We start from the raw sequence: 144,179 nt of genomic DNA, 5'->3' as shown, positions 1-144,179 counted from the left end.
TCTATTTCTTGACCTTCTTAGATATTACAAATGTTTCACTTCTTAACCTGATGGTGGGTATATGAATGCTCATTTTATTATTACTCTTTAAATCATATGCTTTTTGAATTTATAATTTACTTCACAAATTTAAAAAATCATCCTATCCACTTCCTTGCTCAGATTCCAAGCTCAATGAAGACCATTCTGGTAACAGTTTGACTCTATTGTAGCTTTGACTCCATTAAGAGAATGGACATCAGACCACCTGGCATGTACATTTTTCTTTTTAAAGTAATAAACTGGTGTGCTAATTTTTAAAATAATATTCATAAAATAATGAATGTTTGGTTGATTTAATGACTATGTCCTTATATATGAGATTAAATTCGTTTCTAAATAAATCCTCTGAGAGTCAGTATATCCTCTGCAAGTAACCAAACTCATTCTCAGATCAGAAATTTTTCGATGCTTCAATTTCATCCCATATTGCAGCTTCAATTTTTGAAGTGTCATATTCCCTCATCATATCAAACTCAAGCCATGGCTGACTCCACTTCTGGGCTTCCTTCATTTGCTCTTCAGTTAAACAAAGGTCAAATCTGATCCCCTTAATATTAAATTTTGGACGTTCCCAGCGTTTGGACCACGGCTTGGGCTTCATTTTTACTTTCAGCTAAGGAAGATATAAGGAAAGGAACAAATTAGGCTGACAGTTGCAAGCAAAAATTCTTCTAAAAGTTTTCTTTAAGATGATTCTTAGTTTATACTTGAACTTCCAGTTCCAAATGTACAACTTATACCTGATTAACAGGAACTTCTTGGCTAGGTTCTTGTGCTACTGGCTGCATATTCATATCAAAAGTGCTGTATTCAGGAAGGGCGTCTCGCAAGTATAGCAAGCTATCATCCAGCCGTTTCTGTAATTTGACTACTTGGATCTCCTGGATTCGAGGATTATAAAGTTCAAAGCAAATCTCAACACCTAAAAGAGAAGAAAACATATTCTTATAATCTAAATTCAGATTCCTGCATACACCTCATACTATAAAAAAGCTATTTCATGAAGGAATTAGCTCAGGGTTTTGCATGTAGGAAATGTGATATAAATTTGTAATCTTTAAAATGAAGATTATTGAAAGAAATAGAAATGAACAAATCCATGTAGATTAAAAAATGAGAAAACCTGAATTAGAATGATAAAGTCTAAAGAAAACTGTCTTCTATAAATATATTGAGCCATTTATCTCCTCGATTTTGATAGTATTAAATTAGTTGGAAGTTTGAACAATTCTTCACTTTGCTATGTTCTTGTTTATTTCCCAATTACTTAAATAAAACTCTATCTTCGACATTTTGACTCTTATCTTCTACATTTTGAGCAACAGAATTAATGATGCAAAAAGACTAAGTACATTTTTAAATTCTAACTTTGATTTAGAAGTCCTCTTAAGATGGCCTAGGTTTGTTAACACTCTGGAGCCCTCCACAGGAGAAACAGCTTTGAGTGTTTCCAAGATGTTGACATAAAAGGTTAATATATATCATCTGTATCATCAAACATTTAAAAGGAAGAGTGTATTCTGAGGTTTCCTGGAATAATCCCAAGAGAAATAGAAATAGTAAAACATATGATCAACGTTAACATCAAGTGTTTAATATCAGGATTTAATCCAGTATCCACTGTACATCTATTCTGTTATAGGCACTGATTTAGGAGCTGTGCCTATAGCAAAATCAAAATAGGTAAAATCCTTCTCTTCTCATAAAGCCTACATTCTAGTGGATGACAAATGATAAATAAACCAACAAGGTACTTTCATATAGTGAAGACAATACAGGGTGATGACACTGTGACTGGGGAGGGGGCAAATTTATGTATGTATGTACGTATGCATGCATGCCACACCGCATGGCTTGAGGGATCTTAGTTCCTTGACTAGGAATCGAACTTGGGCCCCTGGCAGTGAGAGCACTGGGTCCTAACCAGTGGACCACCAGGGAATTCCCAGGGGCAACTTTAAATAGTATAGTCAGGGAAAGCCTCTCAGAAAAGATAACATTTAAGTTGATACTATAAAGAGCCAAGAATGCTCCAGTCAGAAAGAACAGCAAATGCAGAGGCTCTGGGGTCTTAACAAACCTGCCATGTTGGAAAAACTAGAAAAAGGTCCTTTTGGCTGGAGCAAAGTAACTTGGTGGGCCAGGAAAGTAAGCCAGAGATACTGCACAGCTGCAGGCAGGAGATGATGGTGGCATGGACAAGAGTGGTAGCAATGGAGATGGAGAAACGGGCAAAATTGGGATAAAAGTTTTGGAAATTAAGCCATGAAAACTTGCTGATTGACTGGATGTGTGAAAGAGAATAACTAAAAATAGCTCCTAAGTTTTGGGTTTAAATAAATGGGTGTGGAGTGGTACAACTTATGGAAATAGAAAAAACTGTTAAAAGAACACATTGTGAAGGAAACAAAGAGTTCTGTTTTGAACTTGTTTTATTCTTATAAGGTGCCCAAATGCAGATGTCAAATAGGTAGTTGTATGTGCAAATTTGGAACAAGGAAAGGGTCAGTCCCTGACACATAAATCTGGGAAGTTAATACCACATGGATGGTATTTAAAGCCAATGGACTAGAAAGAATCATCAAAGTAGGAAGTATCAATGGGGAAGGTACAGGCAGGCCACAAACAGTCAAAATGTTAATGGTAGAAAATAGCAAGAGAGAACTAATACTTTTGAGTATTCTGTGTCCAGTACTTCATATAGAACATCACAATAAACTGACCACAACCCTGGGAGGTAGAAACTATTATCTCAATTTTAAAGAAAAAAAATCATCTCAGGTCTACCACACCTTTGCTCCTGCCTTTCTATTACAAGATTTCTCCAAGTACACAACCTGATTGTTGGCCCAAGTTTCTGTAATCAAGTTCTGCTGAGTTCCTACATGCACAGCACCACAGGTCATTATAGGATAAGGAAGACAGCAACGATTCTCACATGTTCAATTTCTTTCAATATACTACTTCACTGTTGGGGACCATGAAGCACACAACTTTAAGTATGAAAAATGTACTGTTCCTGCCAATTTTTTTTGTCTTTATTTCTTAAAAAAAGTTTTTTTTAGTTTTATTCATGTTTATTTTATTGAAGTATAGTTGCTATACAATATTATATGTTACAAGTATATAATATAGTGATTCACAATTTTTAAAAGTTATACTCCATTTATAGTTACTATAAAATATTGGCTATATTCCCCATGCTGTACAATATATCCTTGTAGCTTATTTTATACATAACAGTTTGTACCTCTTAATCCCCTATCCCTATATCATCACTCTCCTCTTCCCACTCCCCACTGGCAACCACTGGTTTGTTCTCTATACCTGTGAGTCTGCTTCTTTTTTGTTATATTCACTAGTTTGTTGTATTCTTAGGTTCCACATAGAAGTGATAACATACAGTACTGGTCTTTCTCCATCTGACTTATTTCACTTAGCATAATACCCTCCAAGTCCATCCATGTTCCTGCCATTTTGATTCATAATTTTTCTAGAATTTTACCACCCCTATCTTATTGATATAGCAAATGTAATTTTGCGTTTTAAAAAATTCCTCCAATTCTTATAAAACTAACAATTGTGGTGACTGTTGTAATATAAAGCAAAATGGGGGCCATTCATTTTAGGAGAAAGTTAACTTGCAAGGACATCATTATGCTTATCTTAATGTTTTCAAGGGTTATTTGCTCCTAAAATGAATGCCCCCATACTGCTTTATAGTCACTTGTCTCCTCCTTTGATGTTGCCATGATTTGGAAAGTCTACTTCTAATGGTTGTTGTCCCTGTAACAAAAGAAGCCTTCAGGAGAAAGCAAAGCACCAACTGTATGTACTCAGCAACCTCAATTCTCATACCATTCTTAGGCCACAGGCTCCCTGTCATCCCTCCAAGCTCCCTTTCACTTTCAAGTTCCAGATGTCTTCACCCAGGATGCAGAAAATAAAAAAGACTCCTGAGATAACATTTTCCAGAAAATCAAAATAATGAAATGAAGCCTACCTTGTCCTTCAATAGTATTCCTAAGGATAAAAGTAGCTCCAAGTCCTGTTCCTGATCTCTGGATGCAAATTCCCAGAAACTGGCTCGTTTTTCCATTGGCATATGGGTCAGCAGTAGTAACACGAAGAATGCTTCCTCCAAATTCAAAAGAAAAGTGAACTTTTACATGAGACGCAGAATCAAACAACAGCATTTCCAGGTAACTTCAAAGTTCCTAAATATTTTAATATAATATTAGGAATAAGTACCTCATATGGGCAAAACACAGATAGGTGAAAAACAATTTTCTCTTTGTCGAGAAAACTAACCCTCCAACCACTAATAATAAAAGCATCCAGCTCTTACTGACCAACATAGAACTCTGGAATGTGGAGTATTTTTCTCCTTTCTAACATATCTTTTCTTTCTATTTGAAATTTCAGAGGATTTGTTCTTCCCCTTGGAGGAATGAATTCAGGACTCAAGAACCTGTGAAAAATATAGAGTAAAATAAATTAAAAGCAAACTTAAAAGACCACTAAAAAAGAAACCATTGCTTTACCAAAAAAAGTGAAAGATTAGGATGCTGACATGTTTTATTCTTCCTTCTCTAAATAAGAAAAGTCCATCTTATTTCTAAAACTGTTGTCAATTCTCATGAAAATAGCTAACAATTTCTGAGTACTCACCCGGCATTGTGTTAAAAGCTTTATTAAACATCTATAGCATAACTTAATCCCTACAACAACAAGGTGAGTTTGGTGTCATCATCTCCTTATTACAGATGAAGAAAATGAAGCTTGGAGACAGTAAACAACGGACCTACTACTACATTAGCTATAAACTTATCAAGCCAAGATTAACAGACTTATTACTACATTAGCTATAAACTTATCATGTCTGTCAGATTCCAAAGCCTGTGACCCACAGGCCTCACGCTGAGTTGTACATGTTATAGTAAATTATGTTGGAAAAGATATAAACATATAAATCATCAATTGTAAACTAGCTTTAAAAATAATCTCCCTATTAGCCAACTGATTTTAAAGTCATTATGAAATATCTAATCTGTAGAAAAGTATAAATGATATTACAATGAAAATATATGTCCCTGTCACCCACCTCAAGGAATAAATTAACAATGTAGTTGAAGCCCCTGTGCACCCCTCCCTACCCCCATAGTTAATTACTGTGGGGTAATTAACTAAATTTTGTGTGATGATTATTCCTATGAATTTCTTCCTTTTCCTCAATTTCCTACTTTAAAATGTTTCAAACCTACCAAAAAGATGAAATAGTACTACAATGAACACCCATATATACTTCACCTAATTTCACCTACTGCCAACATTTTGCCGTATTTGCTTTACATGTACATATAATTTTTTTCCAGAACCATTTGAAAATGTCAAACAGCAAGCCATTTCATCCCTCAAACTTTAGAAGGCTTCTGCTAAGAATAAGGACTTTCTCTTACATTTATCACAATACTTTTATGACACCTAAGAACTTCAGCATTAATTCAGTAGTATAATCTAATACAGTTCATATTTAAATGTACCTAATTCGTCCTGGAAAAGGTCTTTTATAGCTGTTTGTTGCTCAATCCAAGCTACAATCAAGCTTCACATATTATGTCTGGTTGTTAGTCTCTTAAACTAGTACTCTTCCCCATATTTGCATTTTTGTAACATTGACTTTTTTGAAGAGTCAAAGCTGATCATCTTATAAACCATCCCTGGATCTGAATTTGTTTACTGTTTCCACATACCTAGACCAAGGATATACATTTTTGGTAAAAATATTACAGAGGTGATGATGTGATCTTCTTATTCCAACACATCAGGAGACACATAATGTCAGCTTGAATGGCTACTGGGAAAACTAGGTTTGACTGCTCGTGAAAGTAGAGAATTTCCCCTGTATATTTTTTTATACTTTACATATGTATGTATGTCTGGGCAATACAAAAATGCTACCATACTTGTCAATTCTTCTGCAGGTTGCTTTTTTCACACATCATAGTTGAAGTTCATCCATGTTAACTCTAGTTCATTCATGTTTCACTGCTGTATAATAGTCCATTATGAGAATGTATTTGCTCATTCACCTACTGAAGGATATCTAGGCTGCTTCTAAACTTTTATTACAAACATTACTTTTGTGTTCATTTTTGTACATCTCTCCTTGTACATATTACTTTCCTTAAGTTGTATACTGTCTGGGTGGGAAGGTACAGACAACCTCAAACTTACAAAATTTTGTCAAATTGTTTCCCAAAGTAGTTACTCCCATTTAACTGAATTATATTGTGTTGCCATTTAAGAGAAATATTCCTTTTCCACCTTAAAAAAAAAAGTTGTACTGAGAAATCTTTTCTGAATCTCTAGGTTCCATAAATTCAAGTTTATTTCAACTTAGAACCACAGGATATTTTAAACATTAAACACAAATACATATGCAGAGAAAATCGAATCGACAATATAGAGCCCTTTCATAAAGCCTAAGTCACACCAATTTTCCCCCCTAAAATTCGCTTTTTAATAAGGTTATACAATTCTACAGAAACAGTTTCTGCAAATTCTAGATCATCTAAATTTACACGTACCTACAAAGTTACCACTGCCTGCTTAAGTGAACCAGGCTTTTAAGCACACTGTTTTGAAGAGCAAATTTCAGAAACAAATTGGTAGAAATTTTTACCACCGTATCGCTTTTACAGGGACACTAAAACACAGTTAGTTAGGAAACTAAAACAGGGTGAGTTCTGGCCAATCCATTTCACCTAGGGAGAAAAGATCCGTTCCTTAACGTCAACAGGTAAAATACAATGTATTTCACAGAAAAATTCTCGATACGGGCCAAAGAGCCTCAAATCTGGGGAATCCCTACTTGAAATTCTAATATGACTGCAGAGAAAGTTCAATGCCGGCTTGGGAGAAGCGAGGAAGTCAAACCTGAGTTGGGTGCGCTTCACGCATACATGAATCCTGCACACAAGTTCTTATCTGGGAGACCCCAGGATAAGACCCGTTTCAGACCTCGGAAGCAACTACAGGTTCTAGAGCGCACAGACCCAAAAGGCAGGAATCGCGTCCAGGTCGGGGCTCTCACCTGCTTTCCCGGCGCTGGGGACGGCGCTTGTCCACGATAATCGGTTTCGGCGGTGGCTGGAACGCGCCGGGCTCAGAAGGTCCAGTGATCTGCCGCCGGCTCGGCCCCACGAGGGCCTCTGCGGAAGCGCACCACAGAGGTCAAGACTGCTCGCGCCAGCCCAGAGCTCCCGCGAAACCTTTAAATCGCCCCCAATGCGCGGTCCCACGAAAGGCCTCCTCCCATGTCGCCCCTGACTTCCAGAATCGCCTCCCCCTAGCCTGACCCTAAGCTCCTTCTGTCGCCGGCTAGCAAGCCCCGCTGCACTTACGGCAGGCGACAGAGACTGGCGCAGGGCGCAGAGCCCAGGCGCATCGAAAGGTCCAGCCCAGGGCCATTGCAGCCCGGCAGCCCCTGGCAATGGAGGCCGCCATGCTTGCTCCCTCAGTCGAGACTACAACTCCCAGTAATCAGTGCGACAAGGTCGCGGTCACCTGAGCCAGATGGCGCCTGCTAAGGGACAAAATAGCCAAGTCTTTCTCCACCCACCCCACCCCCACTCCCCACAAGGGCCCGGGAAAGTGCACTGTATTTCTCTAGTTCTCTTCATGTGCCAAGTTATATCACTCTACGGGAGTGTTCTCTCAGCCTAGAAAGATTTCCTCCCTCTTTGAATCAACTCTACCTTCAATTTCTCAGGCAAGACTTCAGTATGTCAAAATTCTCATTATAGGCTCTCATTCTGCCATTAGCAGCTCTGATGTCATTTGCAATTTTAATTTTTAGTTTAACTTAATTTTTAATTACTTGTGTAATTATTGGATTAGCGTCTAACTCCACCATTATACTGTAAGCTCCTGAGGGCATGGAGTTTGTCTTTTGCTCACCATTTTCTCTCAGCATCTAGCTGGTCCTCACTCTTTGTTGAATGCAAAAAAAGGAAAAGAAAATGGTTCCTGACAGAAGGGGTGGCAAAGTCCCTGAGACTACAGAGAGCATTACTCCCTTGAGGAGCTAAACTTGAGTTTGGGCTGAGCAACTGTAGGTAGGGATTATATTACCCTGAAAATTGGGTTCACCTTTTGTTCGGTGTTGAGACGAGACACAACCAAGCCAATATCAGAAGGAAGGATGTATTACTTACAGCAAGTAAGGGGAACACCTGGGATCTTTCCCAAAGCAGTGTCTCCCTGCACAGCAAATTTGAAGAAATCTTAAGCTAAGGGAACATGCATATTCATGAAGGGGTTGGGCCATATATGCATATTCATGAAGGGGCTTGAAAAGGAGAATCCATCATAGAATGTTGCAGCTGAAAGCTAGCTAAAGCAGTTTTAGTCTCCATTATTTTATGCTCTACTCACTTTCTTTCACTTGCCTCCCACAAGTGATTTCTTTTCCTAGTTAATTGCTTTTACAAATGATTACTTATTAGTTAGTGTTATATTGTGCACCTGGTATTGTTCCTCCTTTGAAACACTCCCGAACACTCCCTTCCATTGTGAGCATTCTTCTGTTGTGGAAGGGGGACCCCTTCCAGGGCTCTTGTCTAACACTCAGAAATGAATTGTGGAGGAGACAGGTGCTGACAAAGCAAGAAACTTTATTGAGAAGGGGCACCTGGGCAGAGAGCAGCAGAGTAAGGGAACCCAGGAGAGTGCTTTGCCACGTCTTGCAGTCTCAGGTTTTGTGGTAATGGGGTTAATTTCTGGGTTGTCTCTGGCCAATCAGTGTAACTCAGGGTCCTTCTTGGTGGCACATGCATCATTCAGCCAAGATGGATTCAGTGAGGATTCTGGGAGGTTGGCAGGACATATGGACTGGAGTCTCCTCTCTCCTTTTGACCTTTCCCAAATCCTTTCAGTTGGTGGTAGCTTGTTAGTTCCGCATTCCTTACCAGGACCTCCTGTTGTAAGATAACGTATGCAAGTGGTTACTATTGTGCCTGGCCAGGGTGGGTAGTTTTGGTCAGTGGTTCCCCTAACAACTCCCCACTGAGAGACTTCATACTCAAGATACTTCTTGGGAATTGGGGCAGTGGTTTCTTTCTTCTGTAACTACTTCCTGCTGAGAGTGGGCGTAGTCCTGCCTAGTAGAGTAGAAGTCTCTCTCTACCTGATCTAAATCAAGTTATCCCATGTCTGAAACCAGCTTCCACCCTTGTAGTAACAACAATTTATCCTGAAACTGTTGGACCCTGTAGGAGATAAACCTTGTAAGCAGTTGAAACACACAGGGGCCAAACAGGATTGTCATCACTGGGCCCAGAAAAGGAAGGCAAAATTTGGGGTGAGGGCTGCAGGGTGTGTGACTTTCTTCTGATTGGTTGGTGGTGAGGTAACAGGGTGATGCTCCAGGAATCTTGCACTCAGCCTGAAGTTACCATCCTCCACTTGGTTGGGGGCCCCAGTTCTGCAGAAGAACTCAAAGATATTGTTATGTATACTACTTGAGGAGGAACCAGGACCCTGCCCCAAGGCTGCATTTTTGTTTCTTGACTGCTCCTCCTTTCTGCATTCCCTCCCTTCCCTGTAGTAATGGTTTGAATCTGCCCTTTGGAACGCACGGAAGGTCAAGGAAGCTGAATGAAGCCTATTTCCTAAAAACAAGAAACAAGGGACACAGAAAGGTTTTTGTATCCAAGGGGGACCCACAGGGTCCTGCTCAGTTTCAAGATCACAAAATGGCTTAAGCCCAAAATGTCTTCTCTTATGTCAAAAAGCTGTAACTGGTTCTTTTTCTCTGGGGACCCCCTACCCTATCTGCTTCCAATAGGTGGCAAAACTAAAAAGGTAAATTGTAAGTCTTGTTAAGAAATTTGAAATTTGTACTCTCAGCAATGGTGTGCCACTGGAAGGATTTCACACTCAGAGTTGTCATGGTCCGAATGCAGGTTGGAAAAGAATTTCTAGACACAAGGAAGAATGAAAAGAAGATAGAATTTATTAGAGGGAAGGGTCACTGCCAGAACAGCAGGCCAACTTCCTGATAGCCAGGGGGAGTTGACCCTGAGCAAGGGTTTCTGGTCTGTTTTTATAGCCAGGGAAAAAGAGAACCTGGGAATCATCTGCTGATTGGGCAGGTATGTATACTTACAATGTGCAGAGCGTGAGAAGAATGGGACAAATACCTTTCCTTATTTGGGATGGGAAAGGGACAGGGCATGCTGCTTGGGAGGGCTTTGGGACATTGTAATGGTCACAATGTGACATAGTGATAAGAGTCCTGTAACTCTTTGTTCCAGCAATATTGGCCCTTTGACTTTATCTTGTTCTTTGTCCTTGGAGCATCACAAGAGTGAGATGATTACTTAGTTACTTATTGGTCATTCCAGTTGAATTAATGTCCCAAAGTACCTCAAACTCAATGTGTCCATATTGAATACACTATGTTCACCTCCAAACTTCCTCCCCAGTGTTAGCTATCTCAAGGAATGGCTTCAAAATCCAATCTGTTGCTTAAAGCCAAAAATCTCATTGTCATTTCTGATTCCTTTATGTCTCTCCCTAGGAAAAGTTCCTAAAACTACACCTGGCACCATCAACTATCTCAAATATCTTAAACTTTCTCATCCTCCCATCCATATTGCTAATCCAGGTTACCATCCTTTCTCCTCAGGATCACTGCAAACCACTGCAACTGTCTTCTCATTGGTCTTCCTGCCTCCAGTTCCCTTCAGTCGTTCTCCACATAAAAACCAAAAAGATGTCTCAGAAATGCATACCTAGTCCTTGTTTTTTCCCAGTTTAAAGCCATCCACAGTTTTCAGTTGACAGATAAAAAGTCAAATTCTCAAAGAAAGTGAGCCATGTTCTGAGGACAGAATTCAAAGTACTGCGAGGAGGGACAAAGTCTTCTTTTAACTCCAGCTTCCTTGATTAGAACAGAATTTAACTTATAATAGCAAGGAATTACACAATCAAAGTTTCAGATTAGCTAATTTTAGTCTCTCTCTGCCCACCCAAAAAGGATACTTCAAACTTTTAAGAGAAGTAAAAAGGGAGGAGAGACAAAGATAATTGTGACTGGTAGCCATGTTCAGAGATCAGGCTTGTCTTATTCACTTGCATTTTACCTCAGAAGATAAAGATGGAGAGATGGGCTAGGGCCACTGGTCCTAGAGAGATTAGCAGATTGAGCTGCTACAGAAGAACGGGAGGGTGGGAGTTGGAGGAATACATGATGTGTGAGCAGAATCCCATGCCTACTGTTAGGTATATGAGAAGATAAATAGGGAAATCACTGTAGCATACCAACTATGGAAAGAGATGGCTGCAGGGATCAGTCCTAGACTACCCAGTATTATTTTTTACTAGAAAACTGAATTTCACTAAGATTTGAGGAATACTAGCTTGAGAAGTATGTTTTATCTGAAAGAAAATATTCATAAAATGTAATGACTTAGACTTCTACTTTCTTTTTAGGTATTTGTTTATAGACACATATCAATGCATTTTAATCAACGTTACCTAGAGAATCATGGAAGGAAAATAACAATTTGCTAGAGACGAATTATTTCTAACTGTATAATAATGTTGATTGGTTTGTTATCACAGAAGTAACACATACTTGAAGGAACTGGGATTTGATTTCCCCCTGCCTACAAGTGAATAAGTTGTTTTTGTCTCATAAACATTGGTAGAAGACATGAGACTCCTGAGACAAAGGACTTTATTACTGATGGCACAAAAAGTAAGCAGCATGAGCATCAGCATGTTTGCAAACATCTCCTTTGCCCTCAAACCCCACATGTTGACACCATGGGCACAGATGCAGTGGGTTTCCTTCACAGCTGAGGAACACTGAACTTAGTAAATCCTTTGCTTTTATAGCAAGCAGTAAACAAGCCTGTGCTTTGTCCTGGTGAGACATGGACATTAACCCCTCAAGGCTGCTCATTGTAAACTCAATCTTGAGAAATGGTCGGATAGCATACCCACTAAGACACGTAGGAGCTCAAGAGACCCATGGAAAACTCTCTCCCAATAATACTTCATCTAGGAAATGTGAAAAAAAAATAACAAGGAAAATCTACCTCCTAAACTTTGAGAAGGGTTTATGGACGGCCACGGGAATCACACTTAAAGTTCAGGTGATAAAAGTTTTGAAACTGGGACACAAATACTCCTGTTAGGTACACCTAAAACCTCTCACACATTCTCGACCTCACGGTTTGGGATTGGGATTACTCTCTCAGGGGGGTCACTGAGGGGCCCCCATTTCCCAAATTCTCAAAGACAATCCTTCAGGTGTCCCAGAGATGGTGTTAATGTCCTCCATCTTTGAACATGGTGAGAGTTTCCTCACAGAGCCTGTCCACTTCTAAGCCCTAGCCTCTTCCCCGGTATGCTGTAAAACCTGAGCAAGTCACAGAAGAGGCTTGGAATGCAGAGCATGTAGACTATCAGTGTGCTGGATCCTCAAGGCCACAGGCAGCCTTGGCTGGAGAAGCATGTAACACAGCGGTCTGTATGGATTAGTGGGATGTTTCCCACAGAGGCTACTAATCCATATGGATATACGCCAGGAGTGGTTTCCAAACCTGGCTGTTCCCTCCCAGTCTCTTGTATTGGATTTTTATCTGTACCTGTTTCCTGGCTTGCTGGGTATTCCCATACAATCTCCCACAGGGATCTCAAATTCAATGTGTTCCTAATTGACTTAATCATTTCCTACCTATCCAGATCTGCTCCTGCTCCTGCATTTCTATCTTGATGGATGAAATACTAAGCCACCCCACTGCCCAAGGTACAACCTTGGGAATCTTGATTGACTCCTCCATCTTGCTTATCCTGGATCATCCATCTAAGACCAACTCTTGTTGATTTTACTACATAAATATTCCTTATACCTATTCTTTCCCCTGAATTATTTGCCACTTCTCTGGCTCAGCTCTCCATCATTTCTCCAGTAGATTTGCAATATCTTCCTTACTAATCTCTCTTCCAGGGATTCTCAAAGGAGATGCTATTGGCATTTTGAGAAAGACAGTTGTGCATTTGTGCAAGATGTTTCCAGCATCCAATGATTGCATGCATGAAATGTCAGTAGTGCCCCCTAGTTGTAAGAACCAACCTCTCCTCCCACAAGTGGTGCTAGAAAGGAGTTAATGCTGATCAGAGACCCAGGGATATCAAGGGGCAAAGTAGAGTCACAGGAACCATCAGGGCTGACCTGAGCCTAATCTGAAGGCAGGAACCTGTGTCCCTGATGGGGCTCCTAGGGTAGAAATGTGGTTCCCCGTGGGGTGTAGATCCAGCAGGCACTGAATCTCTACTCCATACCTCGTCCTTCTTTAATTGTCTTCTCTTTCAAATTTTCCTCTTCTTACTCTACACATTAACCTCAGGATTGTTTTCACTTGCAAGATCCAAATGTCATGTAAATGCCAATTTCTACCAAACTTGAATCTCTAGCCAAGGTATCTCTTTTGACCTTGAAATTTTGTATATATTGAAATTTAGTATATAAAAAGGGTGGCTATTCAAATCAGTTCAGAAAAGTAAATTATTCAAAAAGTTGTCTCCATACATACAGAGAAAAGTTTAGATCCTTAACCAATTATAGAAGTATGTTCCTGATGGTTAAAGAAATTGATAGAAAAATTATAAAGTCATAGAAGAAATATTAAAGGAATGTATGTTTGAAGATTCCAGTTTGATGGTGACATAGGAAGATCCTGAATTCACCTCTTCCCACATACGCACTGAGGCTATAGCTACATATGGAACAATTTCCTCTGGAAAAAACATAAAGGCTGGTTAAGCAACAACTACACACTGGTAAATCAGAAGAAAACCACATTGAAGTGGGTAGGAGAGGCTGGGATACAATCTCATTATAAACTTCATCCCCAGTTTATAACTCACAATCAAGAGGGAATTCAAAACCTGGAGCTTCTCTCTGAAGAGGGAAGGATTTGAACCCTATATTGGGCGCCCCAAATTTTAAGACCTGCACCAGAGAGATGAGCCCCCAAAACATCTAGCTTTGAAAAACAGTAGGACTCGCTTCCACAAGACTGTAGTGATCTGAGAAACGGGTCTTCAAGAACTCACCTGCTCCAAGGGCCCAGGGCAGAAGCAGCCTATCCCACCCAAACTAAGAGTCTACTAGAACATTCTACCAGGATGCTGGGTTGGAGACTGGTGGGCACTATCTTCGCTGTCTCCCTCTATCTTGCTATAGCTGGGTGGGTGGTTGGGAGAAAGGGGTGACGTTGGTCAAAGATCACAAACTTTCAGTCACAAAATTAAAAGAAAAATAAAACAGGCATGTAAAATTCACATAAAAGAAAAATGAAAAACTATGAGAGAGATCGATAAACCCAATCACAGGTGTACCTCATTTTACTGTGCTTTGCTTCACTGTGCTTCACAGATACTGCAGTTTTTACAGATTGAAGGGTTGTAGCAACCCTGCACTGAGCAAGTCTATCAATGCCATTTTTCTAACATCATTTGCGCACTTTGTGTCTCCGTGTCACATTTTGGTAATTCTCGCAATATTTCAAACCTTCCACCAGCAAAAGAATTATGACTTGCTGAAGGATCAGATGATGGTTAGCATTTTTTGTCTACAAAGTATTTCTTAATTAAGGCATGTACATTGTTTTCTTAGACATAATGCTATTGCACACTTAATAGACTACAGTATACTGTAAACATAACTTTTATATGTACTGGGAAACCAAAATATTCGTGTGACTCACTTTATTGCAATATTCACTATTCTGTGATGGTCTGGAGCCAAATTTGTAGTATCTATGAGGTACGCCTTTATATCAATACTGATACGAATAACAGAAGTAATCATAAACAAAAGTAAAGAATTAGTAGTTATAACCAAGGACTAATATCCAGAATATACAAAGAAATCATACATATAAAATAACACACATACTTCATTATTGAACTGTAGAGAATATATTAATAAGCATTCACAGAAGAAAATAATATAAATGACCATGAAATATGAAAACAATTTCCATCTAGTTTGTAATCAGGGGAATTAAAATTAGAGCAACAGTTAAGATTATTTCTTCAGAGAGAGAATATAAATGGAGACAGGTATTACTCCACACATTGTTTTTGTTTTTGTTTTGCGGTACGCGGGCCTCTCACTGCTGTGGCCTCTCCCTTTGCGGAGCACAGGCTCCGGATGCGCACGCTCAGCGGCCATGGCTCACGGGCCCAGCCGCTCCGCGGCATGTGGGATTCTCCCGGACGGGGGCACGAACCCCCATCCCCTGCATCGGCAGGCGGACTCTCAACCACTGCGCCACCAGGGAAGCCCTACACACATTGTTAACAGGGTTTAAGATTTCAGTACTGAGGTAACAGGAAATTTGGCAGTATCTTGGAACTTAAAGTATACATACTCTTTGACTCAATAATTCCACATCTTATCTACTCCTAAGGAAAACTCACACATATGCACAACACACACAAGAATGTTCATTGCAGAAATGCTTGTTATAACAAAGAATGGAAAGAAACTTGATGGTTAAGTATAGTGTGACAAATCAACAGCTAAATATACTGTGGTTTGTTCTATCCTAAGACATTACACAACAGATTTAAAAATCACTTACACTACTGGGCATATATCCTGAGAAAACCATAATTCAAAAAGAGTCATGTACCAAAATGTTCATTGCAGCTCAATTTACAATAGCCCGGAGATGGAAACAACCTAAGTGTCCATCATCAGATGAATGGATAAAGAAGATGTGGCACATATATACAATGGAATATTACTCAGCCATAAAAAGAAACGAAATTGAGCTATTTGTAATGAGGTGGATAGACCTAGAGTCTGTCATACAGAGTGAAGTAAGTTAGAAAGAGAAAGACAAATACTGTATGTTAACACATATATATGGAATTTAAAAAAAAATAGTCATGAAGAACCTAGGGGTAAGACAGGAGTAAAGACACAGACCTACTAGAGAATGGACTTGAGGATATGGGGAGGGGGAAGGGTAAGCTGTGACAAAGCGAGAGAGATGCATGGACATATATACACTACCAAACATAAGGTAGATAGCTAGTAGGAAGCAGCCGCATAGCACAGGGAGATCAGCTCGGTGCTTTGCGACCACCTGGAAGGGTGGGAGGGAGGGAGATGCAAGAGGGAAGAGATATGGGAACATATGTATATATATAACTGATTCCCTTTGTTATAAAGCAGAAACTAACACACCATTGTAAAGCAATTATACTCCAATAAAGATGTAAAAAAAAAAAAAAAGTAAAGCAATATTGAGAACTCCCTGGTGGTCCAGTGGTTAGGACTCTGCCCTTTCACTGCTGAGCGCTGGGGTTCAATCCCTGGTCAGGGAACTAAGATCTCCCCCAAAAAAGAAAAAAAAGCAAAGCAGTGTCATGCAGTTATATAAAAAATAAGCAGAGTGAAAAGAACTGCTTGCCTTATAACGGAAAGGAAATATTTGGTAACATTTAGTAAAGGGTGAGTAGCCATGAAGGAGTTAAACTGTTAACCTTTTTTTTTTTTGAAAGCAAGGAGTCCTAACCACTGAACTGCCAGGGAATTCCCACCTTTAACGTTCTGAGAGTTTTCTTACAATACACACCCGTAATATTACCATAAGAAAATTAAAAGAATATACCCGATGTCACCCCTCCCCTTTCCTCTTCAGTAAAGGAAACAAACCGTGAGGATGAAGAACAAAACATAAGCAATTACATCAGAAATGAATCCTTCAGCTTGAGTTTTCTCCCTTTTATCCTTCCCAAAGGAAAAAAAGAACAATCAAGAGCAAGCAGTAGGCCCACCAGGTGGCACTACTGGCCAGCTTCACACTCAGAAAAAAGCACTACAGCTCATTAGGATTTTTGAAGCCTGACGCTATTTAGAAACACTTCTCTGGTAACATACAATAGAAATGGTCCCTGAAAGTGTAGTCTTAAGATTCTGCCATTTGCCTTTGTTGAGATTAGGAAGTTTATTCCTATTTTGTTGATGGACAGATTTCTCCCACTCCCCACCCAACAGTCGTTCAGAAGAATATATTTCTTATAATAATTACATTCCGCAAATTTAACAAAGCACTTTGAAATCCATTAAGTAATATTTCTCAAAGAAAGCATAATTCACAAAGTTCTTAATTAGCTAGTACCATACAACTACCCAATAAGAAGTGATTATCATCCAACGGATAATGGCCTCTAACCCTGTAGCTATTCAACACACAAGAACCAGCTTCCCAGTTGGTGCGGGGCTCCTCTCTGTGATGAGGATACTAGAAAGTTGATGCTACCTATACTGGAATAAACCAGATATGGCTTAAGTGTAGATTTGAGGTTATTTTTAATCCTGCTTTGTGTCAGGGGTTCAGTGTCAATGGAGATTTTTAATGCTCAAAACAGCAATAATTATGTTGTATCATTGTGCTTCTTAGATATCTAAGTGGAAGTGGTGAGTTGGCAGTTTATATAAGTCCCAGGTACAATAAAATCATCTGAGCTAGAGGTAGGGTCCTTGTATGGCTATTAGCATAAATGATGCCATCTTGGGCCATAGAGTTCCTCCTGTCCTTCCACTGACCCTACCCAGGACTGTACTATGTGGCAAATCACTTCTCTGTTATTAAGGGCTTTGTAGTTAATACATATTATTTAATAATCATTAGGACTAGGTTGCCTCTATGCTCTGTTAGTCCCCAAACAATGATGAAGACCTTTGCTGATGTAATCCTGGCACCCATGAGACTAGTTACCCATTCATAAATGTTGACTTAGGAATTCATATCCTGTTTCCAAGCATGTACCCCCATACACTAGGTTAACTATAAAATTGTCCCAATGGCCCTTTGGTGGTGCAGAGTGCATTTTTTAAGGCTTTCAGATCGTCATCTGCCTGATCCCACCCGGTGAGTACGTTACCCTATAGTAAACTGATCCATTGATTATATGGAGCTGCCTGCCTCGTTTTTCAATCTCGAGATGCCTTCTCAGTTTTGTGGGCACTTTTTGTTCCCTCCCTCCACCAGCCCTCTTCTGAGGAAGTACAAATAAATACAAGCATTAGAGTAATATTAATTGAGATATTAATTGATGTTTTTCTCCTCTGTGTATTGTCCTTTATTTATTTTTTTTTCTGAACTTTCCCTCAACCATCTCCATCCCAGAAGTTGGTCCAGTTTAATTGTCTCAGGGAAGAAGAGCAATAGCAGAAAACACCCTGCTAGTCTCTGGCTAAAGCTCATATTCACTAAGGAGATTAAGTGAGATGTAAACACCACAATAGAGGGAGTGCCTTTAAACCTAAAACCATAATTAAGACTTCCTTTGGGTGGGGTGGGGCTGGGAGGAAGTTGGGAGTAGGAAGATTCCAGAAAGGAATGGTTATAGCCTCCCAGTGGTGGTTCCCAATTCTGAAGCCCAGAGCATTGGATGGGTCCTGAAGAGAGGGTCTATGCATGATGCTAACTGGGCAGAGTTCTTGGGTAAGTGGGGAGAGCAAAGGGCATTCAGACTCCAGAGAGATCTTAGAGGACCCAAGGCCAGTGAACAAGCAGTGATATCAGAGAGATGGAACAGAGCTGTGGGGTGTGGAGGGATGAACCAAAATATATTGGAATTAAATTTCTACTCTTCCTATGGAAAGTGGCATTCCTGGTGGTCGTGAGGCTCCAAATAGAAACTGAAGTAAATCTAGATGAAGTTATATTTCATTTATATGAGTCTGAGGACAGAGATTCCTCCCTGAAACACAGATTCATCTTGTTTTCTTATCAATACTACGCAGTAATGCAGAAATTAATACTAGACAGTAATACAGCAGAAATGAAGAGTAGGAGAAAGAATCTTGAGACAGTGATGAGAGAGAACAGATAGCCGTAATGACCAGTTTGATGTGGGGGCTAAAGGAGAAGGAGGCAGCATCTGCAATGAGCCCCAGGTTTCTTGCTTGAGGCGTTGGGGGTAGAAGTTGAGGCCATTTACTAGGACATGGAAGACATGAGCAAGGGAGTCGTTGTGAGCCTGGGAGACTTGGGGAAGTCACGTAATTCTCTCTCCTACTCTGTGGCCTCATCTCTAAAATGGGGGCAGTGCTGCATACCATAGGGCCCCACTCATTTCACAAAGACCTGTTAGAGTGCTGTGGGCTAGAGTTGATAACTGAGATGCTAACAGTTGAAAAATACAACAGTTGATGGGGAACATTTCGTTCTTTAAGTTTCCTTCCAGTCTAATGTTCCCCATCTCTCTAAGTGAATAGATCAGAGCCAGAGACACCCCTTCTAGTTTGACACTGCTACTTAGTATCCACATCATGGCCCACCTTTACTGGGCCTCTGTCCCCTGTAAAATGAGGACCACATGTGGTCCCACCTCTAACTTAAGCAGGGGCAGGACGTGAGGAGGAAAGGAAGAGGGACTTCAGATGATGGTTACTACTGATTGATCTGTCTTCAGAAGCATCGCAGCAGCATGCAGGATGAGTATGGAGCTAGGTCAGTGCCCAGAGAAGACTGGATGCTGAAGAAGGACAGAAGCAGGAGGGACATGAGATGTGGGGGAGGAGTTGGTGCCTTGTAGATGGCTGGGGAATTGTTGTGGGGGAAGGAGAGCAGAGAACATCTGTGACCTAGGAGAATCAGGGTGGTTCAGGCCTGGGACTGCCACATCAGCCCCCTACCTGGGCCCTGGAGAGCATTACCAGGCTTAAGGTAGCCCCAGGATGGCAGTATCCTTTGAGAGCTGGGCAGAGGACTCATAAGGCAGGTCCTCACCACAGGGTCCTCAGTGTAGAGAGGAAAAGAGAAAGAGAGAAGATCATTGGCTTCAACGATCTCTGAACTCAACAACACCCATTCTCGTCCTGAACTACTTCCTCTTCTGGCTAAATGTCACAGTGGAGGCACTAGACTTTTCTCCCAAACAACTGGCAGGCCCTTGAGGGTAGGGACTCTAGTTTCTCCTCCTCCTCTGGCTTCCAAAGCCCCAGCAAAGCATGGCAAAGAGAGAGTACCATGTAAAGATTCAAGTCTCACTCAAATAGTTAGAAAGGCTAGTTTGTGTAATAATAAAAATTCAGGAGGGAGGGGCAGTCACAGAAAGTGGAAAAAAAAGTAGTGGTTTTCTCATATAATGCGCGTCCTTGAGGAAAAGGGCTGACCTCAATCCTGAGACACTGCTGCACCTTCGTAATGATTCATGGAAGGAAAACAGCTATCAAAAATGCTGTACAGAAGGAGGTCAAGATTGCGGAGGAGTAGGAAGAGGTGGAGTTTATCTCTCCCCACAAATGCATCAAGAATACATCTACGAAGTGAATGATTCTCACAGAGCACCAGCTGAACACTAGCAGGGGACCTCGAACACCTAAAATGACATGAAAGATCCCTGTATAACTGGGTGGGATGAAAGAAAGAAGAAGGGAAAAAGAAGAGAAGAGGAAGCAGGACAGGACCTTTTCCCAGGGGTGGGGGTAGCTGAAGGAGAGGAGAGGTCCCTCCAACCGTGGAAGTCCCCTCACTGGTGGCGAAATCAATTGGGACAGAAGGGGAGGTTTGGGGGCTATCAGAGGAGAGTGAAGCAACTGGGCTGTGGGTGCAGGCAGGACAGACTGAGACTTACACAGACAGTCCGTGCCACAGCCCTGCACCTCCCAGCCTGAAACGTATGTCTGTCAGTGAAGATGGGGGCTGGGTGCTGGAACCTGGGGTTTGGAGAGCAAACCCGGGAAGAGGGCTGTTATTGGATGCAAGGAAAAGGCCTGAGGGGATGGGAGTGAGGAAGTCTGCAACCGGGAATGCTTGTGGAGGAAACCTGGACTGCCATAGAAACAAAGCACCATTGTTAAGTGACACACAAGGGGAGAGGCTGCCATTGCAGCCTCTCTCCCTATACTGGCCCTGTCTCCCTGGGCACTGGGAGGGACCCCCACTGGGGCTGGCTCTCATGCGCCTGCAACCTCTGGCTCCCTTACACAACTTGTTGCCACCAGGGCGACATGCCTCTCTCATGCCTGTGGCCAGGAACAAGGAAGGGCCGCTGCTGGGGCCGACTCTCTTTTACCTGGGGCTCCCAGCTCTCATGTGCACCCATTGCTGCCTGGGATCCCATGACCCTGTCCACTATGCCACCTCCACACACCCTCTTCACCAGGGCACTCTGTGTGTTCCAGAGCAGCTTGGGAGCAGACTCTGTCGGTGGCCCACATGTAAAGATGGAGCTGAAACAACAGCTGAGCCACAGGGGGCCATACAACTAAGGAAAAAAAGCTCAAATATCTCCTTGCAGCTGTGCAAACCATGAATTGACACCCCTGCAACTGGCTTTGTAAACTCAGTGCCTACAGACATCTGAATGAACAAAAAGTGCTCCTGAAGCCAAGACGGTTCTGGCTTTAGCAGCTGTAGACTTTGTGGGCATATACACATGGGGGTTGGGCCAGGCTAGAGTCTGAGCTGCCCCAATAGCACCCACAGTGGGTCCAGATCCATGATTACTGCAATCCTGGGATGAACTTCAGTGAATCTGTGCTGGTGGACTGGTGAAAACACCTGAGAGACACCAGGGCCAACTGCTAACATACTCAGAGTTAAGGTATAGCCGAGATCAGTGTCAACAACAGTGTAATCTGAGAGCTCACACAAAGGGTGAAAGGTGACAAAACAGAGAATACCTACAGATGAACAGCTCCAGAAGAGGAATACTCAGTCACTTCCCTCCTAGTGTGAGTGATTAATCCTGCCTAGCTTGCATCACAGATCAGAAACACAGTGAAGAAACAGATTGGGGGGCCTCTACTCCAACAACTAGGGGGCAGAACATACCCCTGAAGGGCAATGAGAACCATACAACAAAAGGGAGGCCCTTCTCAATATCCAGGGCAGGCTCTGGTCACCACACAAGTCAAACCCCCTACCAAGGGGATAATGGCACAAGCCTCTGAACTAACCTCACCCACCAAGGGGAAGACACCAGAAGCAAGAGTAACTATGATCCTGCCACCTGTGCAAAGGAGACCACAAACACCATAAGTTAGACAAAATGAGATGACAGAGAAGTATGTTGCAGATGAAGGAACAAGATAAAAACCTACAAGAGCAACTAAATGAAGAGAAGATAGGCAATCTACCTGAAAAAGAATTCAGAGTAATGAGAGTAAAGGTGATCCAAGATCTCAGAAAAATAATGAAGGTATGGATCAAGAAGATACAAGCAATGTTTAACAAAGACCTAGAAGAACTGAGGAACAAAGAGAGAGGAACAATACAATAACTAAAATGAAAAATATACTGGAAGAAATCAATAGCAGAATGACTGAGGCAGAAGAAAGGATAAGTGAGCTGGAAGATAGAATGGTGGAAATCACTGCCATGGAACAGAATAAAGAAAAAAGAATGAAAAGAAATGAGGACTGTCTCAGAGACCTCGGGGGGCAACACTAAACACACCAACATTCCAATTATAGGGGTCCCAGAAGAAGAAGAGAAAAAGAAAGGCCTGAGAAAATGTTTGAAGAGATTATAGTTGAAAACTTCCCTAACATGGGAAAGGAGATATCCACCCAAGTCCAGGAAGCACAGAGAGTCCCATACAGGATAAACCGAAGGATAAACATGCTGAGACACATAGTAATCAAACTAACAAAAATTAAGTACAAAGACAAAACAGTAAAAGCAACAAGGCAAAAGCAACAAATAACATATAAGAGAATCCCCATAAGGTTATCAGCTGATTTTTCAGCAGAAACTCTACAGACCAGAAGGGAGTGGCATGGTATATTTAAAGTGATGAAAGGGAAAAAAATACAACCAAGAATAGTCTACCCAGAAAGCCTCTCATTCAGATTCAACAGAGAAATCAAAAGTTTTACAGACAAGTAAAAGCTAAGAGACTTCAGGACCACCAAACCAGCTTTACTACGAATGAAACAGTAACTTCTCTAGGCAGAGAAACAAAAAGAGGCCACAACTAGAAACAATAAAATCACAAATGGGAAAGCTCACTGGTAAAAGCAAACACACAGTAACAGCAGGAAATCATCCATACACAAATATGATATGAAAACCAGCAAAAGTAAGAAGACAAGAGTACAAATGCAGGAAATGGGAACTGCATTTGAAATTAAGAGGCCAGCAACTTAAAACAACCTTGTATACATATAGACTGCTATATCAAAACCTCATGGGAAATGCAAACCAAAAAACTACAATAGATACACACAAGAAAAAGCAACCCAAACACAACACTAAAGATGGTCATCAAACCAAAAGAGAAGAGAACAAAGAACAAAAGAAGGGAAGAAAAAAGACCTACAAAAACAAACCCCAAACAACTAAGAATATGGCAATAGGAACATACATATTGATAATTACCTTAAATGTAAATTGATTAAATGCTCCAACCAAAAGACATAGACTGGCTGAATGGATACAAAAACAAGACCCATATACATGCTGTCTACAAGAGACCCACTTCAGACCTAGGGACACATACAGACTGAAAGTGAGGGTATGGAAAAATATATTCCACACAAATGGAAATCAAAAGAAAGCTGGAGTAGCAATACTCATATCAGATAAAATAGACTTTAAAATAAAGACTATTACAAGAGACAAAGCAGGACACTACATAATGATCAAGTAATCAATCCAAGAAGAAGATATAACAATTGTAAATATTTATGCACCCAATATAGGAGCACCTCAATACATAAGGCAAATGCTAACAGCCATAAAAGGGGAAATTGAGAGTAACACAATAATAATAAGAGACTTTAACACCCCACTTTCACCAATGGACAGATCATCCAAAATGAGAATAAATAAGGAAACATAATTTCTAAATGACACATTAGACCAGATGGACCTAACTGATATTTATAGGATGTTCCATCCAAAAACAACAGAATACACTTTCTTCTCAAGTGCACATGAAATATTCTCCAGGATAGATCACATCTTGGGTCAAAAATCAAGCCTTGGTAAATTTAAGAAAATTGAAATCATATCAAGCATCTTTTCTGACCACAATGCTATGAGATTAGAAATCAATTACAGGCAAAAAAAAAAAAAAACCCTGTAAAAAACAGAAACACACAGAAGCTAAACAATATGTTACTAAATAACCACTGGATCACTGAAGAAATCAAAGAGGAAATCAAAAAATACCTAGAGACGGGCTTCCCTGGTGGCGCAGTGGTTGAGAGTCTGCCTGCTGATGCAGGGGACATGCGTTTGTGCCCCGGTCCGGGAGGATCCCACATGCCACGGAGCAGCTTGGCCCGTGAGCCACGGCCACTGAGCCTGCGCATCTGGAGCCTGTGCTCCACAACGGGAGCAGCCACAACAGTGAGAGGCCCGCGTACTGCAAAAAACAAACAAACAAACAAAAAACCTAGAGACAAGTGACAATGAAAACACGACCATCCAAAACCTATGGGATGCAGCAAAAGCAGTTCTAGGAGGGACGTTTATAGCAATACAAGCCTACCTCAGGAAACAAGAAAAGTCTCAAATAAACAATCTAACCTTACACCTAAAGGAACTAGAGAAAGAAGAACAAACAAAACCCAAAGTTGGTAGAAGGAAAGAAATCATAAATATCAGAGCAGAAATAAATGAAACAGAAACGAAAAAAAAAAAAAGCAAAGATCAATAAAACTAAAAGCTGGTTCTTTGAGAAGATAAACAAAATTGATAAACCTTTATCCAGATTCAACATGAAAAGAAGGGGGGACTCAAATCAATAAAATTCGAAATGAAAAAGGAGAAGTTTCGACTGACACCACAAAAATATGAAGGATCATAAGAGACTACTACAAGCAACTATATGCCAATAAAATGAGCAACCTAGAAGAAATGGACAAATTCTTAGAAAAGTACAACCTTCCAAGACTGAACCAGTAGAAAATAGAAAACAAGAACAGACTAATCACAAGTATTGAAATTGAAGCTGTTATCAAAAAACTTCCAACAAACAAAAGTCCAGGACTGGATGGCTTCACATGCAAATTCTATCAAACATTTAGAGAAGAGGTAACAACTATCCTTCTGAAACTATTCCAAAAAATTGCAGACGAAGGAACACACCCAAGCTCATTCGATGAGGTCACCATCGCCCTGATACCAAAACCAGACAAAGATATCACACAAAAAAGAAAATTACATGCCAACATCACTGATGAATATAGATGCAAAAATCCTCAACAAAACATTAGCAAACTGAATCCAACAACACATTAAAAGGATCATACACCATGATCAAGTGGGATTTATCCCAGGGATGCAAGGATTCTTCAACATTTGTAAATCAATGTGATACACCACATTAACAAACTGAAGAATAAATACCATACGATCATTTCAACAGGTACAAAAAAGCTTTTGACAAATTTCCACACCCATTTATGATAAAAACTATCCAGGAAGTGGGCATAGAGGAAACCTACCTCACCATAATAAAGGCCATATATGACAAACCCACAGCAAACATCATTCTTAACAGTGAAGAACAACGGGGATCTTAGTCCTCTAAGATCAGGAACAAAACAAGGATGTCCACACTTGACACTTTTATTCAACATCATTTTCGAAGTCCTATCCAGAGCAATCAGAAAATAAATAAAATGAACCCATATTGGAAAAGAAGAAATAAAACTGTCACTGTTTGCAGATGATATGATATTGGGTTGACCAAAAAGTTCGTCCATAAGATGTTATGGAGAAACCCAAATGAACTTTTTGGCTAACCCAATGCTATACATAGAAAATCCTAATAATGCTACCAGAAAACTACTAGAGCTCATCAGTAAATTCAGTAAAGTCACAGGATACAAAATTAATACACAGAAATCTCTTGCATTCCTATACACTAACAACAAAAGATCAAAAAGAGAAATTAAGGAAATAATCCCATTTATCATTGCATCAAAATAATAAAATACCTAGGAGTAAACCTACCTAAGGAGGCAAAAGACCGGTACTCAGAAAACTATAAGATACTGATGAAAGAAATCAAAGATGATGCAAACAGATGGAGAGATATGCCATGTTCTTGGACTGGAAGAATCAATATTGCAAAAATGACTATACTACCCAAAGCAATCTACAGATTCAATGCAATCCCTATCAAACTACCAATAGCATTTTTCACAGAACTAGAACAAAAAATTTCACAATTTGTATGGAAACACAAAAGACCCCAAAGAACCAAAGTAATCTTGAGAAAGAAAAACAGAGCTGGAGGAATCAGGCTCTGTGACTTCAGACTATACTACAAAGCTACAGTCATCAAAACAGTATGGTATTGGCACAAAAACAGAAATATAGATCAATGGAACAGGTTAGAAAGTCCAGAGAGAGACCCACGCATCTATGGTCACCTGAGCTATGACAAAAGAGGCAAGCGTACATAATGGAGAAAAGACAGTCTCTTCAATAAGTGATGCTGGGAAAACTGGGCAGCTACATGGAAAAGAATGAAATTAAAACATTCTCTAACCCCATACACAAAAATCAACTCAAAATGGATTAAAGACCTAAATGTAAGATCAGATACTATAAAACTCTTAGAGGAAAACATAGGCAGAACACTCTCTGACATAAATTGCAGAAAGATCTTTTTTGATTCACCTCCTAGGTAATGAAAATAAAAACAAAAATAAACAAATGGAACCTAATTAAACTTAAAAGCTTTTGCACAGCAAAGGAAAGAATAAACTTAACGAAAATAAAACCCACAGAATGGGAGAAAATATTTGCAAATGAATCAACTGATAAGGAATTAATCTCCAAAATATACAAACAGCTCATGCAGCTCAATATCAAAAAACAAACAACTCAATTAAAAAATGGGTGGAAGATCTAAATAGACATTTCTCCAAAAAAGACATACAGCTGGCCAAGAGGCACATGAAAAGATGTTCAACATCACTCATTATTCTAGAAATGCAAATCAAGACTACAGTAATGTATCACCTCACACCAGTTAGAATGGCCATCATCAAAATCTACAAACAATAAACGCTGGAGAGGGTGTGGAGAAAAGGGAACCTTCCTACACTGTTGGTGAGAATGTAAACTGGTACAGCCACTATGGAGAACAGTATGGAGATTCCTTATAAAACTAAAAATAGAGCTACTATATGATCCAGCAATCCCCCTCCTGGGCATATATCTGAAGGAAACCATAATTCTAAAGGATACTTGCCTCCCAATGTTCATTGCAGCACTCGTTACAATAGCCAGGACATGGAAGCAACTTAAATGTTCATCAACAGAGGAATGGATGAAGAAGATGTGGTACATATATACCATGGAATATTACTTAGCAATAAAAAAACAACAAAATAATGTCATTTGCAGCAACATGGATTGACATAGAGAATGTCATACTGGGTGAAGTAAGTCAGACAGAGAAAGACAAATATCTTATGATATCGCTTATATGTGAAATCTAAAAAAATCATACAAGTGAGCTTATTTACAAAACAGAAATTTGAGTCACAGATGTAGAAAACAAACTTATGCTTACCAAGGAGGCAAGGAGGTGGAGGGATAAATTGGGAGATTGGGATTGACATATACACACTACTATATATAAAAGATATTATAAGAACCTACTGTATAGCACAGAGAATTCTATTTGGTGTTCTGTAATGACCTATATGGAAATGGAGATGGAGTCTAGAAGAGAGTGGAGATATATATATATATATATATATAAAACTAATTCACTTTGCTGTACAGCAGAAACCAACATAACATTGTAAATCAACTATACTCCAATAAAAAAATTAATTAAAAAATTCAGAAATGAAATTAGCATTCAATCTTGTCCCATCTTCCTACCTGCAGCAGAAGGTAGGTGAAAAAAACCTGCTGTCTTATAGCCCCAGGTTGTCAGCTTCTTGTGCTCTCAGCTCATGTTCCCCCAACCCCCTATAGAAGGTTGGCAAGTGGACTGGACACCAGTAATAAGGAGACAAGGACAGGGTCTTCTGCCATGGGACCTGTGCCTAACATAGCATCCGCGAGAAGCAGATATCTGAAGCTGAGTCTTTCCCTTGTGGTACATTTATGGTCTCTTCAGACACCCCCTGCCAGTCCCTCTGACCATAGGCCTTGTGACGTGGGCAGTGCCTTCTGTCCCTTTGGATATCATTCCCCCGAGTCCCTGGTTTGCTCATGGCCCATTCTTCATTGAATCTCACTGTTGGGGTCCCCTCAACCTCCAAGACTCTGCTCTCAGGCAGGGCTTAAAACATCTTCAGTCAGGTTCTTCTGCCTTTTCACAGTCTGTGAAACACTCACACATCCTTACTCTGACAAATTCTGGGAGAACATTCCAGTTCTGAGGCAGCATCTTTTATCCTGCTGCCCAGGCTGCCTTAGCTATATCAACATTTCCTGTACCCTCCCCTCCCTGCCTTTGGGAACACAGTGCAAGATCTTCTATTGCAACCACAGAAGCCCCCTTCAATAAGTTTGAGGGGAAAAGGCTGCCTCTGGACACTCCTCAAAAGGGAGTAGGGACTTGGCAACAGCACCCTACAAATAAATTTTTGTGAAACTCCCCGCTCCCCTCCTCTCTAGATACAGACTCTTCTATATTCTCAAGTAGGGGACAGTGCTGGAGGATCATAGAATCAGATCTTGGAAATTTCCTTTGTGAATTCTGCACATTGTGAGCTGGCCCACCCTCAACCTTGCTCAGGCTTCAGTTGAGACTGAGGCAGGAAAAGTCCCATCTAACAAGTCTGTGACATAAAGCTCTAGTAGGATGAGGTGTCAATTCAGAGATTCTCAATTCACTCACTCATTCACTCACTCCCTCATCACTCACACAGCACCTGTTCTTTGAGTCAGGAAGCTGGAAACAGTCCAGGGACTGTCAACCTTAACTGGACAGTCAAGCAGCCCTTATTGCATTCAATTTGGATTGTCTCTAAGTCAACAGTTTTTAGTGAGGCTAGTGACTGGGACTAAATTCAGCAGCATATGGAAGTGGTCAAAACTGATCCACAAACTTGGGGTGAAAATGTGGGCATATCTCTCTCATTTTTCCAGTTGCATAGCAAGTAAGCTCCATCTACACAGCCGAAAATCCGCCTTTCCTTGAGGTCGCCCCTCTCACCTGTCCGAGATGATCTGAGAAGGTCCAGGATGTATGATGGAGAGAGCACTGGGATCTGCTGTGTCCGCTGCTGCCGCTGCTCAATGCTGCCACACGGTGGCGCCATTGAAAGTCCTTCAGCCTTCCACAAAGGGGCTTTTGTCCTTGTCCCCGCACAGCGGCTCAGGTTCTCTGAAGGAGAATGACCCCATTCCCTCAAGCGGTAACTTCAGCCAGGGGTGGCCCCCACACACCAACTAGAGCTCACGAGGTTGCAGCTTAGCTGAGATCTACTGCCAGTTTTTTTTCATAGCCCCCCTCAAGGTGCCAACTGGTTCATGGATCCCCAGGGCAGCACAGGCTCCCAGGAATCTCTGTGAGCCTTTGTTTTCAACTCAAAACACAAAGTGTCCTGTTATCACCTCCTCTTCCTGAACAACTGGGCTAATTGCCAGTCATCTAGAGTTCTGAAAAAAAGTACTCTCAATAAATTGCTAGGGAATTCTAGGATGCCCTTGTAACAGGGAAGAGGCAAATCTGACTTCATGTTGGATCTGTTTCTTTTATTTTAACCTTTGCTTCCTGTTGCTTTTGTTCACTAAAAGGATATTGTCTATACAAAATGGCCTGCCTCAGGGAACACTGCCCCTCTGCCTGAATGTTAAACCAAAGTGCCTTTGTTCAGGGAAACATCCTGACCCTGTCCACCTGTGGATGGATGCAAGGAAGAAGAAATTAACACATCCCCTCCCCAAGGCTGGCCATTCCAGGGGACATTTGCAAATCTTATGGCCTTTTTACTTTACTTCCTCATCTCCTCCCCGTCTCTGTTCTATAAAAGAAACTGGCATCCGAACCCAATAAATGGTTTTTTGCAGACATTAGTCTGCCATCTTTTGGGTCTGCCAACTTTCCAAATAAAGTCATATTCCTTGCCTCAACACCTCGTCTCCTGATTTATTGGCTTGTTGTGCAGAAAGCAGAGCGAACTTGGACTTGGTAACACCCTATGTCTTCCCTTCCCCTTCCCTCCACCTCATGTTAGCAGCCCATGGAGGCCAAATTGGTTTTCTGTCAGAATCTACAGGCCAAGAAGAAGTTGGCACTATTCTCACTTAATAAAGGGGCTACAAATGTAATCTTTTAATCTTCCTTAGGCATCCCTCAAACTAAGGGGTGCCTCAAAGTCACTCTGCCTCAAAGTAAAAGCATGTCTCACATGTTTTAAGATCTGGAACTGTCCATGGCCCTCACCTTCAGAGCAGACCTCTGGGAGTGCATTTGAAAATAGTGCCACAGTCTGACCCCTCTGACTTAAGGAAGTGATTTTAGATTCCAAGGGCTTGTTCATGCAAGTTTAGAAACTTTTAAAGTTTCTAAGAACAAAGGTTAGTCTCCATGGAGATGCAGAGTGGGGAACCCAGTGTTTCTGTTGCAGGGATGGAGGTCATGGAGTGCTGGATGTCACACTAGTGACTAAGCCACATCTCACCTTTAGTGAGTAGGAGTCAGGCACTGAAGGGAGCAGATGTGAGAGGGTGAGGCAGTACATCCCACAATCTGGGATAACAACAGTTAACATCTTTGAACATGGGCTATATGCAAAGCATTTTGGGGGTTACTTTGCATATATTAATTATAATCTTCATGATCACTCTATTTGGTAGATATTTATTACCCCCATTTTACAGATGAGGAAAGTGTGACTCAGAGAAATAACCAGTCCAGTGTCACACAGCTAGTTGTGGAGTTGGGATTCAAACCCAATTCTTAGGACTCTACAACTCATTCTCTTCCCACTATCCTATGTTGGCTCTCAAGAATAGTGTCCAACTTGGAAGATGGATGGCAAGGAGAAGGTGGCTGGGAATGGATCTTGCCATATTGAAGGGTTCCTTGTGAGATTTAAAGTTTAGAAAAATGATAGTTTTGCCTGTGAGTCAACGATGAAAATTATTCTGACCCACAGTCCCTGGCAGAAAGAGTGGTGGAAGCCAAGGGCACAGAACAAATGTGACCACTTCTTTTCCTTGGTAGTGGGTGGGCTTCTTGTTAATCTGGCATCCTCTTTAATGTCTCTGTGCCTTTGCCCTCACTGCTCCTCTGCCTGGAGTCACCTTCAACCCCTGCCTTGCTCAGCTTGGGGAAAGTCTGACAATCTCCTCTGCAGAAGAAGGTTTTCTTTTCCTGATGCATCCCCCAATACACAGGTAGAATTAGGCACTCTCTCATCTGTGTCCCCATTGTTCTTGTGCAGGCACTAGTACAGCATGCATTATTCAAAGCACAGTCATTGTTTAAGCCTAGGGCTAAACATGATGGCAGGGGAGTTATTTTTTACACAAGACAAAAACAGATGCCAGGAATGCTCAGAGCCCCAACCATTCAAGAACAGGGAGATATGAAGGGAGGCTGCATAGCCCAAAGGCAGACATGGTTAGGGGCTGAAGCTGGAACCAGGAACCAGGAACCTGGAGAGGGTGACAGATACAAGTGCTAGCAAGTCAAGCCGGAAGGTGCAGTATCTAGTGACGGGCCTGCATGTAGATGGTTTGTCCTCAGTGAGCAGGTGATGAATCAGAGGAACCAGTAACGATGAACAGCCTTTCTTAAGCCAAATCTGAGGCTGTATTTGTCACAGGCAGTTGCTGCAATCAGGAATGAAATCATAATTCTCCCAAGAACTCATCATGCTCCTGGAACTTCCCTCTGTGTTTCCCGGCTGACTTCCCCACAGGTTTGACCAAAGACCTGGACCACTTGAATTGGTAAACCACACCACCCATCCTGGCCAGCCACACTCTGAGCAGCACTTCCCTCTCTAGGTGTCTGTTTGCAGAACTGTAAATACCTGAGCCCCACATGACAGTTCAGGATAACTCAACCCCTTCATTTGGGAGCCAGCCCTTACTCCTGGCCATGAATCTACTTGTGCCCAACACCTCTTTGTTTTCCTGGGAGTTGGGACTATCCTTGATTAAACCTCCAGGTCTTCCCTATTTCTGCATTTAATGAGCTCATTTCTTTTTCACTTAGCAGGTTTTAGGGCTGGTTAATGAGTGGTGGAGTTCTCTTTAACAGCCAAGTTGGGCCAAGCTCAGGGCACTTTTCTTGCTATTTCCAGCTCTTAAGTCCCCAGCGTCTCTTGCAGTCTCTCCCCACCTCGGGCAATCACCCTCCTCAGTACAGATCCAATCTGTGGAAGTTTCTGGAGTACAATGACTTATAGGCCTTGGGGTTTTGTTTTGTTTTGTTTTCTTTATTCACATATCTTCCCTGGGACAGTTGTTTCAAGATGAGCTTTTACTTTTTTTTTTTTTTTTTTACATCTTTATTGGAGTATAATTGCTTTACAATGGTGTGTTAGTTTCTGCTTTATAACAAAGTGAATCAGTTATACATATACATATGTTCCCATATCTCTTCCCTCTTGCATCTCCCTCCCTCCCAAAGAAGAAGCTGTTGAAGCATCAGGGAAAGAGATTTTTTAAAAAAGTAATTAATTAATTTTTTGAGAGTTATGTTTTATTCGGTGGGAATTTTTAGGACTTCAAGCCCAGGAGGCGGCATCTCAAGTAACCCAGAGAGAATTTCTCTGAGGAGGGGAGGTGGGGAGCCAGGTTATATAGAAGTTTTGCACCAAAGGCAGATATTCAGAACATCAAAAGATTACTGTTAATTAAAGAAAACCAGATATCCCAAGTTAAGGAAAGAATGTGTGTTTTTAGTAAAGAAGGTATACGGAATGTAATTACGTTTTATTGAGGAAAAACAAATTTATGCATTTTCAGGATTAACTAATTTTAGACTGAAGTTAATTAAGTAAATGGATTTTGTCATTTAGTAAGCTAATACAGGACTGGAATTTGACTTCTCTCTGTTAGTGTGCTCCTTTTTGATAATCGATTATGTGAGTTTCTGTGCCTTAAGCAATCTGTATTTAATTTTTAAAATATTTTTGTGACTTTGGTTAAATGAATAAGTATTGTTTCATAGAGACATATGATCCTGTTGTGTTTTAAAACCTTTTTGATATTTTTAACAAACTTCCCAAATATCAAAAATTAACTAAACTTCTTTGAGATTTGTTTTTAAATACAGAGTTTCTTCTCTGGGTTTTGTCTGAAGCTTTTGGTAGATTTTGGGGTGGGGGCTGCTTGTGAATTCCAGTGAGACTTGCCAGAGGCTGTTTCCACTTCCTTTGTGTGAAGCTATTGTAAAGAGCTGCCAGAAAAGAGCACTAATGAAAGGGAACTTGGAAGCCTTACTGTGGTGATTGGCACCTGGGAAATTTTCAGCCCAGAGACAATGAGTGTAGGATCTGTGTGGCAAGAACAGGAATCTACAGTGACTCAACAGCTGACTCAGTTCCTAGTAGCTCCTCATGGTAATGACATCGCAGCTGCTTTGTTGAATCATGTACCACAGGAAGTTTAGCCCAAAGAATCTCCTTATACCTTTGCCCCTCCATCCATCAATCTTCCATCCATCGATCTTCGACCTGTCTATCCATTTATCCATGCAATAATTGAAGATTGAGCACTTACTGTGAGGTAGGCACTGGGCTAGGTACTGGGACAGCAGGAGGAATGATTGCACACAACCATAATGAATAACCACAGGTCATCTCCACACATTTCAGAGTGAGGACTCTTGTGTGGTGGAGGCCAAAATACAGTGGGGAGGGACTAGAGAATAATTCACAGAAACCTCAGCATGCCATGCTTGGGTAGTTCACAGAATGATTTTTAACTACCTGTCTCCTTCTAAACCTCTGAAGTTGGGGCACAACACTCCTCCCCCTGAGCTCTGCTTGCTCTCCCTGTGAAGTCTTGGTTTTCAGCCTGCTTCTGCATGGGGTCTAGGCTGTGGGTGGCGGGCATTAGGGAGTTTGAGGTGTTTCCATCCCAGGTGAGAGCAGAGAGAGGAGCTCAGGTGGAAGGCAGTCTGCCTTCATCTCTGTTGGGCTGCATATGTATTTTTGTTCGCTAAGGCTGCTGTAACAAAACACTACAATCTGAGTGTATTAAACAACAGAAATTTATTCTCTCACAGTTCTGGAGGCTAGAAGTCCAAGATCAAAGTGACAGGGAACTTGGAAGCCACACTACTTCCTTCTGAGAGCTGTGTTGGTTCCTTCTGAGAGCTGTGAGGGAGAATCTGTTTCAGGCTTTTCATCAGGCTTCTTGTGGTTTGCTAACAATCTTTGGCTGTCCTTGGCTTTTAGAGTCACCGCCCCAATCTCTGCCTTCATTTTCACATGGCATTCTTATGTGTGTGTCTCTGGGTCTAAATTTTTCTTTTTAATAAGGATATCAGTCATATGGGATAAAGGCCCACTCTAATGACTTAACTAATTATATCTACAATGACCCTATTTCCAAATAAGGTCACATTCTAAGGTACTGGGAGTTAGAATTTAGTGTATGAATATTAGAGGGACAAAGTTCTACCCATAACATCATGTTTCTGACTTTATCCTCTTCTTCCTGCCATCAGCAGTGTCTAAGAAAAAGAGGTCAGAGTGATTTGTGCTGGAGAGCAGCATGGCCCGTGGAAGTCTCAGGGACAGCTGCAGAAATGAGGAGCAGCAGGTAGCGGGTGCCAGGGATTTTTGTCTTCTATGCTTTTGTGCTCAGAGATAGCAGGAACCTGAAGGGGAAGAAAACCCCAAGCATGCAGCCCTTTAGCCTGGGATACAGTTACCAGAGGAGAGCCGGGGGCAGATTGCCCCTAGGATATGGGTGAGGCAATCCCTTGGGTATGAGGGAAAGGCGAGAATAGGGATCAGAGCCCAGAGTTCTGAGACTTTTGGGTAGTATTATGGGCAGGAATTGGAGTATGAAAGTGCTCACGAGGGCACCTGGGGTGACTGAGGCTGTGTGAATGACCTGGTGTTCATGTGTGCAGCCATCCGAGATTCGCTGAGATTCTCTTAATCACATCCTCTTTGAAACATAGATGCATTTAATTAAAAAGCATAATTAAAGTGGGACATTGTAATAGAGTACTTGTAGAGTCTGACAGATAATTTTAAAAAAGAAAATAAGGGATATTTACCTTACCAAATATTAAAATTTAAGATAAATTATTGTCATCAAAAAATATGTTTTGGTACATGATTGAATTTCTCAAAGGAATAGGCTAGATGTCAGGAATGGACACAGTATGTTTACATACTTAAAAAAAATTTTTTTAATTTTATTTTTGTAAGCACTATCTTTTTTTTTGAATTTTATATTTTTTATACAATAGGTTTTCATTAGTCATCAATTTTATACACATCAGTGTATACATGTCAATCCCAATCACCCAATTCATCACACCACCCGCCCCACCCCCACACCACTTTCCCCCCTTGGTGTCCATACGTTTGTTCTCTACATCTGTGTCTCAATTTCTGCCCTGCAAACCAGTTCATCTGTACCATTTTTCTAGGTTCCACATATATGCATTAATATACGATATTTGTTTCCTCTTTCTGACTTACTTCACTCTGCATGACAGTCTCTAGATCCATCCAGATCTCAACAAATGAACAATTTCTTTCCTTTTTATGGCTGAGTAATATTTCATTGTATATACGTAACACATCTTTTTTTTAAACATCTTTATTGGAGTATAATTGCTTTACAATGGTGTGTTAGTTTCTGCTTTACAACAAAATGAATCAGTTATATGTATATACATATGTTCCCATATCTCTTCTCTCTTGCGTCTCCCTCCCTCCCACCCTCCCTATCCCACCCCTCCAGGCGGTCACAAAGCACAGAGCTGATCTCCCTGTGCTATGCGGCTGCTTCCCACTAGCTATCTACCTTACGTTTAGTAGTGTATATATGTCCATGCCTCTCTCTCACTTTGTCACAGCTTACCCTTCCCCCTCTCCATATCCTCAAGTCCATTCTCTAGTAGGTCTGTGTCTTTATTCCCGTCTTACCCCTAGGTTCTTCATGATGTTTTTTTTTCTTAAATTCCATATATATGTGTTAGCATACGGTATTTGTCTCTCTCTTTCTGACTTACTTCACTCTGTATGACAGACTCTAGGTCTATCCACCTCATTACAAATAGCTCAATTTCGTTTCTTTTTATGGCTGAGTAATATTCCATTGTATATATGTGCCACATCTTCTTTATCCATTCATCCGATGATGGACACTTAGGTTGTTTCCATCTCCGGGCTATTGTAAATAGAGCTGCAATGAGCATTTTGGTACATGACTCTTTTTGAATTATGGTTTTCTCAGGGTATATGCCCAGTAGTGGGATTGCTGGGTCATATGGTAGTTCTATTTGTAGTTTTTTAAGGAAACTCCATACTGTTCTCCCCAGTGGCTGTATCAGTTTACATTCCCACCAACAGTGCAAGAGGGTTCCCTTTTCTCCACACCCTCTCCAGCATTTATTGTTTCTAGATTTTTTGATGATGGCCATTCTGACTGGTGTGAGATGATATCTCACTGTAGTTTTGATTTGCATTTCTCTAATGATTAGTGATGTTGAGCATTCTTTCATGTGTTTGTTGGCAGTCTGTATATCTTCTTTGGAGAAATGTCTATTTAGGTCTTCTGCCCATTTTTGGATTGGGTTGTTTGTTTTTTTGTTATTAAGCTGCATGAGCTGCTTATAACTTTTGGAGATTAATCCTTTCTCAGTTGCTTCATTTGCAAATATTTTCTCCCATTCTGAGGGTTGTCTTTTGGTCTTGTTTATGGTTTCCTTTGCTGTTCAAAAGCTTTGAAGTTTCATTAGGTCCCGTTTGTTTATTTTTGTTTTTATTTCCATTTCTCTAGGAGGTGGGTCAAAAAGGATCTTGCTGTGATTTATGTCATAGAGTGTCCTGCCTGTGTTTTCCTCTAAGAGTTTGATAGTGTCTGGCCTTACATTTAGGTCTTTAATCCATTTTGAGCTTATTTTTGTGTTCGGTGTTAGGGAATGATCTAATCTCATACTTTTACATGTACCTATCCAGTTTTCCCAGCACCACTTATTGAAGAGGCTGTCCTTTCTCCACTGTACATTCCTGCCTCCTTTATCAAAGATAAGGTGACCATATGTGCATGGGTTTATCTCTGGGCTTTCTATCCTGTTCTATTGATCCATCTTTCTGTTTTTGTGCCAGTACCATACTGTCTTGATTACTGTAGCTTTGACGTACCACATCTTCTTTATCTATACATCTGTCGATGGGTATTTAGGTTGCTTCCATAACCTGGCTATTGTAAATAGTGCGGCAATGAACATTGGGGTGCATGTGTCTTTTTGAATTATGGTTTTCTCTGGGTATATGCCCGGTATTGGGATTGCTGGATCATAAGGTAATTCTACTTTTAATTTTTTAAGGAACCTCCACACTGTTTTCCATATGACTGTATCAATTTACATTCCCACCAACAGTGCAAGAGGGTTCCCTTTTCACCAGACCCTCTCAACAACAGCATTTGCTGTCTGTAGACTTTCCGATGATGCCCATTCTAACTGGTTTGAGGTGATACCTCATTGTATTTGCATTTCTCTAATAATTAGTGATGTTGAGCAGCTTTTCATGTGCTTCTTGGCCATCTGTATGTCTTCTTTGGAGAAATGTCTATTTAGGTCTTTTGCCCATTTTTGAATTGGGTTGTTTTTATTTTAGTATTGATCTGCATGAGCTGTTTATATATTTTGGAGATTAATCCTTTGTCCGTTGATTTGTTTGCAAATATTTTCTCCCATTCTGAGTGTTGTCTTTTTGTCTTGTTTATGGTTTCCATTGCTGTGCAAAAGCTTTGAAGTTTCATTAAGTACCAGTTGTTTATTTTTGTTTTTATTTCCAGTACTCTAGGGGTGGATCAAAAAAGATCTTGCTGTGATTTGTGTCAAAGAGTGTTCTTCCTATGTTTTCCTCTTAGAGTTTTACTGTGTTTGGTCTTACATTTAGGTCTCTAATCCATTTTGAATTTAGTTTTGTGTATGCTGTCAGGGAGTGTTCTAATTTTATTCTTTTACATGTAGCTGTCCAGTTTTCGTAGCTTATTTTGTAGCTTATTGAAGAGACTGTCGTTTCTCCATTGTATATCCTTGCCTTCTTTGTCATAGATTAGTTGACCATAGGTGCGTGGGTTTATCTGTGGGCTTTCTATCTTGTTCCATTTATCTATGTTTCTGTTTTTGTGCCAGTACCGTATTGTCTTGATTACTGTAGCTTTATGGTATAGTCTGACGTCAGGGAGTCTGATGCCTCCAGCTCCGTTTGTTCCCCTCAGGACTGCTTTGGCTATTTGGCGTCTTTTTTGCCTCCATACAAATTTTGATTTTTTTGTCCCAGTTCTGTAAAAAATGCCATTGGTAATTTGATAGGGATTGCACTGAATCTGTAGATTGCTTTGGATAGTATAGTCATATTCACAGTAGTGATTCTTCCAATCCAAGAACATGGTATATCTCTCCATCTGTTGGTATCATCTTTAATTTCTTTCATCAGTGTCTTATACTTTTCTGCATACAGGTCTTTTGTCTCCCTAGGTAGGTTCATTCCTAGGTATTTTATTATTTTTGTTGCAGTGGTAAATGGGAGTGTTTCCTTAATTTCTCTTTCAGATTTTTCATCATTAGTGTATAGGAATGCAAGAGATTTCTGTGCATTAATTTTGTATCCTGCAACTTTACCAAATTGATTGATTAGCTCTAGTAATTTTCTGATGGCATCTTTAGGATTCTCTATGTATAGTATCATGTCATCTGCAAACAGTGACAGTTTTACTTCTTTTCCAGTTTGGATTCCTTTTATTTCTTTTTCTTCTCTGATTGCCATGGCTAGGACTTCCAAAAGTATGTTGAATAACAGTGGTGAGAGTGCACATCCTTGTCTTGTTCCTGATCTTAAAGGAAATGCTTTCAGGTTTTCACCATTGAGAATGATGTTTGCTGTAGGCTTGTCATATATGGCCTTTATTTTGTTGAGGTAGATTCCCTTTACGCCCACTTTCTGGAGAGTTTTTATCATAAATGGGTGTTGAATTTTGTCAAAAGCTTTTTCTGCATCTATTGAAAGGATCATATGGTTTTATTCTTCAATTTGTTAATATGGTGTATCACATTGATTGATTTGCTTATATTGAAGAATGCTTGCATCCCTGAGATAAATCCCACTTGGTCATGGTGTATGATCCTTTTAATCTGTTGTTGGATTCTGTTTGCTAGTATTTTGTTGAGGACTTTTGCATCCATATTCATCAGTGATGTTGGTCTGTAATTTTCTTTTTTTGTAGTATCATTGTCTGGTTTTGGTATCAGGTGATGGTGGCCTCATAGAATGAGTTTGGGAGTATTCCTTCCCCTGCAATTTTTTTGGAAGAGTTTGAGCAGGATGGGTGTTAGCTCTTCTCTAAATGTTTGATAGAATTCACCTGTGAAGCCATCTGGTCCTGGACTTTTGTTTGTTGGAAGATTTTAAATCACAGTTTCAATTTCATTACTTGTGATTGGTCTGTTGATATTTTCTGTTTCTTCCTGGTTCAGTCTTGGAAGGTTATACCTTTCTAAGAATTTGTCCATTTCTTCTAGGTTGTCCAGTTCATTGGCATAGAGTTGCTTGTAGTAGTCTCTTAAGATGCTTTGTATTCCGGCAGTGTCTGTTGTAACTTCTCCTTTTTCATTTCTCATTTTATTGATTTGAGTCCTCTCCCTCTTTTTCTTGATGAGTCTGGCTAATGGTTTATCAATTTTGTCTATCTTCTCAAAGAAGCAGCTTTTAGTTTTATTGATCTTTGCTATTGTTTTCTTTGTTTCTATTTCATTTATTTCTGCTCTGATCTTAATGGTTTCTTTCCTTCCACTAACTTTGGGTTTTGTTTGTTCTTCTTTCTCTAGTTCCTTTAGGTGTAAGGTTAGATTGTTTATTTGAGATTTTTCTTGTTTCTTAAGGTAGGCTTGTATAGCTATAAACTTCCCTCTTAGAACTGCTTTTGCTGCATCCCATAGGTTTTGGATGGTCGTGTTTTCATTGTCATTTGTCTCTAGGTATTTTTTTATTTCCTCTTTGATTCCTTCAGTGATCTCTTGGTTATTTAGTACCATATTGTTTAGCCTACATGTGTTTGTGTTTTTTACGGTTTTTTCCCTGTAATTCATTTCTAATCTCCTAGTGTAGTGGTCAGAAAAGATGCTTGATATGATTTCAGTTTTGCTAAATTTACTGAGGCTTGATTTGTGACCCAAGACGTGATCTATCCTGGAGAATGTTCCATGCACACTTGAGAAGAAAGTGTAATCTGCTGTTTTTGGATGGAATGTCCTATAAATATCATTTAATTCTATCTGGTCTATTGTGTCATTTAAAGCTTCTGTTTCCTTATTTATTTTCATTTTGGATGATCTGTCCATTGGTGTAAGTGAGGTGTTAAAGTTCCCCACTATTATTGTGTTACTGTCAATTTCCTCTTTTATGGCTCTTAGCAGTTGCCTTATGTATTGAAGTGCTCCTATGTTGGGTGCATTTATATTTATAATTGTTATATCTTCTTCTTGGATTGATCCCCTGTTCATTATGTAGTGTCCTTCCTTGTCTCTTGTAACATTCTTTATTTGAAAGTCTATTTTATCTGATATGAGTATTGCTACTCCAGCTTTCTTTTGATTTCCATTTGCATGGAATATCTTTTTCCATCCCCTCACTTTCAGTATGAATGTGTCCCTAGGTCTGAAGTGGGTCTCTTGTAGCCAACATATATGTGGGCCTTGCTTTTGTATCCATTCAGCAAGCCTGTGTCTTTTGGTTGGAGCATTTAATCCATTCACATTTAGGGTAAATATCTACATGTATGTTCCTATGACCATTTTCTTAATTGTTTTGGGTTTGTTTTTGTAGGTCCTTTTCTTCTCTTATATTTCTCAGTTAGAGAAGTTCCTTTAGCATTTGTTGTAGAGCTGGTTTGGTGGTGCTGAATTCTCTCAGCTTTTGCTTGTCTGTAAAGCTTTTGATTTCTGCATTGAATCTGAGTGAGATCCTTGCCGGGTAGAGTAATCTTGGTTGTACGTTTTTCCCTTTCATCACTTTAAGTATATCATGCTACTCCCTTCTGTCTTGTAGAGTTTCTGCTGAGAAATCAGCTGTTAACCTTATGGGAGTTCCCTTGTATGTTATTTGTCATTTTTCCCTTGCTGCTTTTAATAATTTTTCTTTGTCTTATTTTTTGCCAATTTGATTAGTATGTGTCTCAGCGTGTTTCTCCTTGGGTTTATCCTGTATTGGACTCTCTGCACTTCCTGGACTTGGGTGGCTATTTCCTTTCCCATGTTAGGGAAGTTTTTGACTATAATCTCTTCAAATATTTTCTCGGGTCCTTTCTCTCTCTCTTCTCCTACTGGGACCCGTATAATGCAAATGTCGTTGCGTTTAATGGTGTCCCAGAGGTCTCTTAGGCTGCCTTCATTTCTTTTCATTCTTTTTTCTTTATTCTGTTCTGCAGCAGTGAATTCTACCATTCTGTCTTCCAGGTCACTTATCCATTCTTCTGCCTCAGTTATTCTGCTATTGATTCCTTCTAGTGTAGTTTTCATTTCAGTTATTGTATTGTTCATCTCTTTTTGTTTGTTCTTTAATTCTTCTAGGTCTTTGTTAAACATTTCTTGCATCTTTTGGATCTTTGCCTCCATTCTTTTTCTGAGGACATGGATCATCTTCACGATCATTATTTTGAATTCTTTTTCTGGAAGTTTGCCTATCTCCAATTCTTTTAGTTGTTTTTCTGGGGTTTCATCTTGTTCCTTCATCTGGTACATAGCCCTCTGCCTTTTCATCTTGTCTATCTTTCTGTGAATGTGTTTTTTGTTCCCCAGGCTGCAAGATTGTAATGTTTCTTGCTTCTGCTCTCTTTTTCAGATTCTTTTCCCTTATAGTTTATTACAAAATATTGAGCATAGTTCTCTGTGCTATACAGTAGGTCTTTGTTGGTTATTTATTTTATGTATAGTAGTGTGTATATGTTAATCCCAAACTCCTAATTTATCCCTCCCTCCCTTCCCCTTTGATAACTATAAGTTTGTTTTCTAAGTCTGTGGGTCTATTTATGTTTTGTATATAAGTTAATTTGTATCATTTTTCTTTTAGATTGCTCATACAAGCAACATCATATGATATTTGTCTTTCTCTGTCTGGCTTACTTCACTTAGTATGATAATCTCTAGGTCCATCCATGTTGCTGCAAATGGCATTATTTTGTGCTTTTTTATGGCTGAGTAATATTTCGTTGTACATATATATACCACATCTTCTTTACCCTTTCATCTGTTGATGGACATTTAGATTGCTTCCATATCTTGACTATTATAAATGAACATTGGTGTGCAAGTATCTTTTCAAATTATGGTTTTCTGTGGTTATATGCCCAGGGGTGGGTTTGCAGGATCATATAGTAGTTTATTTTTAGTTTTTTAAGGAACCTCTATAGTGACTGAACCAACTTACATTCCCATCAACAGTGTAGGAGGGTTCCTTTTTCTCCACACCCTCTCCAGTATTTATTATTTGTAGACTTTTTGATGATAGCCATTCTGACCTATGTGTGGTGATACCTTATTGTAGTTTGATTTGCATTTCTCTAATAATTAGTGATATTGAGCATCTTTTCATGTGTGTGTTGGCCACCTGTATGTCTTGTTTGAAGAAAGTCTATTTAGATATGAGCATTTTTTGATTAGGTTGTTTGTTTGTTTTTTATATTGAGCTGTATGAGCTATTTCCATATTTTGGAGATTAATCTCTTGTTGGTTGCATTGTTTCAGCAGCCCCATTTTAAGCTGTCATTTCAGTAGATATAAAAGTACCAGTACCTAAGAATATATGACAGGGGTGTTTATGGAAGTACTGTTTGCTGTGGCAAAATATCCGTTAATGATAAAATGGCCAAATAAACTTGGTGCCTCCACGCTGTGGGATACTATGTAACTATCACAAAGAATAAATAAGTTAGATCTATCAACATATTCACATGGCGAAATGTTAATATATTAAGTGCAAAATCAAGTTTTTTCCAAATGTGTATACCATAATTGCATTTTTGTAAAAAAGTTGAATAAGCAAATAAAGTTCAAGACTCATGCCTGTTCTGGGTTTGCATGTATTTATAACAGCTTGGACAAGTATGGCTTAACAGCATAAATTCCCTCAGGTAATATGAATGAGAGGGAGTGATTTTTATCTTATTGTTTCTATACTTTTGGTTGGTCTGCTTTTTACAAGAATCATGTTTTTGCTTTTTTAATTAAAAGGAATTGGTTAAAGGCAATTTTTTTATTTATTTATTTTTTGCGGTATGTGGGCCTCTCACTGTTGTGGCCTCTCCCGTTGTGGAGCACAGGCTCCAGATGCGCAGGCTCAGAGGCCATGGCTCACAGGCCCAGATGCTCCACAGCATGTGGGATCTTCCCAGACCGGGGCACGAACCCGTGTCCCCTGCATCGGCAGGCGGACTCTCAACCACTGTGCCACCAGGAAAGCCCTAAAGGCACTTTTAAAGTGAAAAAAAGGACAAAGTGCTTAAAATATTTCTATGACTCACTGGGCCCTCAGGTTAAAGTCCACTCTCTTTAATGGACTCACAAGGACCCTGGAATCTGATGTCTGCCTACAGCACCAGCCTTTTTCCCCTTTATTCTGCTCTTTCTCCTCTGTTCTCCAGCTGTGCAGGACCAGGAGCATTCTTGGCAGCATTATTCCCTCCTACATACCTGGATCTCACTTCCCATGGGAATCCCTGAGACTGGGCAAAGTACCCACCTTACAGGTCCTATAGCTCCTTGCACCTATGTCCCTGATGGTATTGCTGTATTGCTTGTTTACTTAGTTTTATCCCCACTAGATGGTAAGTACCAAGAATGGAGGAATAGCTTTTGTCATGGTGTCCCCAGTGCCTTGTCTAGCTCATTGTAGGTACTAAACACAATAAATATTTGTTGAATAAATAAAGGAAAGAAGAACAAAATGAATGAATGTCAGGCACTAGAGATACAAAGGAGAAAACATAGTCTGTGCTCTCAAAATTGCATGATGGAGAGACAGGCATGTAAACAGCCCATTTATAAAAGAAAGAGATGATTATTGTTATAGGACAGAGGGAACATAAGCTACCTAAAGTTACCTGGAGAAAGTCTGGAAGATTTCATAAGTGAGGAAACATTTAACCAGAGATTTGAAGGATAAATAGACATTTACCAGGAAAATAAGAGGATGGAGTGATGTTTCTGGCCCAAGAACCAGCCCCTTCAAGAGCACAGAGGCATGAAAGAGCAAAACATATTCTGAAATACTTCAGTAGATTTGGTGCTGCTTGAGTTTAAAGTTCAGGTTGGGAAAAGGAGTATCAGAAATATCATAAATGGAAGCAGCTATATTGATGAAGGTCTCTGCTTGGCCATGCACATGAGTTTAAAGTTTACATGGGAAACTACTGAGGAAGATTTTAAGCAGGAGTGTGATATGAGAGGTTTTAGATCATACTGACAGATACGAAGTTTGGGGCAGGAGATAATCATCAGATAAGGGGAGATTGGCCAGGAGTGCAACAGAAAGGAGGTTACTACAACCTTCTATTGGAGAAGTAATCTGGGCTGAACCACAACAGAGACTAGCCTTCAAAGGGGACGGATTGGTGAAGTACTAAGGAGGTCAAGTTGACATGACTCAGTGTTTGATGGGCTGGAGTGGTCAAAAGTCAAAGTGACCCCTCAAATTTCTGATTTGGCAACTTCAGAAATATCACAAGAAATATCAGAGGAGAAGCAAGTCTGAGAAAGGTAGAAAACAAGCTCAGTTTGGATCATGCTGAGAGTATTCATCTCCTAGGGCTTAAGTTCAAAAACTGCATGGCTCAAATCAACAGAAATTTACTCTCTCACAGTTCTGGAGGCTGGAAGACCAAAATCAAGATGGTCAGCAGGGCCATGCTCCCTCCAAAGGCTGTAGAGGAGGATCCTTCTTTTCTTGCCTCTTCTTAGTTTCCGGGTGGTTGCTCTCAATCTTCAGTGTTCCTGGGCTTGCAGCTCTAATCTCTGCCTCTGCCATCAAATGAACTTCTCCCTGTGTGTCTCTATCTTCATATGGAATTTTCCTCTTCTTATAAGGACTAGTCATATTTGATTAGGACCCCCCCTACCAACCTCATCTTAACCTGATTATATGTGCAAAGACCCTATTTCCAAATAAGGTCACATACACAGGTACTGGGCATTAGGACTGCAAAACATATTTTTGGGAGACTCAATTCAACCCATTACACTGAATTTAAAGGGTGGTGGGACCTTTGGTGGAGGTGTCCAGGAGGCGCCTCAATAGAGGGTTCAGGGGAGAGTCTTGGTCTACATATCTTTAATTAGAATATACCAGCAAAGAGACAGCATGAAGTAATCACAGCAAATACGTAAGTGGCCTGAGAAGAGAAACCTTGGGAAAGTCAAGGTTGTGGAGCTGCAAGGGCCAGAGGATCCCATGCAAGAGATGACTGAGAAGGAAGGGTCAGAGTGTAAGTGTCTGCAAGGGACTCTTGTGCTGACCATCTTGACTCATGTTAGGGGTGTTTGAACCCAGGCTGTCTGGAACTAGAGTCTACTCATTGAAGCCCTTCATCGTACTCGTGAGCTTTGCCAATTTCTTGTTGAAATTTCTTGTCTACTCAGCAAGTTTAGACCAAGAGAGGGGACAAGAATGATGTGGACAGTTAGAAAGCCCTCAGGGGGCCTGCTGTCATGTTCCAGGAATTAGGATACAACTTTGGCTTTGGGGAGAAAAATAACTGAATTTAACAAGAAATGCAGCAGAGCCTGCGTACCTAGTGTCATCACTACCCTGTGAGCTCTACATGTCTTCTGGGCTGAGTTCAGCTGTCACCACGTGCAGGCCTACAAAGGACATGGCCTCACAGACTGAGCCCCTTTTTTCAATTAGTGAATTATGCATCAGAACATAACTCATAACCTATGGGGATTGACAGGGCCCCCAAAGATAATCCAGTTTGACTCTGATTTCACAGGTGAGAAGCCAGAGGCCGAAAAGGCAGAGCAAGGACTATGGCAGATTAAAGATAACTACAAATTCTTTGACACTTCTCCCATTGTGAGTGAGAACTATATCCCTCCCCATGAATCTGGACAGGCTCTGTGACTGCTTAGCTAATAGAAAGCTGCCTAAGTGACACTGTGCCAGTTTCTGGACTCAGGTCTTAAGAGGCTAGCAGCTTCCACTTCCTGCTCTGTGAACATGGACACTTTGAACACAGATGTCATGCTTTGAGGAAGCCCAAATAACCCCATAGAGACACATAGGAGAGGAATCGAGGCCCCTGGTCAACAGTGCCTGGTGACAGTCAGCATTTTGTGCCAACTTGGAAGTGGATCCTCTAGCTCCAGTCAAGTGTCTTCTGCTGAAAACTCATGGAACAAGAACAGCCATCTCTGCATAGCCTTGCCCCAAATGCAGATTTATGAGAAAATTAAATGCTTGTTGCTATTTTAAGGCACTAAGTTTGGGATGGTTTGTTATGTAGCAATAGATAATCAGAAGAAGGTGCTCTGACCCTCAGCCAATGTTTCTTTCACACTAGTGCTCACTGTCTCCCTTTGGGTCATGCAGACCACTCACCAGTCGCAGTGGTCTGTGAATCTGGAAAAACTGGTGCATTACCCTGCATGAGGAATGCTCGATGATTGCAGGTCTTCAGCAAAAGTCACCAAACCTAATGATCATGAGAATCCCTGGGATCTGGGGCTTAAGTATATAGATTCTTGAGGCCCATCCCAGTTGTATATTGAATTAGAATCCTTAAGTGTGTGACATTTCTATTTTTTAAAGCTTCCCAGGTGATTCTGATGATCAGCCAGCTTTGGAAACCATCAATCATGATTTATGCATGAGCAATTTGGAGAAATGTCCCAGCATCACTGACATGCACAGATTATCCTAAACTAGGCATTTCTGGAATTTTTCTATTTGTATTAAGATTCCTGGGCAGAATGAGTTATTCCTACTTCCTGGTTAAGCCAATCTGAGGCCAAGTTCTTAGCATAGTTACCCTTCATTTAACTTGGTGTTGGCCTAGGATCCTCAGTGTAGATGTTTCTGATGACCCTGGACCAGGCTAATGTGTGTAAATAAAAGGAAGGGACTAATTAGTCATTAGTGTTGTTTGCCAAATATTTATTTGAAGAGGCTCTCTCCTTTTCTTGGCATATAATAGGATTGCATTTCCTGGCCCCTGCAATTGAATAGAACCAAATAAATACCTCTGGCAAATGAACAGAAGATGTGTGTCACTCTTGGGCCAGCACATTTTATTACAAGTCCAAGACCCTCCAGAATTCTCTTTTCATCTGCATTATGAGTTGCAATGTTCCGGATGGTGGTTGTTCTATCAACACGGGCTCCTGAGTGACAATGATGTACAGAACCTCCTTGTTTACCCTACAAGGTTTGTTGATGTTTGTTATTGTAGCATAACCCAGACTAGTCTGATTGGTATAGCCAGAAATGGTAGGCTTATCACTCTGAAGCCTCCTCTCTCTTATGTTTACTGGTTAGAAGCATACTCTATAACCAATTTGAATTTTTATGTTTTTCCACTTTAAAGACATTAATTACAAAGTTCTATTCCCGTTCTTGCATGAACGAACACTTTTCCTCCCAGAAAACTTGTCAGGGACCTGTCTATTCTCAGAACAGACAGTAGGTACTGAGAACATGATGTTACCTGTTGAAAGGTTATGGCTTTTGTTTGCCTATTCCATGGGACTCTGATAATTATGAATGCTGGGGCATAAACTAAATCATAGAAGATTCTACTTAAATGTTTCAAATACTATGTGAAATATTGTCTTTTTAAAAGGCTGTCGTACAAGGCATGTTTCCTGATTTTTCTGAAAAGCTGCTGGTGTGAGATAATGTCTCTGTCAGTGAATGAGTGTAGGTTTTCTAAACCCAGCAATAGTGTGCTCTATATTAAGACTATTTTCAGACATCATTTTTCTCTCACATTGTGGTAGAGAAGTTGAGAGCCCTGATATTCAAAGGGAGGAAGTGTTACTTTGTCTCCTGAGCCAGCATGTGGGGCTGCATCTATGCAGCTGTGACTTGTTATTGATTATTATTCTTTTCCTTAGAAAAAGAACATAAAATGAGGGGATGCTTTCTTTCATCTTGTTTGCAAAAATAGTCACTAATTCTTTCTGGTATCCTGGGTAGTAGGTTTTCTTTATTATTTAACAAGTAATTAAGTCTCTCCCTACTTGATCTATACTTGAATTTAGCTTCTGAATTTAGAAGTTCTAACAATTTATTCAAGTAATGTGTATATATTCTGTTAATAATTCAAATATTGCAAATAATGTTGAAATCCCTCTTTGCCACATCCCATTTCCCATTCTCCTTCCCAGGGTGGATTGCTGTTACTAATTTTATGTGCATGTCTTTAAATTTTTATACACATATTTATACATAATAAATGTACCTTCAAAATTATATAGCATTTTTGTGTGTTTTAATTTACTTTACATACATGGAATTTGTTGTACATACTGTCTGCAAATTGCTTTCTTCACTTAACATATCTTAGAGAGTTATTCAAGTCAGTATAAATAGAGAAATCTCATTATTTTCTATAATGTGGATTTGACATAGTACATTTAATAATTTCCCTATTTAAAACACTAAGGTTATTTCTCAGATTTTGTATTATATATAGTGTGGCCACAAACATCTTCATATATGTGACTTTGTGCACATATGTGAATGTTGACTTAGAGTCGACACAGGAAAATGTAATAGTTTTGTCAAAGCTTTCATTTTATTTTATTAAAAAATATTATTTTAAAAATGTGGTAAAATATACACAACATTACAATTTTAACCATTTTCAGTAGCATTAAGTTCATTCACATACTGTGTAACCATCACCACAATCTATCCACGGAAATTTTTTCATCTTGGAAAATTGAAATTCTGTATCTATTACACATTAAACCCATTTCCCCCTACCCTAATTCCCAGACCATGACCATTCTACTTTCTGATTCTGAATTTGACTACTCTAAGTACCTCGTTTGGGTGGAATCATACATTATTTGTCCTTTTGTTATTGGCTTATCTCACTTGTCATATGTCTTCAGTGTTCATCTATGTTGAAGTGTTTGTCAGAATTTCCTTCCTTTTTAAGGCTGAATAATATTTTATTGTATGTATGTACCTCATTTTGTTTTGGAACTTTCATTTTAATGGATTCTCCTCAATCTCCCTTCAAGTGGCTGCATCATTACATAAGAAAAGCCATTTCCCCCTATTTTTGCCAAAATTCTACATTAAGAAACTTCTTGAAGACAAAAGTGATCTTTCATTTTAATTTCCATTTCTCCAATTAATAGTGAGATTAAACTGTTTTTATATTTTTATTTCTGTAAATTACTTCTTTACAATCTTTTCTCACTTTCCTATTGGATTATCTTTTTCTCATTGATTTATTGCAGTTCTTTATATATTCTGCATACTCTCCTTTGTCGGTCATATTCATTGCAATTATTTTCTCTGAGTATGTCTCTTTTAACTTTGTGGCTGTTTTCCTGCTTGCCCCATTACCTCTGTTTTCCATTAGTCAAGTTCTTCTATTCCTTGAGTTTGGCAGCTCTTTTTAATGGTGTTAGCTTTCCTCAAATGTTTAATGATTTGTGATTGTGAACGATTCTTTGTATTTTTTTTCCCTTTTAACGGCTATGCATGCATTCTTGTTTGCAAGCCTGCATAGGATAGGTGAGAGGAAGGAGAGAGGGGCATTGCATGCTGCTGTGCTTGTAGCCTAGTGTGCATAAAGTGAGCCTAGGCAGAAGCAAATTGCTGCCAGGTATGTTACTCTGATAGACTCTTAGGCAGGAGAGCTCCTCATACTTGCAAGGGGCTGTGAGTTGCCCAAGGCAAGTCTGTTTTTCTGTCCAAGCACACATGCTCATTGCTCATCTCTGAGTGCAGACAGCTCTGTCATCTGCTGCCTGATCCAAGTAGATCAGTCCAAGTAAGACGAATGGGTGGGAAGATGGGAAGGTGGAAGGAGAGGAAGGATTCCACAAACCTGATGGCTCTTAGTGTGGAACCTTAGATACTAACCCAGTTAGTGATTCCTGGATCGCTCCTTCTCTACCTACTCCTCCTGGTAGGCTGTGCCTTGTCTTTGCTTCACCTTTCGTAGCTGCCTGTATGCATTTTGGTTGTGGTTTTCTTCTTCAATCCAATCCTATCTGTATCCCAGGTTTTAGTAATTTTTTTCCTGATTTCTGGTCCGCTGAGCAGGATTGTGGGCCTTGGCAAACAGCTCTTAATTTTTCCTTTCTGTCTCCCTCACTTTCAGGAACCCAGGCTCTCTATGAGAGCCAAGGGACCTATAAGAATGGGAAAGGATCAGAAAGATTAATCATCTCAGTGAGTTTCAGTCAGTGTGTTATTTGATCCTGGTGTGACACCTACTGCATTTTGCTCTTTACCAATATACACAATACCCTGGAAAAATTTAGTTCTCATGGGCCATTACAATGAAAAGTAGAACTGGCATCTACATTTATGTTAACAGAGAATGTGGTTGTCCCCAGCTTTCATTAATCTTCTATCAGGAAATTTTCTCCTATGAGTGTTTGTATCAGTTTTCTTACATGATAAGAAAAAGTGAGCAAGGCTGAATTTTCTTTAAGACTAAACATTGAGAGATACTTAAATAAGTTGAAACAGAGAATAGAAGTTTATGTTATTAAATATAGTCAGAGGAGTTTTACTGGACTTTGTTCTTGGATCCAGAATTTTGAAAAAAGAATATTACCCCTAAGAGACCCTATTTATTCATCTTTCAATGGCTGGGAGAATTTTTCATCCTTGGTGAAATGACATGACATTCAAACACATTAACCTTTAAACTGCAAGGGGAAAAAGTCAAGAGTACCTCTCATTTGTTGAAGGAAGTGAAGGTATTTAGATTCAAACTAGACATATTTTCTTTTATCAAACTGCCCTGAGTTCAGTAAGAATACAGATGCATGGAAATTAAAAATATTTGATGGAAATGAATTCACTGTATTAGTCCCAGATTTTTTTTATGGATTCTCTCATTTCATCCTCACAGGAGTTTATTTATTTATTTTAAAATATTCTGTATTCTTTTTTAAAAAATTCTTTCTTTTCTTTCTTTCTTTCTTCTTTCTTTCTTTCTTTTGGCTGCATCTGGTCTTAGTTGGCATCTTTGTTGAGGCATGCAGGATCTTTGTTGAGGCATGCAGGATCTTTCATTGTGGACGTGGGCTTCTCTCTAGTTGTGGTGTGTGGGTTTTCTCTCTCTAGCTGTGGTGTGCAGGCTCCAGGGCACGTGGGCTCTGTAGTTTGTGGCACGCGGGCTCTCTCATTGAGGTGAGCAAGCTCAGAATTTGTGGCACATGGGCTTGGTTGCCCTGTGGCATGTGGGATCTTAGTTCCCCAACCAGGGATCGAACCTGCATACCCTGCATTGGAAGGCGGATTCTTTACCACTGGACGACCAGGGAAGTCCCAGTCCCAGACTTTTTTAGTGCATACAAGTCATTCTTTAAGTTTCTGTAGCAGTTCTTAGAATGGAAGTATCAGGGATCTTCAGAAATGATGAAGATTAGCTCTAACAGTTTGACTGTTAAAAGTACGTTGTATCCACTGGGAAGAAGTCATACTCCTGGAGTTTTGGAGAAAAGGATATGCATACTAGACTAAACTATGAATATATTCCAAAGGCTTGATAACAACTTAGGCTCTTGGTACCAGTTCTATAATTAACAGGGACAAAATTGAAATGAGACCAGTAACAGGCCTATAAATGTTTTATAGAAACAACATTTATCAAAATGTGTTTTGATTTGCTTTGGTATTAAAGCTAAAAAGCCCAAATTTGGGGCTAGCAACAGACAGCAAACAGACTATGAAATTTATAAACAGTTCACACATATAAGTGGCCCATCATTGGAAAAATGAAATGCCCAGCTGGACGGGGTGCCTTTGGAGGGTTACTGACTTATGGCTAGTGTCTGCAACAGTTTCTGGATTCCTAAATACCCAAGGATAGTTGTCCTAGATGGGCACAGGCACTGGTATCATCTGGCCAGACTACTTTTTTCCCATGTAAAAGGGATGATACTCTCTTTCATCTTTCTGCATGAGATTGTTTTCATCAGCATTCTGTGAGGGACCCTCATAGAGAGTGGTTGACTGGCTCGTCCAAGCAAAAGCTCTCCACAACACAATCCCTGTATACTTTGTGTTCAGAGTTTTGTCTGTGGCATTTCAGCTCCCTAACTTGGATTTTCCGTGCTCTGTATTTGACGGTTGCATGAAGCATTTTTGATAATGAAACCTAAATCTTTGTTCCGGATAAATGTCATCTGTAAGTATATGCTTTTTAGCTTGGATTATTGCCTTATTTATTTTACGAAAATTGTGTACACTAAGATATAATTTTTGGGGTTTTTTTTGTCCAGGGTCTGTGACAGATTCTAACTCCTCTGTCTCTAGCTTTGCTTTCTTACTTTATATGTGGAACACTCATCTCCAGTTGAGATATCTTTGGCACACATTTCTATCTTGCTGGCCCTCCTGCCTCTAAGCCATTTGTGACTGCTTAGAAGCATGTAGACAATTTTTTTCCAGCTCTAATGGATTAAGCCATCGTTCATGTTCTTAAAAAAATCCTTATAACTTATTTTATGCTGGGCAATTTTAAGACTTTCATTCTCAGTCCTTTAACATTCTATAGTCAGGCAAAGCCTGGAGGAGTGAGAAGAGAAGTTGACTTCTAAACTGTTATATATAATGGAACTAGTTCAAATCTTTTTATGAATTTTTTATCACAAAAGTATTATACATCTATTAGACAAAGCTAGAAAATAGAGAAAAAACCACAATATCCAGAGAAAATGTGCATTAGTTTTGAGAGGTTTTTTTTTCCTAATTTTTTCTATACACTTAAATTGTGTAGTAGTTAGGGCTACAACTCAGATTTGTATCCACATTGCAAATTTCATATTACAATATAAACATTTCCTCATGTTAATACAAACTTCATAAACATTTGTAATGGCTTTAAGACATTTAATAATAGAGATGTACCATAATTTAACAACTCCTATATTGTTGAACATTTTGTTTCCAAATGCTCATGAGTGCACATAATGATGTAATGAACATCTTTGTGCTTATGGATTTTTAAAATTATTTTCTTAGGTTGGTAGTTTGCTGCCTAGAACTAGACTCAAAATTCCGGAAGTCTCTCCAACATAAATTTCAAATGTTTAAAGGAGAAAAACGGAAATCTGAACAAACCTCTTACATAACCATGGTACATTTAACAAAACTAAGAAATTGACATAGGTGCCATACATTAACTAAAATATAGACTTTTTCAGTATTTTATTTCCCCATTTTTCACTCATGTCTTTTTTCTGTTCTAGGACACAATCCAGGATACCATATTGTTTTTAGGGTTCAGATTTTAGAAAATGGTGACAGTAGCTTATTCAGAAAGGGAGCTGAGTTATGTGTTTTCTGGATCCTTGCTTAGCTCACAATGTCTTCCTCTTACTGAGTCATAAATGACAACCTTGTTGTGGGTGGGATTCTTGAGTCTTAGTTTTCCTCCTTTAAATATCTGAATATATTATCATGTTCCTTACACATTTTTTTTCTTCAGTCTAGTCATTAAGAGCCCCTTGACTTTTCCTTCTATGATCTGGTTCCTCATATGATCTGGTTCCTTATATGATATTTGGCAAGGTTTCATAGCTCTGACTGCTTGTAGCTTGTCAGAACTTCACTGGTCATTTGCTGTCTAGAACTGGATCAACACTCAAGAAGTCTCACCAAGGGCTTCCCTGGTGGCACATTGGTTAAGAATCCACCTGCCAGTGCAGGGGACATGGGTTCAAGCCCTGGTCTGAGAAGATCCCAAATGCGGCGGAGCAACTAAGCCTGTGCGCCACAACTACTGAGCCTGAGCTCTAGACCACAGGAGCCACAACTACTGAAGCTCGCGTGCCTAAAGCCCATGCTCCGCAACAAGAGAAGCCACCGCAATGAGAAGCCCGCGCAACCGCAATGTAAAAGTAGCCTCCCAGCACCCCCCTCCCTCCAAGGGGCAAAGAAACAAAGACCCAATGCAGCCAAAAATAAATAATAAATTAATAACTTTTTAAAAATGTCTCACCAACACAAAGTACATTCCATCTTCAACACTTGGCTTTTGACACAGCCCATGATTCTCATACATCCTTAGGCAGCTGTATCTTTCTTGACTGAATGTCTATTCAAATAAATTGTTAACACCAAATAAAAATTTGGTTTTAATATGAGGAAATGTTTATGACATAAATAATAGAATTTGAATATTCCCTATTCAAATGAAATAAAATGCATGGATTATTTACCCCAGTCTTAACCCATGCATTCTCAATGGGAGTAAACAGTGAAAAAAAAATCTCTATGTTACAATGGCTGTGGTTCTCCAAAGCTCAGCCTTACCTAATAAAATCTTATTCTTTGGTATTTAATTTCTCTCAGGGAGAGATTAAGTCAAAGTAAAATGTTCTCCTAAGGGGGGGGGGGGGTGATAATGAAAGTCATACAGTTATTATCTTCAACAAAATACGGATTTCCCAATCTGTCAAGATGATCTCAATTCTTTGGAGGGTTAAACGTATAAAGGTCTTTATTATGAATTGATACAAACCATCAATAAACAAAGCAGCACTTTGATCATAAACACTCTGGCTACCCTCAAGACTGACCCAAATTTAGGGGCTTGGTATGATTGCTCACAGACAAAAGATTCCTCCTCATAGATAACATGATATTATTTTGAATACAAACATTATGATACAGTGAAAGACTCTGCCAAACATTATGATATAATCAAAGACTCTGCTTAAGAAACTGAAGACAGATTAGGGTTAATGGTATTTCCTTGGTTTATCAGCTTAATAACCCAAATTAAGTAGTACATGAAATTAGTCTGGAACAACTATTAATAAATATTTCACAGTCCCTAATGATCATTGCATTCTCCCTCAATGCTTAAAAATCACCACCATCACCATCATCATCATAATCATTATCATTATCATCATCACTACTTTTCACTGAGCGAGTGGTATGTGCAGGTTTGATGCTAAATGCCCTACTTTCATTACCACTTTAGATACTGTTAGTTTTTCAATCAATCTGGAATTTATTTTTTTAATGGTGTTAGGTGGATATTCAATGGCATTTTCCAGATTTGGAAATTTCCATATGGAAATCAAGTTGTCTCAGTTCCACTTATTAAATAGCCCATCTTTCCCCCAATGATTTATAATGCCCCCTCTACTTTATACCAAGGACTCATTTATACTTGGGTCTATTTCTGGGCTCTTTATTCTATCCCATTGGTCTATTTGTCCATTTATAGGCTGTTATTGTCTTAGTAATTTGTTTTTGCTGTCTTACTTTTCAGTAAACCTATATAGCTTGTGGAGTAGGTTCTTCATTTCAGAATTATCTTGGCTACATCTTGACCTCTTTGTGTGCTCTTGGTGAGTGAATTCTGTTCTTTCTTTCTCTTCTTGTAAGGACACTAGTCTCATTATGAGGACTCCACCCTCATGGTCTTATCTAAACCTAATTACCTCCCAAAGGTTCTACCTCCTAATGCCATCACATTGGTGATTAGGGCTTCAACATATGAGTTTTGGGGGACATAAACATGCAGTCCATAACATGTCTAAAGGAGTAGAATTCTAACCCTCTTTGCCAATTTTTGGATCCATAGATTCATGGCTTCTGCTCCTGTTCATCACTATCTTGTTCACAGAAATGTTTATCTTGTTTGTGAGCATACTTTATGTTACTTAAAAAATTTTTTTAACTGTTTTTTACTATCTTTGGGAAAGATGGGAGAATTTCAAGCCAAAATGCTTGAAACAGAACTATCCGTGTTTCGTTGACTGAAAACTTCCCAAAGTCTCAGCTGGATTATCTGTGGTCAGCTCAGCAATACTACCACCTGCTTCCCTGCATTAAGAAGGAGAAGCTAGAAATGACATTCCCCAGAATTCCCTTTTCTCTATGATTCCAGGGTAGCATCAGTCAATGCGAGGCATTTGCATAAGATTGGAAGGCAGAGGAGTAGGAAGGGCCACACTCTCTGGAAGCAGATGTGAGGCTCTCAGCAACTTCAGGGTATTCTTCTGAATGAACTTCTTGGGTACTATACTGTAGGTAGTTGAGCCAGCCAGCAGTAGCCTCTAGAGAATCTCTCACTGCATAGTTTCTGGCTAAGATGCATGGTAGGAATTTCTCAAAGTTTTCTGATATTTGAAGCAGTGTCCAAGTAAGCTCTTTAGAACCTCTTATGATGGTGACGCAGGCTGAGGTTGTCACAAATAGCCTGCTTGACCTTTGCTCCCTAGTCCTGCAAACAGATACGAAACCCTCAAATATCCCATTTTAAAACTTTAGTACTTGGAGTAGATCAAGGAGTGTGGTAGTCAGCCTCCAAGATGGCCCCCAAAGATTGCTTGTGAACCTCCCTTCCAGACTGAATCAGGGATGGCTCTGTGTAACCCATAGAATCAGGTGGAAGGGCTGGTGTGTGAATTCTGAAGCTAGGTCAGAAAAGGTGTTGTGGCTTGCATCTTGACCTTTGGAAAGTTTGCTCTAGGAGAAGCCAGTTTTCAATTCATAAGGAGACTCAAACAGCCCTGTGGAGAGGCCCACTTGATGAGGAACTGAGGTCTTCTACTAAAAACCAGCACAAACCTGTCAGCCATGCGAGTGAGTTGCTTTGAATGGACCCTCTAGTTCCAAGCAAGTCTTCAGATGACTTAAACCCCAGTCAACCTCATGAGAGACAGCAAGCTAGTATTTCCCAGTTGAGCCATGTGTGAATTCCTGGCCCATGGATACAGATAATAATTGATTATTGTTATTATAAGCAACTAAGTTTTTGGGGGAAAGGTGATTATGCAGAAATAGATAACTAATACAAGTGGCTTCCATTTTCCTGAACAAAAGCTTATGAAAAAAACTTTTCATTTTAATTCTTCTCAATATGTCTTATGTACCTATACAGTCCCTGTGCAGTGTGAGTCAGGTCCATTGTCATTTTCTTGCCTGGAATTATTTAAGTCAAGCCATCTTGTGTTTTTCAAACTGGTTGCCAATTCCCAGCTGGAAGAGTTGTTTGCATCTCCCAAGATTATCAGCATGTCCACTGCTTATTCTTCCTGCAGAAAGAAGATGGCAGGTTCGAGAGCTGTCAGAATGTAACTGGTTGAATCCCACCTCTACTATTTTCTGGCTGTATAATCTTGAGCAAATTTCTAAAGATTTCTAAATTTTAGTTTTCTGACTATTAAGTAAGAATAATAGTACCTACCACACAAGTTTATAAACAGGTTAAATTTTAAAAGTATATTAAAAATTTGCAATGTAGTGTCTGGCACATAGTGATCATTTACTAATGGTTTCTATGATGATGATGGTGATAATCATGAGGATAATGATAAAGTGTGAGCTTTGGTGTTTGTCATTCAATGCCTCCCTCAAGTCCCTTCCTGTTTTGAATATCTATTATTGTATAACATACCACTTCTAAAATGTGTATCTAACAACAAGACCATTTTATTATCTCTTGCAATTCTGTGAGTTGACTGGGATCAATTGAGTAGACCTGTTCCATGTGGTATTGACTGCAGTCATCTGGGGGCTTTTTTGGGTTGGAATATGCAAGATGGCTCATTCACTTGGTTGTTCTTAATATTGTCTGTTGGCTGGGAGCTCAGTTGGGGCTTTGATCAAAAAGCCTACAAATGGCTTTTCCATATGACTTGAACTTCTCACAGCATGGTGGCTGGATTCAAAGAGTCAGCGTCTCAAAAGCAAAAGTTCCAAGAAGCAGGAAGTGAAAACTACTTATTCTCTTAAAGGCTAGGCCCAGAACTGGCATGGTATTATTTCTGCTACATTCTGTTTGTTAATCAGTCACAGAACCGGCCCAGACTCAAAATTAGGAGCAGCAAAGTCTCCCTTAGATAGGGATAGGGACAAAGAATTTGCCCTCATATTTAAGCTACCACATTTCCCAATTTCCATTCCAAATACCTCCCAAAATCACTCAAGAAGATCCTATGAGGCAAGGTAAGTCTATGAGCTTTCCAAAATATGTCTGATTCTTTCTTACCTCTCTGTCTAGAGCAAGCCTATCCCTCTTCATAAAGTTTTCCCTCAGATATCTCTACCCTCTGGGGGATCCTAGGACTGACTGTCAGGATTGGCCATTGATCAGTGTCTGCTGTGAAGTTTTATGACCACACAACCATCCATTGGTGTCCGCAGGGGACTGGTTCCCCTCACAGATACCAAAATCTTTGGAGGCTCAAGTCCCTTATATAAAATGGCATAGTATTTGCATATGACCATTACATAGTCTTCTGTGTAATCTCTAGATTACTTATAATACCTAATACAATGTAAATGCTATGTAAATAGTTGCTGGAGTGTGCAGCAAATTCAGGTTTTGCTTTTTGGAACATTGTGGAATTTTTTTTTTTTTTTTAGTATTTTCAATCTGCAGTTGGTTGAATCCACAGATATGGAACTTGTGGATGGATGTGGAAGGCTGAGTGTACCTGTTACTTGACACTTTCCAGATCTGAATACTCATTTTGTATGTAGTTTCCCACTGAGTGGGATTTATATGTCTTGGCTTTGAGCGTTGATCAGTGCTTAGTAAGTATTTTCTGATTTGAATGTTATATTGTGGGGAGGAGTGATGGAAGGGAATTGGTATTTATTGAACACTTAGAGCCAACCACAATGCTAAGTTTACATATATCATTTCATATATTTTTGATGACCATTCTATAAGTATTATTATTCCCATCTGACAAGGAAATCGAGTACTTAATTTGCTTTATTTTACAACCAGTAAGTAGAAAAACCAGAACTGAATGCAGATCTATTTGAGGCCAAGGCCCTTATCTTTCACTGGTAACATCCTGCCTACAACCCCCTTGAAATGAAGCTGTCTGGGAAAAAAGGGGAAAACTATGTAACTAGGGTCTGTGGTTTCTAGAGTATTTGAATCATAAACTCCCACGGTGAGGGTATGCTCTAGTCAGCTTATCTGCGTGCAGACATTTACTACTGCCTAGGACTAAAGCTAAACATTAACCCACTTGAGATCTGCTTTTTCTTTTTGTTTTTCAAACTCCCATGACTCTCAGTGGCCTTGGTCATAGACCCTTTCCATTATTATTCCCTTTTAAACAGCTTCTCGGTATCATGACAGCATGTTTGGAAACACAGTGGCATATTTGTGGTGATTAAACTTCACTAAAATGTCTGGATCCTAGGCTTCCATAGGCCTCTTGGCTCCAGCATTGCCTGGGAGCCCCTATTTATGTCTCCATTTGAGGAATCTCAAGAGAGGGTTTGTGGTTCCTTCTCTCCAGCCTCAGAGGGGAGAAAAATTTCTGGGTCAGCAGTTCCAGAGGGCTTCAAGGGGATCAAAGAGAGAAAAGCAAACACTGAGGAAAAAATGTGCTATTTATTCTTAGAACAAAGTTACATTGGCAGCTTTCTCCTCTCCAGTAATACTTGTTTTCCTGAAAGGATTATACACGTGTTTGCTTCCTTCCATAGGATTTAACCACCACTCAGCTTATGACCTGCAACTTCTATCTCCCATCCCCTCTCAACTATGCTTTCAGTTTTCTCACTGGCTGGGCAAAATTTAAAAAGATTAAAATCAACCATGAGAGAAAGTAGGTTAATACAGCTGTTACAAATGCCCATGTCAGCAATCCAAGTCAGCAGCTTAAATTAACTCAGCCATGTGAGTGGTGTCCCTGTGCCATAGATGCGGGGATCCAGAGATTTTAGGCCTCCATCCCCAGGGAAGCAATGAAGAGGCTTAGGCTAAGTGAGGAGGCCTGCTAAGTGGAGGTGTCTTTCTTTGGGAGAGCAATTTCATTCATGTTTTCTTCATGGACATTTCTGCTTTTAATTAATTGAACAAATTCATTGAGTGTTATGTGGCATGATAATTTATTGAGAAATTTTTTCGTGTCTTCTTCTCTTTGTTGTCAGTGCTCTTCTCTCCTCTGCCTCAAGAAGGTAGGAAGATCCTTGTCTTTGGGGGCTTTTTTGTTGCTGGTTGCAAACAGACTTTCTAGTAGAAGAAGAAGCCCATGTTTTTTGGTTTTGCTTTGGTCACCTATGCTGATTGAGGGGAATTGCGCTGGGGCTGGAGTGGGAGCTTTGGGTTTCTGAGGGTACACATTCTGACTGGAGGCTAAGGAAGTCCCTGTAAAGGAAAGAAAGAACAAGATTACAGAGGGTGTTCATCAAGTATGAATGCCTGGACCCTGCTTTCCTACAGCACTCACAACAAGGGCTGCTGAAGGGCAGGAGGGGAGAGGGGTAGAGTAGGAGTAACCAAACATTAGAGGCTGTGGCCTTGAGAACCCCTGTGAAAATAATCTTAAGTCCCAGGCCTCAGAAGTACCTGTCTCCTAGTTCCATGCAGGCTTGGAAAATAAGCCTGGATGTGGTAATCAGTATAGACAGAAGAGGCCCCTCTTTGCATGTTCTGTATGGTACAAGTCACCAGGGACCTACCCCTGACCCTGGGAAGTACCTAATAATGACTGAGATTAAATTTCCCTATGGAGGGAGTAAAGCGCTCAGGGAAAATTAAATTCAATTTAGAGAAATAAGAGAAGTGTGATAGTTCTTGCATCCTAATCATGTAGTAGCACCTACTAGGTGCTAGGCACTGTGAAAACTCTGGAGACAAAGAGATGAACAAGCACCTGTTGCCCTCACGGGTGAGGAAACACATTGCAGAGTTCACAATGAAGACATGTCACAGATGCCAGGGAATCAGGAGGAAGCACTGCCTCTATTTGGAGGCAAGGAAGTGTTTCCAGAATTGCTCATCTTTATTCTGAGTCTTAAAAGATGAGCTGGAATTCCTCGGTGGAGGATGGGGGTGGAGTTGAGAACATTCTGTACAAAGGTACAGAAGTGTGAAATAGCATGACATGTTTGGGAGACGGTAAAGAGGTTGATACAGCTGAAGCATGATAGACTGTTATAGAATGGGTGGAGGCTGACCCTGAAGGGCTTTGAATCCCATGCTAAGAAGTCTAGACTCTATCCTGTAAGAGGTGGGCAACCCCCAAACGATGATAGTAATGTGAATATGTGCATTTATTATGAATCAAAGCCAGTTAAGGAAGGTCACAAAGGAGGAATGACCATAAAGGTAGGAAGGACTCTAGGAGATGGGAACGTGCAGAAGTGAAGGGAGAAGAGTTTGTGAAGAAGAAAGTAGCCAACGGTGGACAATACTGCAGAGAGGTACCAACACAAGCTCAGGGACAGCCACTGGATTTTGAAATTTGGAGGCTATTTTTGTCTCGAATGAGGGCAATTTCAGTGGTGTGTTGGGGGTCAGAAACCAGACTACAGTGAGTTGACAATTGAATGGAGGTTGAGAAAGTGATAATAAATACACCCATGTGTTTGAGAAATTTGGAAAAGAAATAAAGATATGGAAAAATACCTATAAATGGGTGATTTATTTATGTATTTCAAATGATGAGGAGGGCTTAAGCATCTTCAAGATTTAAGGGAAGGAGGGAATGGGAAGATCAGAGATGAGGGAAGAGAAATGAGAGCAAGGGAAGAAGTCTGGCAAGCAGAGGCTTGAAGCACAGAGAAGAACCCCCTGACTGATCAAACCTCCCAAGTGCCCAAGGGGTTGAGGTCATACATCTGTGTGGAAGCTGTTACTCTGCACATCTCAGTACAACTAAACTCTATGCTTCTGAGAAGTATAGTAAACCATTTAAACATAAATCAAATGGGTCATATTTTAAATGCATTAATCAAACTTGCTAATTTAAAGGATTCCTAGTATGGACCTTCTGTTGAAACAAATGAATCAGCTTTTCATTTATTATCTCTTCTTCTGTTAGGGACCATAATCTTAGACTCTTTGTTCACATCCAAAGTAGTTGTTCACATCAACTCCATTAGCTGTGTCCAGACACAGGAGGCTGACTGGTTGCTGGATACTGGCATCAGTTTAAGAATGGAAATCACTCCAATTTGGGCACTGGGGTAATGAACAGAGTGTCATCCATTTGGTTTGATTAGATCTAGCACACCCGTGCATAAGGACACCATGTTCCAGAACTTGCTACTATGAAATTTATGAATCAGAGAGCTGATTAAATGAATGTACTGTAGGGTTTTAAGAAGTTCAGGGTTACCTCAACCATCTGCTCTGGTTAGTGCACAGTCTTCAAAGAAATGTATAGTTTGGTATGTTTTGTCATCTGTCCTGTGTTTGCCTATTTATCTTTCAGACCAAATCACTCTACTAATTTCTCAAGCTCACACCTTTCACAGAGTTACAGGAGACAAGTCTTTGAGGAATTTGGAAGAGTTGTAGGCAGTCTCGTAAAGGAGGTACTGAACAAGGCTCAGAGTTCAGTTCAGTTATGCTGTTAGACTGAGCTACTGTAACACAAACTTTATACTTTATTTTGAGCTCTACTGTTTTTTATTCCTCTAAAAATGACTTTTAGTAGTTTGCTACATATGAAGTGTACTTTTTAATAGGTTGTGGGACTAAAATTACTTATAGCAGAATGTCTTAATTTTATAATGAGTCAATGGTATTTTCAATATAAAAAAGACATTTATATTATAGACAATTGTTTAGGGTCATATAAGTTGTGGATAGAGACATAACTTGCTTTTTCTTAAAGCACAACTATTAGCAACTTTCCTAGCCATGTTTCATGATTCCATCGTCTCATTTCTTATAATTAAAACCTCTCAGTTTTACAGCGACTTCCTGTAGGTTAGAAAGAGAGTGTTTTGTATGAATGATTTAGTAAAGTTATACTCAGACTTATTTAACCTTGTTAACCAAGATGAAAAAAGTAAAGGAGGTTTCAGCAAAAGGATGAGAATCTCCCTATGGAAAACAGAGGGAATAAAAGAAGCAAAATTTGCACTCAGCTATGTTTATGGTTTAACTGGTGAATATGTTTTGATTCAAAACCTATCATTATTTCTGCCTGGCAAACTGGTTCATCTGTACCATTTTTCTAGATTCCACATATATGTATTAATATATGATATTTGTTTTTCTCTGTCTGACTTACTTCACTCTAGGATTGACATATATACACTAATATATATAAAATAGATAACTAATGAGAACCTGCTGGATAGCACAGGGGACTCTACTTCACTTTGCTGTACAGTAGAAACCAACACAACATCACAAAACAACTTTACCTCAATTAAAAAAAAAAACCTATCACTAATCACACGTAATGTTGTATTGGGCAGGAAACTGGCGAGAGAAATATTTTGATTTCTACTCTGTTGCCTCAAGCAAGGTAAAGTGGTTGAGCCAAAAGGATTTAGATTTCTACTCTTCTGACTGGGCCCATGAGGAATTAATTCAATGAGAGATAAGCTTCCACTTCGCAATAGAATAAAGACATGCTTAGTTGATGCTTTTTCCTCATTATTTCATCCCTTTTGGACACATAACATTTTAAGAAAGGTGGGGGAGGTGATTAGAACACTGGGGGGCCAGTTGGGGGGGTGCTCAGCTGTGTGGCTCAAGTTCCCTGTGCTTTCTGGTTTTATTAAAAATTTTTTTGACTAGTGTGTCCAGCACCCCCTTATATTCCTCTGTACAGGAAAAACTTCGCTTTTTGAAAAGGAAGAGAAGGCCTGGGAACGTTAATTTTATTATCTACCTCTGGAAACTAAGGAGAGCATAACCGTCAATCCTGATTTATTTGGTGATTAAAGGCATCCATTAGACCTTGTAAAAAGTTGGTGAAAGGTCTGGCTGTAAATGTATGGTGCTGCATTCTTCAACCTTTGGTGTCTAGGAGGTGTTAGTAGCTAATACTATCTTACGACTAGTGTCATTTCAGCAGGTAGTTGTGAAGTGAATGAATTTATGCCACGTGGTTAATGAAAGGAAGGAAGAAACAAAGAAGCAAAGAGAGAGAGAAATTGTCCTGCTTCCCCTAATATTTTAAACAATATTTTCAGGCTCACTTTTGTTAAGATGAATAAATATGAAATGACTGTAAGATAGAACATTTTAAAAAAAACTCAGCCTCCTGATTTTCCTAAAGTGACATCATTAATGGTGACACGTTGATGTCTCTGTCTGCGCATCCATTAGCCTCTCATCAGGCCACGAGGCAATTTCCTTTGTCTTTCATTATTTGGTTTACATGAGTGCCTTGCTCTGAGCTCCTAGAGATCATTTACTACTTCTGGAATCCATAAGTGCTTGATGTTTGAATTGCTTCTTGTAAATAGCAGTGCTATAAGAGAAGGGACAAGAATTCTGGTTTCAATCATTTGTACTTTCTTGGGACAGAACCAGATTTCCTACTCTTGACCATGTGATGATGACATTATCTGCTCAAGGCTGAGATAAATCCAGGGATTTTTGTTAGTTTGGTATTATCTTAACATGCTTTGGTCAAGAGAGAGATTTTGATATTTTCCTTTTCCTGATGACTTTTGGCGATCATCCATTACTAAACTGAGCGCCTTACTTACTTTGCAAACTCCTCATCTGTTAGGACCTAGGCTTTGTCTCTGCATTTCCTACGGAAGTGGTTCTTAATCCTGACTGTACATTTTAATTATCTGCAGAGGTTAAAAAAAATGGGCTCCACACCTAGAGATTATGATTCAATTGATCTGGTCTAGAGCCCAGCTTGTAATTTCAAAATATTCCCCAGGTTAGGATTGAGTGTAACATGCAGCAAGGTCACCTACAACGTCTAGGACAATTCCTTGTGAAGGGCAGGTGGTCTCCAGGAAATGGCAGTTAAACTGAACTGCATTGATAAACAGGCTACACAGGGCCATAAGATTTTGGGTGAGGACATATCTGGACATATTCCGCTGCAGGAATTGTGTAGTACCTTAAGTGGCTCATAATTTTGGGGTAAAACCACAGGGGCCTGAAGGTCTTACCTTGGTTGAGTTGGTAGATCAGTTTTGTTTTGTTGTCCCCCTTTTGGGTGCTGTGCCTTAGTTTCGTCATCTGTAAAATGGAAATAACCAAAGTTTGGGGTCACATTTTTGTTTGAGGCAAAAACCAGTACCAGTAAAAATTCGCCGCAATGAGCTTTGTGTAAAATCATCAAATTGCTGTCATGCAAACACAAATGGGAGTTTAGGAAGTGGAAGCAGCAGAAATGTGTCTGGGGTACTTGTCAAAGTTGATCGATAGGGTTCAGCAATGATGTGGACTTAGGGATTCTCCTACCAAATCCCAGCATCATGACATTAGTGCTGCTGAAGAAATGCCACTGAGGGTTAAAACTACCACTTCTCTTTTGTGTTAAATGAAGGGGCTCTGGGGACTAGACCTCTTCCATTAGTCAGAGGTCCTGCTGCTGGCCAGGACACCAGTGTGCAGGACGGTGGAGCTCTGCTCTTACCACCAGCGCCGTGGGAGCCCTGCACACTCTGCAGGGAGGCCCAAGCCTGCTGACACATCAGCAGGAATGCTTACACTGAGAGCTTAGTTCACAGCCCTGGGCCTGGACCCAGGCATGAAGTAGTTACTTCAGATCCTGGTTTCCTGGGATGAACACTCTTCCACTTCTAATTCCCCACCCCTGCCTATAACTGGAGCTGAGGCTGTTCCTGTGCACACAGACTCCCTCCTGCCTCTGTTCCTGCCTGGCTTATCCTGTGGATCTCAATCCCAGATTGTGTTCCTATCCACTTCAGCCGTAAGGCCAGCCAGCTCTCCCATAGCCAGGGGAAACTTCACAAGATAGCCCCTGAGCATCTGCCACGGTCTAGCAGAGGGACTTAATGCTCCTCCTTACATCTGATCTAAAGTCTGAAATGCTATGTAATGCTATGCTTTAGTTATATCCCCCTAGAGATGGAAAATAGAGGATTCCCTCTTTTATGATAGTTGTGCTATTAGTGAAGTACTGGCCCCTCTCATTTTGGGATAAATCTCCCCCCTACATTTGGTTTCTCGTAATAGTCTATGGTTTACCTCTTGTCATCTCATCTCAGGCTATGGAGGATCAAAGCACACATAGTGTCTTATTAAAAGGGCAATCAAGGACAACTTATTTTACAGGTGGGAAAATGGGTCACAGAGAGTTTTGATGATGTGTAACTGAAATAAGTGAATGGGACCTGAAATGAGGACTCTCCTTTCTATCAAAGTGGCAGGGTGGCGGCAAAACGGTGGTGGTAAATGCAGACAGTGGTGGTAGCAAAGTGTACCACTTGAGAAACTTGGATTGCAGGGACAAACAGATTTTCACTTCATGACATCTCAGTTTTCTCATTTATAAAAAATGAAAACAAGAGTACTTAACATGTCAGGATGCTGTGAGGGTTAAGAGAAATATACATGAAAAGGACTGGTGCTGGGTTTGGCTCTTATAAGTAAGTAAGGCAGTAAATGCACACACATGCAACCATGAAGTGGGTAGCTTTGAAGAGTTCCTGTCCAAGGCTTAAATAGTCCACAGGTCCCCTTAGATAGCTTCTGGGAGCACTGGTTTCTATAGGACCCTGGAGCAGTCACTCCAAAGCCCTTCCCTCAGGTTGATGTCTCTGGAGAATGACCCCAAAGACCCCCAAGAGGGCTCTCTGGCCACTTATGCCCAGTTGCAGAACCAGAGGCAGAGGCTGTCCTAGATGGCAGCTCTCATCCTGTTATATCTGTGATTCCTGAAACCAGTTGGACAGCAGAGGTTCAACAGTATCTTCTTCATTATAATGAAATGAGGCTATCCTAAGCAGAGCATTTAGCCCAATGCCTGGTGTGTACTAGGCATTCAACAAATGTTAGTAGTTATTAATAGTAGTAGTTTTAAACCCAAAGCTAGGTTCATGGGTCAGAGTGCTTCCAAATTTCAGACTCCTTCCTCTAGATTAGGAAACAAGTGAATATGTTCTGGCTTAGGGCCAATCCATGGAAAGTCTATGCCACCGACTGTTATTTATTCATTCATGTATTTATTTATATACTTAGTACACATTTACCGAGCATCACTTATGTGTGTTGCCCTTGCTCAGCACACAATTCTCTGATCTCTGGTGTTTATGCATGACAGTTGCACCAGGCTGGTACGAATAGTGTTACACCAGGAAAACCCACTTCTCAATATCACTTTTCCATCTGCCTTCTGATAAAGCTAGAGAGTTAGGAGGAGCTCTGATCATGGCACCTTGTGGGTGAAATCTGGAGTTGGTCATGAGTGCATTTTACATATAAGAAAACTGAGGCCTGAGAGGGGAGTACTTGCCCCAAGTTCAGACAGTACTTTAGTGGGCATCTGAGGCTAGAATCTGGTTCTAATTAGTTTAGGAAAAAAGGGCCCTTTCCAGCAGACCACTTGCCTCTGTATGAGAGGGAGATAACTAGTCTTTACATTTTCACTTACACATAGGTGTTCTTTTTCTTTCTGAAGAGGTGCATTTTAAGGTTAAATGAAATAGCATTTGAATAAGCCTAGAACAGTGGTTCTTAACTGTAATTGCATTAGATCATCTGAACATCATTTTGAGAATACTGATTTTGGAGCCCTACCCCAGACCAATTAAATATGCATTTGTGGGACCAGGGGGCTCATATTGGTTTTTTTTTTTTTCTTTCCTTTTTTGCGGTACGCGGGCCTCTCACTGTTGTGGCCTCTCCCATTGCGGAGCACAGGCTCCGGACGCGCAGGCTCAGCGGCCATGGTTCACGGGCCCAGCTGCTCCGCAGCACGTGGGATCTTCCCAGACCAAGGCACGAACCCGTGTCCGCTGCATCAGCAGGCGGACTCTCAACCACTGTGCCACCAGGGAAGCCCACTCATATTGGTTTTTAAAGCTCTCCACGTGTTTCTAAAGTATGGTCAGGGCTCCACAGTCTAATATCCAGTCATTCTAATACACAGTCAGTGGTCCAGAGATCAGTGCTTCCAAAACTCTAATGCACATTTGAATTATCTGGGGATCTTGTTAAAATTCAGATTCTGATTCAGTAGGTTAAGTGGGGCTGGAAAGTTCCCACTTCTATCAAGCTCCAAGTTCATGTTAATACTGCCAGTCCTGGGCTTCCCTGGTGGCACAGTGGTTGGGAGTCTGCCTGCTGATGCAGGGGACACGGGTCCAGGAACATCCCACATGCCGCGGAGCGGCTGGGCCTGTGAGCCATGGCCGCTGAGCCTGCGCGTCCGGAGCCTGTGCTCCGCAACGGGAGAGGCCACAACAGTGAGAGGCCCGCATACTGCAAAAAAAAAAAAAAAATACTGCCAGTCCCCAGACCACACTTGGAATAGTATCTCCAGAAGATGCTCTGGATTCTGGTTATCCACTGGTCACTCACTAGGTACTCCAGCCAGAGGCCTGGAAATTACCTCTTTCCTTCATCCACTCATCTGCACCCTACCAGCTCTTGGTCACTATTTCTTGTCAACTCCACCCCACTGTTCTCTGCAGCTCCTATCCTTTCTTGGTAGACTGGTCAACATTCTCTTCCATGTTCACCCACCATCACTCCCCATCCTGGCTGTGTTCCCTGCTAGACCACCTCCTGATGGGGCTTTCCCATTCCTCCTTGGCTCTGTGCATGCCGTTTTTACTCTGTGGAAACCTCTTCCAGTCCTTGACCTATCCCTTAAGAGACCACAGAATCCCTGGACCTCTTCTCTGCCTGCACTAGTTACATATGACGATTGTCTAGGAGCAACATGCCCTATTGGTTCTTTTCTAAGTTCCCAGAGCCCAGCTCAGCACCTATCAGGCTCTTAAATAAAGTAGGTGTTCAATTTAAGAAAGAAAACCCCAACTCTGAATGAGTAAGGCCAAAGACCTCAGCTGCTCTCCTTCGGATCAAAATGAACATTCCTTCGAAATTATGTTTTAGGTTTTAAATTCTCCAGTTGGAGAAAAAAAAAGTCGATCAAATTCAACAAAGTAAGTAGTATTTCCTGTAGCTTAATAAAGGCAGGCTCAGGGACTTCCCGGCGGTCCAGTGGTTAAGACTCCAAGCTTCCACTGCAGGGGGCACTGGCTTCCATCCCTCCTGGGAGGAACTAAGATACCGCATGCTCTGCAGCACGGCCAAAACAAAACAAAAACCAAAAAAACAAACAACAAAAAAAGGGCTCGGAGCAGGTGATGGGACAGGAAGGAGAGGATGGATGCTGGAAGCAGCTTGGAGGTCTGCTTTCAAATGTGGGCTCGTCCCCGCAGCGGAAAAGGCAAGAGCCCGCGGACAGCCGATGGAGAAACTTCCATAGAAGTGCGCGGGTCAGGCTGGAGTTCCGGAGCTAGAACTAACTTGACGCGGAGGGAGACGCCGCTTGCGGCAGCCATTGAAGTTTCGTGTCTTTCCAGAGCCCACATGGGCCACTGGCTTGGGGAGGGGGGAGGGGGGAGGGAGGGCAGGTCCGGAGCGGAGTGGGTGGAGTGGAGGGGGAAGACCGAAGGAAATGAGACAAGCTTTTCCTCCCACTGACTCGTGCTTCTCCAGCGTCTGCGGGGCTCACTACCGCTGCCCGTGAGCGCCCAGGCCGAGACCCAGCGCCCCGCGCCCGCCTCAGCGTGTCTCCCGTGGGATTTCTTTCCGAGGCGCCAGTGCCGGTCCAAAGCCTGGCCACAGCTTTGTTGCGTGCTCGCCTTAGTGATCGGCTCCTGGTCCCAGAGCAAGGACCCCGGAAGTGCGCGTCGGTGGCTCTGGCGAAGGTAAGCGGCGCCGGTGAGAGCGCTAAGGGCGTAGGCGCTCCTGGCATCCCCAGCGGGCCCTGGTCTGCCCGGAACACCCCTTCTTCGGAAACACCCAGAGCACTTCTGACCTGAAGCCTGTGCTTTGTTCCTGACCCCCTGCCAGGTGTTGTAGCCTGGGTCCCCCAGGGAACTTTGCTTCCCAGCGCTTGTTTTTACTCTCTCTCTTCCTCTTACTTTCCTGTTGCTTCCCCCGCCCCCTCGCCCCCCCACCCCGGCTCCTTTTTCTGGACCCAACAACTCTGCTCCTTGCTAATGCAGCCTGGCTTCCGAGAGCGAGTTCTTCCCTAATCTCAGCGCCTCTCTCCTCCTCCGCCCCTGGGACCAGGGGCTGAGCGTGCGGGCCCGCGACAGTGACTGGCTTTGACCCCGGGCCTGCCGGAGGCGGATCTGTCCGAAATTACCATGGCTCTCTTCAATCTCATTCACCTTTCGAGGCACTCAGCTGGCCGCGTGCTTTTGGCGACCCCCGGGACCCCGAAATCAAAGCGGATTGGGGAGTGACAAAGTCGTTGGCGCCCCTTAAATCCTCAGGGGGACGCTCTGCTCGTGGAGAGGGACGCGGTCAGCTTCTTGCAGCTCTGACTGGGCTTCCCAAGGATTGGGGTGTGGGGGTGGGTAGGAGCGCTGGATAGGGGACTCGCGTGACGGTAATGAGGCTGGCTTGGAAGGATAGGCGAGGAAACTTCGTGCTAGCTTGCCATTTTGCTCTTATTAACTGCCTGAGTGCTCACATTAAGGCTCTGAGTAGGGACTCCTATCCCTACTTTCCTCTGTGCCCCTCTGAGTAGGGGCAAAATGAGGCGCACAGAGGTTAAATAACGCTACCAGGGTCACATACCTGGGAAGGGGCCCAGCCAGGATTTGTGAATCAGCTGGTTTGTACCGTACAACCCACACCCAGCCCTACAGAGAGTTCCTCTATGCAGTCTGAGCAGAATCCCAACACCTACCGCTGGGTCATACCATGAGGAGCCAGGCTTTTTCCATTTTGAGCAAATACGTCTTGGTTCTATTCAAATCCAAATGATTTATTTAGTACCTACTATCCTCACAATTCAGTGACAAGCTCTGAAGTTTCACCTTGGAGCCTTACTCTTTCATCCTCTACCCATCATCCAGTCTGTCAGCAAATATGTAATTCTTCCCCAGAAGCCTGGCTTGAGTCTTTCTCCCCAAAAGGCTATTAGGCTTGTTGGCTAACCCAGACCCTGGAGTGGGACCTCCAGCATTTGAATCCTGGATGAGGACTTTCTGTAGTTTTCTGTGGCTGGATTTCCTCATCTGTAAAGTAGGGATGGGAGAAGTGGCTCTTAACTGGGGTTTTGATTTTGCCTCCCAAATGACATCTGGCAATGTCTGGAAACATTTTTGACTGTTAACATGTCAACATGTTAAGTGTTGCCCCTACCCCCCAACAGAAGGGATGGGAATCTGCACATGTGAACATGTTTTACAAGCACCAGAGGTAGATCCTGTGCATATTAATGTTTGAGAATCACTGTCTTACAGAATAAAATCTAACCACAGACATTGGCCTACATGCCTGTTCACACTGGCCTCAACTTACCTTCCCAGCCTCACCTTATGACACTTCCTGTATGCGCTTTCCATTCCACCCAACTCACTATTCTTCTGGTATTCTAGGTGTTGACTTTTTGAAATGCCCTTCTTCCTCCATGGCTGACAAATTGCTTATTATTCTTTGAGACTAGAGCTCAAGTCCCCTGCTGGATGAAGCATTATTCAGTTCCTGCAGATGGTTCGGTTCTGTCCCTCCCTGCTACCCTAGCACCAGCCATCCTCCCCCATTTTTTCTTTCAGTGTATCTTTCTTACAGTGTTTACTGTTCTGTATAGGGATCTCTTGTTCATCCCCTGACTTGTTTCTTTGTACCTGGACCTAGCACAGTGCTGTCCTCATGCTGGTGGTTAAGCTTGCTGACTTTGGAGTCAGTCTGCCTGCATTCAAATCCTAGTTCTGCCACTTAACTCTGTGACCTTGAGCACATTGACTCAGTCTCTCAAAGCCTTATTAACAAAATAGGAAGAAATAGTCTGCCTTCTCTGCAGAGAAGTGTGATTAACTAATAGGATAATGATTGTTCATCTTAGTACTGAGTGGCTACTCTGTGCCAAGACATGGCTCAATTTTAGCATTTTATATTTTTAGTCATTTAACTTTTATGAGGACCTTATTAAGTTAGTACTGGTATTACCCTATTTTCCAGGCAAAGAAATGGAGGCACAGAGAGACTAAGCAGTTTGCCCAAAGTCACACAGCTAATGAGTGGTAAGCCAGTATTCACACAGACATCTGAACTGCAAAACACACACTCTTCACACTATGCAGGTAAAGGGCTTAAACCAGTGCCCCACATAAAGTAAGTGCTCCATAAATATGAGCTGGAGTTTGTTGTGTACATTGATAAAAGCCAAAGTCCCTTGGGTTTTTCAACTGCATCACACTTGTGATCTAAGACTGTGCCATTATTTTTACAATCCTGTTCCTTCCCTCTCCTTCTTGCCCCTAACCCAGTCTCAGAGGGACAGGACATTGGGGTCAGTCTCCTGTCACAGTTCTAGGTCAGCACCAATGAACTTGATGCTAAATGGAGCTTTATGTGTGCCAGGTCAGTCAGAATGGCATTAACTCTTTGGGGGTGGGCCTATGGAATCAACACACCTGCTTGAGGTTAGAGGTGCAGACGAGGGGTCAGGAGCTACCTGACTCCAGCTTTGTCCTTTCTAAGCATGTGCCCTTTGCAATGTGCACCTAGCACAGAAATACTGAGTTAAATCAATCAACGAATGTGGGATGGATGGATGAATGGCACCAGGTGGGTCTCTTGCCTTATACTTGATGATGCAGAGTATGTTTTCTCTCCAAGTGTTATATGGCAGGGGTCCCCAACCCCTGGGCCACAGAATGGTACTGGTCCATGGCCTGTTAGGAACAGGGCCACATAGCAAGAGGTGAACAGCAGGCGAGCGAGCTAAGCTTCATCTGTATTTACAGCCTCTCCCCATCACTTGCATTACCGCCTGAGCTCCACCTCATGTCAGATCAACAGTGGCATTAGATTCTCATATGAGTGCAAACCCTACCGTGAACTGCACACGTGAGGGATCTAGGTTGTGCACTTCTTATGAGAATCTAATGCCTGATGATCTGAGATGGAGCTGAGGTGGTGATGCTAGCACTGGGGAGTGGCTGCAAATACAGATTATCATTAGCAGAGAGGTTTGACTGCACAGAGACCATAATAAATCAGTTGCTTGCAGACTCATATCAAAGCCCTATCACTGAGTGGCAAGTGACAATTAAGCTGCATCTGGTGGCAGGCTTTATAGGGGCAAGTGAGTTGATGTACTTCAATAGTACAACTGCATCTGGTGGCAGGCTTTAAGTCAGAATCCGACACTTATTTTAGTCTGCGTGTGGCTTGCCCATTATTTTATTTACCACTAACATCCACACCTCTTTCCCACACTGCACACTTGTCTCAGTCACAGTTTTGGTAAGTCCACAAGCTAACCCTAGCCAAACGTGGAGACCAAGCACCATGCATTAAAAGACAAGCCTTTGGAGTTTTTCAAAAGAAACAAACGTGAACACAAAGAACAGAAGCGATTATTGAAAGCCACCACTTCATCAAATGTGTCGGCACTGAGAGCATCATTCTTAGTGACTAACTGCATTGCTAAAGCTAAGAAGCCCTTTACTATTGGTGAAAAGTTGATCCTGCCTGCTGCTAAGGACATTTGTTGTGAACTTTTAGGAGAGGCTGCAGTTCAAAAGGTGGCATGTGTTCCTCTTTCGGCCAACACCATAAGTAGACAAATTGATGAAATAGCAGAGGATATTGAGGCACAACTGTTGGAGAGAATTAATGAGTCACCATGGTATGCAATCCAGGTTGACGAGTCTACCGACGTTGACAACAAGGCAACAATTGCTTGGTTTTGTGCGATATATTTTCCAGGAGGATGTGCATGAGAATATGTTATGTGCACTTTTGTTGCCAACCAATACCACAGCTGCAGAACTATTCAAGTCTTTGAATTATTACATATAAGGAAAACTGAATTGGTCCTTTTGTGTTGGTATATGCACAGACAGAGTGGCTGCCACGACTGGAGATCTTTCTTGTTTCACTACTCAGGTCAAAGAAGTTGCCTCTGAATGTGAATCTATGCACTGTGTCATCCATAGAGAAATGCTGGCTAGCCAAAAAATGTCACCTGAACTTAACAACGTTTTGCAGGATGTGATTAAAATTATCAACCACATTAAAGTACATGTCCCTTATGGTCATCTCAATAGATGCAGAAAAAGCTTTTGACAAAATTCAACACCACTTATGATAAAAGCTCTCCAGAAAGTTGGCATAGAGGGAACATACCTCAACATAATAAAGGCCATATATGACAAACCCACAGCAAACATCATTCTCAGTGGTGAAAAACTGAAAGCATTTCCTCTAAGATCAGGAAGAAGACAAGGATGTCCACTCTCGCCACTGTTATTCAACATAGTTTTGGAAGTCCTAGCCACGGCAATCAGAGAAGAAAAAGAAATAAAAGGAATATAAATTGGAAAAGAAGAAGTTAAACTGTCACTGTTTGCAGATGACATGATACTATACATAGAGAATCCTAAAGTTGTCATCAGAAAACTACTAGAGCTTATCAATGAATTTGGTAAAGTTGCAGGATACAAGATTAATGCACAGAATTCTCTTGCATTCCTATACAATAACTACAAAAGATCAGAAAGAGAAATTAAGGAAACAATCCCATTTACCATTGCAACAAAAAGAATAAAATACCTAGGAATAAACCCAGCTAAGGAGGTAAAAGACCAGTACTCAAAAAACTATAAGACACTGATGAAAGAAATCAAAGATGTCACAAACAGATGGAGAGATGTACCATGTTCTTGGATTGGAAGAATCAATATTGTGAAAATGACTATACTACCCAAAGCAATCTACAGATTCAATGCAATCCCTATCAAACTACCACTGACATTTTTAACAGAACTAGAACCAAAAATCTTAAAATTTGTATGGAGACACAAAAGACCCCGAATAGCCAAAGCAATCTTGAGGGAAAAAAACGGAGCTGGAGGAATCAGACTCCCTGACTTCGGATTATACTACAAAGCTACAGTAATCAAGACAATATGGTACTGGCACAAAAACAGAAATATAGATCAATGGAACAGGATAGAAAGCCCAGAGATAAACCCACGCACCTATGGCCAACTAATCTATGGCAAAGGAGGCAAGGGTATACAATGGAGAAAAGACATTCTCTCCAATAAGTGGTGCTGGGAAAACTGGACAGCTACATGTAAAAGAATGAAATTAGAACACTCCTTAACACCATACACAAAAATAAACTCAAAATGGATTAAAGACCTAAATGTAAGACCAGACACTATAAAGCTCTTAAGAGGAAAACATAGGAAGAACACTCTTTGACATAAATCACAGCAAGATCTTATTTTACCCACCTCCCAGAGTAATGGAAATAAAAACAAAAATAAACAAATGGCACCTAATGAAACTTAAAATCTTTTGCACAGCAAAGGAAACTATATGCAAGATGAAAAGATAACCCTCAGAAAATATTTGCAGATGAATCAACGGACAAAGGATTAATCTCCAGAATATATAAACAGATCATGCAGCTCAATATTAAAAAAACAAGCAACCCAATCCAAAAATGTGCAGAAGACCTGAATAGACATTTCTCCAAAGAAGATATACAGATTGCCAACAAACACATGAAAGGATGCTCAACATCACTAATTATTAGAGAAATGCAAATCAAAACTACAATGAGGTATCACCTCATGCCAGTTAGAATAGGCATCATCAGAAAATCTACAACCAACAAATGCTGGAGAGGGTATGATGAAAAGGGAACCCTCTTGCACTGTTGGTGGGAATGTAAATTGATCCAGCCACTATGGAGAACAGTATGGAGGTTCCTTAAAAAACTACAAATAGAACTACCATATGACCCAGCAATCCCACTACTGGGCATATACCCAGAGAAAACCATAATTCAAAAAGACACATGCACCCCAATGTTCATTGCAGCACTGTTTACAATAGCCAGGTCATGGAAGCAACCTAAATGCCCATTGAGAGATGAATGGATAAGAAAATGTGGTATATACATATGATGGAATATCACTCAGCCGTAAAAAGGAACAAAACTGGGTCATTTGTAGAGATGTGGATGGACCTAGAGACTGTCCTACAGAGCGAGGTAAGTCAGAAAGAGAAAAACAAATGTCGTGTATTAATGCATATATGTGGAATCCAGAAAAATGGTACAGATGAATCGGTTTGCAAGGCAGAAACAGTGACACAGATATAGAGAACAAACGCATGGACATAAAGGGGGGAAGTGGGTTGGTGGGGGGTGGGATGAATTGGGATACTGGGATTGACATATATACACTAATATGTATAAAATATATAACTAATAAGAACCTGCTGTATAAAAAAATAAAATAAAAATTAAAAAAAAATTAGACCTCATTCTCAAAATAAATAAATAAGTAAAGTACATGCTCTTAACTCATGTCTGTTCATGCAGCTTTGTGAGGAGATGGACGCAGAGCGCACACGTCTTCTCTTATACACAGAAGTCAGATGGCTTTCTAAAGGTAGATCACTGGCCAGAGTTTTTGAGTTATAAGAGCTGCTCCAGAGATTTCTTTTAGAAAAAGAGTCACCACTGACAGCACATTTCAGTGACACAGAATGGGTTGCAAAACTTGCTTACCTGTGTGACATATTCAACCTCCTCAATGAACTCAATCTGTCACTTCAAGGGAGGACGACAGCTGTGTTCAAGTCGGCAGATAAAGTGGCTGCATTCAAAGCCAAACTGGAATTATGGGGGCGATGAGTGAACACTGGGATGTTTAACATGTTTCAAACATTAGCAGAGATTTTGAAAGAGGCTGAGCCAGGGCCTTCTTTCTCCCAGCTGGTGCATGATCACCTATCTCATCTTTCAAAAGAGTTTGAGCATTACTTCCCAATCACAAAAGACCCCTGACCTAGGAAGGAATGGATCCGTGACCCATTTGTGAATAAACCAGGTGAATCAGCTTTGTCCGTGCTAGAAGAGGAGCAACTTCTTGAGATCGCAAATGACGGTGACCTTAAAAGTATGTTTGAGGCAACTTCAAATCTCCATACGTTCTGGGTTAAAGTCAAGGCAGAATATCCTGAGTTTGCCACAAAAGCACTGAAAAACCTGCTTTCATTTCCAACATCCTATCCTTGTGAAGCAGGCTTTTATGTAGTGATAGAAACCAAGACAAGATTACGGAGTAGACTGGACATAAGCAACACACTTTGGGTGTCACTGTCTCCCATCACCCCCAGATGGAACCATCTAGTTGCAGGAAAACAACTTCAGGGCTCCACTGATTCTGCATTATGGTGAGTTGTATAATTATTTCATTATATATTAAAATGTAATAATAATAGAAAAAAAGTGCACAATAAATGTAATGCACTTGAATCATCCAGAAACTGGTCATCCCCCTTCCCCAGTCTGTGGAAGAATTGTCTTCCACGAAACCAGTCCCTGGTGCCAAAAATTTGGGGACTGCTGTTATATATTAAAGGTAAAACTTGTTAAGAGAATTTAATGACTCATATGGAGTTTTCGAGAACCAGGTTTGGAACCTGTCACTGACCCCCTATCTGAGTTATGCATGACACTGGATACTAGGTTACAGGTGATCACTTCACTAACTTGAAATCTTTTTCCCTGAATGCAGCCCTGCCTTTGAAAGCCGAACCCCTTCCTTGCTGGTCCATTGGCCACTTGCTGTATAGGCCAGACTACCTTGCACAAACACCTGCACATTTGTGTACTCTGGCTTCTTCCACAGCTGACTCACACAGTTGTAATCCCCCTGAGTTTGCTTGTTTTGGCAAGTTGTCTCCCAAATTTTAGTGGAATGAGGTTAGCTGGGTGTGCAAGACCTTGAGGTTTTGTTGGGGGGGGGGTCACAGAAATACTCTAGTAAGTCTGCTTTTGAGGATGGAGCAGAGTGAGAACTTCCCTGTCCATCAACACATCAGAGACCACTCAGATCCCCTGTCGCACTGCCTTCCCCCTTCAGATACCAGACTCTTACTGCCTCTGGCATTATCCTCTCTCCTGGGTCACCAGATGGCTGATCTGAGAAACAGATTCTCCTAGGGTATTAATGACTGGAGTAAAAGTCTGACTCAAGATTTTGGGGGCATCACTTGCATTTTCACTGAGGTATTTAAAGCCTGATCCAGAAGATAAACTAGCCCAGGAGAGGAATGTCAGACCCGGCACTAGCTTTTTAGGCCTCTGATGTCATGGTTTGGCTGCCTCTTAACTGACCAGCAGGCAGATTCCTAATGAAGCTGGTTCTGCTTGTGTGTCTGGTTCTAAGGAGAGACATCTCACCCTATTCAGGTCTTGAGCTGTGTTCTGTGAAATGTACCTCGATTATTTGACTCTATGTGAAATCCTGTTTGGTTCTGAAAGGGTCATTTAATCTAGATTAGACTAGACTAGACTGGTGATGGTATCTTGAGGAATCAGGGTGAGTTTGGAATACACGTGGTGTAAGTAGCTCTGTGCTGGGCGCCAGAGAGACAAACACGAGGAAGATAATACCCTGGCTGATGAACTGTACGGATGGCTCCTCCCGATTCTGGGCTTTTGAACATTATCTTTAGAGCAGCCAAAAGTCTGTATGAATTGGTAAGTAATTGCTAAGTTTCTCTGGACTTAGAGAGGGAGGAAGAAAGCAGGGGCAGAGAGACAGAGACAGAGACAGAGACAGACAGTGAGAGTGTACTTGATCATTTGGGTCTGTTTTACATAAAATCCAGCATGTGACGTAGCAGATCAACTGTCATGACTGATACATTTCCTGGGAATCACGTTCACAGTTGCAGTCCTTTTCTTTGATCCCAAAGTCTTTTGCCAAAGCTCACCACAGGTGATAGGTACATATGCTTGTTGACTGGACAATTTATATAGGTGATTCTATAGGTCATTCCCAGACTTCAGTAATTTATTTACCACTTAGTGACCCCCATGTCATGTAGGAAACACTTAGTAAGTGATAAACAAGTGAATGAATGCCCTAGCATGAAAGTCACATCTTGACCCTCAAGATGCTCATGGCCTGAATGGGGAGATAGACAAGAAAACCAGCACAAAACAGAGGAGTAGTTCTGTGACAGAGAAGATACAGATGCAGAGGAAGACTCAATCCAGTCAGGGGTCAGGGAATAGAGGCAGTGAGAAGGGAGGTCTCTTTTGAGGAACATCCTTCCTCCACAGAAAGTGGTCCCATAGGTGGTTTCCAGTGGCCAGTTACAATAGGAGCACCTGGGGTGGGTGCCAGAACCCATGTTAAGGGTTTTGTATGCCTTTATTGCATTGATCCTCACAACCATCCTCTGAGGTCAGTATCAGAGGAGGAATCAGGATCCCACCCTCAGCTAAAAGACAGACCTGGGATCAGATCCAGGCCACCAGACTCTAAGCCCTTCACCATTGCTTCAGACAGTGTCGGGATGGTCATATTATCATCAGAGACACTTTTAGAAAATCTAGCTTTCACAAAGGAAAGTACAGGTGTGTGGGTTGCTGTGGTCCAGGTGGGGGTGGCCTTTTCCTCCATGTTTTTCCTCTTTCCCTCTCCTCTGCCTGATGTCTGAGGTCTTGCCTTGTCAGAACTTAGAAGCAGTTAGAAGCTGTCTGCTCTGGGGGTCAGCAACTCTCTCTTCCTCCTCTTGCTCCCTCTTTGATCTCCGAGACAGCTTGTACCTTGTCCTCCAAGGTGAGAAGAGGCAGAAATGCTGCTCAGCAGAGAAGTAACCATAAGCTTTTGAAGGAAAGAAGTCTTTTTTACAAAAAAACGTGCCGTAATCTAAGCCTTTTCCCTTTGCCCTGTGCCCTCCTGCCTGTGTCACTCAGATGGTCAGTAGCCGGAGGGAACTGTCTTCAGGGGGTCTTGTTTCTACACAGGGACCCCCCCCTTCAGAAGAGCTGCCCAAACCTGTCTTACCCTAAGGACCTACACAAATATGGCTGACTTGTCCTTTTACTCACTTATCTTGGCAAGATAGGCCACAGCAGCCCACGAGAAGGGGCTGGAAGGGCCTCTTATTGGGAGACACATACAATACTTTACTGAAGCGCCTATCCTGTGTTCCACTTGGCTGAACAACCTCTGACATTAGTTTCCTTCCTCGCTGGAGTGAACTTTGAGGACCTCGTGAAAATCAGAAAACAATGACTTGGACATATTAGAGTCTGGAAAAGATACACATGAAAGTGAAGATGGTGCCTGTAGATGGCATTGTGTGTTCACAGAGATAGCTTGGTGGCCTTGGTTTGTCTCTTTAGCTCAAGCTGTTAGTGTTTACCGACTCCCTTGTGTGCCAGGCATAGTTCTAGGCCCTGGAAACACAGAGATGAACAAGTACTCTTCCTGCCCAAGAATCTCTGAAATCCAGTGTGCAGACAGGGGAATCAAAGATAGTAATGAGACATTTTGCTATCCATCTCTCTCATTAAAGTGAGTTCTCTGAAAGCAAGACATGTCTTATTGATTCCTAAATCACTAGAGTCCACCATGAATTCTTACATATTGTAGACATTCAATCAATGACTGTTGCATCACTCTAAAATTCAGCACTAGAGGCAAGACAGAGTGCTTTGTGTGTCTAGAGGAGGCACAGCTAAACTCAGCTTAGACAGCAGGTGGGACCAAGAGCATCTAGGAGGCTGAGATGGAGGCATCTAGGCTGATGAGAAGAGAATCACAGGCAGAGGGGCCAGCGAGAAATACAGCATGGCCAGGTGAGCAGGCAAGGTGTGCTCCAGGAAGGGAAGAGAGGTAGGCGTGGTTGGAGAGGAGGGAGGCGGATCTCTAAATGGGCAAAGTGGCACACCAGGAAAAGCCTTGCTAAAGGGTTTGAATTTTACTCTGAAGGCACGGGGGAGCTACTACAGGATTTCACACAGAGGAGAGACTAGGTCAGAGTTTCATTGTAGAAATAGACCCCTCTGGCAGTAGATGTTGGAGAAGAATGAGACAGGTGGCAGGAAGACCATGTCAGGACACCACTGTAGTTTAGAGAGTAGAAAAGACCTGGGGTTTGGAGTCAGACCGACCTCAGTCCACACAGCAGCCCCATAACATCTTTGTGGAACTTAGGCTATTTATTAAGTGCCTCTGAGCTTCTGTCTCTCTCAGTCTGAAAACAGGGATGGATGATCCCCTCCCTCATGGAGAGCTGACTGTCGAGACTATGGACGATGAAGTATGTGAAGTGTCTACTGCAGTAATTGATCCATAATGGGCATGAGAAAATAGTGGTGAATATTATTGTTACTTATCATCTAGGTGAAAAAAAAATGAGGCTCTATCTAAGACACTGGTAATAGGAGTGGAGAATTGGGCACAGACTCAAGAAATATTTTGGCAATAAAGTTGACACCATTTGGTGACTGATTGTGCAGTGGAGTTTGGGGGCAGAGGCAGGAGTCTAGGACTGTCTGGGATTTTGGCCTGGGCAACCAAGAGTAAGTATAGTGGAGCTATTCATCAGGAGAGGTTATGGAGGAGGAGAAGCATTTGCAGGAAAAGATGATGAGCTCAGTTTCAGACAAACTGAATTTGAAGAATTTTAGGGACAGCCAGAGAGACATGTCTAGTGGGCAAATGGTTTAGCAGATTTGGCATCCAGGAGAGAAGTCTTAAAGAAGATTCAAGGGCAAACTTTTAACAAGAGGTAATGAAGTCATGGTGTTCAAGGAGAGTATAAAGCATGGGAAGAGGAATTATGATGGCCAGTGCTTATTGAGTGTGTACTATGTGTTTTTTGTAATATTTTAAGTGTATTAATGCCCTGAATAACCATTGCCAGAGAAGACTATTATACCTACTTTACAAATGAATAAACTGACGCACAGGGATAGTAAGTAACTTGCCCAAGGTCATACAACTATAGTAATGGACCTAGGATTTTAGGCAAGGCAGTCAGGATTGGGAGCCTGGGCTATTTATGGCTTTGCCAGACTGCCTCTGAGAGTGGGGGGACTAGGGCGCAACAGTGACCTCTGAGGGAGGGCAAGGAGAGGCTCTAGTGAAGGCAACAGGAGTAGGACCTGGGCAGAAAAGTAGGAGGAAATGGGAGACTGGAATACAGGAGAGTTTCCAGGAAGGAGGGATCAGTAGCATCAAATTATCTGGAAATCCATTAAGAAAAGAAAAGAAATATCCATGGATTTGGGAATAAGGAAGTTATTGATGACTTGGTGAGGGGAATTTGAAAGATGAGGCGGGTTGAGGAACAAATGTGAGGTGAGTAGGTAGAGATACCAAACATAGGCAGTTCTTTCCAGATGCTTGGCTGTGGAAGCAACAAGAAAGGGAAGATGATAACTAAAGGTATTAGGTAGAGGGAACATTTTAGAGATGGAAAAGACCTGTCAATATCTATGGGGAGGGACAGAACCAGAGGAGGCCTCACAGAGTGGCCACAAATGCACTATGCACACTGGGGAAAGTATCTCTATGTTCACTTTTCTTTTTTATACAGATTTTTAATATCTCTCCCCATGTTCTGGACAGTTTCCATGTAGATGGTTAGGACTCAATAAATAAGCCCCTGAAATGTGTTTCAGATCTTCAGCTTTTATTAGGTGGAGTAGAGAAAATTTCTTTCATAGTACCCAATGATGAATCATTATCACATGTTGTTAAATCCAGACCATATCAAATTTATGTACAGTACATCATCTACTGAATTTATCTTTGAAATATTCCAAGAGAGCACAGTGTGCTAGAGCTCCCTGTCAATCATGTGGAATTGGGGTGTCTGCTCTATAGATACCAGAGTAGTAAGAATGATGGGTGGCAGTAAGCCTTGAGAGGAAGGAAAGTGACTCACAGCACAGTGGGTGGAAGGGAGGGGACACTGATCTTTGTGTATGTGTGTGTGAGTTAAGTTTTATTTGGGTCAAAATGAGGACTGCAGCCCGGGAGAGGGGGACACTGATTTTGAACTGGACATGAGACCTATGATCCTGTGAGCAGAGGGAAAGGTGATTGGAGATTAAGATAAATCTATAGAAGGAAACAGAGATTTGCTTGGTTTTTATAGGAAATGGAAGGCATATTTTGTAAGGAGGCTTGCTAGGGCAACAACCCTATGCTTAAAATGAATCTAGATAATTTGGCTGCTGCAATTTCAGTTCTTAATAATGGGAAAGACTGACATTTCCTTATGAATGGTTTGTTACCAGGCTTAAAGGACAAGTCCAGCAAGCTCTGAGAAGAAGTGTTTATCTAGATCCAAAGACAATCTCTGTGTTTTAATACATAGGATTCTTTTGTCATTCAGACCAGAGGTAGATGCCACAGAGGGTTAAAAGTTTGACTTAAACATGAAATTCAGCTTTTTCTTCGTTCACGGAACTGACATCCCTGAGGCTGCAGGCTGGAAATAGGATTTGGCTGCCAACTTCATAAAGTTGCCTTGGTTGGAATGGTTGGAATCTTCTTGGAAACATCTCAGTGAAATGCACACACACCTCCACAGAAGGCCTTTATGGATGGGGCTGTCTCTCAAAGAGACACTGTCAAAAATCAGAAAGCCCACACAGGAAATGGCCTTGGGATATTTTTTTCCACATGAAGCAGCAACTCAGCTGAATTATTTGCTTGATCTTGAGCTTCAGGTATTAGGAAAAATGAACAGTAAAACTTTCAAGAGTCACATTTTGAGCTTGAAGATTCCCTCTGTATGAGTCAAGGAAGAATCATTCCAGCCTAACTCCCTCCTCAAACTTTCCCACGCAGGTCTTTCATCTGGATGTAGGCATAGTGTGGAGTGCCTTTGGCTGGGTATGGGTGTGATGCACAGACAGGACACTGTCCTTAGGGACAGAGGGAAGAAGTTGTAGTAGTCTTGCCCACCTTTTCCTAGTAGAAAGGAGTAGAGGATGTCCTTCTCCAGGAGGGCATAGTCAGGACACTGCTTCAGTGAAAATGTGGACTCAATGATATAAATGTACATATGGCTTTATTCTAGTTTCATGGGATCTGAATTTGATCTCATGGAAAGGGCTATGTAAATGTTCCACACATATCCCAAGAATGAGTGAATAGGGCTGTATACATGCTCCAAACATCCATATCAAAGCTATTAGTGGTGCTTATGCCCAACCTTGTGGACCATGGGAGTACCAGAAGGGTCTGAGGGGCAGTATCTGGTGTGCTCAGAAAGCAACAGCACTTTCTGATTCCTTAGGTTATTTCATTGATATTTGATTCATTAGTAAAATCTCTCTCTCTGTCTTTTTTTTTCATTCATCCAATCATTCGTTCATTCAACAGACTGAACAACTACTATGTGGCTGGCTCCAGGATATGTGATGGTAATGTGGTGGTGAATCCAACAGTCTTAGTTCCTGTCTTCTTGGAGCTCACTTTATTAGGGGACAGACATTAAAGAAATAATTACACAAAGAAATACATGATTACAAACTATGGTAAGCGCTATGTTGGAAAAGAACAGGGTGCTCCAGGAGGGAAAGAGAGGAGACAGTTTAGCTTGGGTGTGTCTAGTGAGGAAGACAGATACGTAGACCCATATCTACTGTATATGACATGCCATTTATTGGTAGGATACTGTTTCCAAGGAAGGAGTGCCTGACCCTTGTATAGGTCTGAGGGGGCAGTTCTAGAAAGCTTCATAAAGGAAGGGATATTTAAGAAGAATCTTGAAGAATAGATGGAAGTTGTTTTTTTTTTGTTTTTTGTTTTTGTTTTTATGTGGAAAGGGAGTAGTGGTGTTCTGCGTGAAGAGAACCTGGTGTGTTTATAGGACCCTCATTCAGCAAGGAGTTTGGGCTTCAAGTAGGGGAATAGTGAGAGATGCATCAGGAAAGATTGGTAAGGGCCAACTAACACAGATTAGACTTTATCTTGGAGGTAAGTCACTGGAGGGAGTGATGAGTTCCAAGGGGAGTGTTCTAGAACAATTACCAAGGGTGCAGCAAACTTTTTCGGTGAAGGATCAGATAGTAAATATTTTAAGCTTTGCAGGCCATACAGTTTCTGTTGCAACTACTCACCTCTGCCCCTATAGTGTGAAAGCAGTTATAGATGATACATGAACAAATGAGCATGGCTCTGTTCCAATAAAATTTTATTGACACAAACAGGCAGTGGGCTTGATTTACCTGTGAGCTTACCAATCCCTGTTCTAGAATGATAATTCTTGGGGCTCACTGGAGATTGGACTGGAGCATGGGGAGAGAATGGAGGCAGGGAGGCCACTTAGGAGCCATTGCTTTAATTCAGGGGAACTAAGAAGGAGGGACCATGAAGAGAAATGGTTTGTGACATGCTCCAAGGTAAAAATGACAGGACTACATAACCAATTTGATGGGAACATGTCTAGTTGTTTCTTTGTTGCTCAGTGGAGTGATTCTTCCAGTGAAGAAAAAAAATTGTAGACATTCTGTATTTGGGACTCAGAATCATGTGCACATCCTGGGAGGTCACCTGTTGGTCACAAGACACTATGCTGGGTGCATAGATATAGACTATTAAGCATAATTCTTAAGAATTCTTAAGAATATTAAGTTTCATTTCCTATTTTTCAAACTGAGGTTTGGAAATGCTAAGTTGTTTGTCCAAAGTCATCTAGCTGGTAAATGGTGGAGCTGAGATTGAACCTGGATATGGCATCAAAGCCTGTGCCATTCCTAAAATGTAGAGTCTTCTCCCCACCTCTCAGGGTATGTCATGAAGCCCCACTCCATAAGCCTATGCAACTCCCTCCTCTCTCTTCTCTCAGTCCCTGCTAAGACCCACCCAGCCCTTTAAGTTTCTCAATCAGCTGGCATAACAAGGACTAGAGCTGTGTTTTAGCTGAAAAAAACTGTTAGGTATGAGATTATTCTTCTGTGTTTGACAAAGGACATGAATCAAAACTCAGACCCCATCTTGAGGTTCTAACCTGATGATTTTTGCATGTTACAATTTGGAGAAGATAGTGTGGTATTAGGTTGTGGATTAGGGAATCCCTGAATTTAAGTGTCTAGATTAGAACGTTGTCCTATTCCCTGCCTAATCACCCAGGAGATAACTGTCAAATTCAGGTAATAATATCTGATAAGGGAGAACTTGTTGATTTAAACCCTGGAGGTCAAGATTAGCTTCTGAAACGGCAAACTTGACAATTGTGGTCAAGGAAGTCAATTCAGTTACCATTCTCCCTCAGGTTGTCTAGTAACACCACTGATCATTACTTTAGTGCCTTGTCCAGGTTCAGTAAGAGACAGTCTCTACATCAAATATTTCAAACAGGACAGAGAAATATCCTAGAACAACTGAATTATATGATGGATACAGCAGTCCTTTTAGTGATACCTATTGGACAGCATTGGGTCACGTGGTACACGGAAGGGCAAAGAGACCTCTGTGATTGAAGTGAATCAGTTGCATGACCCATACCTTGGGCCAGGGAGGATAGACACACAAACAAAGTGGGGCTCTTCCAGCAAGGGGTAAGGAGGAATGCATGCTGGAGTTAAACACCAGTGCCTGCCACAGTTGTTGATCTGTTTTGACCACCAGCCTGTATTAGTTTCATAGGGCTGCCATAAAAAAGTATCACAAACTGGATGTCTTATAACAACAGAAATTTATTGTCTCACAGTTGGGGTGGCTAGAAAAGATATCAGCAGGGTCATGCTCCCTCTGAAGGTACTAGGGAAGTATCTGTGCCAGGTTTCTCCCCTGGCATCTGGTAGCCTTAGACATTTTTGTTTTACACACATTTTTGTGTCTCTCCACATTGCCCTCCCTCTGTGTATGTCTGCATTTAAATTTCCCCATTTTATAAGGACACTAGTCATCTGGAAGGGCCCACCGTGATGACCTCATTTTAACCTGGTTACATCTGTAAAGATCCTACTTCCAGATAAGGTCACATTCTGGGACTTCACCATATCTTTTCTGAGGGACACAATTCAACATATAACACAGCCCTTTCTCAGGGAGAGTTCAGGACTCCTTCCTCTTACCAAGGTGATTGAGTGCATCTACTCTAAGTTATCTTCATCTGTGGTCATTTTGCTGTTCACTTCCTCTATATGCTGCATAGGACATAGGGATTCTGTTTCTGTTTATTCCTAGTTTATTATATTTCAGATGGCTTCTCAGCCTTTGCACTTGTCAGTGTTCTTTAGGCCACACTCACTGCATTTGTCCTTCCAGCCTCTCCTTTCCTTACTTTGAACTTTGTTCATTTAACAGTAAGTGTTCATATAACAGTAAGTGTTGAGTTCCTGTTGCATTCCAGGGAATATGCTAAGCTCCAAGGATATAAGGATGAAAAAGGTGAAAAAGACAGTTTCTGCTCTCGGAGTTCTCATGGGAGGCTACACAAGCAAATAGTGTGAAACTGTTGAAGAGGGAAGTGTGTGTGCGGATTCTGAATACTGTGCTATCCCCAGCATAGCGTCTGCCTTGTCTCCTTAGTGCTGACAAGAGCACCCCAGGTCACTTCAACAGCTTCATCTGCTTGCTGTTCCTTTCCGTTCACTTTGTCCTTCACCCATTTTCATCCACATGCTTTTCTCCAACTATATAGTTTTCCATCTCAAATCTTGTCTTTCTACGTGAATGCTGTCTCTGTTTAATGTGTTCCCCTCCCCCATTCTCAGCCATTATCCAGTTGATTAACTCATGTTTCTTCTTTGAGACTCATCTCTGGGGCTTCCTCTTCCAGGGAGCTGACTATGCCCCCCTACCATCCTCTCTTCGCTCCCTGTGCTTACCTTTGGAAACAGTACTCCTTTCCCCCAAAGAGACACTGACCAAGGCTTGTTTGTCTTCATATCCCCAGTACTAGTATCATGCCTCTGTTAATAGGTGCTTTATTGATAAACAAGTGAATGAATGAATGATTCCTAGACTGGACTTTGCTTCTGCTTTCCAGGCTGTACTTTTCCTTTGGCATCCTTCCCTCAAAATCATGTCTAGTCACCACTTTTTTTCTACCACATGTCCAGAGCAGTAGCTCATGGCATTCTTTCCAATATGCTGACACTTCAGCTATGCTGGCCTTTATGGTCAGTGGATACATTTGGCTACCCATTGACCACCATCTCTTTGGTCTGTCCTGCTTCACACAAAGCAAGTCCTACTTACTTGCATGCAGGAAGATGGTTCTCATAGGAAAAGCAGAACTTCTTCCATGGTCTTCTCTGTTTCTTCATTTCCAAAGTTTCCCCCTCTCTCAATTCTAAAAGCAAGGGACATAGCATTTCTGCTACAGTGATTATTTCAACAAGTATTTTTTTGAGCCCCAAGTTTATACCTCAGTTATGCTTGAAGCACATTAACTCTTACCTAGTTTCTGCAGTTCTGATAAAAAAGACCTGCTTCTTTTACTCCTTCCTGCTTAGTATATTGGGTTTCTCCTATGTATTGAATAACACAGTGATTTTCAATTTTTTTTTTAGCATTGATACTCTTCAAATGAAATCTTATATGGAATATCAATGAGTAAAAGAAGAAGCCAAAATTTTATTGTATATATGTAATTATTTTATGTGATAATTTTAGTTTATAACATATAGTTATACATATTTTGTATTGGCTGTACAGCCTTGAGAAAATTATGGCAGCCAGACATTCAAAGTGATAGCGTTTTTAAACAGGATACCTTGCAGATGTGGGTTATTCTGATTAAAATGATCCAGAAACTGGAAAGAAGAATATAGGAAAATTTGGTTTTAATGTTGACTCATTAATACTATGTAACAGCTGTTGGCATTCTTTAATTATAAGGAATCTAATTGAAAGGAATAGATGAACAAGTTCTTCAACGAATTTTTGTCTTCCTTTGATAGAAAATTCTTCCGTGAAATATATAGTGCCATTATGAGATGTTAATTATGTTATTAAAACTATTGTGAGAAACTCCAGTGCCTGTTTCTCTTTAGTAATCACTTAAAGCCTTTAACACAGCAAAAAATATTTAATTTGGCATGTTGAGTCCAAACTTCAGTTGTCATTTTCATCACTGGCACTCTGGCCCTGCATTGCTGAGTTGGTCTTATTTGGATTTATAAAAACCTTCCAAGCACTCTAAGAATAAAACAAACAGTAATAATACCAATAATGCCACAATGCAACAGGTAATGTGGTCACTTATTATTGTATAGTTTACTATTATATCTTTATGTGAGCATGCACTCAGTGGATATCCCTGAGTCTTGCCTGACGTTTAATTGAACATGGCATGCTTGAGCCAGAGTTTTATAGCCTAAGACTTGCATTGATCTGAATCATTTAATGACATCTTCAGAACTACAGCTTTCCTCATTAATGACATATCTAATGTGTTCAAACATATTCATGGTTTTGGCAAGAGAACCTTTATTCTATGATTGTTCACGTTTGGCATATCACACACTGAATATATCTGTTTATGGTTTAAAAAATACTTAAAAAAATGTAATCTGAATCAAACATTTGTAGAACCCTTGAAACAAATAGATTGAACTCCAGTATATTGGAGTATGGTGTAAGACAATGGTGGTTTCAAGGAAGCTGCAGAACTGACTTGAGAGGGCCTCCCTGTTAGCATCAGATAAATGTCTGCCCGACTCATGGCTTTTCATCTCCCAGGTGCTCAGCAGTTTATCTGCTTTGCATTGAATTGAATTGGCACAAAGCAGGTCCTGTGTGGCTATGGACTAGCTCCCCCTGGTGAGGAACCATCAGGAAGGTCTCAGGTGGAAGCTATCCATCTTCTCAAGGATCTACACAGCTCCTGCCAAGGAAGGCTGGCACACCCCTACCTAGAATTTCCATTTTCTCTGGCTCCCTGAGGGACATCCCTGGGTTTCCAGACTCTGCCTTGTTTTTGAGCTACTCTTTCTGATTTCCTCAGTGTCCCTGTGCTTATGCTCTGGTTTTAATAATTATAATGGATTTAGAAGTCGGCTTGGGACTGGGAGGCCAAAATGGGAAAGAATCAGATGACCAGGAATGCTTCTTGTTCCCATTTGCGTGTTCCTCGGTAGGGCATTATTTTTGTGAGTTCTCCACATTTGCAGATGCCTCAGATATACTGGTCTTGGGAGGCCCCACTAGTGACAGACTGAAGCAGTTGCTTGAGGAATACTGGTGAAGAATAAAATGGCAAGTGGGTCACCTTTTTTAATGTCCTGGATTAGGGATCCACAAGTTTGCTGTCATGTCCTGCCCTACTTGCAATTCTAGAGAGAAAATCACACAGGATTTGTTCAGAATTATTCAAGCACATGTTGGTTGTTGACCATTAGGGCTGAAATTCTTTTCATGCCCAGTGTGATATGAATGCTGTGATTTGTTTGACTACTTCCTGCCAGTCTCCATGACAGTTTCTTCTTTCTCCATCTGACACTGGTAGGCTAGGGTTCAGCCATGATCTTTTTCCTCTACCTTTGGTATACTTTGTCAGGGTTACCTCATCTATTTTTATACTTCAGCTGATGACTCTCAAATGCCCCTAATTATCACTCCAGGATCACAATATGACTCCAGACTTCCTTTAGAATGTTATTCCCCCAAACCTCTTTACATTTCTTACAAGCTGGCCAAATTCAATGTTCTTGAGTCTCCCTATACTTCCTTCATGAAGGAGAATCTGATGTAAGGCCCCTAATTTTGAAGAAATCATAGTGTAATGCAATGTAATGCATTGTAATGCATATGTAATGCATACTCTTACCATATGCAAAAGATTGGCACACAGGGTTACAGGGCTGCAAAAGAGGGAGCAATTATGTATGGAGGGGAGAATCAGAGAACGTTCTTACAGGAGGTGATGTGACATGGATCTTGAAGGGTGGGTAGGACTCAGAAATGCATTAATATGAAGAAGTACATTCAGCAGAGCAAAACACAGAGGTAGAACTGGGTGGGAAGTATATGAAGAAGAACATGATTCCATTTGCTTGGACTTTGGCTGTGTTGGAAAGGTAGGTTAGGAAGAACATATGAAGAGCCTTTTTTTTTTTTTTTTTTTTTTTTTTGCTGTACACGGGCCTCTCACTGTTGTGGCCTCTCCGGTTGCGGAGCACAGGCTCCGGACGCGCAGGCTCAACGGCCATGGCTCACGGGCCCAGCCGCTCCGCGGCATGTGGGATCTTCCCGGACCAGGGCACGAACCCGTGTCCCCTGCATCGGCAGGCAGACTCTCAACCACTGCACCACCAGGGAAGCCCTGAAGGGCCTTTATTTACAGGCTCACACTTGAATTTTAGTCTGTAGGTGATGATTTTAGAACAGAGGAGTGGCATTATTAGAACATTGTTTCTGAATGCTCAGTCTGGCACCAATATATGATCTTGGGGTAGGGGAAGAAGAAAAGGGAAGCACTCTTAAGTTAGGTGAGTGACAATGGGCACAAAATAGTTAGAAGGGATATGAGGTAGAATCTTCAGGGCAAGGGAGAGGAAGGGCCTAAGATGACTCCCAAGTTTAAGTGTGAGTGATTGGGAGGCTCAGGATATTGTGAACACTGTAGAGAAAATTGGAAGTAGTTAGGTGGGGTAATGAACTTAGGACACATTGGGCTGGAGAGATCTCTGGGAAATCCAAGTGGAGACTCCCATCCCACCTCATCCATCCTCAGTACTCTAGACTCCCTTTCAGGTTAAAATGGTCTGGCTTCCTGCCCCGCTCCTCCCAGCTAGGATCAGCCCCACCTTGGTATGCCCAGGCCTATCTGACTTGAGGCAGTAAATACTTAAGAGGGTCCTCTGATCCCCTGGGCATATATATTGGGGCATCAATCCTAATAGGTCAACCTAGAGCTGATCATGAGAACTTTGCAGCCCATCTTCAACCCATGTGCTCTGCTTCACAGGACCAGTTTTTGTTTGTCTCCTTTTCAAATTCTTGTCCCCTTTCTTATGTTCTCACTCATGTAGGCCCTCCTGGGACAGAAACCCCTGCTCCCAGGCTATTGCCAGAGTTCTGATATCCAGGGACAGAACCCAGAGACTGAAAGCTAGTTTGTAAAGGTAACTTCCTGGATTTTGACCATTTTTAAGGCCCATAGGGTTGACTCAGTTCTTCTCTCTGCAAGGTCAAATCTTCAGTGCCTATATCATCCTTAGGGATGGGCCCTGGTTCTCTCCCCACTCTCAGGTGCTACTTCGAATCCAGCACCACATCTCACCAGTGACTTCTAGGAAATGTGAGGTGTCCAACATGTGCATGGCACAGTCTGCATCTTGTACCTATCTGGGACCTTTTATGAAAGCATCTTGCATCCTGCCTCCCAAGTTTTGAACATTCCTTTAGATTATCACTCCTCTCTCCTACCCTGGTTGTCCTTCCACACAACTGGACACCTGACCTTCATGGTACACTGGGTCTTTGGATTGCTGGTCCTGATATTTCCTACATTGATTGTTTTTGCTGCTGGTTGCCCCTTGGTTCTGACAGTGTCATCATCCAATTCTATGGGCACTTCCTTTGTGTTTATGGTTTGGGGACTTCAGAAATGAACTGAAACTGGGGAGGGATCTGGGAGTATCCAGAGCCTCTGTGACTGACTTCGTCAAACATCTTCAGTTACTTTCTTCTCCTTCTGAAGACTTCACATAAGTAAAACCATTCCCGGCCAACACCAAATAAATTTTGCACATGCTGCTTGAATTACTATGCATTTACCCCAGTGTGACTTTCTCACAGATTAATATTTCACTGAAACTATTCCTCTGGATAGGCTGACGCCAGCAGCTGTGGAAATTCAACATTTGCTTTGTACAATGAAACTTTAGGACAGGAGTTTCTTTTTTTACATTTCTCAGCTATGTAGCTCATTTGGAAAAAAATAAGCATTCTTGGCAGAATCCATGTGGCATGAGCCAAATATCCCAGCTTGTGTTTCTGTATACTCAGATATAAAGTGATGAGAAAATGCAGTTTCTAAATGCCCATTGTATAGCATTGGCATATAAAAGTTAGGATTACCATTTACTGAGTACCTACTATGTGCCAGACATTTTACCATGCTCTGCATCCTCAAAAACACCCTGTGAGTGTGCCAAACCTGGGCCTGTTGGCCTTCTGATCCATACTCTGCCCTGGGTAGGAGGGACTAAATGGAGGCTGCCTTTCTCAGGCTTAAGGGTGCTCTGGATTCCTGCTAGGTTTGGCCAAATAGAGTCACCTGTGAGGTTGGAGGGTGAGGAAAGGAGGAAGGCAGATTATTTCCTTCCTCTCTCTTATCCTCAAGCATCTCCTCCAGTAGTGGCTGCATCTCCATGGTTCCAGCTTCCACTATTTGAGTCCTCCATGGTTCCAGATTCTTTCTGGTGACCCTGGCTCCTCCCTTTGCCCCTTCAGTTGCCTTCTGCTTGTTGTTGCTAATCTCTGGTTTACCTTATGGTCCCATCTCATACAATCTTACTCCAACTAATTTCCTCTTTTTTTTTTTTTTGTGGTACACGGGCCTCTCACTGCTGTGGCCTCTTCCTTTAAGGAGCACAGGCTCCGGACGCTCAGGCCCAGCGGGCATGGCTCACGGGCCCAGCTGCTCTGCGGCACGTGGGATCCTCCTGGTCCAGGGCACGAACCCGTGTCCCCTGCATCGGCAGGCGGACTCTCAACCACTGCGCCACCAGGGAGGCCCCTAATTTCCTCTTTTTAAAGTTCATACCAATTTGAAAAGATCTTTAAATTCTTGACTTTGTCATCTATTGTAGCAGTCTTCAAATCTCAGCTTCTCTATCACTTTCAACCTGTATTTCTATCTTTATCACATGCAACCAGTTCCCTGCATTAAATTTCTTTAGTTGTAAATACTTGAAGGAGTTTCTGTTTCTCTGGTTAGAAGCTGGTTGATGGATTGAGGCTGGAATCATTAGCCTCATTTTAAGGATGAGGAAACAGAGGATCAGAGAGGTAAACTAACTTGCTCAGTCTTAAAGACAGGAAAGAGTAGAGCTTTGGTTTAAACTCAGGCCTGATCAGTCCTGAAGCTTGTGTCCTTTCCCCTACATACTCATGTGTTCTGTTTCCTGCGGCCACATGAATGGAGTCGAATTTCTCCTGTATAATCCCTTCATATTCTGGAAAAAGAAAACTCTCATAACCAACTTCTCCAAGATTTCCCCAGATGAAATGTTCTATGTCTCTTCAACTGTTCCTCATGAAAAAGAATTTTGAATTTCCCTAACATTTTGGTTGAGTCCTCTGGATTAGTGCTTCTTAAACTTTAATGTGAAGATTATTATTCAGGACAACTCTGGAGATCATGCATTAACATTTTTTTAAATTAGACTTTTTTTGTTTATAATTTTATATTTAGATGCAGTTGCAAGAAATAATGCAGAGATCGCATGTTCCATTTACCCAGTTTCCCCAATGATAAATTCTTGCAAAACTATAGTACAATATCACAACCAGGATGTTGACATGATACACTCAAAATACAGAACATTTCCATCATCAGAAGAATCCCACTGTTGCCCTTTTATTGCTATACTCACTTCCTTTCTGACTCTAATCCCTCCTTAATCCCTGAAACCGTTTATTTAATTTATTCACCATTTCTATAATTTTGGCATTTTAAGAATGTTATATAAATAAAGTCATAAAATATGCAACATTTTTGGATTGAGTTTTTCACTCAGTATAATTTTCTGGAGATTTATACCGGTTGTTGTGTACATTAAAAATCTGTTCCTTTTTTCTTGCTGAGTAGTGGTCTGTGGCATGAAAATACCACAGTTGTTTGAACCTTCTCCCCTTGAAGGAAATTTGGGTTGTTAACAGTTTTTAGATATTGCAAATAAAACTGCTTTAAATATTTGTGTGGGTTTTTGTGTGAATATAAGTCTTCATTTATTTGGAAATAAGTGCCCAGGATTAGTGCAATTGCTGGGTTTTGTGATAGTTGCAACATCCAGTTTTTTGAGAAACTATCAAAGTGTTTTCCAGAGTGGCTCCTTCATTTTACATTCCCATTAGCAGTGTATGAGTGATCCAGTTTCTCCATATCTTTGTCAACAATTGGTGTTGTCTCTATTTTTCAGTTTAGCCATTCTGGTAGATGAGTAGTGGTATCTCATTGTTTTAAATTTGCATTTTCCTAGTGACTAATGATGTTGAATATCTTTTCATGTGCTTGTTTGCTACTTCAGTATCTTCCTTGGTGAAATGTCTCTTCATGACTTTATCCCTGTTCTAAATGGATTCTTTGCTTTTTTTTACTGTTGAGTTTTGAGGATTCTTTATCTATTCTAGATACTAGTCCCTTTGGCAGATATATGATTTGCACATTTTTTCCCACTCTCTAGCTTGTCTTTTCATCCTCTTAACCCAGAAAAAATGTTTTTAATTTTGATGAAGTCCAGGTTATCAATTTGCCCTGTTATGCATTGTGATTTTGGTGTCAAGTCTAAGAATTCTTTGCCTAGTGCTAGATCCCAAAGATTTTCTTTTTTTTTTCTAAAAGTTTTGTAGTTTTATGTTTTACATTTGGTTTCTGATCTACTCTGAGTAAATTTTTAGATAAGATGTAAGTCTTAGGTCAGGGTTCACTTTCTTTCCTATGGCTGTCCAGTTTCTCCAGCACCATTTGTTGAAAAGCCATTTTCCTCCAATGAATTGCAAAGCACCTTTGTCAAAAATCAGTTGGGCATATTTGCATGGGTCTATTTCTGGGTTATCTGTTCTGCTCCATAGATCTATGTTTCTGTCTTTCAGAAGTAACACACAGTCTTGATTGATGTAGCTGTATACTAGTAAGCTTTGAAATTAGGAGGACTTATTCCTCCCACTTTATTCTTTTTAAACTTATTTTAACCATTCTAGTTCCATTGCATTTTTATATCAATTTTAGCATAATCTTATTTATATCTACCAGAAATCTTGCTGGTTTTTTCATTTTCTTTTGTTGGTTTTGGGGTTTTTTGGCTGGGGTTTCAATAAGAATTGCATTATACTTGTATATCACTTTGGGGAAAATTAGTATCTACACTATGTTGAGTCTTTCAATCCACAGCCATGGTCCCCTTTCATTTATTTAGATCTTTGATTTCTCTCCATAGGATTATGTAGTTTTCAGCATTCAAGTTCTGATTATGTTATGTTACATTTATATCTAAGTGTTTCATTTTTTGAGCAATTGTAAATGGTATTGTATTTTTAATTTCAGTGTCCACATGTTCATTACTAGCATATAGAAATAAACTTGATTTTTGTATATTTTCTCTGTTTATCTTCCCTGTGACCTTGCTGAACTCACTTATTAGTTTTAGGGGTTTGTTGCTGTTGTTTGATTTTTTGTTTTTGTTTTGGGTTTTTAGATTCCTTGGTATGGTCTATGTAGACCATCATGTCATCTGCAAATAGGGACAGTTCTCTTTCTTCTTTCTGACCTGTATCTGATCTATACCTAAGGATCTATAGCTGTAGCTCAGTCTGCTTTCAAGATTTCTTTCTTTGTTTTTACTTTTCAGAAGTTTAATTAAACTGTGTTTTGGGATGACTTTCTCTTTTTTTTTGATAATAGCTATTTTTATTTATTTATTGATTGATGTTTAAAATTTTTTTAGAGTATAGTTGATTTACAATGTTGTGTTAGTTTCAGTTGTACTGCAATGTGAATAGGTTATATATATACATATGTCTGCTCTTTTTTAGATTCTTTTCCCATATAGACCATTACACAGTATTGAGTAGAGTTCCCTATAATATACAGTAGGTCCTTATTAGTTATCTGTTTTATATATAGTCGTGTGCATATGTCAATCCCAATCTCTCAATTTTTCCCTCCCACCCCTTTCCCCCTGGTAAGTTTGTTTTCTACATCTGTGACTCTATTTCTGTTTTGTAAATAAGGTCATTTGTACCATTTTTTTTTTTTTAGATTCCACATATATGTGATATCAAGTGATATCTGTCTTTCTCTGTCTGACTAACTTCACTCAGTATGACAATCTCTATGCCCATCCGTGTTGCTGCAAGTGGCATTAGTTTGTTCTTTTTATGGCTGAGTAATATTGCATGCTATATATGTACACATCTTCTTTATCCATTCCTCTGTTGATGGATATTTAGGTTGCTTCCATGTCCTGGCTACTGTAAATAGTGCCGCAGTGAACGTTGGGGTGCATGTATCTTTTTGAATTATGGTTTTCTCTGGATATATGCTCAGGAGTGGGATCACTGGATCATATGGTAGCTCTGCTTTTCATTTTTTAAGGAACCTCCATACTGTTCTCCATAGTGACTGTACCAATTTACATTGCCACCAGCAGTGTAGGAGGGTTCTCTTTTCTCCACACCCTCTACAGCATTTATTGGTTGTAGATTTTTTGATGATAGGCATTCCGACCAGTGTGAGGTATAGTTCTGATTTGCATTTCTCTAATCATTAGTGATGTTGAGCATCTTTTCATGTGCTTTTTGGACATCTATATGTCTTCTTCTGAGAAATGTCTATTTAGATCTTCTCCCCAATTTTTAACTGGGTTGTTTGTTTTTGATATGGAGCTGTATTACCTGTTTGTATATTTTGGAGATTAATCCCATGTTGGTTGCTTCATTTGAAAATATTTTCTCCCATTCTGAGGGTTGTCTTCATTTTGCTTATGGATTCCTTTGCAGTGCAAAAGCTTTTAAGTTTAATTAGGTCCATTGGTTTATTTTTGTTTTTATTTTCATTACTCTGGGAGGTGGATCAAAAAAGATCTTGCTGCAACTTATGTCATAGAGTGTTCTACCTATGTTTTCCTCTAAGAGTTTTATAATATCTGGCCTTGCATTTAGGTCTTTAATCCATTTTGAGCTTATTTTTGTGTATGGTATTAGGGAGTATTCTAATTTCATTCTTTTCCATGTAGCTGTCCTGTTTTCCCAGCACCACTTATTGAAGAGACTGTCTTTTCTCCATTGTATATTCTGGCCTCCTTTTTCATAGATTAGGTAACCATAGGTGCGTGGGTTTATCTCTGGACTTTCTATCCTGTTCCATTGATCTGTATTTCTGTTTTTGTGCCAGACCTTACAGTTTTGATGACTGTAGCTTTGTAGTACAGTCTGAAATCAGGGAGCCTGATTCCTCAGCTCCGTTTTTCTTTCTCAAGATCGCTTTGGCTACTTGGCATCTTTTGTGTTTCCATACAAATTGTAAAAATTTTTGTTCTAATTCTGTGAAAAATACTATCGGCCATTTGGTAAGGATTGCATTGAGTCTGTAGATTGCATTGGGTAGAATAGTCATTTTGACAATATTGATTCTTCCAATCTAAGAACATGGTATATCTCTCCATCTGTTTGTATCATCTTTGATTACTTTCATCAGTATCTTATAGTTTTCTAAGTATAGGTATTTTGCCCTCTCAGGTAGATTTATTCCTAGGTATTTTATCCTTTTTGATGCAATGGTAAATGGGATTTTTTCCTTAATTTCTCTTTCTGATCTTTTGTTGTGGTGTATAGGAATGCTAGAGATTTCTGTGTATTAATTTTTTATCCTGCAACTTTACCAAATTCACTGACAAGCTCTAGTAGTTTTCTGGTAGCATCTTTAGGATTTTCTATATATAGTATCGTGTCATCTGCAAACAGTGACAGTTTTACTTCTTCTTTTCCAGTTTGTATTCCTTTTATTTCTTTTTCTTCTCTGATTGCCATGGAAAGGACTTCCAAAACTATGTTGAATAAAAGTGGTGAGAGTGGACATCCTTGTCTTATTCCTGATCTTAGAGGAAATGCTTTCAGTTTTTCACCATTGAGAATGATGTTTGCTGTGGGTTTACCATATATGGCCTTTATTATTTTGAGGTAATTCCCTCTGTGCCCACTTTCTGGAGATTTTTTTTTTTTAACATAAATGGATGTTGAATTTTGTGTAAAGCTTTTTCTGCATCTATTGAGATGATCATATGGTTTTTATTCTTCAGTTTGTTCATGTGAGGTATCACATTGATTGATTTGCATATACTGAAGAATCCTTGCATCCCTGGGATAAATTCCACTTGATCATGCTGTATTATCCTTTTAATGTGTGGTTAGCTTTGGTTTGCTAGTATTTTGTTGAGCATTTTTACATCTATGTTCATCAGTGATATTGGCGTGTAATTTTCTTCTTTTGTGATATCTCTGTCTGGTTTTAGTAACAGCGTGATGGTGGCCTCATAAATTAGCTTGGGAGTGTTCCTTCCTCTGCAATTTCTTTGGAAGAGTTTCGGAAGGATAGGTGTTATCTCTTCTCTAAATGTTTGATAGAATTCACCTGCGAAGCCATCTGGTCCTGGATTTTTGTTTGTCGGAAGTTGTTTTATTAACAGTTTCAGTTTCAGTACTTGTGGTTGATATGTTCATATCTTCTATTTCTTCCTGGTTCAGTGTTGGAAGTTTGTACTCTTCTAAGAATTTGTCCATTTCTTCTAGGTTGTCTGTTTTATTGACATATAGTTGCTTGTATATAGTAGTCTCTTATGGTCCTTTGTATTTCTGTGGTGTCAGTTGTAACTTTTCCTTTTTATTTCTAATTTTATTGATTTGAGTCCTCTTTTTTTCTTGATAAGTCTGGCTAAAGGTTAACAATTTTGTTTATCTTCTCAAAGAACCACCTTTTATTTTCATTGATCTTTTGTCTTGTTTTCTTTGTCTCTGTTTCATTTATTTCTGCTCTGATTTTTATGATTTAATTCCTTCTACCAACTTTGGGTTTTGTTCTTTTTCTCTGCTTTAGGTGTAAGGTTATGTTGTTTATTTGAGATTTTTCTTGTTTCTTGAGGTAAAGTTGTATTGCTATAAACTTCCCTCTTAGAACTGCTTTTGCTGTGGTGTCCCATAGGTTCTGTTTATTTTTAAAAATGAATTGGTTAATTCATTTTTGGCTGTGTTGGGTCTTTGTTGCTCACTTTCTCTGGTTGTGGCGAGCAGGGGCTATTCTTCATTGCAGTGTGTGAGCTTCTCATCGTGGTGGTTTCTCTTGTTGTGGAGCATGGGCTCTAGGCACGCAGGCTTCAGTAGTTGTAGCACGTGGGCTCAGTAGTTGTGGCTTGCAGACTCTAGTGTGCAGGCTCAGTAGTTGTGGCACATGGGCTTAGTTGCTCCATGGTACGTGGGATCTTCCCAGACCAGGGATCGAGCCCATATCCCCTGCATTGGCAAGCAGATTCTTAACCACTGTGCCACCAGGGAAGTCCCATGTCCCATAGGTTTTTAATTATTGTGTTTTCATTGTCATTTTTCTCTAGGTAATTTTGGATTTTCTCTTTGATTTCTTCAGCAATTCATTGGTTGTTTAGTAACATATTGTTTAGCCTCCATGTGTTTCTGTTTTTTACAGTTTTTTCCTGTAATTGATTTCTAATCTCATAGCATTGTGGTCAGAAAAGATGCTTGATATGATTTCAATTTTCTTAAATTTACCAAGGCTTGATTTGTGACCCAAGATGTGATCTGTCCTGGAGAATGTTTCGTGTGCACTTGAGAAAAAAATGTATTCTGCTGCTTTTGGATGGAATGTCTTATAAATATCAATTAAGTCCATCTGGTCTAATGTGTCATTTAAGGGTTGTGTTTCCGTCTTTGTTTTCTGTCTGGATGATCTGTCCTTTGGTGTAAGTGAGGGGTGAAAGTCCCCCACTGTTACTGTGTTACTGTTGACTTCCCCTTTTATGGCTGTTAGCAATTGCCTTATATATTCAGGTGATTCTATGTTGGGTGCATATATATTAGAATTGCTATGTCTTTTTCTTGCATTGAATTGCTATGCCTTTTTCTTGCATTGAACCCATTCAAGCCTTGCACTGATCATTATGTCATGTCCTTCCTTGTCTCTTGTAACAGTCTTTATTTTAAAGTCTATTTTGTCTGAAATGAGTATTGCTACTCCAGCTTTCTTTTGATTTCCATTTGCATGGAATATCTTTTTCCATCCCCTCACTTTCAGTCTACATGTGTCCTTAGGTCTGAAGTGGGTCTCTTGTAGACAGCATATATACGGTTCTTATTGTTGTATCCATTCAGCGAGTCTGTGTCTTTTGGTTGGAGAATTTAATCCATTTACACTTAAGGTAATTATTGATATGCATATTACTATTGCCATTTTCTTAATTGTTTTAGGTTTGTTTTTGCAGGTCTTTTTTCTTCCCTTCCTCTTTTGTTCTTTGCTCTCTTCTCTTTTGGTTTGATGACCATCTTTAGTGCTGTGTTTGGGTTGCTTTTTCTTTTGTGTGTGTGTATCTGTTGTAGTTTTTTGGTTTGCATTTCCCATGAGTTTTTTTTTAATTAATTAATTAATTTATTTTTGGCTGTGTTGGGTCTTTGTTGCTGTACACGGGCTTTCTCTAGTTGCAGTGAGCAGGGGCTCGTCTTCATTGCAGTGCATGGGCTTCTCGTGGTGGCTTCTATTATTGCAGCGCACGGGCTTTAGGCACACGGGCTTCAGTAGTTGTGGCATGCAAGCTAAGTAGTTGTGGCTCATGGGCTGTAGAGCACAGGCTCAGTAGTTGTGGCACATAGGCTTAGTTGCTCTGTGGCATGTGGTATCTTCCCAGACCAGGACTCAAACCCATGTCCCCTCCATTGGCAGGCAGATTCTTAACCACTGTGCCACAAGGGAAGTCCCTCCCATGAGGTTTTGATATAGCAGTCTTTATTTATACAAGGTTGTTTTAAGTTGCTGGTCTCTTAATTTCAAATGCAGTTCCCATTTCCTGCATTTGTACTCTTGTCTTCTTACTATTGCTGGTTTTGATATCATATTTGTGTATGGATGATTTCCTGCTGTTACTGTGTGTTTGCTTTTACCAGTGAGCTTTCCCATTTGTGATTTTATTGTTTCTAGTTGTGGCCTCTTTTTTTTTTTCTTTACCTAGAGAAGTCACTGTATCATTCGTCATAAAGCTGGTTTGGTGGTCCTGAAGTCTCTTAGCTTTTACTTGTCTGTAAAGCTTTTGATTTCTCTGTTGAATCTGAATGAGAGCCTTGCTGGGTAGAGTATTCTTGGTTGTATTTTTTCCCTTTCATCACTTTAAATAAAGTATGGCACTCCCTTCTGGCCTGCAGAGTTTCTGCTGAAAAGTCAGCTGATAACCTTATGGGGATTCCCTTATATGTTATTTGTTGCTTTTAATGTTTTGTCTTTGTATTTAATTTTTGTTAGTTTGATTACTATGTATCTCAGCATGTTTATCCTTGGGTTTATCCTGTATGGGACTGTCTACACTTCCTGGACTTGGGTGATTATTTCCTTTCCTATGTTAAGGAAGTTTTTGGCTATAATCTCTTCAAATATTTTCTCAGGCCCTTCTTTTTCTCTTCTTCCTTGGGACCCCTATAATTCAAATGTTGGTGTATTTAATGTTGTCCCAGAGGTCTCTGAGACAGTCCTCATTTCTTTTCATTCTTTTTTCTTCATTCTGTTCTGTGGCAGTGATTTCCACCATTGTATCTTCCTGCTCACTTATCCATTCTTCTGCCTCATTCTGCTATTGATTCCTTCTAGTGTATTCTTCATTTTAGTTATTGTATTGTTCCTCTCTGTTTGTTCTTTAGTTCTTCTAGGTCTTTCTTAAACATTTCTTGTATCTTCTTGATCCGTTCCTCCATTCTTTTTCTGAGATATTGGATCATCTTTACTATCATTACTCTGAATTCTTTTTCAGGTAGATTGCCTATCTTCTCTTCAATTAGTTGTTCTTGTAGGTTTTTACCTAGCTCCTTCATCTGCAACATATTCCTCTGTCATCTCGTTTTCTCTAACTTATGGTGTTGTGGTCTCCTTTCCACAGGTGGTAGGATCGTATTTCCTCTTGCTTCTGGTGTCTGCCTCCTGGTGGGTGAGTTTGGTCCAGGGGCTTGTGCAGGCTTTCTGGTGGGAGGGCCAGGTTCCTGCCTCTGTTGGGTGGAGCTGGGTCTTGTCCCTCTGGTGGGCTGGGCCATGTCAAGCAGTGTGTTTTGGTGTGTCTGTGAGCTTATTATGACTTTAGGCAGCCTGTCTGCTGATGGGTGGTGCTGTGTTCCTGTCCTGCTGGTTGTTTGGCCTGAGCTGTTCCAGCACTGGAGCCTGCAGGCTGTTGGGTGGAGCCAGGTGTTGGTGTCAAAATGGGGACCTCCAGGAGAGCACATGCCAATTCATATTCCCTGGGGCCTCTGCTACCAGTCCCCTTGCCACACATTGAGCTACTGCCAATGCCTGGTTCCCCAGGAGGCCCTCCAAGACCCCTAGGTAGGTGTATCCCAGGTTCCTATGGAGGTACTGCTTTGTGCTGACACCTTGTGTGTGCCCTCCAAGAGTGGAGTCTCTGTTTCCCCCAGCCCTGTGGAGCTCCTGCACTCAAGCCCTGCTGGCCTTCAAGGCTAAATGCTCTGGGAGTTCTCCCTCCTGATGCCAGACTGTCAGACTGTCTTGGAGAGCTATTTTTATATGGGAAGGTCCTTATGTAGCCTTCGTTGGTTAAATATATATATATATTTTTTTTTCTTTTTTTGGTCCAAGGTCTGGTTTTAGTATGGATGACTGCCACCTCTTTCCTCAGTGTATGCTGGCTGTTATCCCCCTGAATAAGGGGTTTGACTGGTGTTTTCATGGCCAGAGCCTGCCCTGGATATGGAGTGCAGCCTCCCTTTTGCTCTGTGATGGTCACTGCCCTGTCAGGGGTGTGTTCTGCTCCCTACTTGTTGGAGTAGAGGACCCCAGATCTGTTTCTTAGCTGTGATTCTGATCTGTAGTGTGAGTTAGGTGGGATTGGAGCACTCCCACTGGGAGAGAATCCACTGAATATTCCTCCTCTGTAGCTGTTTACCTGTGAATGTGCTCTGTTGTGTCCCCTTTCATTCATTGTGTGGGCACACACGGTACACTGTTGTTGGTACTGCTCTCTGTCCTACCTTAACTGTGGGTATGCTGTCAGTTGGCCCTGGTGACTCTCACATGTTGTTTTCACCAGGCCACCATCACAGATCCACTGAGGTCATGTCTCAGGACTGCAGTAACTGTGTACCTGGACCTGCTATGGAGGCAGCTCAGACTCTGGCCTTGCCCATCCCCTGTATGTGCCCATAAAGCCCACAGGTCCTAAAGCCAGACCCGTCTCAGCTGCAGGAGCACTTGTCCATTTGGATGTTCTGCAGACACTGAATTTAGGAAGCTGTCTGTGGAGGTCTAACTCCGCAATTTGCACAGCCACAAGGAGAGATTTCAGCTCTTCTTTCTTAGTCACAGAACCCCTGGGGCTCAGCTGTTGTTTCAGCCCCACCTCTGAGTGTGGGCCACCCACCAGCCTCTGCTCCCGAGGCTGCCAGAGCACACTGAGCCTGTCAGGTGGGAGGGAGCCGAGGCAGCAATCTGGGTGAGTGGGCCGCCCAGGCGATTGGGGCGAGCAAGTTACCCAGGTGGGGTGGGTGCAGAGGAGGCAATGACCGGAGATGTGTGAGCCTGCTCTGGCGGGAGCCCCGCCTAGTGCCTGTGGAGGCAGGGCCGGCATGTGAGGAGAGAGACTGCAATGGCTGCCCTGCCCTTTGCACGTCACTCAACGATGGCGCTTTTCCTCTATCATGGTCTGGGCTTCCTCCAGGAGCATTCCAGGTTGCAAAGCTCCTCACTCCCGTCCCCGCAGGCTGTCTCCTCACAGCCAACAGCAGTCCATTTCCCGGGTCTGCTCCCCAAACCCCACGTTTTAGCACCCAGCCCCCATCCACCCTGATGGACACATGTCTCAGGCTGGGGCATGCAGGGCTGTGGCATGGACCATTTGGGTAGGTTTCAGTCTGTCCTTCCTGCCACAGACTGGTTGCTGTGCTCTCCTCCAAGACTCCGAAGCTCCCCTTCTGTCCCAGGTGATCTCCCCACTGGTGAGGGGGCTTCCCCAGATGCATGAAGCTCTCCTCATCTTCAGCTCCCTTCTAGGGGTGCAGGTCCCATCCTGCTTCCTCTCCTCTTCCTTTTCCCTTCTTCTTTCTTTCATCCTACCTGGTTACATGGGGATTCTTCTTGCCCTTTTAGGTGTCTGAGGTGTTCTGCTAGTGTTCAGCAGGTGCTCTGTGAGAACTATTTCATTAGTAGATGTTTTCTTGATGCATTTATGGGAGAGATGAACTCCACGTCCTTCTACTCCTCCGCCGTCTTGATCCTTTGGATTGGCATGGATTTCTTTGAGTCTATCCTTTTGAGATTTGGTCAGCTTCTCATATCTGTAGATTTTTATCTCTTCCTAAATAGGGGGATTTTACAGCCATTATTTCTTTATTTTTTGAAACACTTTTTCATTTCTGCCTGTTTTTTTCCTCTCCTTGGATTCTAATGACACGAATGTTAGATCTTTTGTTATAGTCTCACAGGTCCCTAAGGCTCTGTTCAATTTTTTTTAATCTATTTTCTCCCTATTGCCCAACTGTGTAGGTTCTATTGTACTACCTTCCAGTTCACTGATTCTTTCCTTTGTCCTTTCCACTCTACTGTTGATCTCATTTACTTAGTTTTTAATTTTGGTTATATTTTTCAATCCTAAAATTTTCATTTTTTTCTTTATATCTTCCATTTCTTTGCTAAGGCTTTCTATTTCTTTGCTGAGGCATTCCATTTTTTAAAATTCATTTCAAGCATATTCATCATTGCTATTAGAAGTGGTTTTTTTTATCATGGCTGCTTTAGAATCCTTGTCAGATAATTATAACATCTCTGTCATCTTGGTGTTGGCATCTATTGACTGGCTTCTTATTACTGCTGGGTGAGAATGAGAGTTCCAGATCCCATGTGGCCTCCACTGACATGATGTTGGTGACGGTGGGGCTTCTAACCACGGTGGTTGGTGAAAGTCCTGACCCTTCACTAGGCCTCCTATTACATTACTCCAGCAAGGAGGGAGAGGAGCTGGGTGGGGGTGAAGTCCAGGCTTCCTGTGTGTTCTCCACTGGTACTGCCAGGAAGAGTGGCTCATTACCAGCTGTCTGGGATGAAAGTCCCCTTTCCCTACTTGGTCTTCTCTAATGCCACTCTGATGCAGACGTTGGGGTGTCTTCTTTTAGTCTCTCGAGGATGGAAGTCTATGCTCCCCACTCAGCCTTTGCTGTTATGGGTGTAAGCTGGGGCCACAGTTTTTCCTATGGTGTTTGGCTGGGGTAGAGTAGTTATTGTCTAAGAGTTTTCTGTCTTGCTAGACTGTCCCTTAACTGGTCTTTTGACTAGAGAACATGCATTTGGTGGTTTTTTGCTTTGTTTTCGTTTGTTTTGGTCTACACCTGTTAGGTTTGGTTTCTGGGTTGCCGACTTCTTCAGCAGCTTCATCCCCATTTTATTTCAGCCATCTTGGTTTCAGGTACTTTCATCCTTTACCTGGACTGTTGAGTTAACCCCTAGTGAGTCTTTCAGACTGTAACCTATAATCTCTGACTTCTCCAACATAGCCTCCGCTTCTGCCAGTGTTTTCTTCCTAGGAAGCAGAACTGACCATGTCACCCTTCTGTTAATACCATTGTTCATAAAATAAAATTCCATCTCCTTTGTAAGGCACTGCAGATCCTCCAAGGTCCAATTCCAACTTTGCCTTTCCATCTTTAATTTCTAGTAAATCCTTCTGCCTACTTTCTTGCTCTAGACATGCCATATACCTTCCCTCACATTATTCCTTTGTCTCTAGTACATTTCTTTACTCTGGGAAGTATGGTTTAGAAGTTAAAAGCACTAGAGATAGGCTGCCTGAGTTTAAATTCCATCTCCAATATTTTCTAGCTGAGTGATCTTGTATAGCACTACCTCTCTGTGCCTCAATTTTCCCATCTGAAAAATGGGAATAATAATAGCACAGGATTGTTATAAATTAATATTCTTAAATTAAATATTCTACATAAAGCATTGCCTGGTTACAGAGGAAGGTCCCCATAAATATGAGTTATTAGTATAATTTGTATTAAATTAATACTCAGTGCTTCAATTTAAATCTTACCTCTCTATGAAGTTTTTATGAGTTCTGCCCACTGCTCTCCCATTATTGGAATTAATTACTCTTTCCCATCTGCACCCACGCCACTTAACTTACATTGCTTTTATACTTCATTCTGTTTGCTTAGCTAGGTTGCAGATCTCTCTCACTAACCATGTTTGTTCATTTTTAGATTCATTCAGTCAATGGAAGCATTCACTATGAGTCAAACACTAGATCACAGAGGTGTCTAAGACATTGACTCATATCCATGACAGAATTTATTTTAAAGAACTTATGTGCTCAGGCACTGTGCTAGGCAGCATAAATGGAGAAGGATGGGACATTAGATCCCTAAGGATTGAATGATGGTAAAAAAAAAAAAATGGAGAGAGGAAGTATAAGTTTAGCAGGGAGGCTGAATAAAGGGAAGGTCATGTAAGGGTGAGGGCAGGACTTCCCTGTTGGTGCAGTGGTTAAGAATCCACCTGCCACTGCAGGGGACACGGGTTTGATCCCTGGTCTAGGAAGATCCCACATGTGGCAGAGCAACTAAGCCCATGTGCCACAACTACTGAGCCTGTGCTCTAGAGCCTGCAAGCCACAACTACTGAGCCCGCATGCTGCGACTACTGAAGCCTGCGCACCTAGAGCCCATGCTCCACAACAAGAGAAGCCACTGCAATGAGAAGCCTGCGCACCACAATGAAGAGTAGCCCCCACTCACCAGAGAAAGCTTGCACACAGCAACAAAGACACAACTCAGCCAAAAAAAAAAAGTTTTTTTTTTAGAAAGGGTGAGGGCAATTAAGCAAGTTTATTGTGGATAAGACCAGCAAATTGAAAGAGAGAGATTTTGACAGTGATTAGGAAAGAATGAGAAAATGTTTGAAGGAGAAAGACATGTGTGTGTGTATACATACATATATGTGCACATATATGCATGTTTTTTGCATAAACACATCTTGTGTGTATATATGTAAATATATGACATATATACATACCTCTCTCTCTCTCTCTCACACACACACACACACACACACGGAGGAGGTGGGGGAGAGAAGGGAAGGAGAAAGGGAGAAACTGCAAGCTTGAGAGAGAATTATACACATATATAATCTCTCTTTCTCTCCTTCTCTCTCTGTCTTTCTGTGTGAATAATATATAGTAAAGTATATCTTTCTATCTGCCTACCTCTGTATAGATAGAGATGGAGATCAGTCAAACAAGAAAGGTAAAAGAAGGATGAATCACTGATGGAATGAAATCTTATAGGAAGGAGGAGGAAAAGATTTGATCAAAAGCACAGGTAAAACTCCCTTAGAGAAATGAGGGAGGAAGGTCAGGATCAGATGGAAGAGAAGGGAGTTACAGTTCATGTAAGTTGGCTGCTGTTTCCTCTGGGAAGACGGGAAGCACAAGAAGGGTGAGGATGGAGAAGGGGGCTAAAAGAAAGGGGTAGTGGTTTGGTACATTTTCTCTTGGAATTGAGAAAGGACAATGCAAGGGACTTAGAAGTTTTCCTACCAATATAAGGGCCTCACTGAGGGTGTAAACCAAACATTTACAATGGTGCTAATATGAATGATTTTTTTTTTCAGAAACACTTAGCCTTTGGACAAGAAAGCTGGCAGGTGAGGGTTACAGTGGTCTTGGGGTTAGGCCTGGGGATGGTGGGAGGGCAGCAGAAAGGTCCTGGTAAGAGCCAAGTGTAGTGTAGTTATAGTAGCCAGGCTGTGTAGAGAAAAGTGAATGGAGGATGAGACTTAACTGGGTGAGCTGGAGAGTATAAGAAGCTTGAGGAACCAGAGAGGTTGGAGAGCACATTTACTTTGACTGTAGCGATGAGGGTAGTAGGAAGACAGAAAGATCTGGTTGAAGAGTGGGATTTCGGAGTGTGAGTCATTCATCCAACAGTCACTGAACATCGGCTTTGTCCATTTACTGTGGGAGGCTCTAGGAACAAAGAGAAGAATGGAGACCAGGTGGTTCCTGCCCTTAAGGAGCTCACAGCCCAGACTTCAGAGGTGGTGCCTTTCTAAGTGAAAACTAAAGTCCAGGATATGCTCTTGGAAGTGGTTTACTGCAGTAGGTTGGAGGGGAGGGTTGGTGGAGCAAAGGAAGCCACACAGCTGGTAGGCTAGCGTGTTGGATGTGTCATCCACAGGAGTTTATCAGTCCTGTAGAGAAAGTCAGGGTTTCTCTCTGCTCAGTCATTTCTCCAGGGCCGTGTGTATCCTCTTACCATCCTCTGAGGTGGGAGCTATTTTTCTTTTCTTTTTTTTCTTTTTTGGCCATGCTGCGTGGCTTGTGGGATCTTAGTTCCCTGACCAGGGATCAAACCCGTGCCCCCACAGTGGAAGCACGAAGTCCTAACCGCTGGGGAAGGGAAGTCCCCAGGGAAGTCCCTGGGAGTTATTTTTCCTTTCAAGCTTTTGCATCTCAGACTCCATGTGACCACAATGAGGTCAGTCCTTGCATGGTTTTCTTTAGTGTAGAGTGGAGAGCGAGTGGGACTCAAAGAACTGATTCCATGCTTTGGTGCAATGAGTCTCTAAAGAACTACTGATCTTGTGCTTTTTTGCCCTTACCAGTAATATGGAGATAGGAAGATGCCACAAATCCTTTGTGAGGCAGAGGCAGCTGGGATAAGTAAAGATGTAAATAAATAAGCAAAAGTCGGATGCTGCAGGAGCTGGTAGGAAGCAGTGATAATGAATGAGTGTGTATGCATGGAGCGAGGAGACTGCTTAGGGCTCCGGGACCTCTGTGACTGATTTCATTTTTTTTCTACACAATTCTAAATGAAACTGGCAACCTAAAGGAGCTGTGTATAATCTAGGTCTTTCAGAGACCCCTGGTGGCTTCTCTAGCTGGGTTGAACAGAGGCCTTGAGATTTCTCCATGGAAGATACAGGCTGTGGGAATCCACTTGGCAGCATGTCCAGGTTTTTTGTGCCCACAGAGCTGCATGAGACTTCATTTCATGGCCCATCTGGGCATTACTATCTGGAAACTAAATTTCCTCCCTTCCTCTTCCAGAGAGGCTGGCTTGCAAACTTCACTGATGAGGAGCCACACAGGAGCCACTGTAGCTATTTTGTGGGTTTTGGCTGACAGAAGGGAAGAGGAAGCGTACATCTTTTGATTTCTTACCCTTAGCTTCCCTTTTTGCTCTGACCTTGGGAGATTGGTTTCTCTGGCTGTCTGGTTCAAATTCCAGATTAAACTCTGGCAGTGGGCTTTATCCTTTCAGGGAATGCTATTTCATATCTTCAGGGGTCCAGACAAAGACCACCAAGGTTGCTCTGCTAAGCAGTTCATAACAACACCAGGTCTAAGGCATGATGTGATCTCTCAGCCATGTGATGGCTCTCTGATATTTTTTATGCCATTTTTCTCTTCTTTCAGAGCCTGAGAAGCCAACTGAGGCCAACCAAGTTTCAGAACCTCTACTGTCTGGTACTAGCATCTCCAAGGATGAACCATTCTAACCAGATACTCCTCTACTCTTAAGAGTACACTTCTCCCCAGGTAGCTAAGGGGATAATAAGATTTTTTTGTTTTGTTTTTCGTTTTGTTTTTTAAGCTGTGCTGCGTGGCATGTGGGATCTTAGTTCCCTGACCGTTGATTGAACTGGCGCCCCCTGCATTGGAAGTGCAGAGTATTAACCAATGGACTACCAGGGAAGTCCTGATAATAAGACTTTTTTATGACCCTTCGCACACTATGTGATGAGATAGTCATCTGCATGGTGGCTTATATACCAGGGATGTGCACTGCTGCTACTGAAATATAAGATGAAATGTACTATCACCAGGCATACTTCATTTTGTATATCCAGTGGTTACACTCAGTATAGGTGGGTAGACTCAAGGTTCCAGAGAATATGAATTTGCAGCACTGGGAAATAGGTTATCTCTAATATGGAAACCAGTGAAAATGGCATGCAATGCATGCAATTAGTCATTCAGTTTAAGAGATGGTGCTTATAAGCCAGCTTGTCATCTTCATCAGGAGGCCAGCATGTGTACAGGAAGACAAAATTCTGAGAGGTAGGTGATGGAAAGAAGCTGTCTCCTCAATTGTGCCACAGATTTTCAGTAATTAGGTGAAGGAGCTTTGGGTCATAGATGAAAAAAAGCTGTCAAAGAGTAAGAAGTATAAGAATTAGTAGGTGCTGTCCAAAGAAAGTATGCTGCAATTCTTGTTTACTGGCCCTAGAGTGTTCTCTAGACATCATTTTCCCCTAGAACGGTGTGGGGTTAATCCAATGGATAATCACAGGGAGAAAACCCTGGCTTTGAAAATATATGGCTGCTTAGTTGTAATTCTGCCCTAGCCAAGATAATCCCCAGGGTCAACTTGTCTAGAAGAGAATCTGATCTAGATCTTATGCCAGGTGGCTCTCCAGTTATGAATTAATAAACTGGTATTGGTTGATGTTGTATTTTCTTTTTTCTTTCTTTTTTAAAAATAAATTTATTTATTTTATTTTTGCATTGGGTCTTCATTGCTGCACGTGGGGTTTCTCTAGTTGCAGCAAGAGGGGGCTACTCTTCATTGCGGTGCATGGGCTTCTCATTGCGGTGGCTTCTCTTGTTGTGGTGGCTTTCTGTTGCGGTGCCTTCTCTGTTGAGGTGCCTTCTCTGTTGCAGAGCACGGGCTCTAGGCATATGGGCTTCAGTAGTTGTGGCGCACAGGCTTAGTTGTTCCACGGCATGTGAGATCTTCCCGGACCAGGGCTTGAACCCGTGTCCCCTGCATTGGTAGGTGGATTCTTAACCACTGCGCCACCAGGGAAGTCCCCTGATGTTGTATTTTCTTGAGGGCTTGGTTGATGTGATTTGTTCTCCCAGAGTCTGTTTACTTCTGGTCATGGAACATTGAATTGGTGGCCCAGGGCTTGGACCTGTGGTGTTCTGAGCAAGGCCGCTAGGAGCTGCCAAGCAGACCTCTCTCTGACACCTTTCTTGCTGTAATGGTGATGTGCATGAGGTTCACAAACACTGAGAGTTTCTTAGGTTGATCAATGAGGTAATGATGTTTGTTCTAGAGCAGGGTTTCTCAACCTCAATGCATTAACATTTGGGGCCAGATAGTTCTTTGTTGTGGGGGTGCTGTTCTATACATTGTAGGATTTTAGCAGTATCCTTGCCTCCTACTAGATGCCAATATCAACCTCCACTGGAGTTGTGACAACCAACTGTACCCTGGGGAGCACACTGCCCAAGGTTGAGGATCATTATTTTAGGAACTAACCAGTGATAAGGGATTTCCTTGAGGACTAGAGCATAAAATTTCACTTGTAGGTGGATGAGTTCTTCATGCCTCTTACCTTTATATTGGTTAAGTGTACTAGGGTTCTCCAGAGAAACAGAAACAGAAACATACATATTTTGTACATAAATATATAACAATAGATTATTATTATTATGAAGAATCGACTCACATAATCATAGAGGTTGAGAAGTCCCATGATTTGCCATACACAACCTTGCAATATGGAGACACAGGAAAGCCAGTGGTGTAGTTCAGTCCAAGTCCAAAAGCCTGAAAACCAGGAGAGCGAATGGTGTAAATCTCAGTCTGAGGCCAGAGAAGACAAGATGAGATGTGATGCTCCAACTCAGCAGTGAGGCAGGAAGAAAGAGGCAAGTTCGTCCTTCCTCTGCCTTTTGTTCTATTCAAGCTCTCAATGGATTGGGTAATGCCCATTCATATTGGGGAGGGCAATCTACTTTAGTTAGTCTACCTATTGCTAATCTAATCTGGAAACACCTTCATAGACACACCCAGACATAATGTTTAATCTGGACATCCCATGGCCAGTCATCAAATTAAGCATCATAGTAGGAGATGCAGAAATGTTTTAATTACAGGGCAAATCACCAGTGGAGAGTGTCTAGAACTACCTGGAGTAGTTTCATCACTATTAGTGGAGGGCTCAGGGAGTTTGGCTCTGGGAGTCATCACGTATCTAACTTCTGCAGACCTTGTCTCATTGGCAGCTGCCCTGAACAGAATCTCCTATGCTGAGTCCTGCCCTCTGTCTCAGTGTCCTCATGAAGGACTTGCCCTCCTACCCTAGATCAGATTTATAAAGGATGCATTAAGTGAAACTCCTCCTAAGCCTATGCTGTTATAATATCTGAGTGCTCAGGCTGAAGGGGATCACAGAAGTCAGGCAGAGCATTTTGCAAACTCTATTGGGCATCTTACAAAATGAGAGTCTGATTCCAAAGGTCTGGGTGCCCAGGATTATGCAGATCTAACAAGCTCCTAAGTGATGTCAATCCTGCTGGTCCTTGTACCATAATTTGAATAGTAAGAATCTAGGCCAGAGGGCTGCAGACTATGTATGGTCCGTGGGCCAATCTGGGTCCACCACCTAGTTTTGAAAATAAGGTTTTATTGTAACACAGCCACATTCATTCTTTTGTGGTTGTTTGTGGTGGTTTTGACACCATGATGGCAAAAGCTGAGTAGTTGAGACAGAGAGCATATAGCCCTCAGAGCCCTTTCACAGTAAAGTTATAAATGTGTACTGACCCCCACTTTACGTTGACTTGTGCTACATGGACCATAGGGGGTTTTCCTGTTCACTCTGTAGGATGGCCCACCAGCAGTGGTTTTTCCTGACCGTCAGCCTGCCTTCTTTGTCCCCCTTTCTTTTACCTCTGGCTCCTGCAACCCTCTCCATTAGTGCCTGGGGCATGGAGAGACTTGCAGGAGGAATTTCTGTGCCACGGTTAAGCTTCCGTCTTGCATGTGGTCCTTTCATAGTCCTGAAGAAGTACCCTGCTTGGCACCCCACTCAGAGCCAGTCAGCCCTGGTGTCCTTTTAGTCTTCAAAGTGGCTCACTCTAAGACCTGTTCAGAAATACTCTCTGGGACTTCCTCATGCATACAAAGCTCATGCCTAATTGCTCTTTCTGTTTTTCAGCCAGCCAGAATTGACTGAGAACCTCCTTTCATCAGGCACCATGCTAGGTACCAGGGTAATAAGGACTTGTAAGAAGTCTCTTCAGTAAACCAATAATTCCAATTGCAATATCATAGGTGCAATATCAGAAAAATATTCTAATACTTTGATAGACAAAAAAAGAATCTGGAGGATTTGGAGCTTTACTGCATTAGACCTTTCTTTTTAAATAAAACATGAATTTTTATTAATTTTTACACAAACTCATTTTTGCATCCATTGACATGATATGTTTTTCCTCTTAATCTATAAATGTGATAGATTACAATTATTTACATTCAATGTTTTTATAAGTGAGATAATAACATCTTTTACTTAAAATTAAGCAATATCCATAATTTGATATAAATTAGAATTTTGTTGACTTCAATTTTTTAAATCAAAGTGTAGTTGATGTACAATATTCTGTAAATTACAGGTGTACAATATAGTGATTCACAGTTTGTTTGTTTTTTTAATGGAGAGCCAAGAGGTGTTAGTCTTTTCTTTTTTTTCTTTCTTTATTTTTTTAGACTTGATTTCTCTAGGCGTGCAGGCTTCAGTAGTTGTGGCTCACGGGCTCTCAAGAGCAGGCTCAGTAGTTGTGGCTCATGGGCTTAGTTGCTCCATGGCACGTGGGATCTTCCTGGACCAGGGATTGAACCTGTGTCCTCTGAATTGGCAGGCGGATTCTTAACCACACTGCCACCAGGGAAGTCCCCACAGTTTTTAAAGGTTATACTCCATTTTTAATTATTATAAAATATCGGCTATATTCCCTGCATTGTACAAGATATCCTTGTAGCTTATTTTATACATAATAGTTTGTACTTCTGAATCCCCTACTGTATATTGCCCCTCCCCGCTTCCTCTCTCCACTGATGCACTAGTTTGTTCTCTATATCTGCAAGTCTTCTTTTTTGTTATATTCACTAGTTGTATTTTTTAGATTCCACATATAAGTGATATCATATAGTATTTTGACTTTAATTTTAATATCTCTATAATTCTGCTACCATTCCTATTAACTGAAAATCAATATTTGATTGCTGGATTCTCTAAAGAATCTTTAAAAATTAACCTTTAAAATTCATTGTTGTACCTCATCAACATCTTATATTTATTATTATTAATTTTAAAAATTGTGGTAAAATACATATAACATAAAATTTGCTATTTTAACCATTTTTAAGTGTACAGCTCAGTGGCATCAAGTACATTTACTTTGTTGTGCAACCATTATCATTATCCATGTCCAGAACACTTTTCATCTTGCAAAACTGAAACTTTGTACTCTGTACCAATTAAACAATCATTTCTTATTTCTCCCTTCTCCCAACCCCTGACAACCACCATTCTGCCTTCTGTCTATGAATTTGACTACTCTAGGTACTTCATATAAGTGGAATCATACCATATTTCTTCTTTTGTGACTGGCTTGCTTCACTTAGCATAATGTCCTCAAGGTTCATCCATGTTGTGCATGTGTCAGAATTTCACAGGTACATGTAAAGGTATGAGACTAGAACACTCCCTAACACCATACACAGAAATAAGCTTAAAATGGATTAAAGACCTAAATGTAAGGTCAGACACTATCAAACTCTTAGAGGAAAACTTAGGCAGAACACTCTATGACATAAATCACAGCAAGATCCTTTTTGACCCACCTCCTAGAGAAATGGAAATAAAAACAAAAATAAACAAATGAGACCTAATGAAACTTAAAAGCTTTTGCACAGCAAAGGAAACCATAAACAAGACCAAAAGACAACCCTCAGAATGCGAGAAAATATTTGCAAATGAAACAACTGACAAAGGATTAATCTCCAAAATTTACAAGCAGCTTATGCAGCTCAATAACAAAAACACAAACAACCCAATCCAAAAATGGGCAGAAGACCTAAATAGACATTTCTCCAAAGAAGATATACAGATTGCCAACAAACACATGAAAGAATGCTCAACATCATTAATCATTAGAGAAATCAAATCAAAACTACAATGAGATATCATCTCACACCGGTCAGAATGGCCATCATCAAAAAATCTAGAAACAATAAATGCTGGAGAGAGTGTGGAGAAAAGGGAACACTCTTGCACTGCTGGTGGGAATGTGAATTGGTACAGCCACTATGGAGAACAGTATGGAGGTTCCTTAAAAAACTACAACAGAACGACCATACGACCCAGCAATCCCACTACTGGGCATATTCCCTGAGAAACCCATAATTCAAAAAGAGTCATGTACCACAATGTTCATTGCAGCTCTATTTACAATAGCCAGGAGATGGAAACAACCTAAGTGTCCATCATCGGATGAATGGATAAAGAAGATGTGGCACATATATACAATGGAATATTACTCAGCCATAAAAAGAAATGAAACTGAGTTATTTGTAGTGAGGTGGATGGACCTAGAGTCTGTCATACAGAATGAAGTAAGTCAGAAAGAGAAAGACAAATACTGTATGCGAACACACATATATGGAATCTAAGAAAAAAAAATGTCATGAAGAACCTAGGGGTAAGATGGGAATAAAGACACAGACCTACTAGAGAATGGACTTGAGTATATGGGCAGGGGAAAGGGTAAGCTGTGACAAAGCGAGAGAGAGGCATGGACATATATACACTACCAAACATAAAATAGATAGCTAGTGGGAAGCAGCCGCATAGCACAGGGAGATCAGCTTGGTGCTTTGTGACCACCTGGAAGGGTGGAATAGGGAGGGTGGGAGGGAGGGAGATGCAAGAGGGAAGAGATATGGGAACATATGTATATGTATAACTGATTCACTTTGTTATAAAGCAGAAACTAACACACCATTGTAAAGCAATTATACTCCAATAAAGATGTTAAAAAAAAAAGGCTGTAATACTCCATTGTATGCATATACCACATTTTGTTTATCCATTTGTCTGTGGATGGACACTTTGATTGATTTATCTTTAGGCTGCCATAATAATGCTTCATCATAATTTGTGTACAAATATCTGTTCAAGTCCCTGCTTTCAGTTCTTTTGGGTGTAGACCCAGAGGTGAATTGCTGAATCATATGGTAATTCTATTTTTAATTTTTTGAGAAACTGCCACACTGTTTTCCATAGTGCCTCCACAATTTTACCTTCCCATCAACAGTACAAGGGTTCCTCTCCAATTCTCTCCAACACTTGCTATTTTCTGTTTTGTTTTGTGTTTTTTTGATAGTAGCCATCCTAATGGATGTGGGGTCGTATCTCATTGTGTTTTTGATTTGTGTTTCCCTAATGATTAGTGACGTTGAGCATCTTTTCATATGTTTATTGGCCATTCATGAATCTTCCTTGAAGAAAGGTCTATTCAAATCCTTTGCCCATTTTTTAATCAGGTTGTTTGTTTTTTGCTGTTGTTGTGTTGTAGGAGTTCTCTATAATCTAGATATTAATCCCTCATCAGATATATGATTTGCAAATATTTTCTCCCATTCCATTGGTTGCTTTTCACTCTGTTGATTGTATCCTTTGATGCACAGAAGTTTTAAGTTTTGATGTAGTCCAACTTATCTATTTTTATTTTGTTGCCTGTGCTTTTGGTGTCAAGTCCAAGAAATCATTTCCAAATCCAGTGTCATGAAGCTCTTCCTCCATGTTTTCTTCTAAGAGCTTTATAGTTTTAGCTCTTCCACTTAGGTCTTTTATCCATTTTTAATTTTTTTTTTAATATGGTGTAAGATAAGGGTTGAACTTCATTCTCTTGCATGTGGATATCCAGTTTTCTCAACAAGACTATTCTCTCCAAATTGAATGGTCTCTTGTTGAAAATAATTTAACCATATATGTAAGGTTTTATTTCTGGGCTCTCTGTTTTATTCCATTTATCCATATGCCTGTCTTTATGCAAGTACAACACTGTTTTGATTCCTGTAGCTTTGTAATACGTTTTGAAATGAGGAAGTGTGAGACTTCCAGCTTTGTTTTTTTTTATTAGGACTGTTTTAGTAATTTGGATTGCTTGATATTCCATATGAATTTTAGTATGGATTTTTCTATTTCTGAAAAAAAAGGAAGTCTTTGGGATTTTGAGACTACAGTAGAACCTCTTACAGGAAACGTTAGCCAGGGAGGAGGGACATTTAGGCAAAAGGAAGGGCACAACCAAAAGCATGAAAAGATAAAAGCGTTTAGTGTATTTGGGGAACTGAAAGTAATCTGGTATTGTTGAAGCATTAGGCATACTTGTATCTCTGTGTATATGTGTAAGAGTGTAGACTTGGGTAGGAGATGAATTAAGAGCCAAAATAGAGGTCAGATATTGTGAAAGTGGATGTGTTTTGTGTTAAGAAGTTTAATGGGGATTAAACTTCTTAACATTAGTGAAGGGTTGGACTTATGGAGTGAAGTGATCAGATTTGTACTTTATAAAAGATAAACCTGATGGTAAAAGTGGGTGCTAGATTGAATAGGAAGAGGTATTTGCAGAAGCATCAGATAGGAGACTGTTGGAAAACTCACAGAAATAAAATGATGAGACTTGCACTATAGTAGGATTAGTGGGGATAGAAAGGAGGGAATGGACCTGAAACAGCTTTGTCCTACTATATACTCAGAAATATTCCAGTGGCTTCACTCTCTTCCTAGGTCCTGAAGTCCTCAGACCTGCAGAGCAGTTTCTGAACTCAGGGTGGTGGTTCCAAGTCTTCACCTGTATCATCAGTTGTCACCTTTTAGGAACTCAAATGGCTGTTGAAGACTCAGAGGTACAGGGGTCCCTCAGCAATAGCTAGCCCACTCCTCATCTGCCACTATCTGGGCCTCTGGCTGCTCCAAGGACCTTGTGTTTGTTTCTGTCCTACCTATGGGTTGGTCTGTCTTTTCTTGCTTTGGTCTTCCCTGAGCCCACTGGAATTCACCAAAATGAGAGTTGTCTTATCTGTTGTGACCCATTCCATCCACCTATGGAATTGCAGCTCTCCAGGCCCTCTGAATGTGATCCATGTTACCAATGTCTGTGACCCACCTGAGAACCTGTTTCTTCTGAAAGGACTGGAACCTTCTGCTTCCCTAGCTTTCCCTAACCTGACATCCTTCCATACTCTGTGACTCAGTTCCCTGTCTTCAGATAGAGTGGCACTGAATAGGAGTCATTAAGATCTCTGCCAGTTGAAATCCTCAGCTCTCTGCTAGGGCTTCACTGAATGGGTAATGATAATGCTGGTTCTAAACACCAGCAGCAGCTGGGGAAAGAATGTGCTCCCCCAGCCAGAGGCTGAGCCACTGAATACTGAGATCCCAAGTTCCTGTTCTGAACCCTGATGATCAGTTCCTTTGATGGGCCGTTTGTGGCAGTGCATGTGTGTTTGGTTGGCCCATCACAGTCACAGGTGGAGTCATGGAGCTAGGGGCAGGTAGCAGCCTCGAGCTCCCAAGTTCTTGGGGGCATTTTAGAACAGGAACCACTTTGGGAGTTCTGAAATAGTCAGCTCTGACCCATTGCCAAGAATGCACATTTGGTGATACGTGGGATGAAGCAAGCTGATCAAAGTACACAAGTGCCATCAGTACAGGGGAAAGCAGAGCCAGCTGAAAAGCAGGCTGTGGCTTGGGGTAAAAATGCAGTGATTAAAGTGATGATGGACTGAACCTCATAGGCAAACCGGGAAGAATGCAATAAAAAGGATCAAGGAAAGGTGAGGGAGAAATGTTTAAATGGGAAATTGGGAGGAGATGGGGAAAGAGAAAGGAGAAAGGCCAGGAAAAACAGATTTAAGGAGTTGCTGCTTCTTTGAAAGCCAAGAAACTGTTAGAGCAGAGTACAAGATCTCAGATCTTTGCAGCCCCCTGGCTGGGAAGTTTGGACTGGATTTTGTTCTTGAGCCCAGGCTACCTGGAGCACAGCCTCAGGAAATCAGAATGTGTTCTCATCACTCACTTTGTGTTCCCAAACAGAAGAGAAGAGAGGGAGGGTGGCCACCTTGATCCAGCTGAAGCATCTCCAGGAGGCCTTTTCTGGATGTCACATCGAGGCTGTCCTTCTACCACAACACGGAGCTGGTGATCCCCGAGTTCGTGGACATGGCTTTGCTCAGCAATATCCTAGAGGCCTATTCCTTTGTCTCAGGTAGTTGTTCAGTCTCAGCTGGGCCAGGTCTGAGGCCTGGGGCTGGGTAGAGCCATCTCCTGGGTGGCCATCTCTGGTCTTATACTCAGGAGAGAAATGCCTCTCATAACAGAGGGGCTCTGTGGTACTGAGTTTTGAGATGAAACGTTTTCTGGTTTGAAACTTAAGCTTTCTCTAATTTGGCAAATGGGGGGTTGTAAGAGCTTTATCTTGCTGAAAAATATTTGGTTTCCTTTTGGGCTCGGGTGAATGAAATAGCCTGGGGCTACTGTTGGCTTCTGTCATTAAGCATTTAACTCTGATATGTAAGGCCAGAATGGAGTATCCTCAGCCTGATTATTTCTATGCAGTGGTTCTCAACTCCTCCCAGGTTGTGTGTGTGTGTGTGTGTGCGCGTGTGTGTGTTTATGTGTAGTCTGTGTTTGGGGGGTTGTGTGAGAAGTTTGATAACCTTCTGGGAGCCATGGAGACAGAAAGTATGTGAGTCTGGGAGAGTCTGATATTTGCTCCCTCCTTGGTTCACAGTTGTTTCTTTTAGAAAGATGGCTGACTTTCTCCTCAAGATCATTTCTTGAGAACAGGTGCTGTTCACATAAAAGGAGTCATTTAAATATACCCAATAAAGCTGAAATTTTAAAAAATACATGAAAATGCTGAATAGTTTGAATGACCAAATTGATTTTCTTCTGCTTGAGTGAGTTTTTAAGGTTTTGTTAGTTTGCTTTTCTTTATTTTATTTGGCCTTATGTCTATGTTTGTTGTATAAAAGGAAGGGACTGAGGTTCTGCTTAGGTTTCCCCTGGGGGACTGGTTTTACTTTCTAGTTCTCTGGTCAGGCTTGATATGTGGTGACCTCAGAGTTCAGGTGCAAAACCTGACACTTCTATTTACAATGGCAAATCTGAGCTAGGACTGAGGATAAAGGCAGTTCATGGCTTTTTGTTGAGAGAGCATCTTGGATGACGTGCAACCTGATTTTAGAAAGGAGGACTTCTCAGGAGCCTGGCTGGCTCCTTTGTGGTTGGCAAGATGCAGCATGTAGTCTTCACATGCCTCAAGTCCAGGGTTCTCTCTTTTCAGATCAGCAAAGGCTCAGGTCATCAGTCAGCTCCTCACCTCCCAAAGGAAGTTCAGTGCCTGGGGCCTCCTTACCTGGGCACCCACACATCAGAGAAATCTCAGTTCTGCCCATTCTTCTAGGCTATTCTGGAGAGAAAGGACACTGGAGCTAGAAAAGAGATGTTTGAAACTCTGGTATCATGTTTTCACAAGCAATTAAATTGATGATCTCCTCAGTTCTATAGTGAGGACACCCCAAAATGAAGTGGGGTGTGGCAGGGGGGGTCTGGAGTTTCCAGGCCTCAGATGACACTTGCAAATAAGCTGTTGTAAGAAAATATCTTGGGTGAGAGCAAACAGGCTTCTGGACTTTGGAACTCTACTCAGCACAAGAAGTACCTGGCGGCTTTCCATTTTGACCAGGATGACCCTGAGTTGTGATCATTGAATGCCCTGGTGTTTACCATGTGTCTTATGATCTTGTTAAGGTGAAAGGGTACATGGCCCTGTTTTTCTCTCCCCTTCAACCTTTTTCCTTCCCACTCCATATTCTGGAATTAAATATTGCTTAGGATGCAGGAAGATAATGCTTCTTTTAAGTAAATATGGGCTGAGATAAAAAGAGAAGGAAAGAAAATGGAAAGTGGAGTGGCTAAAATAAAATGCATTAGATCAAGTAAATAGACTTGGTGGCTAAAAATTCATTCTGAGTGTGATTCAGAACACTGCCTGACTATAAAGGAAATGAATTAAAAAATTTAAAATATGGGGGGCTTCCCTGGTGGCGCAGTGGTTGAGAGTCTGCCTGCCAATGCAGGGGACACGGGTTCGTGCCCCGGTCGGGAAGATCCCATATGCCGCACAGCGGCTGGGCCCGTGAGCCATGGCCGCTGAGCCTGCACGTCTGGAGCCTGTGCTCCGCAACGGGAGAGGCCACATCAGTGAGAGGCCTGCGTACCGCAGAAAAAAATCAAAAAAAATTAAAATATGAAGGTGAAGATAACAGCTCCTAACTGCTCCTATTTTCTTCCACTTTATCAGTTGCTTCATCCATGTGGTCCATCATTTCAGGAACATACTTGCTAATACACATAACTCCTTTATTCCTTTGTCTAGTTTCTGGTTAAACCAACAGGCAAAATCCCAACTCTTAAGTAAACCCTTCTTTCTCCCCTTTCTCCCTCTGCACTCAAGTAACCAAACACTGTTACAACTTTGCAGGTTGAAACCATTAAGAAATTCATGGAATTTGGCCTTAGCTGAGGCTTTGTAATACTGCGTCATTCTTCCTATTTGCTTTTGGATACATCTTGCTCCCATTCTTCACAATACCCATTTTAAACCTTGACCAAGGTATGATTTAAAATATCTGTTTATCAAAATGTACCCGTATTTGGCAAATGCAAACTAAGAAAAAAAGGCAGCATTAATGAAGAAGGGTTAAAGTTAATATATAAAGAGCTCTTACAAATCAACAAAGGATAAGTGTCCCAAAAGAAAAGTGGACAAAGGATAAGAATCAGCAGTTTGCCAAAGAAAAACTACAGATTACTGGTAAAACATAAGCAGCTCAATGTCTAGCAATTAAACAAATGCAAAATGAAACCAACAGTGAGGTTAACTTTTTTCTTTTTTTGCGGTACGCGGGCCTCTCACTGTTGTGGCCTCTCCCGTTGAGGAGCACAGGCTCCGGATGCACAGGCTCGGCCTCAGCGGCCATGACTCACGGGCCTAGCCGCTCCGTGGCATGTGGGATCTTCCCGGACCGGAGCACGAACCCGTGTCCCCTGCATCGGCAGGCAGACTCTCAACCACTGCGCCACCAGGGAAGCCCCCAAGGTTAACATTTTAATTTTATAAAATTCTCAAATATTTGAGCGATTACATTTATAATTTCAATTTTGGAGAAAGTGTAGGGAGATGAGTACTTGCACATATTGTTGATGGGATTATAAATTGCTATAGCCTCTCTAGAAAATGATTTGGGAACAAATGTCAAAAGCCTTAAAACTACATATAGAATTTAGCCAGCAATTCCACAACTAGGAATTTATCCTAATGAAATAATTAGGGATATGGGTCAAAATTTTACTGTGAAGACAGTTTATCTCAGAACTGTTTATAATAGTAAAAAAAAAATGTAGGTGAATATTAATTTAAGTAGAAAGATGTTTATGATGTGCTGTTAAGTAAACAAAACCTGTTACCACACAGCATATACAGTATAATCCCATTATGTGTGTATATTCATATGTATATATAACCACATTTTACTACAAACTCTATCTGGATGCTGGGATTGTATGAGTATGTGTCTGTGTATTTTTAATTCTCTTTTGCTTAGATGTATTTATAAGTGTTCTATACTTCATTGATATTAGTTTTGTAATAAGTAATGTTATTTTATTGAAATTTTAAAATTTGAAATATATATATGTGTGTATATATAAATAAATAAATAAATAAATAAATAAATAAATAAATATATATATATATATATATATATATGTAAAATTACCACTGCCTTACTCTTTTCTGACTTCTCTAGCTGAGTATCTAAATGACCTGAACGTTACCACTTAGATGTGCCATAAGTGTTTCAAATTGAACCTGACCTGGAATGGAATATTGTCCCCTTTAAATATGCTTCTTTTTTAAAAATTGAACTATAGTTAATTTACAATTTTGTGTTAGTTTCAAGTATACCGTAAAGTGATTCAGATATATATATTATATGTATAATATATGTAATGTATAAAAAATATATATTTAAATATATACTTTTACATGTAAAAGAATGTATATATTTTATATATATAAAAAGAATATATATATATATATGTTCTTTTTCAGATTCTTTTCCATTATAGGTTATCACAAGATATTGAGTATAGTTCCCTGTGCTATACAGTAGGACCTTGTTGTTTACCTATTTTATATATAGTAGTGTGTATATGTTAATCCCAGACTTCTCATTTATCCCTCCCCACCTTTCCCCTTTGGTAATAAGTTTGTTTTCTATGTCTGTGAGTCTATTTCTGTTTTGTAAATAAGTTCATTTGTATCATTTTTTTAGATTCCACATATAAGTGATATCATATATTTGTCTTTCTCTTTCTGATTTGCTTCACTAGTATGATGATTTCTAGGTCCATCCATGTTGCTGCAAATAGCATCATTTCATTCTTTTTTTATGGCTGAGTAATATCCCATTGTGTATATATATACATATGTATATATATGTATATATATATATGCCACATCTTTATCCATTCATCTGTCAGTGGACATTTAGGTTGCTTCCATGTCTTGGCTATTGTAAATAGTGCTGCTATGAACACTGGGGTGCATATATCTTTTTGATTAGAGTTTTCTCCGGATATGTGCCCAAGAGTGGGATTGCAGGATCACATGGTAACTATTTTTAGTTTTTTAAGGAACCTCCATAATGTTCTCCATAGTGGCTGTACCAACTGACATTCTCATCAACAGGGTAGGAGGGTTCTTTTTTCTCCACACTCTCTCTAGCATTTATTATTTATAGACTTTTTAATGATGGCCATTCTGACTGGTGTGAGGTAATACCTCATTAGAGTTTTGATTTGCACTTCTCTAATAATTGGTGATGTGGAGTATCTTTTCATGTGTCTGTTGGCCATCTGTATGTCTTCTTTGGAGAAATGTCTATTTAGGTCTTCTGCCCGTTTTTTGATTGGGTTTTTGTTTTTTTGATATTAAGCTGTATGAGCTGTTTGTATATTTTGGAAATTAATCCCTTATCAGTAGCATTGTTTGCAAATTAAACATACTCCTTATTTTGTGTACCATCTAGGGCATCACCTATACTAGAAATATGATTTTTAGCCTTTGATGCATCTTCTTCACTGCCCATATCCAATCACTTACAGTTGGTCCATTTCACCTTTCAATGTCCCTGAAATGCCTCCCTTCTACTTTATTCCCACTGTAACTGAGTTGGTTTAAGCTCGTTCATGTTTTTGCCTGCTTTGCCATAATGGCATTTTCTATGGTCTACCAACCTCCAATCCGTGTTTTGTAGTGAAACGATGTTTCTAAAATGTAGCTGTGATGATGCAATTCTTTTTACTTTTTAGAATCTCTTTGTGGATCCTCGTTGTATCAAGGATAAAATCCAAACACATTTTTATGGTTTAACAGTTAGAGTTGTTTTCAGCTGCAAATAGTAGAAACCTTCAATTTGGTGGCCTAAACACATAGGAGTTATCTTACCCACATAACAAGGAGTCTCGAGGTAGGTGGTTGCTAGCATTAGCTCAAAAATGTAGGGGCCAGATTCTCTGTGATTCTCATGACCTTTTTTTTATGCTTTTCATCTCGTGGCTGCAAAATGGCTGCTGTTGCTCTTGCCTTTTGATTCAAGATTGAAAGACATATGAAAAAGGAAGGAGGTTCCAGCCGACCTCATCTCATGTTTCATAGGCTAGACCTGTGTCATATGGCCATTTCTAGCTGTAAGAGAGGCTGGAAAAATGAGAATTCTAGGCTTTTCAACTTCCAGACCAGGTTTATAATCAGGGGTGATTTTGCACAGTAGGGGGATTTCTGTCTATGTCTGGACACATTTTTGGCTATAACAACAGGTGAGGGTTGCTGCTAGTATCATCTAGTGGGTGGAGAAACATACTACAATGCATAGGACAACCCCTGTGACAAAGAGTTAACTTTTCAAGATGTAGGTCGTGCCAAGGTTTAGGAAACATGCTAGAATAGAGACAAGCAAGAGGCAACGGACTTAGGGATGGTTTGAGGTACTCCAATATGCAGTTTTTTATGTGGCTTACCAGGGCTTTTATTGTCTAACCTTGACTTCTCCATGCTCTTATTTAATTATAGTCCTCCCTGACTAAGGCCTCACTTCAACTATTCTAAACCACCTGCCTAGCCTTTTCTCATCTCTTTTGCACAGTTATTTCCTTATCCAGGAACTCTTCCATTCAGTCTTGGACTGGCTAACTCCTTCCCAGTCTTTAAAGTTCTCTCAGTCATCTTCTCCCCTTATTCCCTACTCTGGCTTAGGTGCCCATCCACCTAAGAATCATCCATGTGTTCTCCCTACACGTGTTTGGTTTCCTCTATCTCAGCACTTGAATTGGAGCAGTAAACACTTCTTGTTCTAACTACTTGAAAGCAACCCCTTGGTATCATAATATAACAATTTAAAATGAGGATAATCTCATTAATAATAATAACCTCATTAATAACTTCTAGGAAGGTTGTTAGAAAGATTAAGCTGAATGATTGCTCTTTTTAATTTAATGTTTTGAATTGATAATACATTCTCCAGCCTCACTCTTCCATTCTTTTTAGATTTTTCTTTAAAAATCACCTTCTCAGTGAGATTCCTTTTGGTCACTTTGTCTACCTCCTTCCCTCCAGCACACATTTAACATATCATATCTTCCTTCCTATTTTTTCTGTTTTCTCCTTATCACCACCTAACATACCACCTATTTTATTTATTTATCTTGTTTATCATCCATCTCCTTACTAGCTTACTAGAATGTAAACTCCCAAGAGCACAGAGATTTGTGTTTCGTTTATTTACTGCCATATCCTCAGCATCTAGAATAGTGCCTGGCACCTATTAGATGCTCAACAAGTTAGTGAATAAATGTTGCTCAGTGATCAAACAATACAAAATGACATGTAGTAAGAGGTCTTACTCCAGAGCTGTCTCCTACTTCTAGTCCCCAAATTTGATCCATACCAGGCTTCTCTGCATCTTTCCAGAGTTCTTTGTGCAGATATAAGAAAATATGAGCATACAGTCTCACCTTCCCCACTGTTATACACAGGTAGCATATCCTATATACTGTTTTGTACTTCACTTTTTTCACTGAAAAATGTATTTTGAAAATATTGTATTTAATATCAGTGTATAGAGAGCTTCCTCATTCTTTTAGACAACTACACACTGTTCCATTGTACAGATGAATCATAGTTTAACCAGTCATGGCCAGTGGGAATGGTTCAAATCTTTTCAAACAGGACAACAAGCCTGCAATAAATAACCGTGGCATACATACGTGTTCAAGTGCATTTGCAGAATAAATTCTCAAAAGTAGAATTGCTGGATCAAGTGTACAATAATTATTATTTATGATAAGTATTACCAAATTGGCATTTAAAGAGTTTCACAAATTTACTGCTTATAAGATATATGAGAAAACCCTGTTATAGTATTTTCAAACTGTTGGATTTTTGACAGTCTGGTAGATAAAAAATAATATCTAAATGTTATTTAATTTTTGTTTCTCTAGGTCATAGGTCAGGAAACTTTTTCTTTAAAGAGCTAGATAGTAAATATTTTCAGCTTTGTAGGCCATACAGTTTCTATTCTAACTCTCAACTCTGTGTTGTAGCATGCAAGCAGACATAGACAAAACATAAATGAATGGGCATGGCTATGTGCCAATAACAAAACAGACAGCTGGCCAGATTTGGCTTGTGAGCCATGGTGTGCCAACCCTGCTTTCAGCGAGCATCTTTTCATATGTTTAAGAGCCATTACTTTTCTGTGAACTATTAATATTGGGTTGGCAAAAAAGTTCGTACAGGTTTTTCTGTAAAATGCAATGGAAAAACACGAACGAACTTTTTGGCCAGCCCGATTTTTTTTTTTTCTCTTTTTTTGGCCCATTTACTTTATTGGTGTCTTTTTTGCTCTTTCTAGGTGCTCTTTATATATTAGGTCTCTGTTACATATTTCAAATATTTTTCCCAATTTGTCATTTAACTTTGCTTACGGTAATTTTTTTCATTGAATAAGTTTTGGGGGATTATTTTTTTACTTAACCAATATTCTTTGGATGTTTAACTGCCACTATAGCTGTGCAGACCATGTAGTATTTAACCAGAATTTGAATCACTTTTCCTATGAGATTGGCATGAGGGAGGTGGTCTCAGCAATGAGGGAGAGTAGACCAACATTACTCAATTAATAGTCACAAATTTGGAGATTTAAGAAAGTATTGTAATTTCTGTTTTCTATTATTATTATTTTATTATTTATATGGGAATCTGGTGAAGGCTGAGAACCTTTATGTCTCTAGGCCAAAGGCACTGTTGACTCACAGTAAATTTTTGTGGAATAAAGTAATCATTTGTTGACTTATAAAATTAAAAAAAATCCAACAGTTGGAATATCCCCTTTCGGAGAGTTTGGTGAAAGTGGTACTTTCATACACAGCTGTTGGCAAGATAAAGTAATGTACCATTTTTGAACATTCATTTAGCAATTTGTATCAAGAGGTATAAAAATATATACCCTTTTGACATGATGATTTCTATTCTGAGAATCCATTATAAAAGCAGTAAGTGAAACAAACAAGCAAAAAAGAAAGTAGTGTTAAGCACAAAAATGTTCCTTCCATCATTTTTACTAAAAAGGAAATTTGCAACAACCTAAGTATCCAAAGGTAGGAAACTGTTTTTGTAGCCTATGGTGCATTCACTGGGTAGAATACTATGTAGCCATTGTTAAGTAGGATTGACTGGAAGACTGTGGAGCAATACAGAAAGACATTTACATTATATGAAATGTGTATCCTTGGGGCAAAGAATGAATAGGTGGAGCACAGAGGTTTTTTAGGGCAGTGAAAATACTGTGTATGATGGATACATGTTATTATACATTTTTTGAAACTGATAGAAGGTACACACCAAGAGTGAATCCGAATATAAACTCTGGGCTTTGGGTTATTATATGTCTATTAGGTTCATGTGTCAAATATAATAATTGTACCAAATTATACCAAGTGTAACAAATGTACCGCTCTGATGGGAGATGTTGATAATGGCGGAAGCTATTGCATGTGTGGGGTTGGGAGGTATATGGGAAATCTCTGTACCTTCCACTTAATTTTGCTGTAAACCTAAAACTTCTCTAAAAAAATCATCTTAAAAATAAACAAAAAGTATATCCAGAGAAAAAAATATAAGTTGTATATAAACTGATTATAACCAAGTAAATATAAATTTATATAAGAGAAAGAAAGAACAGAAGAAAATTCACTTCACTGCACTTCATAGTGTGTAGTTATATTCAGGTTGTAAGATTATGGTGATTTGATAGATTTTTTTCTATTCCCTACTCTTTTAATATTGTATTATTATACATAAATCATTTGTCACATATATATGCATATATCCTTACTGGCATATATCTATTTATCCACATATAATAATTGAACTTTTAGAAATTGTGTATTCATGATTTAATTCAATAAATACTTAAGAGATAGTCACCGTGAGCAAAGCACTGGCTGGATGCTGTGGCAATCCAAAGTGAATCATACGGATTCTCTTCTCAAATTTCTCACTGTTGTATGGGGAATATAGTGGTTACATAACTGATTATAATACAACTATATAAAGTGTGCCTAGATTGGAGGAGCTAATTACACTCCTCCCTTCCATACTCAAGGAGCCAGAAAAGCATCAGAATACAGTATCAACTTGCCCAGTAAATAAGCCAGATCAGATAATGTGTCAGGGCCTTCTACCTAGCTGCCCTTGAGTCCTGGGCTATAGAACTGCAGGTCTTTCCCACTGCAGGTAAAGAAAAGTGAGTAGGGTGGATTAGGATGAGGTGGAATAATGAAAGGCCTCTTCTGGGGTGTTTTCTGCCTGGGGGCAAGAGAGGGGGAGTAGGAGAAGAGAGGGGAAGCTGAAAGAAGTGAAAGCAAAGGAGAACCAGCACCAGAAGGAAGGAGCACCAGAGCCAGCCTAGTGGGCACAGTGATTCTCCAATACTCCTTCCTGGGGAAGAAAAAATCAGAGCTGGAAAGAGAAGGAAGGAAGCTTTCTCCAGCATTTCAGAGAAGGCAGAATTGTTAATGGAAGTCTTTGTTTTTCTATGGGGAGGGGCAGAATCCCATAAAGAGACATCTTCACAGTGCCTTAAGAATTCAGAGAAGAGTTTGTGCTGAATACTCCCTGATTCTACACAAGTCACACTGTTCTCTTTAAAACCTATTTTTTAAAATCTTTTCTTTTCCACTCAAGGGATTGCAAGCTATAGGACCAAGAAGAAAGTCCATGCAGGGAAAAGATTACGTTTGCACAGACCTCAGCTGAGCTGGCCTGGACTGGTGTTACTGTTCTCTCCTACTGAGTCTGTTGGGCATGATCTGACTTCCAAGGGTGCAAATGAAATTAGCCCCAGGACCTCCCCATAGGCCCTCTTCCTGCCAATGAAAACAATGACCCTGCAGGAAGCAAGATATAGCAATACATTTATTTTTATTTATTGAGGGAAAACTACCATCAATAGCCCTCTCTATTCTGCTTCTTGGTCAATTAACAGCTATCTGGATCTCCTCAAGACAGGGTAGATCATTGCCTAAGAGGAAGTGACCTGGAGCAGAGAGAGATAAAGCAACCACAATAGAACTACAGTTTGATTTTTGTAAAAGAATAATGAAGAGAAACAACACAAATTATATCAGCTGTGAAAATCAGTCCTGAGTCACCTGCTCAGGATCCAGTGAGACTCAATAAAAACTCCTTGCCCTCTCTGGTTGCTTTTACTGGGTTTCTCTGGGAATCTGTGTCTGAGACAATTGTAGGCAAAAAAAGATGTTTTCTGATCTGGGAAGTTAAGACAGGACAGGATGGACTAGTTACGCTAGAGGGAGAATAGTGGTTTCCAACATTCAGTTCAGTAACCATCTTCAAGTTAACCTATGTTATAGGTGGGGTGAGGGCAGGTTGTGAAAGAGAGACATTAATTCACAGGGAAGGGAGGATGGGATGAGAAAAGAAAGGAAGGGAATAAGGGAGAGAAGGAAAGTGGGAGGAAAACAGATAGATGGATAGAGGAATGAGAGAGAGGGAGGGAGGGAAGGGAAGGGGGAGAGAGAGGGAGAGAAAGGAGGGAAGGAAGGAAGGAAGGAAGGGAGAGAGGGGAACAAAATAAATAGAGTGAGAGTAAGTTATCAGTTATTGCCAGGATCTGGGATAATCTCTTTATGCTTGTCATCTGTAATATCTTTACCACAATTCAGCAGAGTTGGTAGTGTTATCGTTGTTTAAAAGAAGAGTCTGAGATGAGGCTTCAAATACAGGTCTGCCTGATGGTTTTCCACCCTGGTAAAAGCATGGATTTGTACATCTTTTCTAGAAAGCCTTTTCAGATTCCCATATTTGAACTTAGCTTTTCCACTCACCTTTGCATTTCCAGAAATCCTTCTTCATGTTTCTGTAGTTGCGCTTCCCTTTGGTACTGCAACGGATAAGGCCATCTTCCCTGCTGGGCTGTTAAGCTCCTCAAGGCAAAGAGCTCACTCAGTCCTCTCAGTGTTTGCTGAATATCTGTTTGCTCGATGTTGGCTGGACAGAGTTCAGTTTCAGCTTCCTTCTCTCTCCCTTTCTTTCTTTTCTTCCCTCCCTCCCTCCTTTCTTTCTTTCTTTCTTTCTTTCCTTCTTCCTTCCTTCCTTCCTTTCTCTTTCTTTCTTTCTTCCTTCCTTCTTTCTTTCTTTTTTCTTTCCTTCCTTCCTTCCTTCCTTCTTTCTTACTTTTTCTTTCTTCCTTCCTCCCTTTCTTTCTTTCTTCCTTCCTCTTTCTTTCATTCTTTCTTTCCTTCTTTCCTTCTTTCTTCCTTCCTTCCCTCCTTCCTTCCTTCCTTTCTTTTTCTTTCTCTTTCTTTCTTTTTTCTTTCTTTCTTTTTCATTCTTTCTCCCTTCCCGTCTCTTCCTCCCTCCCTTCTCTCTGTCTCCCTCCCTCCCTTCCTTTCTTTCTTTAAATGAGATATAATTTGACATAGAACATTGTATAGATTTAAGGTGAGAACATGTTGCTTTGATACATTTCTGTATTGCAGTATGATCACCATTGTAGCATTAGCTAACGCCTCTTTCACGTCATATAATTACTATCTTCTTTTTTTGTGGTGAGAACAATTAAGATATAGTGTCTTAGCAACCTTGAAGTCTATAATACAATATTGTTGTCTATAATGACTATGCTGTGCATTAGGTCTCCAGGACTTATTTATCTACTAGTTGATAACATGTACCTTTAAACAACATATTCCCAGTTCTTCCACCCCACAGCCCCTGGTAACCAGGGTTCTACTCTGTTTTTATGAGTTCAACTTTTTTAGATTCCACGTGTTACTGATATATATTATTTGCCTTTGTCTGACTTATTTCATTTTAGCATAATGCCCTTGAGGTCCATCCATGTTATAAATGGCAGGATCTCCTTCTCTCTTATGGCTGAATAATGCTGTAATATATATCACATTTTCTTTATCCATTCATCTGTTGATAGATACTTAGGTTGTTTCCATAATTTGGTTATTGTGAATAATGCTGCCATAAACATGGAAATGCAGCTATCTCTTTAAGATGGTGATGTCATCTCCTGTTTCCTTGATAACCCAATAGATGCAGAAAAAGCATTTGACAAAATACAACTTTCTTTAATGATAAACCCTCAAACTTGGTATAAAAAGGAATATATCACAGTATAATAAAGGCAATATATGACAAGCCCACAGCTAACAGCATACTAATTGGTGAAAGATGAAAGCTTTTTGATCACAAAGCCTCCACCATTTTACTAACCCCTTTACATTTTTGATGTCACAATTGGCCTGTTTTTATATTGTGTATTTTTTAACAGACTATAGTGGTTTTACTTATTTTTAGTACCCTTTTCCTTTAACCTTTATACTGTAGTTAAGTGGTTAACACAGCTTCACAGTACAGCATTAGAGTTTTCTAAATCTGAAACTGTATATTTATTGTATATTTACCTTTACCAGTGTGTTGTATACTTTAATGTGTTTTCATGTCACTAGTTAGCATATTTTCTCCTTCATATCTGAAGGATAATTTTGCCAGGTAAAGTATTCTTGGCTGGCAATTTTTCTTTCAACAATTTGAATAGGTCATTCCACTCTCTCCTGGCCTGTAGCGTTTCTGCTGATAAATCCTCTGATAGCCTAATGAGGGTTCCTTTGTAAGTTTATTATCTTTCTTCCTCTGGCTTTTTAAGGATTCTCTCTTCTTCCTTGATTTTTGACAATTTCATTATAATGTTCTTGGCGGTCTTTTGCATTGAGATAGTAGGATGATCTATTACTTTCATAAACTTGGATGTCTAAGACTCTCCCTAGGTTTGTGAAGTTCTCAGCTAGCATTTCTTTAAATAAACTTTCTGCCCCTCTCTTCTCCTCTGGAACTCCAGTTATGCTATATATTTGTGTGTTTGATTGAATCCCATAGATCATGTACACTTTCTTCCCTCTTTTTCATTCTTTTTTCTATGTTCACCGCTGATTGGGTTATTTCAAAATTACTGTCTTCCTGGTTGCTTATTTTGTCTTCCATTTGATCTACCCTGCTGCAGATTCTCTCTGTTTCATTTTTCATTTTAATCATCAAATTCTTCAGCTCCAGAATTCCTGTTTGGTTCCTTTTTATGGTTTTTAACTTTTTGCTAAATTTCTCACTTTGTACATGTATTTTTTTCCTGATTTTATTGAATTGTCTTCTGTGTTTCTTGTAGCTCACTGTTTCCTCAAAACAGCTATTTTGAATTCTTTATCAGCTAGATTATAAGATTTTTTGCTTTTGAGTTCAGTTATTGAAGGATTATTATCTTTTGGTGATGATGTGTTTTCTTGATTCTTCCTCTTTCTTGTAGTTCAGACACCTCCTCACATCTTTACTAGTTGCTCTCAGATAGGGTATACTGTTTGTTGATCCTGTTCTATCTGGGGTTCTCTCTGACCTTGTATTTATACACCTGCTCTGTACTTCTTCCTCCCTCTTGTGGCAGAATTCTTAAGCTTTTATGTCTTCTGTGGTTCTTACAACTCACCTGGCTGGCTGCTGGAAATCTCTCTTGTTTTCCAGAAGGTAGCACTACAGCTCAAGTTTGTGTTTTCTCTCTTGCCCACAGATACTGGTCTGTTTTTCTAATAGCACTGCATTCACCCTGCTCACTCCTGCTGCCAATCTCTGAGTGCAAACAAGGAGCCACCACAGAGTGAGGGGGTGGGTGGGTTTAGTACTTGGGGCATTGGGGGTAACCACCAGCTGTTGGGGATATCCTTGGCTGAGGTTCTCCCAGGGGCTCTTGAGTGGACTTCCTGCTGAAGCCCTGAGCACAGACAGCAGGAACCATGCCCCTTTAACGCCTTTTGATGTTCTTATTAGCCTTTTCTGATCTTCTCCCTTCCCCCAGTCATAGAGGTCCTGTTTCCAGTACTCCTAGTGTTGCTGGAGAAAAATGGGTTTCTCTTGCAGCATCCAGCGTAGCTGGGGTAGCCGGGCACTCACACTGTACTCTCCTTTTCACCTGTGGGCAGGTCACCACGGGATAGTTCAGTCTGTTACTGTGTCAACTTGTGGAGGGGGCAAAGCTGAAAAAGTTCCTCTTTCCCTCTCTGCTGCATTCAAACTCATGTGGGTGTGTGTGTGTATGTGTGTGTGTGTATGTGTGTGTGTGTGTTTTCCCTCCAGTGGTGTGCTCTAATCACCTCCAAGGGGCTGGAATTTTACAAATTCTCTCTCATCTGTGGGTATTGCCCAAGTCAGCACTCTCCAGGTTTTCCCCAATCACGGCTGGGAGTTGTTGAGGCAGGTTTGCTCGCTCTGCTGATTCTGCAGCCCAAACCAGTGTTTGTCTGTCTATTACCAGATGAACAGGTAAGCAGGACTTCTCCCTGGTCCCTTGGCATATGATATGAGATCACACAGTTCCCACAGAGGCACTGTGGTTTATGGATCGATACCTCATTAGTTGTACAAAAAGTAAGGATGTCTTACACTACCATGATGTTAATGTCAGTCCCTTTTTACTATGTTGCATTGTTTGTTGACTACTCTTATGTTGACTCTTCGTGTTTTCTTTTTTCTTCTTTAAACAGTTTTTATTTCACATCATCCCTTTTTGTATTCAATCATATGCGTACATTTCTTCCCTTGCACTAAACATTGGACTATTCGTGTTTTCTATTTTCTTCTCTATTCTTTTCTTTGTACCTATACTTTGTATCTATTTTACTCACATCACTGTCATTTCAGTGGAGGTTTCAGAGAGAAGGAGGGATTATAAACACATGTGTTCAGTATGCTGTGTTCAGACTGATAGAACCTTTTTTGGGTACAATTTGAAACGTATAAAACCTGAAAATGCCTAAGCCCTTTGATACAGCTGTTCTGTTTCTAGATTAACTAAACTGTAGAAATAATTCTGCAATGCATAAAGAGATATATACAAGGACAAAAAGATACTGACTTTAGCATTGATTGTAATAGTGAAAAATAGGAAACAATTTATATGCTATCAACAAGGAAAAGGTTAAACTTTGATGTCTATACTACAGAAGAATATGCAGCAGTCAGAAAGAATACTATTGACATATGTTGAAACCTCTCTAAGAAATATTCTTAAATTTAAAAAGCAAATATAAATCATATATGATTCCATTTATATTCTTTAAAAACCCACAAAACAATATATACATTTTGATTCATACTTACAGGTGAATATAGATTATGGATCTGATTTACTGATGTCAATCTTGGGTCTGGTCAGATTGACCACGCCCTTTGACTCAAGGCCAGGCATGTCCCAGTGCTCTCACATGTGGAAGGTGAGAGCTCTTCATTCAGTGGCTCTCATTCTGTTGAACACATCATACAGGGATCATCACTGGGCCCACTAAGTATATTACTCATCAGCAGAATGATTATTTTCTTCTCTCACCACGAAAGGGCTTAAATTACTCCCCCACAAATTAACCTGATGAGTGTTTGCAAAAATGCCCACACTGGCTTTCAGTCTGTGATTGTATAAGTTATCTATTGCTGCACAGCAAAGCACAGATCTTCCTCAACTTACCCATTGTAAATTTAAAATATCATGTCAAAAATGCATTTAAAAAAATTTTTATTTTGTATTGGACTATAGTTGATTTACAATGTTGTATCAGATTCAGGTGTACAGCAAAGTGATTCAGTTATATGTATACATATATCTATCCTTTTTCAAATTCTTTTCCCATTTAGGTTATTGTGGAATATTAACCAGAATTCCCTGTGCTATACCGGAGGTCCTTGTTGGTTATCTATTTTAAATATAGTAATTCGTATATGTCATTCCCACACTTCCAATTTATCCCTCCCCTCTACCTTTCCCCTTTAGTAACCATAAGTTTTTTTCTAAGTCTGTGAGTCTGTTTCTGTTTTGTAAATAAGCTCATTTGTATCGTATTTTTTTGCTTCTACATATAAGCGATATCATATGATATTTGTCTTTTCTCTGTCTGACTTAACTTTACTTAGTATGATAATCTCCAAGTCCATCCATATTGCTGCAAATGGCATTATTTCATTCTTTGTAATGATTAATATTCCATTGTGTGTGTGTGTGTGTGTGTGTGTGTGTGTGTATATATATATATATCCATTCATCTGTCAATGGACATTTAGGTTGCTTCCAAGTCTTGGCTATTATAAGCAGCACTGCAATGAACATTGGGGTGCATGTATCATTTCGAACCATGGTTTTCTCCAGATATATGCCCAGGAGTGGGATTGCTGATTCATTGGTAGCTCTATTTTTAGTTTTTTAAGGAACTTCCATACTGTTCTCCATAGTGGCTGTACCAATTTACATTCCCACCAACAGTGTAGGAGGGTTTCCTTTTCTCCACACCCTCTCCAGCATTTATTGTTTGTAGACATTTTGATGATGGCATTCTGACTGGTGTGAGGTGATATCTCAATGTAATTATATCTCTGATAATTAGTGATGTTGAGCATCTTTTCATGTGCCTCTTGGCCATCTGAAGGTCTTCTTTGGAGAAGTGGCTCATTTAGGTCTTCTACCCATTGTTTGATTGGGATTTTTCTTTTGATATTGACAAAAATGCATTTAATACACCTAACCTGTGGAACGTCATAGCTTGGCCTAACCTACCTCAAATGTGTTCAGAACACTTACATTAATCTGCAGTGGGGCAAAATCATCTAACACAAACCCTATTTTTTAATAAAGTCTTTAATATCTCATGTAATTTATTGACTACTGTACTGAAAGTGAAAAACTGAATGGTTGTCTACGTTCAGAATGGCTTAAGTGATCATGTGGCTGACTGGGAGTACAGCTCACTGCTGCTGCCCAGCATCAGAAGAGAGTACTGTACTGCATATTGATAGCACAGGGAAAGATCAAAATTTAAAATTAGAAGTATAATTTCTACTTGAGTGCATATTGCTTTCACTAAATTGTAAAGTTAAAAAATCATAAGTCTAGCCATTGCAACTCAGGGACCATCTGTACCTCAAAACAACACATATTAATTATCTCTCTGTTTCTGTAAGTCAGGAATCTGGGATTGGCATAGCTGGGTTCTCTGGTTCAAGGTGTCCCACAAGGCTGCTGCATGACCAGGGTTATGGCCACCTCAATGCTCTACCAGGAGAGGATTCACTTCAAAATTTTAAATTCCAGTAAAATAACGTTATTTATTACAAAAGTAATGTCAATGAGAATAGAATACTTAAAAATACAGCTAAGCAAAATAAAATTTAAAATACACAAAACATATTCATACACTTCCAAGCTTTGAAGGCTGTTAGAGGCCACCCTTAGTTCCTCCCTATGCAGTCCTCTCTGTAGTACAGATCATAGCATGGGAACTGACTGCATCAGAGCAAGCAAGTGAGTAAGTTAGAGAGAGCATGAGTAAGTTAGAAGTCAGTCTTGGGTTACCTGATCTCGAGTCATCCATCACTTTTGTTAGAAGTAAGTCACTAGGTCCAGCCCACTATGTCCAGCCCTTGGAGGGAAGGACTTGCATAAGAGTATGAATACCAAGAGGTGGGGGGTCATCTCAGAAGTTACCTACAACTATGATTAAAAGGTAATTCAAGGGGTTGCAGGAGCAAATTCAGAAGCAAAGATTTTTCTGGTATAAGCAGATGGCACAGTTACTTGCTTCTAGTAAATGCTAAATAATATTTTCTTTTTAACTTTTCATTTTGAAATAATGTTGAAGTTAAGTTACAGGAATAGTAAGAGAATTCCATACACTCTTTACCCACATTCACCATTTGTTGAAAATTATATTTTAAAAACATTATGCAGTTTGTCACATGGAAAGGCAATATTTGTAACCATCAAAGCTTTGAGGTCTGGTGAGAGGCGTGCATCCTGTGCTGGAGTCATATTTGCTCTCTGCATATATAGTGGTCATCTCTCAAATGTTCTCTTCTTCCTCCTCCTCCAGAAAATCCTGAGCGAGCAGCCCTGTACTTTGTCTCTGGTGTGTGCATCGGGCTGGTCCTCACCGTAGCTGCCCTGGTGATGAAGATCTCTTGCCACACAGACTGCCGGCAGCATCCCCAGAAGAAGTTGCTGCAGGACCAAGAAAGCAGCAGCAACAGCAGCGACAGCGAGGATGGCAGCTCCTACGCGGCATCCGACATCTCAGTCAGGAGACATCGTCGCTTCGAGAGGACTTTGAACAAGAACGTCTTCACCTCAGCGGAGGAGCTGGAGCGTGCCCAGCGGCTAGAGGAGCGGGAACGCATCATCAGGGAGATTTGGATGAATGGCCAGCCCGAGGTTCCTGGCACCAGGAGCCTGAACCGCTACTACTAGGGACAGGAGCAGGAATCCACACCCCGCTGTTAGCCGCCTGGTAGAGAAAGGGTTCCACAAGGAGGGTGGGCACAAAGGGTTGAACGCAGCTCTGCTAATGTTATGGTGGCAGAAATAAGCAGGACATTCCCATTTTCTAGCCAGGAGGACTGATTTCTCCCTTTTTACTAAATTTATGGAGAAGTAGAAAAAACAAGTTGGTTCATCAACTTTTCCAGGTCTTGGAATGGTGCTGAAAACCCTTCTCCAGCAACGTAGATGGAGATTAGAGAAATGGAACTTGTGGTTTCTCTTGATTTCTGAGGATCTCAGAAGTTTCTGCAGACTTCGTTGCTATGTGTTATTTCTTTACAAAAGGAAATATTATACAGCATGAGGGCTAGGAAGAGCAGGGTTAACTTAACCCAGTAAATGCAACTTTCTAAATGACTCCATGCTATGGAGGTGATTTTGATCCAGATAGCATGATCAATGCTTATTGTTTAAGGTCTATTCTTTCAATCTTGTGTTGCAATGGCAACCTCAGGGATTAAAATCCTATTTTTTATTAAAGTTCCCACTTCACTCATGAAAATGAATAATGTATTATAGGAGATGTGTCAGTGAACTAGAAAAATGTCAATAACCTCAAAGGATGAAGGTTTTATTTTAAATAGCTTATAAAGAATGTATTAACACGCAATTAATGCTACATGCATTTGAAAATGCAGCACAAGAATAAAAGCTGTGTTTTTCCCCCTTTTGGAGAGAAGAAAATTTTGTTATGACTCTAGGTAATCATGATTTTAAACAATTTGTTTTAAAAAAAATCCCGTTTGGATTTCTAATGAAAGAATGGGAATGGGAGGTGAGGAATAAAGCCAAAATTAAATTGGGATAAAAAATAAATGTTACATAAGATCTTTTTTTGTTTTATGTTTATCTCTGTGGTTACACTTACCCTAAACAGCAGCCCTTTTATATAGTTGGGTATGGTCTTTTGCCAGGCCCTTCAAATAGCTGGAGAATTGTGAGAAACTGGAGAATGGAGAAATGGCCCCTAGGGGCTTTTCATTTTCTGTATGTTTCTGTTATGATTACAGTATAGTTGAGTGATTGTTAAGCTGATAGAGGAATAGAAGACTTACCTAAGGCTAGAAATAATATGGTGGCCTCATACTGAGAGGGGAAGTTGGTAAGGAAGGAAGAGGGGCAAGGCTGAACCACATTTAGAAATGGGTTACAGAGGAGGAAGCAGCATCCTACAGCCTGATAGACGGCAATAATGCATTCTATCAGTCTGTCAGATCGCTTCTCTGGCCATGCAGTGGGTTGCTTAGTCAGCCTGTCTGGATGCTCCAGAGCCTTCCTAGTGGATTTCCCCGGTTCATTGGCTTTGTCATCATACCTGAGAAGATGGTTGGGAGACTTCCTCAGCTGGACACTCTATTACTTTGGGAACTCACTATCTGTGATAGGGGCTTGGAAGTCTGTCTTAAGAACTGAATGGTTACAGATATCTGTTTCCCAAGGGGGCAATAGTTTGCTTGAAACCTTCAATGGCTGGCTTGATTATACCTTTTTGAGTGATCTCATTGGCTAGTAACAACTGCCAAAAATCTTGTTAAATCTGCCTCTCTGAATCTGGGTTCTTACCCTTGTGGTTTCAGTCCCTTGGTAACAAGTGCAGGAATCATCCCATTCCCCTGGGCTTTAGATTAACACCATCTATATTGGCTTGTGCCACTTTTTAAAGTTTTAATTTTTAAAATTAATTTTTATTGGAGTATAGTTTCTTTACACTGTTGTGTTAGTTTCTTGCTGTACAGCAAAGAGAATCAGTTATACGTATAAATATATCCACTCTTTTTTCGATTTCCTTCCCATTTAGGTCACCACAGAGCACCGAGTAGAGTTCCCTGTGCTATATACTAGGTTCTCATTTGTTATCTAATTTATACATAGTAGTGTATATATGTCAGCCCTAATCTCCCAATTCATCCACCCCCCTCCCCTGCTTGGTAACCATAAGTTTGTTCTCTACATCTGTGACTCTATTTCTGCTTTGCAAATGAGTTCATCTCTACCATTTTTCTAGGTTCCACATATAAGTGATATTATACAATATTTGTTTTTCTCTTTCTGACTTACTTCACTCTGTATGACAGTCTATCATCTGGTCCATCCAGTTCTCTGCAAATGGCACTATTTTGTTCCTTTCTATGGCTGAGTAATATTCCATTGTATATATGTACTACATATTTATCCATTCCTCTCTCGATGAACATTTAGGTTGCTTCCATGTCCTGGCTATAGTAAATAGTGCTGCAATGAAGAACAGGATGCATGTATCCTTTAGAATTATGGCTTTCTGCAGATATATGCCTGGGAGAGGGATTGCTGGATCATATAGTAGCTCTATTTTTAGTTTTGTTTTTTTTTTTTTTTTTTTTTTTTGCGTTATGTGGGCCTCTCACTGTCGTGGCCTCTCTCGTTGCGGAGCACAGGCTCCGGACATGCTGGCTCAGCGGCCATGGCTCATGGGCCCAGCCGCTCCGCGGCATGTGGGATCTTCCTGGACCAGGGCACGAACCCGTGTCCCCTGCATCGGCAGGTGGACTCTCAACCACTGCGCCACCAGGGAAGCCCTATTTTTAGTTTTTTAAGGAATCTCCATACTGTTCTTCATAGTGGCTGTATCAGTTTACATTCCCACCAACAGTGAGGAGGGTTCCCTTTTCTCCACACCCTCTCCAGCATTTATTTTTTCTAGATTTTTTGATGATGGCCGTTCTGACCAGTGTGAGGTGATACCTCATTGCAGTTTTGATTTGCATTTCTCTGATAATTAGTGATGTTGAGCATCTTTTCATGTGTCTGTTGGCCACTGTATGTCTTCTTTGGAGAAATACCTATTTAGGTCTTCCTCCCATTTTGTGATTGGGTTGTTTGTTTTCTTGATATTGAGATGCATGTGCTATTTATATATTTTGGAGATTAATCCCTTGTCAGTTGCTTCATTTGCAAATATATTCTCCCATTCTGAAGGTTGTCTTTTTGTTTTGTTTATGGTTTCCTTTGCTGTGCAAAAGCCTTTACGTTTAATTAAGTCCCATTTATTTATTTTTGTTTTTATTTCCATTACTCTAGGTGGTGTATTGAAAAAGAACTTGCTGTGATTTATGTCAGAGAGTGTTCTGCCTACATTTCCTCTACGAGTTTTATAGTATGTGGCCATACATTTAGGTCTTTAATCCATTTTGAGTTTATTTTTGTGTGTGGTGCTAGGGAGTGTTCTAATTTCGTTTTTTTATGTGTAGTTGTCCTGTTTTCCCAGCACAACTTACTGAAGAGCCTGCCTTTTCTCCTTTGTATATTCTTGCCTCCTTTGTCATAGATTAGGTGACCATAGGTGTATGGGTTTATCTCTGGAGTTTCTATCCTGTTCCATTGATCTATAATTCTGTGTTTGTTCCAGTACCATACTGTTTTGATGGCTGTAGTTTTGTAGTATAATCTGAAGTCAGGGAGCCTGATTTCTCCAGCTGCATTCTTCTTTCTCAAGATAGCTTTTGCTATTTGGAGTCTTTATCTTTCCATACAAAGTGTAAAATTTTTTTGTTCTAATTCTGTGAAAAATGCCATTGGTAATTTGATAGGGATTGCACTGGATCTGTAGAATGCTTTGAGTAGTATAGTCATTTTCACAATATTGATTCTTCCAATCCAAGAACATGGTACATCTCTCCATCTGTTCGTGACATCTTTGATTACTTTCATCAGTGTTTTCTGAGTACAGGTCTTTTGCCTCTTTAGGTAGGTTTATTCCTAGGTATTTTATTCTTTTTGATGCAATGGTAAATGGGATTGTTTCCTTAATCTCTCTTTCTGATCTTTCACTGTTAGTGTATAGGAATTCAAGAGACTTCTGTGTACTAATTTTGTATCCTGCAACTTTACCAAATTCATTGCTGAACTCCAGTAGATTTCTGGTAGCATCTTTAGGATATTCTATGTATAGTATCATGTTATTTGCAAACAGTGACAGTTTTACTTCTTCTTTTCCAACTTAGATTCCTTTTATTTCCTTTTCTTTTCTGATTGCCGTGGCTAGGACTTCCAAAACTATGTTGAATAAAAGCAGTGAGAGTGGACATCCTTGTCTTGTTCCTGATCTTAGAGGAAAGACTTTCAGTTTTTCACCATTGAGAATGATGTTTGCTGTGGGTTTGTCATATGTGGCCTTTTTATGTTGAGATAGGTTCTCCTATGCCCACTTTCTGGAGAGTTTTTTTTAATCAAAAATGGTGTTGAATTTTGTCAGAAGCTTTTTCTGCATCTATTGAGATGATTATATGGTTTTTATTCTTCAATTTGTTGATGTGGTGTATCATATTGATTGATTTGCATATATTGAAGAATCCTTGCATCCCTGGGATACACTCCACTTGATCATGGTGTATGATCCTTTTAATGTGTTGTTGGATTGTGTTTATTAGTATTTTGTTGAGGATTTTTGTGTCCATGTTCATCAGTGATATTGGCCTATAATTTTCTTTTTTGTGATAGCTTTTTCTGGTTTTGGTATCAGGGTGATGGTGGCCTCGTAGAATGAGCTTGGGAGTCTTCCTCCCTCTGTAATTTTTTGGAAGAGTTTGAAAAGGATGGGTATTAGTTCTTCTATAAGTGTTTGATAGAACTCTCCTGTGAAGCCATCTGGCCCTGGGCTTTTGTTTGTTGTAAGGTTTTTTTTAAAATTTTGTCTGTGCTGGGTCTTTGTTGTGGCACACGGGCTTCTCTCTAGTTCTGGCACATGGGCTTCTTTAGTTGTGATACACAGGCTCTAGAGTGCATGAGGTCAGTAGCTGCAGCGTGTGGGCTTTTCTAGTTGTGGCAGAAAAGCATGCGGGCTCAGTAGTTGTGGCATGTGCGCTTATTTGCTCCACGGCATGTGGGATCTTAGTTCCCCGACTAGGGATTGAACCCACGTCTCCTGCATTGGAAGGAAGATTCTTAACCACTGGACCACCAAGGTAGTCCCTTTTGGAAGATTTTTAATCACAGTTTCAATTTCAGTACTTGTGATTAGTCTGTTCATATTTTCTATTTCTTCCTGGTTCGGCCTTGGAAGGTTGTATCTTTCTAAGAATTTGTCCATTTCTTCTAGGTTGTCCATTTTATTGGCATATTATTGCTTGTAGTAATATCTTATGATCCTTTGTATTTCTGTGGTGTCCATTGTAACTTCTTTTTCATTTCCAATTTCATTGATTTGCATCCTTTCCTTTTTATTCTTGATGAGTCT

The 144,179-nt window shown here is 40.6% G+C and overlaps 2 protein-coding genes and 1 non-coding gene across 7 annotated transcripts in view; 1 reads left to right on the top strand and 2 right to left on the bottom strand.

The window, feature by feature from the left end:
• The window catches only part of MRPL19 (mitochondrial ribosomal protein L19), a 7,582-nt gene extending 10 nt beyond the window's left edge, over positions 1-7,572 (bottom strand). The window contains exons 1-6 of the mRNA XM_027095935.1: positions 7,449-7,572; positions 7,139-7,256; positions 4,395-4,513; positions 4,046-4,180; positions 783-964; positions 1-655 (exon numbers count right to left, since the gene is read on the bottom strand). The exon at positions 1-655 is cut by the window's left edge and continues 10 nt beyond it. Coding sequence (XP_026951736.1) covers positions 434-655; positions 783-964; positions 4,046-4,180; positions 4,395-4,513; positions 7,139-7,256; positions 7,449-7,551 — 879 coding nt within the window. The 5' untranslated portion in view covers positions 7,552-7,572 and the 3' untranslated portion in view covers positions 1-433. The remainder of the gene's footprint in view (positions 656-782; positions 965-4,045; positions 4,181-4,394; positions 4,514-7,138; positions 7,257-7,448) is intronic.
• Positions 7,573-16,836: 9,264 nt separating this feature from the next.
• On the bottom strand, positions 16,837-17,047 carry LOC113614433 (small nucleolar RNA U3). The gene has a single exon (XR_003430622.1). It is a non-coding gene; the product is annotated as a small nucleolar RNA U3 (small nucleolar RNA).
• A 52,739-nt stretch (positions 17,048-69,786) lies between these two features.
• Positions 69,787-139,795, top strand: EVA1A (eva-1 homolog A, regulator of programmed cell death). Of its 5 annotated transcripts, XM_027095927.1 has the most exons (6): positions 69,787-70,048; positions 108,705-108,737; positions 110,515-110,637; positions 118,689-118,807; positions 119,997-120,168; positions 138,522-139,795. In XM_027095927.1, exons 5-6 carry the CDS (start codon positions 120,123-120,125, stop codon positions 138,893-138,895), a joined length of 420 nt encoding a protein of 139 aa, XP_026951728.1. In that variant the 5' UTR covers positions 69,787-70,048; positions 108,705-108,737; positions 110,515-110,637; positions 118,689-118,807; positions 119,997-120,122; the 3' UTR covers positions 138,896-139,795. The 5 variants fall into 5 exon arrangements, with proteins under 5 accessions (XP_026951728.1, XP_026951727.1, XP_026951730.1 ...); XM_027095926.1 differs by lacking the exon at positions 108,705-108,737; XM_027095929.1 differs by lacking the exons at positions 108,705-108,737; positions 110,515-110,637.
• The last annotated feature ends 4,384 nt before the right edge of the window (positions 139,796-144,179 follow it).

Source organism: Aethalodelphis obliquidens, unplaced genomic scaffold (genome assembly GCF_003676395.1).
Source record: "Aethalodelphis obliquidens isolate GAN/ISIS:26980383/991018 unplaced genomic scaffold, ASM367639v1 scaffold96, whole genome shotgun sequence".
NCBI lineage: Eukaryota > Metazoa > Chordata > Mammalia > Artiodactyla > Delphinidae > Aethalodelphis > Aethalodelphis obliquidens.
The sequence above is the reverse complement of the archived record's forward strand: the minus strand, read 5'-3'. Positions and strand labels throughout refer to the sequence as shown.

Bases quoted from the DNA above. Each gene is read 5' to 3' on its own strand.
- EVA1A (XM_027095930.1), top strand. From the start codon at position 120,123: ATGGCTTTGCTCAGCAATATCCTAGAGGCCTATTCCTTTGTCTCAG. The intron at 120,169-138,521 runs GTAGTTGTTCAG...CTCCTCCTCCAG, and splicing joins GGCCTATTCCTTTGTCTCAG to AAAATCCTGAGCGAGCAGCC.